The following is a 144,179-nucleotide window of genomic DNA, read 5'->3' as shown; positions in this document are numbered from 1 at the left end:
TCTGCTCCATTAGCTTCAGGTGGCTGGGTAAACCCTATCCCCAACCTCATCTTGTCCCCTTTAGTGCTCAAACATTCTCAGGCGCGCTGAACTGGAATGTTCCTAAGGGTCACTAAATGCCACAGGGCTGCAATCTTTGATGAGGCATATCTCAGAGCTCATGCAAGATATGGATGAGATTATAGTTCCTATAGGACCATGTTGCAGAGACCTACAATAACCTCTCTCACTTTTTGGAGATCACATTCCATTTTCATTCTACAACGCCATCTCGGGTGATGCTGAAACTTGCAGTGTTGGCAAGTACAGAGTTGCCACCTGCCAAATATCTCTCATCTTTTGTCGTGGGATCAAACTGTCTGCTCCATTAGCTTTGAGTGGCTGGGTAAACCCTATCCCCAACCTGGGTAATGGGGCATATCTCGAAGCTCGTGCAAGATATGGATGAGATTCCAATTCCTACAGGATCGTGTTGCAGAGACCTACAATAACCTCTCTCACTTTTTGGAGATCACATTCCATTTTCATTCTACAATGCCATCTCGGGTGATGTTGAAACTTGCAGCGTGTGATGGAAGGATCTTAATTATATTGTTGGAAAGCATATCTAGCATGTCATTTTTGGAAAGAAAAATCATGGAACTTGGTAAATGTTTCATAAGTTAATGAAATGTGTTACTACTAGATTATGTAAATTTAGGATTATATGATCTCCAAGAGTTTGGTTATGTTCTTTAGCACACCTTGGATGCAAGGTAGTGTGTAGCTTCTACTCCCTCTTTGTGAGTAATATTAGTAACTTTGTATATGTAAATTGGTTTTCAATTGGATATGTTATTTTCAACCTTAATGGTGATGAAGGATTAGCTTGAATCAGCTTGTAACTATCTAGCCACCAGATTTTTTGTGATTCCATCAAATGTGGGTTTTGTTCGTATTTATTTATTTATTTTTATTTGTTGTGCTCTTGACCTTTGAGGCTTTGAATTTAAACTTGTGCACTTTGGTTTTTGAAATTTTATGTTCTTGAGGTGGCTAGGAGGTATGTTCTATGTTGCTAGTTATGTGTTGTGATGTTCTCTATCAGGTTCAATGTGGAACATTGATAGAATGTATAAGGGAGTAGATTGCGAAGAACATACCATTCTCCTTTTTGTAATACACTATTTATTATGTTTTAATTCCACTTGGACCCATTCCTCTTTTAGCAATCCCTGAGATTGCCAATTCTTATTAATTCGAGTAGAGACAAGATGAACTAGATTAATACAGTGACCTATAGATCGAAAGAGGATGGTTAAGAAATGGTCTACTAGAGATCAACCAAGGATAAGGATAGCATAGTAAGAAAATGATTATTTATTTGGTGGATATAAGTCTTTTATATAACAAACCATTTATATGCATAGTAAAAGAACTGAATATAGATTTGAGACATATTGATCACCTGCAGTCTGATCATCTTCATAGGTATGCAACTTTTGTTTCACTGTTTCATGTGGGTTTATTGAACTTTCTTTATGAGGTCATTTATAGATGGGATGTTCAAAGGTTGAGTTCCTATGGGCTGTCAATACTTTGACTATACTTTAAGTCAACGATTATCAATATGGGAAAAAATGGAACTCATTGTATTTTGAAGTACTGAGAAGATGGCCTTGCCCTTCCCCAGGAGTTTCAGAAATGGGAGACATTAGGTAAGAGAGTGAAAATGTTACTATCGCTTCAACACACATGACACAATTGGAAATGCAAATTTTGATGGTAATCATTTTGTGATAAGGGAGAGACTAGGGATGATCATTGTTACTATCTCTTTAGTAGTGGATTTTTGTTTTCTCTTGAATTTGGTGTTGGGGGATCAGTGGTAAGTCTCATTCGATACTCCTTATGATGTTAGTGACAAGTGTTGCTCTTTGAAAACACTTGTACAATCTTTTTTAAATTATTAGATAAAAATAGAGAATTGTAAGTATTAAACATGATTAGCCTTTAGTTCCTAGAAGATCTTTATTTCCCCATCAATGCATTTAGAAAGTTAAGTTTTAAGAAGATCATAAATAGAAAAAATTAGAGAAGTGATTTAAACATTTATATTGATTGGAAACATGTGAGTCTTGAGTTTCCTCTGCCTTTTAAAGAATGTTCCTTAGCTAGCATACCTAATTCCACATTCCATAAGAGTGTCATTGCACTAAAGATTTAGAAAATCGATTGCTCTAAGATAAAGCTTCCCCATCAATAATAATCTAGCCTATTGAGGTACATAATACTTCTCAATTAAACTTGTGTTAATTCAGTATTAATTTTGTAATTAACTACAATTTCAGTATCTGTGTACAGGGGGTGATTGAGAAAATTATTTGAGGTCCAATTTGAAAATATATTTGTAAGGATCTCGACCAAGGTTCACAACTTCGATGATTAATACATTCATTCAGGCTAGAACCTCACTACAAAAAAATAATATATAAAAAAGGTAGTGAATAACATCATGTCTAGACCCAAATCAACCAATGAAAGTCAAATCAGCATAATGTGGAACAACAATATATGCATTGAGTGGGTTGTCATAAAAAAGCTTTAGAATAAAATTCATGTCTAGAATTAAAAGACCTTAAAGAAAATTTATGCTTGTAACACAAATGGCCATTCAAAACTGAATATGATTACAATATGTGAAATAGCATTACAAGAACTTGTAATGCTCTTGTGAACATCGTGTAAATTCTTGTAAGAATCCCTAAGATGCTTGTTATACTCAAAATTTTGTTGAAATTGAATTAATTTTTATCCTGTTGGTTAATTGGCTTAGGGTGATATATGCTTCTTGGATGGAATAATGAGTTTGTGATTAACTCTGTATTAAGATTCATAGCATCTTCTAGTTATTTGCAAAGGAAATTTATAAATTAAGCTAATGTCATATGGCTTGCTTGAGAAAGATGTCCCTGTTCTTATTGATGGGTACTAACGACTGGCCACATTTAGCTCTTCAATATCCTATTTGACAAGCTTTCCATAGAAATTTCTTTGCCATACTAAGTATTTTTGAAAACATATTTGAGTAGAAGCACTACAGTAGATACTACACGATGTTTTAACAAATAAAGTAATAGGTCAAAGTCTATTATTTCCAAGGTATTATGTGATAGTATTTTAATTGTAATGATCTTAGACTAATGATATTCTTGAAGGTAACTTTGACATGCAGCAAGAAAGACAACCTACAACCAAGGCTATATTGTGCCTACAACCAAAGCCATAAATGCTCATAGCCAAAGCCACTAGTGCACATAGCCAAAGCCATGGATGCTTATAGCCAAAGTTACGAGTGTTCGTAGCCAAAGCCATGAGTACATGAAGTCAATGATCACAATTGTTTACAACTATTCACCAGAAACAACTTCTTTGCAGTTTTTGAGAAATACTAATAAAGAAAAAAGAACATCTACTAGTTGGTAGACATAATGGCAATTCTCTAGCAATTGAATTTAATTTCATACATGCACATATCTAATTTAATGTCATACATGAACATATCTAATTTAACATCATACATGAACAAACATATAATATAAAATGATAACCAATAATGTCATATACATTAACAAACACATAATATATTATGATAACCAATAATGTCGTATATGAACAAACATATCATATATTAGCCAATAATTTCATACATCAAATATAGAATGTCATATGTACATCAAATGTATGTCGAATATGTCTCTCTGATGCCTATATATATACATGGGGAAGGAAACAAGTCTCTATATATATGTATCGAATATCTCAACTACATCTTTTCCTTCCCACGAGGGGAAGGAAACAAGTCTCTCGACGTCCTCTGCCGTCGTGTGGAGGGAGACAGTGGAGATGATGGGGCCCTCCTGACATGCTCACTTGACCTCTTGTTGAGGCTCTTCTCCAGGTCCAACTGATACAGGAAAGTAGATATGAATCAATATTTATTATACGTTGAAATTAAATATATGTACACACAAAATTAATTATTTTCTTACCGCCAACAAATAGTCACTCTGTAAGTCCACCTCAAATGCTCGTGGATGATCAGGTGTGACAAGACCCTACAAAAATTCAATAAATATAATCACTTATAAATAACATTAAAATTTTTTAGATTAACTATTATAAACAACAACTAAAATGAAGAAAATTCTTTCATACCTCCGTCAGTGGCTGTGAGCTAGCCACAGTTGTGGCCACTCCACTATCAACAGACTATCGTAGATGAGGAGGTGTATCCAACATCATGAGCTACATGTCATACAATACATGTTATATCTAACATGAAACATGGAATAAATATAATTAAATCAATTAAATTAACATGAAACAACTGTACCTGTGTGAAGCTCATATGATGTCTCTGCTTTGTGTTTGTGGTAAAGGTTGAGGGTACTGTGGAGAACTGATGCACATGCATAATTTTTTTTGTCAATCCTTAATATGATTATGTAATAAATATATGTATTAATTAAAATGATTAAATTGATACATACCTCAGGACTCGTCGAAGGGACAAAAAATGGGCCTGGAGGATTGCTTCTAGGCCCAGCAACACTTTGACCCTAAATTTTGAACAATGTCAATAAATGCTAAGTAATTAATCATTCACTATACATATGAAATGTGATCAAATTAGTAATTTACCTATGTTTCAATGCCAAATGACTCGTTCAGGAACTGATCGGTGACAAGCCCATCATTGCACCATCTTCGGCATGAGTGCCAAATGTGCATAGGGATCTGCATGAAGTGCACATGTGACCATGACACATAGAAGGCTCCCCCTCAACTAATGGGCTCGTGGAATGGATAATGGTTTGTGTCAAAGCATTAATGGTCCCTAGAGTGCTGGCCTCTACATGTTCCTTCACAATTGAAGGAATAATCACATGCTCATGTTGTGGATGGACCACATGTGCCCTAACTACATTAGGGTCATGACGTGCTCTTGGCCTCTCAAATGATGACCCCCCACCTCTACCCTGGGAGTCTAACATATCAAAATAATTGGGGATCTCCCCAAGGACAAACTCACAATATAATTTCTTCAAAAAATACATGGGGACCTTGTGATTGTTGCAAGGAGGGGCATCAAAAACCATCCACCATCTATCCCAAAAATTATTTCTAATAGCATCGTGTATGCACCAATGGATGGGGAATCATTTAGTACCCTCTCTAATAGTATTTTGCTCACCGAGTTTTCTAAATAATGAACATATACTACCTTTTGGTATTTCTTTTTTTTTTAACATCTTCATATGACAATTTATTTGCATAAAATCTTTTTTGTTCATCCCTCTTAGCCCGCCAAATATCTAACTGACCACTAACTAAGGCTATCTGAGTGTTAATGGATTCGAGGGATGATGCCAATTGAGCCCTCATTGGATTGGTTTGTTTAGATTCTTTCAATTGAGCAATGAGTCTTTCTAATTTAGTTTTGCCTCTCTCTATTTCATTTATTATATTTTCTTGTGTTCTTGGCAGAGGTCTTGCAATCGGTTCAGGTTGTGGAATTTGTTGTTCTTCTTGAGGAGGGTTTTGATTTTGAGGTTCTTGAGGGTTTTGTGGATTTTTCGGTTGATTATGGACATTTCCTAATAAAAAATCAATTGAAATTAAACTAAATAAACAAATCTAAATGAAATTTGTAAAAACCCTACAAAAGAATATAAAAAACCAATAAAACAATATGGAAAACATATAAAACAATGCAAAGTTAAGTTTATATCACTTACCTCATCGTCGTGGGTGTGCTCGTTGTCTTGGATTTTGTCAGTGAGGAGGCATTTTGGCAAATGGTGGTGAAATTTCACTGTCAAACCCGCGTACGCGCTATTGGAGAGCCAAAAAAAAAAAATGAAAATGATGGGCCGCGGGTCTGCAACCCATCATATAACTTTTTGGTCATAGAATAGCGCGTACGTGCTATTGAAAATTAGAAAAAAAAAATACTTGTCATCTTTTTGGCACCACAACTTGGTGCATATGCCCATGTAGTCATAAAATATTTTCTCTTGAAAAATTTAATAAAATCAGCTACACACATCATTTTTCACTATTTCACACCTCTTTAATTATTTTGCATCTTTAACACCATACATAGATGAGTTTTACTTTCCAAGAGAAACTAGTGTCTTACCAATTTCATGTGTACTATCTAGATGTAGGCATCTATGCAACTTTTGCAAACCAACACATTGAGGGCAAAAACATTTCAAATAGATGGTCTTATAATAAATGTACCCATCATCTTGTTTACATAGTACACTTGCAATAAATTCTCTTGGTAACTTAGGAGGTAATTATAGACCACATTCTTGCAATATTTTGTTAGTATGTAAAGTGCAAAATATATAATGATAAATATCATAATGCATAGAAAACTCAACATAAACCCTACAACAACATGTAGTGTACGTATGATTAATCTTAACATAGAATGGTTTTGTCATCTCAAAAAACCTTTGGCTTATTTTAATTTGAGGAAACCTTTGAAGAAACATTTCACAAAATTATGTTTGAGTAAAATCCAAAAATGTTTTGCATGTGGCTCATGGTTTGTTTTTCCAATTTGTCTTTTGATAACATATTTTTGGTTTGATGAAGCCCTTGTGTTGTCACACCAAATTTTTTCTATTAATGTTCTTAGTGCATCAAAAATAACTTTATCCTTATGTGGGAGTCTACTTTGGAATGACCAAAATGAAGTCTCATTAGAATTCTCAATTTTCTCTTACCTCACTAAGGCTTTGAGTAATGTTGTTCTACTTATCCTTAATAATTTACTTGTTTTTCTTACCATATGAGCTTTTTCCATTTCCTTTCCCATTATGGTTGATGTTAGGACCTATTGACTTGTATTAACATCTTTAGTACATGCTTTTGAGCCAATGGATTGGTATGTATCAAAGAGATTTCTAACAATGCTTATTTCACTACTACTTTCAGATTTTCTTAACCCCAAAATTCTCACTGTCTCTTTGAATTTCAAAATTTTAACCATTTCAACAACAAGTTGGCATCTTCCACTTTGATTTAAATTTTAAAAATAGTTATTCTAAATCTTTTGAAAAATTTTCCTACAATTTATTTATGATATTTTGTCATGCATTGACTTCAAAATATTTTCATCAATGTCAATTATAAACTTCAATTTTCTATGAATTATTCTAAGAGATATTGATGTATGTGCATGCTCTATATTTTCATTGCTTACATCATGTGCATTCATCATTTCAACTTGAGATGTCACATTAGGGGCATCAGGTGATGTAAGTGTATTTGTCATCATTATTTCAATTAGGGTATGCTGAGCATTTTTGTTTGTCAAATTAGATGCATTTATGACATCAATATCAATAGGTATATTTTCATCACTTACATTGGAGGAATTTGATGATGTACCTTCAAGTAATCTCCTCATATGCTCCCTTGTTTTTTCCTTTACTGCCTCTCATTTTTCCATCATTCCTCTCTTGTTCTTTCCCATGATTGTAGATGCAAATTACCCTACAAACAATAACATGAATAAAATAAATAATAAAATACAAAACTAAAATTTTTTGCATGATTATCTTATGCTCAACCATAAGATAATAACATAAAATAAGATGTTGACACATGAAAAATATAAAATTTAGTATTTCCAAGCACAAAAAACCTTACACATGCATACTTGGTATAGAAATACATGTGAATCAATAGTAGAATCTAGTGGATTGCACTAAAATGACATAATAACCATTGACATGCTATTTTATTTATAGTTTTTAAAAACCTGATCAGGTTATTGAGTTCTAACTACATTATCTATATGGATAAATAACTTGATCAGGTTTTGTATAACCCGATAGGGTTCTATATTACTACTACACAAAGGTAGAGTGAAGGAGGGAGGGAGTGATGGAGAGAATGAGAGAGAGAGAGAGGGTGAGGATAGGATAAAGAGATAGAAGGGGATATTAAGAGGGAGAGGGAATAAGAGAGAGGGAGAGTGAATGGGAGAGAGAGAGAGAGAGAGAGAGAGAGAGAGAGAGAGAGAGAGAGAGAGAGAGAGAGAGAGAGAGAGAGAGAGAGAGAAGAAGATAGGAGAAAGAGAGAGAGAGAGAGATGGGATATGCGAGAGAGAGATTAGGGGATATGATAAAGATAAATAATTAAAAAAAGAAATACAGGTAGGATGGAGAAAAGATTAGGGGATAGGAGAAAGAGAGAGAGGGGATAGGAGAAAGATAGAGAGGGGATATGAGAGTGAGAGAGAGAGAGAGAGATTAGGGGATATGATAAAAATAGTGTGTGTGTGTGTGAGAGAGAGAGAGAGGATGGGATGGAGAGAAGAATTAGAGGATATGATAGAAAGAGTAAGAGAGAAGGGGATAGAAGAAAGAGAGAGGGGGATAGGAGGGAGAGAGAGAGGGATAGGAGAGAGATTATCGAATAGGAGAGAGATAGTTTATGAGAGATTAGGGGATATGATCGGAAGAGTGAGAAAGATGTGGAGAGAATGAGTGAGAGAGAAGGGGATGGGAGAAAGAGAGAAAGGGGATATGAGAGATAGAGATAGATTAGGGGATGTGTGTGTGTGTGTGAGAGAGAGAAGTAGGAGAAAGAGAGAGAGGGGATGTGTGTGTGTGTGTGAGAGAGAGAGAGAGAGAGAGAGAGAGAGAGAGAGAGAGAGAGAGAGAGAGAGAGAGAGAGAGAGAGAGTGTGTGTGTGTGTGTGTGTGAGAGAGAGAGAGAGAGAGAGAGAGAGAGAGAGAGAGAGAGAGAGAGAGAGAGAGAGAGAGAGAGAGAGAGATCAAGGGATATGATATAAAGAGTGAGAGAGATGGAGAGAATGAGAGAGATAGAAGGGGATAGGAAAAAGAGAGAATGAGAGAGAGAGAGTATGGGATGGAGATAAGAATTAGAGGATATGACAGAAAGAGTGAGAAAGATTATGGGAGATTAGGGGATATGATAGAAAGAGTGAGAGAGATGGAGAGAATGAGTGAGAGATTAGGGGATAGGAGAAAGAGAGAGGGGATATGAGAGAGAGAGGGGGGATATGAGAGAGAGAGGGGATGTGTGTGTGTGTGTGAGAGAGAGAGAGAGAGAGAGAGAGAGAGAGAGAGAGATTTGGGGAAATGATAGAAAGAGTGAGAGAGATAAGGAGAAATGATAGAAAGAGTGAGAGAGATAAGGGGATATGATATAAAGAGTGAGAGAGAGAGAAGGGGATAGGGAAAAGAGAGATGGAGATCGGATAAAGAGTGAAAATGAGAGAGAGTGATTGAGAGAGAGAAGATGAGATGGAGAAAATGATTGGGGGATATGATAGACACTTGTATAGTATAATACATAACCTAATCTCTCTCTCTCTCTCTCTCTCTCTCTCAATCTAACCTTGTGAAGTAGTAATACAAAACCTGATTAGGTTTTTTAGAACTTGATTGGGTTTTGTAGAACTTGATCAGGTTTTACAATACCTAATCAGGTTCTAAATGTATTTTTTATTTTCATAATCCAATCAATTTATTTGAATCCAAAAAAACCAACTAGGTTATGGCGTGGTGATAGCCTAGGAAAATGACCGAAAGGCTTGGGGCACTATTTTCCCTCCATTTTTTCCCTTTAGACATTTTTTCATCTTCTAAGATGAATTATCATCTTTTTCTTCATTAGGTATGCTAATGGTGAAGTGGGTATCTCTAAAATCACCACCATAATCTTACACATCTTCTTAGATTTCTAACCATATAATGTTTTCTTTTTTTGGAAAAAAATAACATTGTAAACTTTAATTACTTTTACCAATGCCTTGAAATTCATCAGAAATATATGTCTACCATTTTAAAAATAAATTTTGATATATTTAACCAAATTCAAAATAAATTGCATCTTACTATTCTACACTTGATTATATACACATTAATAAAAATTTCAATTTTCAATTATTTTGATGCATGTTATGCTCAACACATGAATAGGTACCAAAATTTTAGGATGTAGTCTATTCAATAATTCATAACAAAAACAATACTCATCATAAAATTAACAAAAAATACAAAACTTCTAGATATCAGTCTTAACTATCATCCTAAAGGGATATGAAAAATACTAAATACAACTATGTCTTTTGTGTTACACATGAAAAGAACTATGCTATATTTTCTAAAAAAATCAAGAACTATTTTTCATGTGTGTAGGGATTGACCAACATAATCTTATCCACTTTGTAAAAATTCTAGTAGTTTAGAAAGTACATTCAGAATACTACAATTTATATGTTTTATGCATCTTGTCATTTTTAGTGGATGATCCTCAAATGTCTCATCCAAGTTTAGGTTTACCTGATTTCAAAAAAAAGGTGTCCACTTATACCGCCTTTTTGTACACCATCTTGGTGCACTCACCCTATTACTCAGCTTCTATATACTTGTTTGCTCGACTCTTAATAGTTTTTCATTATACACGATCTCAACTATATTACCTAGCTCTAACTACATTACTCGATGCGTACATCTACTTAGTAGCTACTAAGTACTTGACAATCACTATCTTGCTTGGTATAAATTTTGTATGCTTAACTTTTAATAGATAAATTAGTTGTAGTGATGACCTTGTAATCTTGCCTTGTAAATGAATAAGTATTTTAACACTAATAAACAACATAGGCTTAGAGATCAAAAAATATCTATAGTTGACATAGCCAAAATGCTCATGCCAAAGCTTGATCATTATGTTAGCATAAGAAATAAGAGAAACACCTGTAGAATTGAAGCTCTCAAAACCATCAAAATGATATAAGTGAGACTCCAGATCAACATTCCTAGTAGCAAAAACCAAGTCAGGATCATAGCAGTCTCAAATAGCCATATTATGTAGTGAGAAATCATCTATCTTACCAGAGCTAGAATGAAAAATCTAAAATCTAGGGGTTTGTAGAAATGGCCAAAACCAAGAGAACATCCTGTAGTGAACCACCCTCTAAAGAGGTAGTTCCTAGACCTAAAACTAAAAGTTGTATAGAATCACCAACTATAATATATGTAGTAACACCCTAAGCAAGTGAGGTAATCAAATCAAGTGAGTGTGTCATATGGTGGGATGCACCTGAATCAAGAATCCAAGTAGTTGTAGAAGATAATTCTTGTGCAAAAAGAGCATGTCCTTACCCTGGAGGAGGAAGTGGTGGCTTTGGAGAAGCAATACTATGTTGCTACATGGCCTCATCTAAAGCCTCAATACATTTCCAACACTTGAAAACTGGCTATCCTTCCTTGCCACCAAAATTGCAAGGATCACCTATATACTTCTTAGTTTGGAGGAAGAATCACTAGACTTAGAAGACTTACCCTTTGAAGTGGATTTCTAAGCATTTGATTTAGGAGTAGGCTTGGAAGAACTCTTACTGTTTGCTGAATCTATCTTGGGCTTTGGTTTCGACTTTGGATTCCCTATAGATGTTTGAGAAACCAATGCCCATGTCTTTAAACCTATGATAGTATCCAACTTTATAAACTTGGACTACTCTCTAGTCAATCGATCACAAAAGACCTCAAAATTGGGTATGCTTAATCTAGGACCCAAGGCATCCTTAGTGGAATGGGAGGTAGAAGAGAAAATTTAAAATTTTCCTCGAAGGTTTGATAAAATCATATAGATGAATTCCTTATCTATCTTCTCTTTCCCACAACCTTATAAAAAATTTCTCTAGTAGTTGAACCTCATGAGAAACTCCTCAATAGAGGGGAAAACATTTGGTATAAGAGAAGTAAGCTCTCAATTTGAAGTGTTCTAAACTCATTGATGGTACCTGACAAGTCCTTGAACTTGTCCCACATTTCTTGAGGAGTGGAACACTCATCAAGATGAAATTGTAAGCTATCTAAACACTCAAAGAAGCCAAATCCATGGCTTCATCCATCTTATTCTGGTACTACAAAGTTTGATATTGACTTTGAAATACTAGCTTCATTGTATCTAAATAAGACCACAAACCCTTTGAACTGGAGAAGCCGTTGCATAATAGATTGCCATGTGTGATAGTGTTGGAATGTTCAAAATGGGAAGAGTACTTCTGGGGGGGGGGGGGGGGGTGAATCAAAAGTATCACACTTTTAACATTATCCAATCCTTTAAATCAAATAATTGAAAAATAAACTGATAGCTTACAATCTTCAATTGCTAATTTTAGGCACTTGATCTGCTCATTCTAGTCTTGATCCTCTGAGATCTAATATCTGATAGTGTCCCTTGTCCCTTGAACTATTCTGATAAACTAGATATGTAGTTGCTGCTCTATTCCTCTAAGTCCTCTCTTTCACTGAATTTCACTATAGTTTTCTCATACACTACTCTCTTCCACACATGCAATGGGGCTTTTGACCTTCTTTTAAAGATTATGAAGACTTAGGGTTAGGTATGGATCTATGATCCATATTAAATCTTGAGTTCTTTCTCATTCCTTGCATTTTCCTCATTGGTTGCATGCCTTTTCTATTTTTATGATTGGTTGCATGCTGATTGCATAGGAAATGTAAAAGATCCATTCTTATCCTTTTTCTCCTTCAAAATCCTTCTATGTCAGCTCCAAAAATGGTTTACATCTATGTTTGTGAGGGAAAAAACTCATATGTTGATTCTGTGTTACTCAGCACATAATGGACTGCTAGTGCTTGGCACATATACTATCTTGGCTTGCTTGACACCTATTACATTTTGTCTTTCTTGGCACATGTAAGATTCTAGATTACTCGGCATTAACTATGACTTGGGACCTGTATATCACTCGGCACTTATATACTACTCAACACTTGAGGTCACTTGAAAACCATTGAAATACTAGCTTGGCACATACTATGACTCAGCTTCAATATAAAAAGTGGTTAAGTGTGTTGACACTCAAATGTCAAAACCATCTAAGACCAAAAATCTCCCCCTTTGACATGAGTGTCAAAAAGACTTAACTAGACATTTATTCATTTGTCCTTATGAGTACCTTATCCACAAAATTTCAAAGTTTTTTCAAAATACCTTATAACTCCCTCTGAGCTGATTGTGCCTCGACATTCTTTGCAACCAAAAATTCTATTATGATGTGTCTAATACTCTTTGTCTTTTTGTCCTGTTCTTGCATTCTGTACCTTGTCTTTTTGTCTTGTTCCTACATTCTGTACCTATGTTCTATATTTGATCTTTCATATGATTGTCAGAATTTTGTATCTACCTCTCACTTTGTCTTATTACTTATCTCCCCCTTTTGGCTATCTACAAACTTTCCTTTTTATTTTCAAAATGAATGAAAGAATGAAATCAAAATTTATAGTACTCTCCCCTTTAGTTATATCAAACTATTATATCTTCCTTAAAACATATATCTCCCCCTTTCCTTATTATTATTTCTCCACCTTTTTGACACTAATGTCAAAGGGTTCTAAGGAGTAATACCATATTTATCCAAAAAATTACTATTTACCTCCATTATTGTTTTTAGAGCTGCATCCCAATTATCCAAAGCAATGTCAAGTGACTTGTGCTAGATGGTAGTCTCTGCAGCAAGGTGTACAAGTCCATCAAGTGTAGAAAGATTTGGATCTTTCTCTAATATTGTTTCTACATATACTTGCTCCTTGTGGAGGACTTCTAGATGTTGGCTTATAGAGGATTGAATTTGCATTAATTTAGCCTTTATATTGGCTTCCTCTTCTGTAAGTACAACTAACTCCCTTTGTGTGTGAAGCGATTGTGAAAAATGCTTCTCACTTTGAGCTAGATCCTTTGGCAATTGCATGCTATAAATTTTCAAATTTCTTTCCAAGCTCATTATTCTTTGATTTGTTTCTTGTGTGAAATTAGAAAAGTCACACAACTTCTTGTACAATGAGAAAATGTTTTCAAGTACAACTTTGACCTTGTCTATTTTCTTGGCCAACTCTACATTTTAAAGTGCTATTCCACTTGATATCTTCTCATTTACTTTTCCTTGAAATTTTCTCTCTGACCATTCCATGAGTTTAACATTAGTATCCTAGTCTTCATTGGTCACCTGATCAATTATATCTGATAGTTGCTCTATTATTGGCTTTGCTTCATCTGGTGACTGCAAGCTGAAGGCATCCAAAAAGATGTCCTTAATGTCATGTAGTGCTTGCTTGTGTTTGAACTCCTTCTTGAGTATTTCCTACCTCATCCTTTTGTCTAATGCATTTTGAATTTTATTGATTTGTGCCATTGTGATGGTCTTGGAATCATAGGAGGGTATTACAATATCTTCATCTAATTCAGGGTCTCCATAGTGAAGTACCTTGGCCACTCTGGTTGAGCTCAAGCCTTGAGTTGAGATTTGCAAAGGTGTGACTTCAATGCTTGGCTTGTGAAGGGTCTTTGTAGGAGTGCCAGTCTTTGGTAGTTCTACCAATTTTTGAATGGTGGTCTGCTCCTTTTCTTTTGATATATCCTTCTTCTCATATAATTTCCCTTCTTCTATGTTTGGCTTTTGTGTGTTGTCACCTATTGTTGGAGTGATGGAAGCATCAAAACTTTAGTCCTAGTAGCTATGTAGGTAAAAGGTGGTTCTTTTGGTTTCACCTTTTCTTTTTGTGGTGCTTCTACTACCTTTTGTAATTCATCAACACTCACCAATACATGGCTTGTACATAACTATGCCTGTAGAGTGGATTGGTGAAGGATCTTGGAGAGATCCTCTATAATAAGGGGATTGATGTTCTAAGTTGAGTTTTCAGGAACATCCTTAATGATTATTGTCTCTGCAGGTGTAATGGTTACATGAGGTGGACTAGGAGGTGGCATTTGTGTGTCTTGCACACTCTATTCTTCTTCTTGCTACCGATCAGCTATTGCCATGTCTTCCTTCTATGTTTCTTCCTCCTCACCTCTTTCTTTATCCTCTTCAACTTTCTTATCTTCCTCTTCTTTCTTCTTTTCTTCTTCAGTTGTTGTTGTTGCTTCCTTCTCCTCCTCTTGCTTCCCTTCCTCTCCTTTCTTCTCCTCTATTTTCTTTTCTTCTATCTTTCCTTTAGCACTGGTCTCTACCTTATTTGTTTCCTTTACCTTGTCATCAATTATTTTATAAATTGTTTTCCACAATTGTGTGTATTTATTCACTACATCCTCTATTTTTTTTTGAAGGATGCTAAAGGCTCTATACTTTGGTGAAAATTTGCCACCATGTTTCTTATTTTCCTTGGTTATTTGAACCTTTGTCATGTAAGGCTTTACTTGAGCCAAGGTAGATTCTCTAATCTCCTTTTCCATTTTTAGACAATAATGCCATTTATTTTCAATTATCTCATATAGTTCCTTAGGCATGGTATTGTCAAGTTCTAGAGGTGTGTTTTTAAATTCTGCCATCATGGCATACATAGATTCCTCTACTTTATTTTTCTCTTCCCTTTTGAGCTTATTAAAATCAAGAGTCTTTAAATCATTTAAATCTGCACTTCTAATATTTTCACAAAGTTTGTCAATTGCAGACTTAGGAGGATGACTTACCACTCTAAATTGGCTAATATCCTCTGGTTTTGTTCTTTCTTTATCATTAGTATTTGGCTATGCCACATACTTCCTTCTCTTCTTTGGCTCTTTAGTAGTTTTTTAGTGGTTTTCTTCTTCTTCTTTGATGCCTATTTAACCTTTTGAGTGGATGCTCTTGTAGTGGCCCTTTTTGCTGGAGCTGGCTTGGCTTGAGTGGGCTTTGCTTCCTTTTTAGGCTTGGGCTGAGCTATAGGCTGAGTTTTTTCCTTTCTCTTCTTTTGATTGGCAAGTGTAGGTGCTTCCTTGGCTTCTTCTCCCTTAGCCCCTTCCTTGTTTTCTTCTCCTAAGCCTTGTGTCAGCTCTACTGGGCCTTTCCCTTGCTCTTCTTCTTCTTCATTATCTCCTTATGCTTCTTCTTCTTCTTCTTGTTCTTCACCTACTTCTCCTTCAATGCTTGCTCCAAATTGCTTCTTTATCTTTTTCACTATTTTTTCTTTCTTCTTGATAATAGAGCTATTTTCAATTTAGTCTCAACTTTGGACTTGACAACATCATATGTTCCAAAGTGAGGAGCCTTCTTATCTATCTCTTTTGTTAGCAATGCTATGATTGATGTAGAGGTTTCATCTACATCAAGTTCATATCCCAATGGCCTTAGCCATCTTACTCTTGGTATTGCTACCTAGATGTAGGTGTAGTCAATATCAACCAAGAAGCATATGTCATTGACATGTTGCTCTACCAATGAAATTGGTATTCTCATTCTCCGCTTCATAGACTTCTTAAAGTCTTCAAGATAACTAGTCATCTGAGTCTCAAAATTATCTCCCATCTGATCAATGAACTCATTGATTTGTGTGATTGCTGACTTGTTGGAATCCCAATTTACTTTTCCTATAGAAGGAAACTCTTACATAACATAAAAGAATATACATACTAGTATTGATCCAAATTTTCATTGTGCTCCCTTGGATCTTCTTATAGCTCCCAGATTTTCATTTATTTGTTAAAGCATTAGTTGTGCCAGATCATAGGTATGATCTTTCTTTACCAACTTGTAAGCTACATCAATAGCTATCTAGGGTATGCTATTCAGTCTGCTAGATTGGTAGAATTTGTGTGAAATTATTCTCACAACAAAGTCAAGTAGGGGTTCAGTTACAGTGTCTATGGTCATTCCCCTCTTGTTCCATTTTGCTCCTGTATTCTTCTCAATGACTTCCTTTCTATCCTTTCTCAAGGTCTTTAGCTAATCTAGGGTTGGGAGTCCTATAACCCTATGCACTATTCTTTTTGTAATCTTTATAGGTCCTGTCTCTAGCCATTGAAAACCATCATGAATTTGACTCAAAACAATATGAATCCATTTAGTTTTAAACACCATAGGAAAGATTGGGGTTTTTGTTAGCCCCTTTTTCTCAACTATTTGGAAATCATTTTTCAATATTCCATTGTCACGTAACTTTTCATAGGCATGGAATATTTCAAGATCACCTATTGTGCCAATTTTGTAGTTATAGCATTTTCTTACATCTTGCACTATGATAACTTTAGGTGGAATGATAGACAATGCACCAGTTGGATCATTTTGGTCAGCAACTTTAGGGATTGGCCTAAATTTGGGTTGCTTCATGTTATTGCTAACTAACTAAATCTCATGATCTTCCTTTGCCTTGGGGTTTCTTGAACTATAAACCATTTTATCGAACTAGGGTTTAAAAGTATTAAAACTTTAACTTCTACGCAACTCGACACTTGATAAATACATTTGAATAAATGAATTTGTGCTAAATTGCTGTTAAAATCCATGCAAATGACTATTAGGTTGTTTCTTGATTTCTTCTTCACTCTTCTCATCTTTTCTCTATGCTCGAATGGCATGAAAATGAACGAAAATCAACCTTATACTTGTCAAATACCTAGCATTAAATGCTTTGTGCATACAATTGTAAACTTGGCACTTGAAGGTTTCACCATGACTAAGCTCCTATTGTATTTAATTTACTTGGATTCTACTAGTTCACCACTTTACTTAGCTTCTATTGTCAACTCGACGTCCATTGGAGCTTTACTCAGCATCTGAGGACAGTTTGGTAGTATTTGCAAAAACTTTAGATTTTGACCTATAATCTTTGCCCATGCAAATATCTTCCTTGTAGTACTTCTTTCGTTCTTTAAGACTGATGTATGACATAACTTTGTATATCAGTCCCATACACCTTTCTTTTTCTTAGTTGGATGAAGTGTGGTCACTTGACCTTTTAGGTGAAGTGATCTCTCCATTTGATGTACTGCACTCATCTTTCTTCTTCCAAGTCCTATTCATTTGTCCTCTTATTTTTTCAACATAAACCTTCTCTTTTCCCTTGTTGACTTCTATCTTGGGTGATTTTGACTTTGTTGGGCAGTTCCTGCTAATATGTCCAGTCTTCAAGCAACTAAAACATGTGGTTTGGCTCAACCATCTATTGTAATTCCCTTTAAAATGTGTCCTTATGCAATTTTTAGGAATGTGTCCATACTCCTGACAATAGTGATAGCTATACCTAGTGTTGTAGTCCCAATTGCAGTGATGAGCATGGTTGGTTCCTCTTGCAAGCTGATTAAGTGTCCACATAGGCTTTGATCTACACTCAAATGCTCTATGTCCATATTTTTTGTAGTTGTAGCAGTGACCTTCAAATCTTGGTGCCCTCATATTCTTGGTTCTGCATTCATGTGCTTAATGTCCTTGCTTTTTGCACTTGTGATAAAAGATTGCATTTGTAGGCTTATAATGCCGATGATTGTTCTTGCTCCTACACACATTAGAGGTATGTCCCTTTTTACCATAGAAATGACAAGTAGGTTTACTATTCATACCTTTGTTACTCCTTTCTTCTACAATCTTGGATGATTCTCCTTGTTCAGTGCTAGTGTAATCAAGTCCTGAAGTATCACTACTAGCACTTTGTGATTCCAATAGTTGCTCAAACTACTTGATGGCTTCACTTGATTTTTTGAAACTCTCTACTATCTCCTTTTCTCTCTTCAACTCATTCTACAATTGTTCATTCTACAATCTCAAGGTCCTTCATGTTTAGCTCATGATGAGCATTCATCATCTGACTTAAGGTGTCAAGCTACATGTTTGAGATCCTTTCAAACTCAATTGTATTTTCTTCTAGTCTATTGGTAAGATTTCTCTTGTCATCTTCTATCATGGCCTTTTCTTCAATGGCTCTCTTCTTTTGTTCAGTCACTTCACAAAGCATTATGGCCTGTGATTCTTGTTCAAGCTTGAGTAATCTAATTTCTTCAGCTTGTGCTCTATTTTTCTCCATTAGTTCTGCTATTGCTACATCAAATTCCTTGTAATCTCCATTTCAGAACACTTGTGTAGTATCAATCTCCTTGTAGTGTATGTCATTGTCAGTTATGGCTATCTCCTTCCTTCTTTTTAAGGACTTTCTTAATTATTCTCTGGATTCTTCCACTTTGTTTAGAGCAAGGTGCACATCAATCACATAATTGTCTATGATCTTCCCAAGTTTGAAGACTTCCATCTTCAAACCTTTTCTCTAAGCTATTAGGCTTCTGCTTGTGAGAACCTTTTCTCTGATACCAATTGTTGGAATATTCAAAATGGGAAGAGTACTTCTGGGGGGGGGGGGGGGGGGTGAATCAAAAGTATCACACTTTTAACCTTTTCTAATCCTTTAAATCAAATAACTAAAAAATAAACTAATATCTTACAATCTTTAATTGCTGATTTTAGGCACTTGATCTACTCATTCTAGCCTTGATCCTCTGAGATCTTATATTTAATCATGTCCCTTGTCCCTTGTACTATTCTGATCAACTAGATATGTAGTTGCTACTCTATTCCTCTACATCCTTCTCTCTTTCACACTGAATTTTGCTATAGTTTTCCCATACACTGCTTTCTTCCACACATGTAATGGGGTTTTTGACCTCCTTTTAAAGATTGTAAAGACTTAGGGTTAGGTATGGATCTACGATCCATATTGAATCTTGAGTTCTCGCTCATTCCTTGCATTTTCCTCATTGGTTGCATGCCTTTTCCATTTTTCTGATTGGCTACATGTTGATTGCATAGGAAATGTAAAAGATCCATTCTTATCCTTTTTCTCCTTCAAAATCCTTCTATGTTGGATCCAAAAATGGTTTACGTTTGAGTCTATGAGGGTACAAACTCATATGATGATTCTGTGTTACTCAGCACATACTGGACTATTGGTGCTCGACATATATACTATCCTGGCTTTCTTGGCACCTATTACATTCTATCTTGCTTGACACATGTAAGATCTTAGATTACTTGGCATTAACTGTGACTCGACAATTATCTATCACTCAACACTTATATACTACTCAACATCTGAGATCACTCGGCACCTGTTGAAATACTAGCTCGGTACATACTGTGAGTTGACTTCAATATAAAAAGTGGTTAATTGTGTTGACATTCAAATGTCAAAACCATCTAAGACCAATAGATAGTTATATGGGTTTAGAAGTACTAGACAAAAAGAGGTCAGCCATTTTTTAAAGAATTTTTTTTGAAGATTTATGATATACTAATATTGTAATAGAAAATTATGTAAAAAACCTCCCACAATGCAAAAAACAAAACCCTAGCTTGTAAAAGGAATGAGTAAATAAGAATAGAGAAAAAAGACTTCAGTTGAGTATAAAAACTACTAGGTAATAAATACTGGTCAAATGATAGAGAATATGAAAATTTCTCAAGAAGATATTTTTGATGCTTCTTTTGGATTGAAAAAACACCTTGATATGCTCAAGTTAGAGCAAAAAGACTTCTAGGGCCTCCAAAAGGCTTAAAAAATTACTTTTAAAAAGTTAGAAAAGGGCATTGGCCCCTAGCTCCCCCACATGACCACAAGCTAGAGGTTGATTAGAATGATGGTATAGTTTGGACAACACAATGATGATGAAGGTGCTTGGGTAGAGCAGAGCTGGTGGTTGGTAGGGCTGCGATGATGTGAGTAGGCAAAGGTTGTTGCTGTGAGAAGATGGCCACTAGTAGTTAGGATAACCACAACAGTGGCCCCTATGGTTAAGATGAAAAAAACTACTTTTTAATTATTTTTTAATAAAACAATCACAATGCATGCATCAATTTGCATGCCAGAGGTCATATGACCCTAGTATGCAAATTTTTTTCCTCCCTAGTCAATGTTGTCCAAAATTGATAAATTTTATATGAAAATAGGGGGGTTGACATTTTCTGAAGCCAACCATGAGGTTTGCTTGACCTCAAAGTAATCTAAAAATCAAAGACCCCCCATTTTCACAGAAAATACCCAAAAATAACTAGATCTATTCTGTCAAACCCATGTTCCTCTTTTTCTCCAAATAGGAACAAGCTATAGTAGGTTAGGCTCTAATACCACAAAGGATTTGAGCAATACAAATCCACAAAATTTGGAGAACACCTACATGCAAGAACTTGTCATAGAGAAGAAAAGACAAAGAAGAGGTAAGGGTTTTACTTTGAGAATATGCAAATTATATTACTAGACTTAAAGAATAAGAGATATTTACAAAAGATCAATCCTTATAGGAGATCAAAAAACCTAAAAGGGAAACCCTAAGAGATAAATAACATTTAATAATTACTAATTAATTATTAAATGGAAATGCAAGTCCATAAAGGGAAATCTTAAGAAGGGAGTAAAGGTAATTTAATAAATGAAATAAAATTAACACTTCACTCTAACACAAACACACACACACACACACACACACACACACACACACACACACACACATTTGTAATTGTTTGTAATGTGTAAGGAAGGGTTTTAGAATTTGTACATATGGAGAAATATTTGCCTAATCTTATGGACTATTAAAATATACTTGTGTGTATACATCTAGCTACTATCTTGGAAAAATCACTCTTACTACTCTCTTCCATATCTAGAAACTCACTTCCCACCCCTATGTATTCTATCCATCATCACTTCCTTGTGCTCTACTCATATCCTATTTCATCCTCCTCCTCCTCCTCTATGGTCTTTGCAACTACTCATCCTCATCCTCTAGTAGAAGTGGAACATTATTGCTAAAAAAAACATACACAATCAAATCCAAAAACATAGATTTACATTTCAAATGGTTGTGGAAATATGATAAGATTAATTATAGAAAATGTTCTACATTCCCATTAAAGAATATTTTTATACCATTTCAATTTTTTGGTTTATCTTATGAGTGTTTATGTATCATTTAGATACAATGAGTGGTATGTGTTTCATTCATTTTCAAGAGAGATGAGTTCATGTGAATTACTACTCATGAAACATGAGTCAATGAGTTGAAACATGGATCAATAAGTTTGACTCGAAAAACTACATTTGTCATAGTAATATCACAATTAAAACTATTCATTTTAGATATCTAAATACTACACCTCAAAATCTCAAACCTTACATCCTTACTCATTCTTTTAGTGTATATGGTTAGAGCTATATGTTTCTATAAAAAAAAGAAGACTAAAGACTTATATCTTTAAACCATTCATCCCTTGAATCACATATGCTAAATTTGTAAACTTTTAACTCAAATCCTACACCCTATAATTTGAAAACCTAAAATCTTACACTTTAAACTCAAAATCACATGTCCAAGATCCTTACTTATGTTATACTTGTATGGTTAGAACAATAGAATTTTATTTTAAAAAAAGATTAAAACCTAAACTTTAAGACCTAAAACCCTACACTCCAAAACCCCAAACTCTTAATTCCTACGGGGTTTCCATGCTATTAGTGTATGATTAGACCAATAGAGATTTTCTTTTCTTACAAATATACTATCCAATAGATTGTTCTTAGTCTAAAGTAGGTAAACTTTAAATCCTAAATCTTGTACTCCCAAATTCCTAGATCCTAAATGTTTACTTGTTTTATTAGTGTCTAGTTAGAGAAATACAAATTTTCTCCTTTTAACTAATGTGCACGCTATTGTAAAGTGGGTTTGTGGGAAGCACATTATTAATTTTATTTTGAATAAAATTTATAATGCCATAATTATAATGTGATTCTTTGTGTTTTTATAGATGTTTGTTTCATTCACTACCATCTGGAAATACATACAACATAGGTTTTAGCTACTGCAATTATGGTGGAGAATGGGCCTGGTTCTAGGAAATCTTTACTTCCACCACTTAATGATCTACCTCCATGTTAACCATACACAAATGCTTCATGTTTTGAATGTTTTGAAGAAGTATTAGCTTCTAGTTTGAGATGTTTTCTATATTTTTTAATCTTGAAAATGTGAGCATACATATCACCTTGGAGCTATTTTTTGAGGTTATAACATATGTTAATGAAGTATGAAGTTTGAAGGAACTCATTCTTTTTCCCCCCTCTTTAAATTACATTATTAGGATGGATGATTTAATGTGTTATCTCAATGTTAATCATTTGGCAATAAAGTGCAAAATTGTACTCTAATTTCTTACATTGTACAAGTTAGAATTTAAATTCTAAGTTGTCCATATGAATGGAATAAGTGACCTTAGAAGTTTGAATTCAATATATTAATCTCTATTGAAATCTCACCAATGGTATGAGATATATCTAATTATTTCAATACATGTTCCATCATTCCATTTTTCATGTCTATGTACAATACACTATGTAAACAAAAACATGCATGTGTTATGTATAAGGAAGATTTTTGGGCATTAGAAGGAGATCATAATATATTTATATCATGGGTGGAGTGATATATATATATATATATATATATCCACCATCTCCTCCATCACCTCCTTGTGATCCAATAATATCCTATTTCCTCCTCCTCCTTCTCTATGGTATCTAGAGCTACTTATTATCATCCTCTACTAGGAGTGGAACACCTCCTATCATTGTAATATTAGAGAATGGGCTCTCCATAAAATATTTTACATGCTCATTTGACATATTTGGATCAACCACATTCCTCTTCATGCTCCAAGTTTGATAAGGACTAAGAAGGAATTCTAAACGAGATATATTAGAAGAAATCATAAGATCTCAATCTCTCTTCTCCTTGTGTGTCTAGGAAAATTTGGAGGTACTCTAAGGCATTCCTTGGGTCATACTAAACTGCCAAAGCACTTGAGTAATAGTGTTCCTCTAAGAATGTAAGAATTTTCTTATCAACCATTAGGTATAAAATAGTATGCAATCTCTTTACCATACTTCTCCCACTTCTTAAAATCATTATATAGTCTTTATGTACTAGATCAAAAAAACATGTGTCACTAGTTATCAAGATTCCCAATCTTAGGATAAGAATGCATATTCAGATACAAATAGACAAATGGATATCCTACACCATTGAATCAACAACAATAAGGATGGGTAGTGACAATATTCCTCCACATGACCTAAATATGGAGTAGGGTGACTCTTTTTGAGATAATATAAGTAACATCATATGTAAACTAGCACAAATCATGATATAAATGAGAATAAAAAATGCAAAGACCCCATGAAAATATGCATCCCTTCTTAATTATTCCAAAGCCCTCCCCCAAAACCATCAAAGCCATGAGATCTCCTATATAGGAAAACTTATCCTTCAATGACTCTAAGACTATAGAGAGAGGTTCATATAAATATACCAATCCCTCCAATTAATCTCTAACTCATCAATGCCATCATCCTAAAAAAACCTCTTGTAAATATCCATTCCATCCTAGGGATTGTATTGTACCATCTCTCTAGTAATAGGTAATCTAAGGATGCATTATACATCCTCCACAATGACTTACATCTTAGTAGTTGGTAATGAAATAATATATACTCACCATTCTATTGCTCTAATAATGAAATAATAATCTTTAGGTTTTACCTAATATTAGATGAATGAAGTGAAAAGATTAAAAAAATGAATTGAAAGGAAGAACAAGTATGTGGGAAATGGAATGAAGAAGGAAATGAGACGAAGATAATGTGATAATGAGAAGAAAGTGATGTAATTTATTTTCTTTGAAGTTCTATTATCATCATTGAGCTTATTATGACAACATGTTGAACTCATGTAGATATGGAAAGATCCATCGAATTGACATACCCATTGTGTGGAGTCAAACACATCAAATGTTATGGAATATCCAAATTCACACGTGACCCATACATCCTTGATGATATTAGACAATCAAGTCCATGATCACTCTATGTGATGATGGATTACAAAGAGTGATCCAAAATATTGATGCTAAAAAATAAAAATACACAATTGAATTCAAAAACATAGATTTACATTTCAAATGGAATGTGGAAATTTGATAAGATTAATTATAGAAAATATTTGACAATGCCTATTAAAGAATATCATTATAAAATTTCACTTCTTTGCTTTATCTTGTGAGTATTTATGTATCACTTAGAAGAAATGAGTGATAAGTGTTCCATTCATTTTCATGAGAGATGGGTTCATCTGAACCACTACTCATGAAACATAGGTCAATGAGTTTGAAACATGGATCGATGAGTTTGACTAAAAAAACTACATTTGTCATAGTAATATAACAATTAAAACTATTCATTATAGATATCTAAATCCTATGCCTTAAAATATCAAACCTTACATCCTTTCTCATTCTCGTAGTGTATTGTTAGAGAAATGCATTTCTATTAAAAGAATGACTAAATCCTTATATCTTAAAACCATACATCCCTTGAATCACATACACAAAATCTCTAAACTTTTAACTCTAAAATCCTACACCCTATAATTTGAAAACATAAAACCTCAGACTTTAAAATTAAAATCACATATCCAAGATACTTACTTATGTTATTAGTGTATGGCTTGAACAATAAATCTTGATAATGAAATTCTTTCTGTTTTCATAGGTGTTTGGTTCATTCACCACCATTTAGAAATACATACTACATGGGGTTTAGCCACTATAATCATGGTGTATAATAGGTTTGGTTCTGGGTAGTATAAACTTGTACCTCCCAATGATCTACATAAGAAATTAATGAATGAACAATAAGGAAATGGACCTACATAAGAGATTAATATTATTAAGAATATATTTTTACTTGTTTGCATTTCCCCTCTATGAGATAATGCAACTTGTCATATTTTTTCAAAGAAAAAATGATTAACTAATATATACACCTTATGGATGTTTTGGTAATGATGATGATAAATATGGTAGATCCCCTCAAAATATTTATTAGACAAAGTGTGATGATATTGATTTTTTGATATGTTACAAGAAAACGATTGGATGATTGACAATGCACATGTGATTAAGTTGAGTAATTGAGAGGTGTAACCAAAAAAATGATGAAAATAATTAGTATAGCCATGTTGATAAGATGATTGAGATTGAGATTGATGCTAGCATAAGATAAGTTCATACAATTATTCTGAAATTGAAATTAAGATGCATGTACCTATTAGATAAAGCAATTTATAGATTTTTGAAAAGAAGAAGAATGAAAAATATAAAGGATGGAAATATTTTATGAAAGGAATGACTAAAAAAATTGATAGAGAAATGAATTTATGATGAAAAAAGATATGTGAAATGAAGAAATTAGATGAAATAAGCGAGATGAAGAAAAAAATGAATTGAAAGGAAGGAAATGGATGTGGGAGATGCGATGAAGAAGGAAATGGGATGAAGATAATGTGATGATGAGAAGAAAGTGATGGAATTTATTTTTCTTTTAAATGAAAATATCATCCTTGAGATTATTATGACAACATGTTGAGCTCATATAGATATGGAAAGATCCATTGAATTAACATACCCATTGTGTGGAGTAAAGCACATCAAACCATTATGGAATACCTCAATTTACATGTGACACATACATCCTTGATAATATTAGATGCTCATGTCCACACATAAGTCATCATATTACTAAGGAACAACTCATAAGGAAACAAATAAGTGAGGATACCCCATCATTGCCTTTCTCATAAAATACATTTAAAAAATAAAATATCTAGTTAGAGACATCCTAAAAATCTAGAAGGCATGCCAAAAAGAAAAAATTAAAAAAAATTAGAAAACTCAAATAAAATAAATAAAGAAACATGAATAATATTGAAAATATCTTTTCCTCAAGCGATATTTTTGTTTTGAATGGTTGATATGTTGTTGTTATGTTTTCTCAATCTCAGTCTCCCGTTGTGATGATTTTGTTAATATCCAATCCTCATGCTTGTCTAAAGTATAATACATCCATGAACTAGATATTTGTATTGATAAGAAAGGGTAAATGCCATGGTTGAGGGTGTAAGTTAAACCCTATTATGGTTTGTGAGCAAACAAATAAAGAAAAATTGATAGTTCCTTTCATTGTGAGATGCCAAATACCCCAATCCAATGTTAAAGTCAATGATATTTCCAATTTAAAGATATGAATAGTATAATATGCGAGTCAGAATGTGTTCATGCAAGCAAGAAATATGCAAAGATACACATGACATGGTGAGTTTGAAAGGTTATTATGGTATAAAAGGAAAATGGAAAATTTGGAGGAAGGAGGAGAAAATTCATTACACATGGCTTTGGTTTCCTTTTTTTCACCATGATAAACTAGTTTTCATCAAAGGAAAAAATGTTTATTTCTTTGGGTTTTTTCCTTTTTCATTTTTTAGTTATTTTTATGATTTTTATTATTTTTTTCATGACTTTGTTTTTTTTTTTTTTTAATGATTTTTGAGGGCCTTTTAAAAGAATTTCCCTTAAATGATCATGTATACAAATTTGTGAAGGTGAATTCTATTGATGAGGTTTACGAGAAGTTCGCCTTCATAAGTAACAAACTTGTATGTAATTGAGCCATACGTAGTTATAATGATAAATAGACCCAACCAATTGGGTTCAAACTTTCCTTTTTAAAAAAAATTTGTCTTGTTGATTCTTTGGATTTTTCTTAAGGACAAGATCAACAATTTCAAATGTTTTTGGTCTTACTCTATGATTTTAACTTTTGTACATTTTTTGGATATGATTTTAGGTGATTAAAGGTAATATGTCTAAGAGTGTCATGCATCTCTAATTCATGAAAGTAAGAGACCTTAACATCTTCATGATTAGGTTACAGAAAGAGACCCACAAAGATGGTAGCTTGAATTTAATTGACAAGATAGCTTTGTAACCATAAAAAAAAGCTTATCAAGTGACACTTATGGGAGTTTAGACACTTGTGTGACAAGCCCACAATGAATGGTTCAATTCGATATCCCATTTAAAACTAACTTCAATGACTAGCTTTTTTAGATTTTTTAGGATAGTTTTATTGAAGACTTTGGCTTGACCATTATCTCGTGCATAATAAATTTGGGAAATTTGATGTTAAATGTAACCTTTTACATAGTTCACAAATATATTTATTGTTGAATGGGCTCCCATCATTGTAATGATAGAAAAGGGAACACCATATGGATATCTATGATATATTTGAAGATAAACATATTAATTTGTTTGTAGGTAACATTTGTTAATGGAACTCTACACTGGAATTGTGCACTTCTCTAAACCATTCTACCCAAGGTATTCCATGGATTGGAAAGCTTGAATGGTAGCTTAGAGCTCCCTAGTCATGGAGTGCAAAGGTGTGTGTATAGGCATGAAAATAGCTCTCAGCTTAGCCTTAGAGATGCAACCCTTGCTAGTAAACCATGAAATGAGAGATTATTTAGACAAGAGAAAGAGTCCTAGTGTCAAAGAACTCTCAAATATGAAATGAAAAGATGAAACTATGCTAGAATGAGATTTACAATGAAACAAAGCTAAACAAATGAGAGTGTTACAACCATTCTAGTTAAGCTAAATGATCTACGCTATTGCAAAAAGAAAGTAAGCTATTGAAAATGAACTATGCTATTGGAAATAATTCTTTAATTGTATATTGTAATTGTCATTAATGTTTACAGAAATATCAATATTAATTGAGACATGTAGAGTTTTCATTATTAACCTTTCATATCTCAGTATTAACCAAGTAGTCAGGTAAAGAATACTTTCTAATATTAACTGAGCAATTGGGTAGTATAGGAATTCTCACTTGCAGTATTGACCAAGTGGTTGGGCACCAAAAGAATTACAATATTAACCAATTGGTCAGGCATAGAAAGGACTACAATATTGATCAACTGGTTGGGCATCAAAGGAGTCATATTATCAACCGAGCGTTCAATCCTAGTATTAACCAAGGGACAACTGAATGTAATTCTTAAATATTTTATTAATTGAGGCTAACTATTTGGACATTTATTGATGTTTTGAAAGGGTATTCTAGCCAACTTTTCCTAGCTTATGATATAAGAACGGTCAAATTGTGAGGATAAAGTGTAACAAGTGGTATATAAAAATAAGATGGATATGTGAGTGAAGGCAAGGTAGAGTAGGAAAGTGTGGAAGGTAAGCTGCAAAGAACATATGATCAAAAAGGATCTAGAGGTATTTGCAGTATTTGCCAAGTGGTTGGGCATCGAAAGAATTACAATATTAACCAATTGGTCAGGCATAGAAAGGACTAAAATATTGATCAATTGGTTGGGCATCAAAGGAGTCATAGTGTCAACTGAGCGTTCAATCCTAGTATTAACCAAGGGACAACTGAATGTAATTCTCAAATATTTTATTAATTGAGGTTGACTATTTAGACATTTATTGATATTTTGAAAGGGTATTCTAGCCAACTTTTCCTAGCTTATGATATATAAGAACAGTTAAATTGTGAGGATAAAGTGTAACAAGTGGTATATAAAAATAAGATGGATATGTGAGTGAAGGCAAGGTAGAGTAGGAAAGTGTGGAAGGTAAGCTGCAAAGAACATATGATCAAGGAGGATCTAGAGGTCAAGCTAGGACAAAGATCTAAATTTGCAAAGAAAGTTGCTTCATAAATTAGTTCAAATTTTTGTTTCTTTCTAACCATTGTAGCAGTAAAGAAATGTCTTAATAGAGTTGACCTAACAGTCATATTGTAAATCCTCTAACAAGGTGACATTTCAAGATTAAATTATTTGAAGACCTCTAACCAAGCCACTCTTAATAGGGTGATCTAAATCCTTTAACAGGGTCATACTTAACAATAGATTTTGTAACCTTTAACAAGGTTGGCTGCTAACTGGGCTCACTTCAGAAGAGTGAAAATGATTGTGACTAGTTGCATGGTGGTTTTTCTAAAATTGGGCTTCCACATTAAATATTGGTGTCATTTGTGTTTATGTTATTTTCTTATACTTAATTTCTATAACTAATTTGCTAAAGGTTAATTTTTTTTGTATTAATCTTAAGATTTCTTTGCTAATCAAGTACTAATAAAATTATAGTGTTAATTAAGTATCAGTAAAACTATAGTGTTAACCAAGCTATTTAGTATTGCATGATCAATAGAAGTTTATATTGACATCTAAGGGACAAGGATTTTTTTTTAAGGTAATTGATTCACCCATCCCCTCTTAGTTACTCTCTTACATTCCCAACAATTGGTATTAGAGAAGTTGGTGCTTGTAGGAAAAGGTTTTAAGAATCTAAGCCAAAGATCAAGATGTCTTACAGAAGGGAGATCCCTAAGCTAAATAGAGAGAATTTTTCAGCATGATAGGAGTTGATGAATCTACATATATCAAGAATTAGTGATGTTAATGTGTTCTACTTAGAGAATAAATATGTTCCACCACCCAAACCTATGACCATGGAGAAAGTAAAAGAGGAAAAGGATCACAATATTATAATGATTGATATTACATCCTCTTTTGAACTATTCTAAATTTGATGAAGTCAAATATTTTCCTATTGAATTCGAGATGTGGAAAAAGATGAAGAAAGTCTTTGGAGGTGAAAAAAATGTGCAAAGAGAAAAAGAAAAAAAGCTTAAGATGTAATTTTGATTGACTGAAAATGGAACAAGGTGAGAACATTACCCAATATAGTGAGAGGATCAAAGAAAGTGTATGTGCAATTAGAGCTATAGGAGATAAAATTGATGATGAAACAGTAATAAAAATGGTACTAATAACTCTTCTTCCTATTTATATAATTAGAGTTTCAACTATTCAAGATATAATATGAAATCCAGCACATGGTTTAACCCTAGACACTCTTGTGGGAAGATTGACTACTTTTGAGTTAGATAGATTTGATAATTGTGTTCCTTCTTCTAACAATATTGAATATGCATTCAAAGAAAAACTAACCTTGGTGGAGGAGACTCAAAAAGAAAATAATTTGATAGTGAAGAAGAAGAAGAATCAGATGAAGATCTTGAAGCTCTTCTAGCAAAAAGGGCAACAAAAGGGAAAGGAAAATTCAGAGGTAAAATTTCATTGATTTGTTTCTCATGTAAAGAAGTTGGTCATATTGCTGCAAGATGTCCAAACAAGGAAGATAAAGATGAGAAAAGGTTAAACAAGTGAAAAGGAAAGAAAGAATTCAAAAGCTACAAGGACTACAAAGGAAAAGGTAAGAAATCATGTTACAATGCAAAATAGTATGATAGTGATAATGATAAGATGAAATAGTTTATATTGTTGTTAAAGATGAATTTGATGATGAGGAAAATGAAAAAATGGCAATTATCTCACATGTTAGAGAACATGATACATGGATCATAGATAGTGGTTGTCCTCATCACATGACTGGTGACAAAAATAAATTTGAACATTTGGAAGACTAAGATAGTGGAAGTGTTAGATTTGGAAACAATGAACCATGTTATATAAAGGGAAAATGAATCATAGTATTAAGTGATGGAATCAAATCTGAGAATGCCTATTGGGTTGAAGGATTAAGACATAATCTGCTTAGTATAACACAATTGAAAACTAGAGGATACAAAGTTGAATTCATGAATGGAAAAGATAAAATATTGGATGGAAAAGGAAAAATAGTTGGAATTGGTAATCATACAAAAGGAAATTTATTTACCTAGATCTCACTAAAAGTTCATGCTTGCTAGCTCAGATAGAAGAAATTTGGCTATGGAATAAAAGAATGTGTCATGTTAACTTTCATAACATGTAAGAACAAAAGAGTAAGAGGTATACCTTATCTAAAGAAGCCTAAGATGGGCATGTGCAAACAATGTCAAATTGGTAAAATGATTAGAAGAAGTTTCAAAAGAAAGTCTTACAATTGTGAAGAAGTTTTGAAACTAGTTCGCACAGATCTTTGTGGTCCAATAGGTGTAGAAAGCTGCCGTGGAGATATATATTTCATTCTATTTGTTGATGATAATTCTAGGATGATGATTATAATGTTTTTAAAGGATAAGTTTAATGCTTTTAAAAAGTTTAAATGGTATTTGGATAGAGTTAAGAAACAAACAAGGAAGAATCTAAAATGCTCAAGATCAAGTAGAGGAGGAGAATTCATCCCAAATGAACTCAATGAGTTCTACAATGAAAGACAAATCAAAAGACATGTATCAACACCTAGAACTCTAGAGAAAAATCGAATAGAAAAAAGAAGAAATATATCCATCATGGAATGTGAAAGAATACTAATAACAGAGAATAATGTTGCACCAAAATACTAGGGAGAAGCAATAAACACAATAGTTCATATAGTGGACTGAGTTTAGGTGAAGAAAGGTTCAAACAAAACACTTTATGAATTATGGTATGGTTACAAACCTAATGTTTGTTATCTTAGAGTATTTGGAAGTAGATGTTATATCTTAAAAGATGTAAGGAAAGAAAAGATTGATGCAAAAAGTAATGAAGAGATATTCCTAGGGTACTCCAATACAAGAAAGACATACAAATGTTTGTATCTTAGTACTCACAAATTCATAGGAATTTCCCATGTAAAGATTGATGAGTTCTTAGAAAGAAGTGAAGAACAAAGCAAAAAAGAGCCTGAAGATTATAAAAAGTTTGTCTATTATGAAGAGGAACTTGAGATTCTACCTTAGAAGGTTGAATCCAATTAGAAACTAAGTGTACCTAATAACTCTCAGATAGTACAACTTGAGTTACAAACCTAGGTAGTGCAACCCGAGTCATAGATAGTGCAACCCAAATAAAAAACATAAGCACCCAAGTTACAACCAAGTCAGCCAAAGGAGCCTAAGAAAAGGATAAAGATATTGGAGAACTAGGTGAACCAAGTTAAAATTCAAGAAAGAAAGATCCAAGACTTGCTAAATATGTTAGAAGACATCATGTAGCTGAACAAATAATTGGAGGAGAGATTGAAGGCATATTGATAAGGAACAAATTAAAAGGCACATATTTTCTTAGTGAATTTGAGCCTAGATCTATAAAAGATGCTTTAGAAAATGAAATTTAGATATAAGAAATGAATGAAGAGATTGAGAAAATACAAAGGAACAAAACTTGGTCTCTTGTTCCTAGACCCAATGATAGAAATATGAGTGGTACAAAATGGATATTCAGAAATAAGTTGAATGAGAAAGTAGAAGTGACAATAAAAAAAAAAGCAAGACATAGATGACAAGGTTATGCTCAAGAAGAAGGTATATATTATGGGGAAACATTTTCACCTATTGCAATACTTGAAGGAGTTAGAATACTTCTAGAATATGCAACACAAAAGGGATTCAAAGTCTATCAGATGGATGTTAACTAACCTTTCTTGAATGGAGTATCAAAAGAAGAAGTCTAAATTGAACAACCTAAAGGTCTCATTGATCAAAGCCAAAGAAACATGGTACATAAACTTCATAAAGATTTATATGGATTAAAGCAAGCTCCTAGAGCATGGTATGAAAGCTTGCATGTGTATATGGTAAAAATTGGTTTTGAAAAAACAAATGCTAATAGAAATTTCTATATTAAGGAAGGAACAAAAGACAAGATATTGGTAGCACAAATATTTGTGGATGATATCATATTTGGTGGACATGAGATGTTATGCAAGTCATTTTCTTAAAAAATGAGGAAAGAAGTTTAAATGTCTATGTTTGGAGAGATTAAATTCTTTGTGGGTCTGCAAGTTCATCAGATGAAGGATGGCCTATACATCACTCAATCAAAATACATCAAGGAGACATTAAAAAGTTTTTGGAATGGAAGTTTCCAAACTAGTTGGGATACCTATGTCTAGTGGATATAAGCTCTCAAAGAATGATGATTCAAAGGAGGTTAATCAAGCTCCTTATAGATCAATGATTGGGAAACTTCAATATGTGGTTCACACTAGACCTGATATTGCATTTGTAGTTGGCATAGTTGCAATATTTTCTACTTATCCTAAATAAAATCACATGATGACAGTCAAAATAATTTTGACATATCTAAATGGAATTGAAGAATATGGGTTATGGTATAAAAAAGGAGGAAATATTGAGTTAAGAGCCTTTATCGGTGCAAATTGGGTAGGAAGCATTGATGACAAGAAAATTACTAGTGGAGGAGCATTATTTCTTGGAAAGTGGTTAGTGTCTTGGAAAAGCAAGAAGAATGATTATATTTCTCAATCCAAAATAGAGGCATAGTATGTTTAAGCAATAGATAACTATTCTAACATAATGTGGATCATGCAATTGATGTCATAAATGAAGGAAGAAATCAAGGAACTAGTGGTTATCTATTGTGATAACACAAGTGCAATTACTTTATCCAAAAATCTAGTAATGCACATAATGACAAAACACATTGCAATCAGATGTCATTTCCTAAGGGAATTGGTTCAGGACAAAGAGGTAAGATTAGAATATGTGAACAATAAGGAGTAGATAACAAATATATTTACTAAAGATTTAGCTAAGGATTAATTTATGTATCTAAGAGGTAAAATAGGATTTATTCCCCTATCTGATACTCACTAAAGAAAAATATAGTGTGACATCAATTAGGCTCCATTGAAGATCAATCAAATTGATGCAGGTTGTCACACTTCAAGTGTGAAATGTAGAGCATATTTCATATGAATCAGTACAAAATGTACATAGTAATTTCAAAGTTTGTATCCTTTGTAAATTGATGTCAAAGAGGGAGATTTTAGTTTCAACATGGGAGATTAGGGAAAATTTAGTATACAAGAAAAATCTTAGAGGGAGCTAGTATGGATGAGAATAAGAATGAAACTAAATATATTATTTAATTTCTCATACTTCTATAGTTTATATTGACATGTTGTGTTTCCATCAATGCCAAAGAGGGAGTTTGTTGGAAAAAATTGATATTAGAGACAAGAAGATATAAATTCTCCACAAAATGCTCCAAAAACCTATAAGTAAACCTGTAGCATAACAATAGCTCAAAATTGGGATCCTTAGAGAAGGAGAGAACTCTCTCTTTAAAGATGTACAAATGATTGAGATCAAGATTAAGAAATGAGTGATCAAGGGTGGGGGTTGACTTTTGACATCATCCATGTGCAAGATCATTTCCACCAATTAGAAAGAGTTGACTTTTTACATGAGACAAAGTCTTTCTTTTAATTTGTAAATAGGAAAGAAGACTTTATGTGTTCACATTAGAGTGGGTTGGAAGAATGGGGTATTTTATTTAATTAAAAGGGGACATGTTCTTTTAATAAAATATGGACTTAGGATATTATAGTTAGGGTGGGCCCCTACTATTCTATGGGAACAACTACCTTAGAATAGTAGGGGCCCTATGCATGCACATTGCCATTATTTATGGTAGCAGGGTGACCCCAGCACCCTAAGGGCTATGGTAGGTGGGAGGAGATAGTTGCCACCTATTGGGCCCTTATAGGCCGGCCCCTACTATTCTAAGGCTAGCTATAGTGCCAGTGCCCTACTCTTCTAACAAGGATTTGTGATTCCCAACTAAACTGATTATGGGTGAATTAATTGAATAGTGCCACTGGGCCTGACCTCTAATTGAGAAGTAGTTGGCCTTGTTTCAATCTGAATTAGTCCTCACCTTGCAGGGACATTGGCTTCCACCAATAGTGAACTCTTGAGGATCGTATCCTACACATATTATGCATTATAGCCTGCAACTGGTTTAGCTTTCGCTTTTGGGAGATCAAAAGGAGCTTGATTAGTTTCTACTAGACGAGGGATGGAGGACATAACCAATATGGGGAACAAGGGAATACCAAACCATATCTACCTTTGTTCCATGAAGATCTCACTCAAATTATGAGAACCTACACATATTAGTACAATAATAATGATTAGAACAATAGATACTTCGTGAGAGACCATTTGAGCTGTAGATACTGATGCCCTAGGGAAAGCATAAACTATAGGTCAAAATGAAATAAATTATTTTTTAGCAATTTGGCCTAGATAAATGATTAAATAATTTAGCCAAAATGTTGAGAAGGGGCTAATAGTCTAAGTGACCATTTTTAGGTGATTCCATTTGCCCCTCTTTGACTAATGTGTGATTGATCTGGGAGCACATTACATAAAAAATGAAGAAGCCAAGTAGGAAACAATAGATAGAGGTATTTGATTTCAAAGAACTAGATAGAAAGTCTTGAATACTCATCTTGATGCCCCAGTGAAGATTCAAATATTTGACCTCAAAAGGTTAGCCAACTGCACAAAAGGACATAGAATTTTAAATTGTAATTTTGACCATGAAGATGAACTCTAATTTCAATTTTGATCTTGAAAATGGATCCAAGATGTCAAAATTACTAGGGTTGCAATTTTCATAGTATTCTGAGGACTTTGAAAAATGGGTCAAAATTGAGTCAAAGGATTATATAAAGGGTCCATGGGTCATTTTCAACTCATTTTTTCATTTGCAAATTTGAGATCTTTTGAGTGGTCTAAGAGAGATAGCAATGACTTTGGCAGGAATTCCTACTCACCAACATTGTTTCAAGTGCACCTAGTTGCACAACCAACCAGTAGCATACAAGGCTCTAGTAAGCTTTCACAAATTTCAAGTGTTTAGGTCATTTATTTCTCTTTTAAACACATTTCTATGTATTTTGATGCATTTTGTGCAAAATATCATATGATACTTTAAATGTATCACACACTTATGATAAGAAGTATCACATGATACTTATAATAACAAATATGTATCACATGGGTATTGTAAGGTGTATCATATTAGGGGTACCCAAATATCATATGACACCATGTGAAGTATCACATGAAACAAAAGTATCACATGATAATGTATCGGCAAAAAATATTGCATATATAATTCTTGAGCATTTTTTCATGTTTAGAGGCAAAATTTGAGCATGTGATTGTTATTTTCTTCCATGCTTAGTTGTTTAGAAATTTTCTTGATCTATTATGGTTGGTACTAATGCTCTTTGGGTCTTGTGCTTGGTTATGCAGATATTTTTTCCAATATTTCTAATTAGAGCCCCCAAGATGGTGGGGTTACATGTCATAAATCACCAAGATGATTATGAGATTGCAATAGTAGAGGCTATGAGCTTCAGGTGGTTATTTCATATGACCCATATTTGGATGATCCATAGGTTATTGACAATATTGGCTAAGAGATGGCACAATGAGCATATAACACCTTCCATTTTCCCACTAGTGAGTCCATGATCACCCTCGAGGATGTGTATCGCATCCTTCATGTATCATGTCATGGTGATTCAATGAGTATGATAGATATGTCTTGAGATTTTTCATTTTGGTTTTTTATTTCCATATGAAGTGTATGTTGATCTATAAGGAAATATTGTCTATTAGTGTCCAAACACTTATTCATCTACTAGGAAAGATTACATGGGCATCACTGTGATTGAGTTATCTAGTAAAGACCGAGCATATAAAGCTTATACTGAGCATGGTAGTGATTGTCAAGTATTTAGTTGAGATCGAGCACATGTACACACCAAGAAATATAGTTGGAACCAAGCACATTCACAAGTTAATGATTTCCAAGAAATAAGGTATATATAATTCGAGTGACAACATGAAGAAGTCTACATGACTAAGTGTCAGAGCATTCAAGTTTTGGCCAGTTTAGTTTTGGCATATGAGTTTTTAATGGAACAAACACATATATAAACCATTTTGGCTGACTTTTATGACATTTAATATTTTCATAGCCAATTAAGAAGGTGATCATGCATCATTATAGAGGGTAATGATCCTAAGGCATGTAATTCAACCAATCAGAAAATAAGATAGAAATGGCAAAAAATGATGAATTGTAAACCATCAATCAAGATCTAGAACCTTCATAGAACATTTATTTAAAGGGTATTCTAAACCTAGAATCCATATGTGAGTATGAAAGAAGGAATGGCTGGGTGTATTCACATGTGAAGAAGAGTATACTGCATTTGAAAGAAGATCATATAGAGAGAACCAGAGTAGTGAAGGACTGAACATAGCTATCAAATTATGAGAGAAGATTAGAGATATAGAAAAGAGAAGACCCAAGACCCAATTACAAAGAAAATTGAGGGTCAGTACTAAATTAGTTACTATTAGTTGAATTAGGGTAAATCTCTTAATAGAGTGGTTTTAAAAAACCTATGTAAACCTCCTAGCAAAATCCTTACTTCATTGTGAGTGTAAAATCCCTTAACAAGGTGAGACCTAACAATCTCTAAGGATTTTAACAAAGAAGACCCCTCATAGGGTAGACTGTATCTTATGATCAAAATTTTTAACCCTAATAGGTTAACTTTATTGCTGCAATAGTGAATATTTTATTAGGATTAACCTCAGATAGAAATTATAGCTACATGCAAATATAACCAATATCAAAAAATAATAGATCACACAAGAGAGAACACAAGACACCAAGATTTAACATGGTTCACCCAATTCCTGAGCTACATCCACCAACAACAACTCCAATACTATTACTATCTAGTGATTAAAATTTACAATCCCTTACAACTCAATATTGCCATAAGAAGCTTAAATATCACCATAAATTATGAGATCCCTAATCCTAAGCCATTTATACAAGATTTTTACTGCTTACAAAATTAGGGCTAGAAAAAGTCATCCAATAGAAATATAGTAGTCGATGCATTTTACAATATAAGGTCATTTTTGGCTTCGGAGGTGCTACCCCCAACCCCTGTAGAAATAATTTGGGTGAAAACCACATCGAAAACCTTCGAGTTTGATTAGGCTCCAAGTCATAATAGATTTTTGGGTTTCATCCCCACCCCAGTTTTACCTTCGCATTGAACTATTTTTGGGTTACCAAATCACTGTGTTATGTGTTGAAATCTTTCATGAATGGGATGTATTTCATTTATGTTTCAACATTATATTTTTAATGATTAGATCTATTATATGAGATTAGTTAAGTGTGAATTCATTAAATTGGTTTTGAAGATAAAAGTTTAAGATCTTGATTCACGTCCCCCCTCTCAGTATCTCGTTTCCTATCAACTGATTCAAACAATTGGTATTAGAGATTAGTTCTCTAATTAGGAAACCTAATAACTTGAGAAGATCAGATCATGGATATGGAAGTGTATAAGATGAGGAAAATCATTAAGAACCAGATGATTGAAATCCATAACATATTGCAATAATTAGAATCAACAAAAGAAGAGTCAAAGAAAAACTTGAAAAGAAGCAAATAGATAGCTATTTAACAAAATGACACATGATATAAAGAAGTTGATATAGAAGGAATTCTTAATAGTGGAAAGACTAGAAATAATGATGAAGCATTGACATGATTACTGGGGAAGAATAATACCCTAACCAAAGAAGAAAAATATCTTAAGACAAAAGAATAAATTCAATCAGTTACACTATGTGAAACAATGAAAAAGAAGAAGAAAGAAATGGAAGATAAACTCATGGTTGAAGAAGAAAAAAGACAAATGGCTATCAGACTTGAAGAGAAGTCATTTGAAGTATAAAATCTTACAAATAATCAACTAGATATGATAAATCAATTAGTAGCTTCAAATCAATAAGCAAATAGAAAGGATTTGGAGATCACAAATCTAAGGCTACAAAATGAGTAATTGAAAAGTGAGTTAAGAAATACTTATGGAGAGGATGAATAAACCAAATGAAGAAATCAAATATTTTGAAGAATTATTGAGGTCACCTAGAATAAAAGATACCTTTGGACTTGGATACAACAAGCACTCTTCATTTATTGAAAAAGGAGAGTCATCCAAGAGTGGGGAACAAAGGAATGCCAAATTCAAAGGAAAACCTATAGGTCATTACTATGGGAAAATTGGTCACACAACCAACAGTTGTAGAAGAAAAAATGGTATCCAACCTCCTAAACCTAAATTAAGTGGTAATTGTTTTAATTGCAAGAAAGAAGGACATCAAACACAAGAATGTAGATCAAAAAATAATGACTCAATAAAAAATGTATCTAAATTCCAAGGTCATTGTTAGAATTTTCAAAAGTATGGACATAGAGCTCATGAGTGTAGATTCAAAAAAAAGTTAGTCTGGATACCTGAGAAATAAACACATACATCAAGTAAAGACAATTCGTACAATTTGGATTATAATACATGGTATAGTTGTCACTATTATGGAGAATATGGATGCATGCTAGAGAATTGCATCAAAATGAATTTTAGAGGAAATTACAAGAAGTAGCTAAATGGAGAAATAGTATGTTTTGGTTGTCTCAAAGTTGGACATATCAGTAGAAACTAGAGCACCGACATTAGCACCAAGTAATTGAGATAACAAACTTGATAGAAAGAAAACATGGATATAGATAGTAAGAGTTGGAAGTAGTGGAGTAGACAAAACTATGATCACCCAATCTAATGGATCAAGTGATCATACCACATCTCTCTAATGAAGGAAGGTATGTAGGGACTATATATTCAATGTTATATTTTTACATTAGTTCCTAGCATAGAAGTGCTAGAGGTTCATATCTACATAAGTAAAGATGCAGTAAGAACTAAAAAAAAGAAGGAAATCATAGAGTACCAAGCATTAGGGTACAATCTATATTGACAGAGCCTTGCAGTATAGACCGAGTGATCAAGGAAGTTAATGTATTGACTAAATAAATTAGTAATGGCCAAGTGATGTAACCTTGACCAAGAAAGAAATGGAGAATGAGCTAGCTATCATATACCAAGAAAATACAAAGACATTAAATTCATACCTAAAATGAAAATTTGAAGGTATTTGTCAAATTTGGATGTTCATTTTCATTCACTAGGTGATCAAAAGAGTTTATGAGAGATTTCAAGGTGATTAAGGTGATTTTAGTGACTAGTGCAAAATAATCATAGCAGTATACTAGCGAAATTGTCAAAGTATTACCCTTAGTGTCAAGTTAAATATTCAGTGGAGATATTTCAAAAGCTTTTTTTATTAAAACCTAGTTCATAATGACATCTAGAAGTGAAATGTTGAAGGACAATAGTGCACAAATTGTAGAAATGATCAAAGTCCTCCAACTAATCTCAAAAATTTAGGAAACCTAAAAAAATCTATTGATGATATTGGAGCTTTATTGTCAATTCTTCCTAGAGTCTTGACTATTCAGGATGTAAGATCCTATTATCTATGCAAAGTAGGATAAATTGGAGATCTTGAGATTAGAGAAGCTAATGATAATCTATGTGTTGATAGAATCTTGAAGGATGAACACAAGATCATTTTTGAGAAAGAGCTTACTTGTGCCCTAGGTTTTTCAAAGGTTTTTAAGGTCAAATGGATAAAGATTGTGCTTATCCGTAGTCATGACATGAAAATATGGTTAGTAGGTCGATCAATCAAGATAAATAAGGCTATCATTCATAGGGTAGCTAGGAACCCTACCTTGGATTGATGAAAAATTATATGAAGTACAACAAAGAATGAAAATAAAAATCTAATCAAGGGAAAGTGGAATGGTCAAGGAATATTAGTTGATGGAATTGAGGACCCATTAGTTGAATTTTCTATAGTGAGAGCCCTAAGACTATCATCTTAGTCTAGCAGATGTAGGTATGGATCCAAGTTACTTCTATGAGATGCAAAGACACCCATTTACTCAATTCATGATACTAAATGCTTTTCCTGAGGTAGCAGGACATGGAGGATATGGTGGGGATGACAAAGGAGGAAAAGGAAAACATGTTAGGTAGATGGAGGTGAGGAGAAGCTCCCATGGGACTGTAGAGAGATAGATGTGGTCATTGATGCAGCCCATGAGGCAGGAGGAGGAGGAGGATAATAACAAGGAGGTAGAGTAGCTAGTGAGGTGGAGGAGGATGGAGAGAAAAGATCCTTGATAGGAGTACCCAGTGGGGGTAGATGGGGAGGATCCTAGGGATGCTCATATTTCAGCATTAGGGGAAAATATATAAGGGTTGAGGATGACTATTGTGGTCAAAGACCAACAACTGGTGGATACATGGGTAGATGATGATAGGTGGGAGCATGAATTAAGAGATGATCTAATAGAGGCCCGACACAAGGTGGAGTGACAGGAAGCATGGACAAGATACTATCATGGAATTTTTATTGTTGTCGTTCTTTTGGGTTATTGGGTGCCTATGTATTATGAGAGAGATGGTAGATAAGACTAGCCACAATTGAGGAAACTAGAGACTCCTCCTCAGACACAACCTACTCATGAGGGGGAGTCAATATTAGGTCTAGGACCAAGTCTAGGCCAATGTCCTATGACACTTGTTGATGTATATATGTATTTTGACATGGTTATCTTGATTTTGAATATCACATGTACATGTATTATTTGGTTCACTTTCATATATATATGAGATATTGGATCCTATTGGTCATCATTGTGTTCTTGCTCATCTTGTGCTCATGTGATGGTTTTATATGGCTATTTTAGATCTCATGCTTACATTTCCATGTGACATTGCTTATGTATGTTCATGCTCATGTTTATGTATGCTCATTTTTGTGTTCACGTTTATATGCTCATGGATCTCTCTCATAGATGTTTTAGCTCTTATGTTTATGATGCATACTCATATTTGAAAATGAGATATTTGGTTAGATTTGATTTGATGATGAGATTAATCCCTTGTGATTATAGGTATAGGAGAAGCAAGAGAGTGGAAAAGATTGGAAAGAAACAAAAGCCATGAGTGAGAGGAGGAGTGAGAAGATATGAATGTAGTTAAATGACATGTCTACAAAAGGTGAAGAGAGAGTTCTCTCCATATGAAAAATGCAAGACTAATCTAGAATGATCTTACAGTACAAACTAGTATGCAAAATGGTTTACTTGTGAGGGAAACACAAATTTTAAACTCTAATTTCATCATTGAGCATTATTAGGGACATTTGAAGATCATATAATTCTCACTAGGATAACTACGAGGATATGAATATGATCTATATCAGCTAGGTATGTGGGAATCCAACCTAAGCATCAAGACATGTAAGTCAAGATGACTAATGCAATTAGATCTGCTAAGTTTTAGTATATAAAGATTACACCTGTATCAAGGCATATGTGTTAGGATAACCCTTGAGTATGGTCTTCCAGAAATAGACAAGCATGATACATTGTAGGCCCAAAGTGTAAAGAAGGAAAAGAACAAAGGATCTCAACACCCTAGACTAAAAAATTATACCCACAAGAAGAAAACAAGTAAAAAATGCCCCATGTCCCCAGTCTTTTACTCCATGACATCCTCGAAAGACTATTAGGGAGGGAACACTCAAAAAAGAAATCATCATAGAAAACACACAAAGAAGATAAATTTCATCATGTCTTAGCAAGTTTAATGTTTAAGTGTGTGTTTTAAAGTCACATGGCCATCCCTTTAAGACTCGCATCTGATAGTGAGAAATATCACAATATTCTAGAATATAGGTAAGATATCTGAGAAGTGTTGAAAAACACTCGATGTCAAGAGGGGGAAGTGTTGAAAAACACTATTTTAGATGAATTGTCATATAAAACCTAATGCACAAGAAGACCTTGATAAGCTAAGAAGTCATGCCCCCTAGACGAGGATAAGAGTTGATTCCAAGCTAGGAAATGTATAGTGAAATGACTGAGCATGAAGTGAGACTAATAGACATAGGTAGGAGGTTCTCAAGTAGCATCTGTTTCTAGTTTTCACCACTTGGCATATTTTTTCAGGACTTTTTCTAATTTAATTTTTGTATTTTTGAGCTTTTTCAATTTTTTGGTGGTACATCAAAGTGCCTATTGCTAGTTTTTCACTAAGATGATCATTTTTATAGGACATTTTTTATTTTTTTGGATTTTTTTAGGACCATAAGATATGTACAAATAGTTGAGCCATGAGAGTCTTAAGCATAGAATTTCTTCAGGTGTAGGATATTGATAGGCTTATAGAGATGTTCCCCCTCAGGACTAGAAAGCTAATATGTACCATATCTGAATGTTGTTGTGATAATGTAAGGACCTAACCAACTAGGCTCAAATTTTCCTTTATATTCCCTATCCTATTGATTCTTAGGATTCTCTTGAAGAACAAGTTCACCCACTTTGAACTCATGAGATGGACCTTTTTGTTATAGCTAGTAGACATCCTTTTCTAATAAGCCCTCATGTGATCAAACATGGCCTTGTGATTCTCATCTAGGGTTTCTATCTCATGAATCCTCATAGCTCTATGGTCCTTATTAGTAATTAAACCATATAGAGAGACTCACAAAGAGGGAATCTCAACTTCTAGATAAAAGACAACTTTGAAACCATAGATAAGTCAAAAAGGTGTAGCCCCTATAGGAGTGTGTATAGTAGTCTTGTAAGCCCATAGTGTTGGATTGATTTGTAAATGCCAATCCCTACCTGATTTGTAAATTGTTTGATGTAGGATTCTTAGAAGTGTCTTGTTTGAGGCCTCATCTTGGCTATTCCTTTGACAATAACATATATAGGACCAATGTTGAGCTTAACCTTGAGTTTCTTGCATAGTTGCTTAAGGTCTTTATTCTTGAACTATCATCCATTATCAGTGACAATAGACGATGGGATATCATGGCAATAGGTGATTGGTTGAGTATGAAAAATTCAACATGTTTTCTTATAGTAGTACATAATGGAAAAACTTCAACCCATTTCTTGAAGTACTCAATTGCTATGATGATAAACTTGTGTCCACTAGATGAGCTTGGGTGAATACCAACCAAATCAAAGGTCCATTACTAAAAAGGCCAATATGTGATATAAGGAATAAGTTCATGCCCAAGAGCATGGATTAGGCTTCCATGTAACTAACACTTCTTACATGATTTAGCATACCAAATAGCATCAGCCTACATAGTCAGCCAATAGTAACCTACCCTAAGAAACTTTTGAGCAAGTGCAAGGCCATTAGAGTGTACCCTAAAAATGTCATTGTATAATTTGGCTAATGGCTTTTCAAACTCTTCTATCTCTAGAAACCTAAGAATCATTCCATCTAAACCCTTTCCATACAAGTCACCAAAGATAAGGGTACAATGTGGTGCATTTCGAATGAGTTGGAATTTTTTATTACACGTGAGGTTTTTAGGAATAAATTGGTCATGTGAGTAGGAAAAGATGGTAGAATAGAAAGAGGAGTCATGGCTAACAATAGTGTAGATTATATGGTTGTCACAAGAATCATAGGTAGGGTGTCATAATTCTTCCACCAAGAACTCAAAATGAGACTTGTGTTCTTGCAATTGTAATATAGATGCTAAAGTGGCCATAGCATCTACAACCTTGTTTTTAGTCCTAGGAATCTATTGGAATGTGACAAAGGTGAAATAATTCCTTAGGGAATCAATCAAGTCCTTATAAGGTACTAACTTATTTTCCCTAGTTTGGTATTCGCTATTGACTTGACTAATGACAAGTTGGGAGTCTCCATAGATGTGCAATTTTGTGATTCTCCATCCAAGAGCTATTTTAATTCCATTAGTCAAAGCCTCATACTCATCTATGTTGTTAGTGCATGAAATAATAGTTTGTAAGGATTTGGGATTATGTATCCATGAGGTGTAACAAAAAAAATCCCTACACCAACCTCATTTTGAGTGTGTGAGCCATCAAAGAACATATTCCATGTCCTCTCAGTGACATACATAATAGATGCATCTAGAAAACCATTATACATTGGAGCATTAGCTTTAATTGGGAATTCAACCAATTGATTGATAGTTTTTTGTCCTTTAATAACTATACATTCAACATAATGAATGTCAAATTCAAAAAGAATCATCATCCATTTGGTAAGTCCACCTATAAGTGTATCTTTACTTAAGAGGCACTTTAAAGGATCTATTTTTGCAACTAGCTATGTAGTATGTGCAAGCATATAATGTTTGTGTTTCTAGGATGCAAACACTACTACTAGGAAAGCCTTTTCAATGTTTCTATAAGTGATCTCATAAGCTACAAAGGTATGACTGATATAATAAATGGCTTTTTTGTTCCCATTTTGATCTTGTTGTGTTGACAAAGCTCCTAATGAATTCACTATAGTTGAGATATAGAGGATCAAAGCTTTCCCTTGAATCAAAGGCATGAGAATAGGAGGTTTTGCAAGATATTCTTCAATTTGAGTTAAGAGTTTCTCACATTCTTCATTACATGTACAAGAAACACCCTTATGTACATTCTTGTTAAAGCATTATGACCTATCAGCCAATGGAGAGATGAAACTCTGGATTGATTGAAGGTTTCCTTATAAACTCCTTAGTTGACTAATGTTTCTAGAAGGTGGCATGTCCATGATAGCTTGAACCTTTTCAAGGTCTACCTTTGTACCCTTAGTTGAGATGATATACCCTAATAACTTTCTTGATGTGACACCAAAATCATATTTCTTTGGATTTACCCTAAGTTGGAATTGTTCCATATGGTCTAATATCAAACTAAAGTCTATTAGGTGAGTGCTTCTTTGTTTGGATTTGGTCAAAGTGTCATCAACATAATCTTCCATGTTTTTGTGCATCATGTCATGGAAGATAGTGGTCATAGCTCTTTGATCGATGGTGCCAACATTCTTAAGCCGAAATGGCATCACATTCTAATAAAAGGTTGTCCATGTGCAAGTAAAAGTTATTTTCTCCTAGTTTTCTAGATCTATCATGATTTGAATGTACCTAAAGAAACCATCCATTAGGGAGTACATTTCATAACCCACAGTCATGTCCACTATTATGTCAATGTTAGCTAGCACACAATAATCCTTTGGGCATGCATTATTAAGATCCCTAAAATAAGTATATGCATAGATGAATTTATCATGTTTTGACATAGGGACAATATTGGAGATCCATTCCACATAATCAATAGCTCGAATGAAATTGAAATTCAATAGTTTCTTGAGCTCAACTTTTACTAATAATTCCACATGAGGGTGCACTTTTCTCATCTTTTGTTTGATTAGTTTGATGCCAAGAGATATGGAGAGATGGTGCATGATTAGTTCTATAACTAATCTGGGCATATAAACATAATTCCATGAAAAGTTGATTTTCTTCTCTTGAAAGAAATTTATAAATTGTTCTTTCTCTTTTGGTGATAGGGATTGAGCCACATGTATGATTTGAGCAGACTACTCAGTACCTAGATTGATTGGCTATATTGGTTTGATCAAAATTGATGACTGATCTTTAAAATAGCTCAAGAGAATACCAAGTACCTCATCCTTAGGTGCCTCAAAGTGGTTTTCACCCTTGGATACATCTTTATTTTACTATTTTTAGGTTCATAAACTGCCACCAAGTGGCTTTCACCATATGAACACTTGTTTTCCCTTTTTCTCTTTATTTTGTGATTGAGGTTCCTAATATCTATCTCTATCATATTGGTTTCCTATTCGTTGGTGCAAGACACCATGAGTTCCATAGTGTTTAGCTAGCAGGCAATTTTATAATCATTTTGGAAAAATGGTAGCTTTGGTCTATGATGTTGAATAAATCAATCTATGAGATTAGGGTGTATGAGTGAGAGGGAAGTGGAAGCTTCAAGAGTTTTGATGTGAAAAGAATTATCTCTAGTAAAAAGAGAAGTTGTGCCTATGGTGAAAGGTCCAAAGGAATCTAAATCAAGAGGAGGCCTAGAGGGATCAACATGATCCACTAAAGAAAATTGTGAACCAAACTTGTTAGACTATATAGTAGACTTGTCCACTCCTAATTCACAAGAGGAACCTAAAAGAGATTCTCATTCATGTTCACTAGAATTAGTAAATTGATTTTGGGCTAGTAGTCAAGCAATATTTTCTCTTATTCTTCCTATGTTTGGATCTTCATTATCAAATTCATCAGGTTCACGTTGTCTAGATGTAGAAGATTCAACATCATTATTGGTGGTCATTATTTCTTCTTCCAAAAGAAAGAGGTTAGAAGGCATGAAGTCTTCTTCTTTTGTAGTGGAGGTAGTAAAGGGTGGATCATCATCCTCTAATTCACTAGTCACAATGGCCCTTCTATCAAACCTTGGTAATTCATCCTCTAGTCCAAAGCCTAAACCAACAATATATCTTTGCTTTTAATCCTCCAGTATGACTTAGGGGCTCTACAAGAACCTTTTTGTCACCATTGAGGGATCCTTGGCCATGATAGCCCATATTTTTCAAGAACTTATATACTTTTCCATTGATTTTTGGAGAAATAGGGGTACTAAGAATAACCTCCTCAACATCTTTTTTCCTATAAATCTAGTCTCTTATACCTTGATATTATTTCTCTACTTCTAAAGGAATGGAGGACTAGAAAAAGGTCTCAAAGATAGTCATGGAAGAAGCTACGGATTTCATTTTCTTATAAGGTTTCCCATAGGATCTTGGAGAAACCAATAATGTGGCAATAAAATATAGAGTGTATTCTCCCATACCTAGGCTCATCATTTTAGTTTTAGTTTTTATACCTTAAGGGATGGTTTGATCTCACAAGAAGAACTATTATGTGAGACTAGAATTTCAACAATAGTGAGCATGTTAATGGACATGGAATTGTCCTCTAGAATAATGATCTCTGTACCATTGAATGTGAATTTTATACATTGATGGTACGTTGATTGAACAACTTGTATGTCATTGATCGATGGTCTTCCTAGCAACAAATTATATGCAAGTGAAATGTCTAGGACTTGAAAGACCAATTCTTTTTCTATGAGACACACACAAATAGGTAGTACATTTGTGCCTTTAAAAGATCATTAAACTTTATTGTATGCCTTGATGGTAATTTTTCATCTAGGATTAATAGAAAATTTAGACATTCCAAGCTATTGGATGACATTGAAGAAGATAATATTTAACCCAACACCATTATCTATCAGGACTCAAAAAACCTAAGTGTGAAAGATTTGGACTTCAATGTGGAGGGCTAGATTGTGTGGATGACTATGGGACTTGTCATCTTCTTTAGAGAAGTGAGATAGTGAGGTGAGGAAATGTGGTTGACCATATCTTGGAATCACTTAGTATCACTATCTATGGAAGTGTTGGCTGTGCATAAAGCTTTTTCAAGAATCTCCTTGTGCAAATGAGACAATTCTAGAAACTCAACGATGGAAATATGTGTAGGGGTTTGTTGCAATTGAGTGACAAGATCATAACTAGATATGGATGGAGTAGCTTATTTTGAGGAAGAGGTATTCTTAGGATCATTTGTGACTTTGAGGATAACCTTGGATTTCCCCCTAGTGACAGCATAGAGTGTCTCACCATGCAAAGAGGAAGATTCTACCACCTTAAGAGTTACCTTAGGCGTAGTGTCTCTATAGTTTTGTTGAGCATTGTATGCTTTCAAGACTACCTTAGTCTTATTATCATAAGTGTCATAGTTAGGTTCCTTGTAAAAGTTAGGACCCATCATACACTATATGTTCAATGGGTTCTAATATGTTGATGACAGTGTTTGTATTAGTGTAAGTATAATTGATCTTAGCATCATGATTTTTCTTGTTAGCATGAGATGATGCCCCCTTTATGTATTTAGGTAATAGTTTCTTAAAGGATTTATGAAGAGATTATAAAAACCTTTCCTCCATAAATGAGGTCTTGGATGACATCCTTAAGCATGAAATAATTTATATTGTTATGTCCCTTACTCCTATGATAGTTGCAAAAGTGGTCATTCCTCCACCAAGTAGGCTTGATGGGTGGGTAATAATATTGGGAGTTATTAGGTAGCATGATAATATTGTTAGCAAGAAAGGTATTTAGGACCACCTTATATGATTCTACCACTGATTTGTAGACACACTTTGAATTAGAAGAATTTTTAGTTTTGTCAAAGGGTTGAGATTTTGAAATCTCTTATTGTTTAGCAGCATAAATGACATTAGACAAATGGAAGGTTGACTCTTTTTTCTTAGGAGCATCTATTAATCCATCATTGATGACCTATTTGTTCTTGTTCCATGGTGTATTCTTGTCCTTTCAATTTCCATTGCCATTTTTGTTTTTGTTTAGCCCGATGTCACCCTTCTTAATGATGACATCCTCAATACGGTAAGCACTTTCAATCATGTCATTGAAGGATGTCAACAATTATTTTCTAAGGTGATGATATAGTTTAGGTGCAGGTGTATTGACAAATATATCAATTTTCTTAGTTACAAGAATTTACCAAGGGTACCTTGAGTGTAAGGATCTCCAATGGTGGATGTATGTACCAAAAGTCTCAACTTGTTTTTGTTTGATATTTCACAATTATAGCATAGTGATAGGGTGTTAAATATTGTAAGAATATTGTTGAATTGATCATTGTGAAAGCTCATCAAATGACTTGAGGGGAGGTGAACACTTTTTGAGCCATTCTATAGCTTGGCCCCTCAAGCTCCTAGGAAACAACCTCATGAGATAGGTGCCTTTGTGGATAAAATCAATGCCAAGAGCATAGAAGTGTTGTACATGATCACAGGGATCACCATTTCCATCATATTTGTCATAATTGGGAACCTCTATATCCCTAGGAAATGGGACCATGTAAACAATTCTATCAAATGGAAGAGCACATATAGATTCTACAAAAGAAGCCTTAGGTTGTTGTTTAGATACTTGTAATTACGAAAGTTGGTTTTTAAGTTTTCTTATTTCTTCCCTCAAGATTTTTGATGTAGGAGCAACATGCATCATAAAAATAAATTAAAAAAAAAAAAAATTGGAGGAGAGGGAAAGTGACAAAAATTAGAGGAAAAATATTTTTTTCAAAAAAAAGGGAAAAAGGAGAAAAAAAAAGAATTTCTATTTTTGACGTGCATAGGTGGCATAAATAGAAAAATAAATAAAAATGGCTATCATTCCATTTATCAATTTGTGTAGGTGGAATTATAGAAGTTTTTGGAAATTTCCTTAAATCATGCATTTACTATTTGTTGGGCCGCATGGTGGTGCTTAGTTGTATTTGGGTGGGAATTAAATATTTGTTGTAAGGTAGTTGCAGTTACCTTTTATCCCACATTGGTTGTGTTTGTAACATCTTGGGTGGTGAGTGCCTATTTAAGAAAGGCATATGAGCATTTTTAATCAAGCTTCAAGGTGTGATCTCTTCTTAGTAGAAGCTTGGAGAGAAGGAGGAACGAAAGGAGCAAGTTTTCTTGAGTCTACTGATAGAGTGCTAAATGTGAGGCAATTTACAATAGGATTGTGGTGGAGTTGTGAGTTTGTGGAAAGAGTGCCAAATATGAGGTAGTTTACACTTGGATAAAGTTGGAGAAGAGATAGTGGCTACATTTTAGAAACAAGGAGGTTACTTGGTGGTTTGCGAGCACAAGTTGAGATCTTGGAGGTTTCTACCAAAGTGTGGATCTAGACTAGCTAGTGTTTGGGTTGGATCTTAAGGGATCTTGCAGAATTGTTACTATAATTGCTATTATATTTGGCCATAAATGGGAAGGTCTTATAGCTCAACATGTTGCATGTAATTAGTTATATCTATGAATAAATTATTGTGATTTGGCTTCAAATCTTGCATTGTTGTTTTTCTTCCATTGTGTGGTTATTTGTTGGGGGCTAGGGTATCTCCTTTGGGGATTCTCCTACCTTTCAATACATCAAGTGGTATCGGAGATAAGGTTATTGCTAAGTGTGTAGACAGATTTCCAAAGTTGAGGTAGTTTACAACAAGAACTTGGGAGGACATGTAGATGGATCTATGGTTGTGAATATGGAAGGTTGATCCTGTTCGGGAAGATTGATCTATTGGTGATTTGTTGTAGAGGGTTTGCAAAGATCTTGGAAGATGGCTTCGAGAGGATTAGACCTTGGGATGGTTGAAAATCTTCATGATATAGTGGAGAGAAGGATTAATGAGACAATAGCTTGGGTGGATGTTGTGGATGCTTATTTTTTCTAAAAGAGTTGAGAAACAAAAGAAGGAAGTTCTATGCTATTGGAGTTGGAGTCTACCAATCTGGAAGAGAATTGTCTAGCTAGTTAGAAGACTTGTGCAAGAGAGAAGATGACATAGCAAGATTGAGGTAGAAGAGGTTGGTTTTGTTGATTAGTTTGTGGAGTTTGATACAAAACCTACACATCAACTAAAGGTTGTTGCTAAGGATATTCCTAATCTTGTTGATGCTAGGATGGAGATTAGTTTTCATGATCATTTGGTTGAGGCTGACATGAAGATTGTAGAGCACTTGGTTGTGGATGATCTGGTTGTTGTTTTTGGTAACTTGTATGTTGCAGAGCATCTTGTTGTAATCAATGAGACCACTAGTGTTGTGAGTTTGGCATGTGTTGATGGAGATCTACATATTGTTGCAGATATAGAGTTTATTGTTACTGGTGTGGATTCACTAGTTGCTGATGTGGATGAGGATTTTTTGATGAAGCATTATGTTTGGTTTGTTCCTAGGAGTGAGCATGCTGATTGGATGGTTGATTTTTTTTTTGTTTGACATAGTGATGAAAATGTGGATGATGTGCAAATTGGTTTTCTTTTCCTTGTTGGAGTGGAAGCCTTTGGTGAAGATGAAAATTGTTGTGGATCATTCTTTTGGCATCAAAGTAAGAGACATAATTTTTTAATCTACCTAGGGAGTCTGATGTAGAAGCATCATGCATTAAAAAAAAGAAAAAAATTGGAGGAGAGAGAAAGTGACAAAAATTAGAGGAAAAATAAAAAAAAATAAAAAAGGGGAAAAAGGAGAAAAAATGAATTTCTATTTTCAAGGTGCATAGGTGGGGTAAATAGAAAAATAAATAAAAATGGTTGTCATTCCATTTATTGAGGTGTGTAGGTGGAATTCTATAAGTCTATGGACATTTCCTTAAATCATGGATTTATTATTTGTTGGGCCAAATGGTGGTGCTTAGTTGTATTTGGGTGGGAATTAGATATTTGTTGTAAGGTAGTTGCATTTACCTTTTATCTCACATTGGTTGTGTTTGTAACATCTTGGGTGGTAAGTGCCTATTTAAGCAAGACATATGAGCATTTGTAATCAAGCTTCAAGGTGTGATCTCTTCTTAGCAGAAGCTTGAAGAGAAGGAGGAAGTAGAGGAGTGAGTTTTCCTAATTTTGTGGATAGAGTGCCAAATGTGAGGTAGTTTACAATAGAATTGTGGTGGAGTTGTGAGTGTATAGAAAAAGCAACAAATGTAAGTCAGTTTACACTTGGATCTTGGATAAAGTTGGAGAAGAGATAGTGGTTGTGGTTTAGAAACAAGGAGATTGCTTGGTGGCTTGCAAGCACAAGTTGAGATCTTGGGGGTTTCTACTAGACCGTGGATCTAAATCAGCTAGTGTTTGGGTTGGATCTTGATGGATCTTGCAAAACTGTTACTATAATTACTATTGTATTTAGTTGTAACCGTGAAGGCCTTACAACTTGACACATTGCATGTAATCAGTTATATCTATGAATAAATTATTGTGATTTGGCTTCAAATCTTGCATTGTTTTTTTTCTTCCATTGTGTGGTTGTTTGCTGGGGGCTAGGGAATCTCCTTTGGGGATTCTCCTATTGACATTAAGTCATGCTTGTTATTAGTGAGAACACTTATTTAGATTCTGTATGGCTACCAAGTTCATTGAACAGTCTATAGTGTTTTCCATGCAATTTAGTAGCCACCAAGCTCTATAGTTCCTACCAAACATTTCAATTGTTACCAAGCTTTGTAGTTTCTACCGAATTAGCAGTTCAAGTGAAGTGAAGTTAGTGTTAACTAAGCTATGTGATGATTAGTGTTTACCGAGTGTAGTCATGGTAAATGAGCAATTCAGTTTCTACTGAGTTATATAGTATTTACCAAGTCACTAGTGCAGACCGAGTTCAAGACTATTTTGAGATGATTAGTATGGATCAAGCTTCTACTTCTATCGAATGCATGATGATGATGAATAGTGATAGTGGATGCCGTGTATTAGAACTTCATCAAGTTAGTCTTTAGAACCCAAGTGTCTACATATGGATTGACTTTGTAATATTGGTGTTAACTTGTATATTGGGTGACTTTGTAATTATGTAAATTGGATTGATATATATGTATTGTATTGTATCATATCCAAGGTAGTATGAAAAAGTAAGGTGAAAATAATGTGAAATAAAAGCATGCAAATGAGAATTAGCAGTAGACAAAGTATATTGTAAGGTCATATCAACAAAGGAGAAATAGTCATATCTATCACATAAAGATGATCAACACTTAAAAGAATCTCTATCAACAGTCTAGTTGTAAGTTAGAGATCTACTATTTCATCTGAATAGGTGAACTAGTCCAAATTCTTTAACAAGCTAGACTTAATAGTCTTTTCTCAAATTTCTTTACTGAGTGCATATTTCATTATATGTTTGTAAAACCTCTAACAAGGTGGACCTAGTAGTCCTAATTGCTCCTAACAGGGAAGATCATCATAAGTGATCATTGTAAGCCTTAGTAGGCCAATTTTATGCTGTAGTATTGAAGTTTTGTGGGTATCATCCCCACCCCAGTTTTACTTTCTATTTGGAAGGTTTTTAGGTCACCAAATTATTGTGTTCAAGTGTTATAAATATTTTATGCTTTCAGTTTCTCATGCATGCAGTTAGATCTAATCTAATGAATTAAATGGTAATTGGATTATTGCAGCTAAGATCTAAATTTGGTAAAGTTTTTAAGGTTACTAATTCATCCCTCCCCTCTTAGTAACCTAGAATAGTCTTGAATATTTACAACAATTGGTATAAGAGGTTTGTGGTTCTCAGGATAATGCTTGACAACTTGAGCAAAGATCAAGGACAATGGAGATATTCAAACTTGATAAGGCAATTGATAATGAAAAGCTAGATCTAGAAATGGCCATTGAACAACTCAAGAAAGCTAAAGAGCAACTTTCCTAATCCATGAAAAGAAGGAAGGAACTTGCAAATCAAATGAATGATCATTAGTACATTGAGGAAAAGATTGAAGACTTTTTCCCTTCTAGCAATTCAACTGAAGCAAATGATGTAATCAAAGAACTCTTAGAGAAGAATGGTTCCCTACAAGAAGAAGTAAGAAAGCTTAAAAGAAAACAAGAAATTTAGTTAGTAAGGCTATGTGAAATCTTGGAACAGAGGAACAAGATGAAAGAAGAAATGGTTGGAAGAAACAATGAGATCCAAAACCAATCCCTTCAACATGTAGATCTTATGGATCAAATCTCCAATGCAAATGAGGAAATCATGAGCCAAAGATAGATCAGTGAAAGATTAAGAAATGATCTAAATTTGGAAAGACGAATCAATGAAAGAATAAGAAATCCCAAGTAGACATGAATTAATTGAATTAGCTAAATGAGCATAATCTCTATGGACAAAAAGGAAAAGTAGGAATTGGATATAAAGAAGGTGAATCCTCCAAACAAGGTGCTCAGAGGAATCAAAGACCTACTTGCAATCACTATGGTAAGATAGGTCATACATCAAACAGATGTTGGAGTAATGGTAAAGAAAAATTCAATGGTAAATATATAATTGCAATAAACATGGTCACAAGGCTAATGAATGCAAAGAGAAACCAAAATTTGAAGGCACGTGTCACAAATGCTAGAAACAAGGTCATAACGCATTAGACTGCAGAACCAAGTCATTCAATTAAGTGAAGCAAATTGTGAAAGCAATATTTAGTTGGGACTATGACACTTGGTGTAGATGTCATTACTATAGAGAATATGGACACATTGGCATGAACTATGTTAAAAATTACACAAGGAAGAGAGATACCACCATAAGATGTTTCACTTGTACAGAACTTGGTCATCTAGCCAAGAATTGCATGAATATAGGTAGAATTGAAGATGAAAAGAAAGCAAAAGTAGATAACATTTGAAAGTAGATGAGGCAACAATGGATTCCTAAATCTACCAAGGAATCTAGTTCAAGCACTGATGGTCATGTCACTCAAGAAGTGGGTGACTCCACCATTTCCAACTAAGTTCTTAAGGAAGAACTTGAACTGCATTATCATGATCATATCCAAACGATTCTAATAGAAAGGAAGCAAGGATCCAAATTGGTATTCAAGATACAAAAGGATCAAGGAAGATTGGTATTAGTTATCACTGAGTTGCCTTCTCTACTGAGTAAGGTTGGGTCATGGACTCTATCGAGCAAGGTTGGGAGTAACAAGTTACACATGGTTACCGTGTTATGAAGCCTTTACTAAGCAATCTGAACAAATAGTGGATGATAGCCTATTGAGCATAATGATGTCATCATAGCTACCTTTTTATCAAGCATTAATGGCAAAGTATTAACAAAAAGTAGGAAATAAAATTCATTTTCATCGAGAATTCAAGTGTTATTGCAATCAAGCAAATTGCAGAGTGATCAAGCAACTTCGAGTAGAATTTGTTGATAAATCCTTCAAAGTTTTTCATAGCTTACCATGTACCCATGGAAGCATCAAGTAGTACCAACAATTGCGAAAAACCTCGATCCAAATAGAGCACAATCGTAGATCCCTCCTAAGGTACTACTCATTAATGATATTCAAACTCATTTTAAGTATGCAATTTAGGAATTTAGAACCCTAGAGATGAATGATGCCCTAGGTGAATTATGTGTAAATAGAGTTCTTTTGGAGAATGAGACCATGGTGGTGGCCGAGGTTGTGGAGGTCCTAAATTTGACATTTCTTCATCGGGAATAGGCAAAAAGACCAAGTTTGGAGACGATTGAGATTAACTTAAAAATACTACATTGGTAGCATAATTTGTATATTGTACTCATCTCAAGCTTGGGAAGCCTTTCAGAGTATTTTCAAAATTTTGGTAGGACAAAGGTCAAATTAAAACACTAAAACCCTAGATTGGGAGGAGTTAGAAAAGAAAACCCTAGCTGAGTGGGGTGGAAGAGGTATGAAGATCAGTAGTGTAATAGATGCAGAACTTAAATTTGGCATACGTTTGATAGCTCACAAGATCTACAGTTCTAGTCATCTAAATAGTGTGTCATGCGAAGTAGTAGACTTGGCATACAAAGTTGTGAAGAATAATCTATTGTATGATCTTGCAGATTTGTTGTTGAGGAAGTTTAACAAAAATATGGGAAGTATTAGAACATCCAAAAAAAACCCTTGCAAATTTGGTTCTTTGTTGACATGTTTATTTTTCTATGTTCAAAAGTTTTTCCCTTCAAAAGGCATAGTAGTATTAAGAAAGGATGTGCCAGTGCTATATCAGATTAATGAGTATATTGTAGAAATGGGTGATAATTTTCGTAGTATAATGGATAATTATTTTGATGTCTTCAAGAAGAAAATGAATAACAGATTCAAGATACCCTAGAAATTGGTTGAAGATTACAAAGATGATGTTTGTTTCATGGAAAACCATGACAAAGTCTACATTCAGGTAGTGAAACCCAGAATTATATGGGTAAAACCTCTTCCCTATGAGGTAAAAATAGATGAAGCAAAAGACATTATTGAAGGCTTGATAAATAAACCTATTGATCCAAAGACACCACACTTTGGAACATATGATGAGGCCAAGGCAAGAATAGAGCTTGAAATCAAGCTTCCACAGGTGGTTAACAAAGGAAAAAGGAGGATAACAAAACTCAAAACCAGCACACCTCTTGTGTTGACTAAGGGTAAATGAGAAGATGTGGAAGAAGAAGAAGAGGATGAAGAAGAGTTAGAAAAGGAAGAAGAACTAGTGAAGAAGAAAGGCAAGGTGATCATCACCAAGCCATCCACTACAATTTTTGCTAGGAGATCTAGGAAGAAAGATAGTGAAGTTGTATTTAGCAAACCTCCTCCCACCTTCCAAGAAAGATTGAAACAATTGGAAGAAGGTGTAGTCATAATCAACTTCAAATCATTGAAGTATGAAACTAGGATAGAGGCTGAGAAGAAATAAGTAGAAGAACTAGCATTAACCAAGATGGGAAAATGGAAGTATTCCCCTGATCAGATAGCCTTCCAGATCTCTAATGAATTAATAGTAAAAATAAAGCCTAGATGGGACTTTTCTATGCAAACATCTATAGATATCTATGCATAAACCCTAAGGCAATTGCTATTGAGCATCATAGATGCTGAGGTAAAAGAGTCCACAAAGAAAAATGAAGACAAGATGACTCTTAGATTTAATACTTGTTTAATTTTGTTAAAGGATATAGAACATGTGGTCAAGAATGCCACAAGTATGTGGAAGAATGCTTATCACTTGAATAAATAAAATGACTTCCTTGTACAAGTCAAGGATGATGATAATGATGATGAGGAAGAAGAAACATACATTAAGCCAACACATTTTGACAATGAAGAAGACAAAGAGGAAGAAGCTACAGAGGAAGACAAATAAGATGATGAGGAGACTGATCCTATAAAGATAGTAGTCATAGTCATTGCCTCACTTCCTCACTCTCCAAGCAAATAAGTAGCTACATCAAACTTGGAGACAACTTCAACAAGTTTGATTGTGACTACGATAGATACATCAAAAGTTCAATCACTCTTCGCTCCCTCATAGCTCAGCACATCACTAATATAAGTGTCTACCACTTTGTCTACCAAGCTACAACCTCCCTCTCCTTCAATTCCCAACTCAACATCATCAACAATGAGTATAGTATGTTCTACAATTTTGAGTTCTTCAGTAGTAAGTATAGTTTTGAGTTCTACAATTTTGGATTCTACAGTTTTGCCTACTAGTTTTGGATACTTATATAAATACTTCAATTTTTGATTCAGTAAGCATACTAGTTAGTATTTAATCTATTGATACTATATCAATTTTCACTGCTAGTCCTACTATCTCTACTATTGTTTCCATTATGGATTCAAAGGCATTAAGTACAAGGATAATTGAACCTAAGGCTCAACTGAATACAGGATTTTTGAATAGAGGAAAGGAGATAGAGGAGGATATAAACCTAGATGAGGAGATTGAGATTCCCAAATGGGATTTTGATAATATCATTATAGATCAAATGCATATAGCTGGTCAACTCCTTCAAAAGAAGACAAAGAAAAAGAAATTGAGAGAGGAGAGAGATAGAGAATATAAAATCATTGAAGATGCGAAGAATTTTTTGACTGAGGCGATAGGTTTTGAAGTTGATACTTCTCAACACATTCTATTTCAATTAGAAGAGGTAGTCCAGAAGTTTAATGAGGACTCCAGTGGTCAAGACAAATTGATTAAGAAAGTAGAAAAGAAATTTGATAATAAAGTGCTTGAGCACATTGCTCAACAAATTTCCATTTAGCAAGTGAAGCTTTCCTCAATTTTGACCAATCTTGAAACCTCTTGCACAAATGTAACATCACTTTTTGGAAAGTTATGTAATATTACCGAGTTCACAAAGGAAATAAAGAGTAAACTAACAAAGATTGATGAAGATCTAAAGGCTAGTGCACAACAATTGCAACTTGACCCTAGTTCAAGCTCTAGACATCATATGAAGATCAGATTCTTGTCAAATATGTAGGTAGAGTTGTTGAGAGAAGAAGCAAGGATCCAATCTACACTACTAAATATTTATAATATAATCCTTCCCATCATGGATACAATGCAAAAGCATATTGTTTATTCAAAAAAATTTATCCATGACAACAACTTCTCCATTGCAGATCACATGATAGAACTCTCTACAGAAGTGCAAATTGCTCTACATATGTGCAAAGTTTTGCAAGAAAATTGGGATAAGACTTTAGCACTTATTCCCAAGGTACATTCTAATTTTATTTCTTATATTGGTGTCTCCATGTAAATAAGTTTTGAATAAATCTTTGGCATTATTGTCAAAAGTGGAAGAGACACTTAGTATGCTATATAAGGGGAGAGACACTTATTATGTATAGTGAGATACTATGTATATTGTATGGGGGAGAATCATGCAAAGGAATAAAAGTGTATATAGTAGAGAATTTTCAAATATAGTATATTGTGTATACTTACAAAGACAAATTTTGAAAAATCTTTAAAAAATAGTATACCATACCAAGCCAGTACCACACTATGATGTATATAAGTTTTGGTTGATATGTATTTTTGTCACTAATGCCAAAGGGGAAGATTGTTGACATTTAGTCAAGTTTTTTATTAGTGAAATAACTTATTCATATTATGTATGGCTACCGAGCTCATTAAACAATCTACAATGTTTTCCATGTAATTTAGTAGCCACCGAGCTCTACAATTCCTACCGAGTATTTCAATGGTTACCAAGGGAATTTAGTTAGTGTGAAGTCCAATAGTTTAACCTGATCATTTCAGTGGTTACCAAGCTTTATAGTTTCTACCAAGCTATTAGTTCAAGTGAAGTGAAGTTAGTGTTAATTGAGCTATGTGATGATTATTGTTTATCGAGTGCAGTCATAGAAAATGAGCAATTCAGTTTCTACCAAGTTACATAGTATTTACAAAGTCATCAATGTAGACTCAGTTCGAGAATACTTTGAGATGATTAGTATGGACTGAGCTTCTACTTCTACCAAATGCATGATGATGCCGAGTAGTGACAGTGGATGTCGTGTATCAGAACTTCACCAAGTCAGTCTTTAGAACCCAAGTGTCTACATATGGGCCGACTTTGCAATATTGGTGTTAACTTTTATATTGGCTGACTTTGTAATTATGTAAATTGGATTGATATATATGTAATGTATTGTATCATATCCAAGGCAGTATGAAAAAGTAAGTAAGTATGATGAAATTGGAAATAATGTGAAATAAAAGCATGTGAATGAGAATCAACAATAAACAAAGTATATTGTAAGGCCATATTAGCTAAGGAGCAACAGAGTCATATCTATCACATAAAGGTGATCAACACTTCAAATAATCTTTATCAACAATCTAGTTGTAAGTCAGAGATATATTATTTCATCCTAACAAGTGAACCAGTCCAAATCCTTTAACAAGGTAGACTTAATAGTCTTTTCTCAAATCTCTTTGCTGAGTGCATACTTCATTGTATGTTTGTAAAACCTCTAACAAGGTGGACCTAGTAGTCCTAATTTCTCCTAATAGAGTAGATCATCATAAGTGATCATTACAAGCCTTAATAGGCCAACTTTATGCTATAGTATTGAAGTTTTGTGGGTATCATCCCCACCCCAGTTTTACTTTCTATTTGGAAGGTTTTTGGGTCACCAAATTATTATGTTCAAGTGTTATGAATGTTTTATGCTTTTAGTTTCTCATGCATGTAGTTAGGTTTGATCTAATGAATTAAATGGTAATTGGATTATTGCAATTAAGATCTAAATTTGGTAAATTTTTTAATGTTACTAATTCACCCCTCCCCTCTCAGTAACCTAGCATAGTCTTGAATATTTCCAACATCTCCTACCTTATACTACATCAATTTTAGCCTCAGTGGGTTCTCTCTTTTGAATGATCCTTTGTAAATCAAAGTCATGAGGATGTTTCCATCCCCTAGATTTCATATATTGGAAATACTGGTCCATATTTTTTTCTAAGGCTTTTAGCATCATCCTTTGGGAAACCTCATCCTATTGAAATCACATAAGATTTTCACTACTGATTTCATCATTTACGTCACTTTCATGATGTGATTGTGAGTTTCTAGGTGGTGATGGACATGCTCCTACATTTATCCTTGGAGATCTAGGTGGCATTTTGTTTCCATCATTCCCACCAATAGGATTACTATCAAAAGGATTACTATAATAACCATGTGCATGTCTATTCTCATCGTTATGTGTATGAGCATTAGTCTCAGCTTGATTATAAGATCTCTCCCTAGTAGCCATGCATATAGCCTCTTGCAGTCTCTCTTTTTCTAAGAATGCTTTTTCTTCTTTTTGTGAAAAGAGTTGCTCTAGGCGATGATTCATCTCTTCACAATGAATGGTGACCGAAATGTTGTCTTTAACCCTAGGAGTATTGAAAGGATTCTCAAAGATGTAGAGTAGATTATGCCAAGTGCTAAGCTCTTCTATCTTATCAGAGATGGGTTCCTCCTTGCAAGGTTTTCAATGAGGACACATAGTCAGAGTTTTCAATTGGTCAAAGGTGAATGAAGGATGACTTCCTTGATCAACTTGGAGCCTAGCCACAACCAACATGTAAGGATGTGTCTTTGTCTAATGGGATGAAATAAATTTTTTCATATTTAGAGTTTATATGGTCAAGAACAAACACTTGTAAGAGATAAAATAAGCAAGTAGCTTGTTGAGAGTGCTCAAGAACTTATAGAAGTAACAACTTGAGCCAAGAGGTTGATCAAGAAACTTGATAGAAAATAACTAGAATATTGAGGTAACCAAATTTTGACAAGTGATCATTAGTGATGTTTTAGCTCATAGCTAACAAACTAGAACCATCTCTTCAACTTAAAACAATACCTAACATGAAGATTTTGAACCAGACTCAGATGGGATGAAGTGATGACACCTCTAAATCAGCTATGACACAATTTTGTCTCAATTTTGCAAGAAATAGAGGTTGGGTGATACTTCTTAGAAAGCTAGGTGATACAAGATTAATAATATTTATCGTACAATAAATCTTTCTATAGTAAAGCAATAGTTTTGGTTCGTGCGATGGACTAATTTAGATCTAGCATGTGATAGAGTTTATAACTGACATGTGATAATTTAGTAGGTGCAAAAATATTGTACTATGTTTCTCAGAAGGTAGTGTGATAAAGGGTCAATGAACTATGCAAAATGCAACTTAAAGCTTGAAAAACCTATGTTTGATTTTGATTTCTTGAATGTCTTAGACCGGAATGTAGTATTGACAATATAACACTTTATTTTATAGTAGAAAACACCATGGTTTAAAAAAATAAAGAGAAATGAACATGTCTCAAACAGTTATATAAGGGATAAAGAAATCTTGCCAACACAAGAAATTGGGGTATCAAAAGAAAAATTCTATGAATGTTAACACCATGTTTGATGTTTGAGAATGTTTACACATATCCTTTTTCATTTGAGGACACATTCCAAGAAAAAATGCCTAAGGTCACAATTCCTTAATACAAACCTTTGCCCACATTTGATGCCTCTTCACCTCACAAAAAGTGGTTGTCCATGACATATATTGGCTTTCTCATGGAGGTGCCATTGGCATAACTAAGGAGATACAAATGGTGAGTGTAAAATCTTGGGGTGATTAGGGTAATCCACTAGGACTAGTCCTTCCACCAAGATGTTGAGTGGATAAATAAGGTAGCTTCTATCCTGTGGTGTTTAGAAAGGTCTTCCATTCATTACACTCCTTTTGATGTCAATATGAGACACCTTACCTTGTGGAAAGTAGCAACCACAAGAGTACCTTAAGCATTCCCATCTAGCAATTTCCTCATGGTCATAATCCTAGAAGTACCTCCACTAGCTAAAGACAAGTACTATGTCTACCAAGGTTTTTTTGTCCTTGATAGGCTTGAGTTTATAGTGGGTTGGAAGAGCCAAGTTTGCTTGTCCCCACTTGGGTCACTTTCTTGATCTCTCAAGAATAGGTCTACAAAAGGTAATATCTCTCTAGAAGATGGCAAAAAATTGGATCCACTTTTGGAGGTCACGGTTTTTGATTCATGTCAAGGGTGAAGAGCATACTCTCCTATTCCAATCACTTCCCCCAAACACACCAAGAAATTTCATGTACCCCTTACTTCACCTTAGCATATCAAATGGGTCAAGAATTCTGATTCAATGAAAGTTGAAGAGCATGCTTTCGTACCAAGTGACAAGCTTTAGTAAAGAAATTAATTATGTTCCTATGCAAAAATGAACTGTTAGAGCACCCAAAAACCCCTATTTTCATATAAAATTTATCCAATTTGGACATAGTTGGAATTTTAGGCTAAAAAATATTGCTACCAAATTGGGCACATTTCCTGAGGTGGTGATTTTTTGATTTTCTTGGCATGTTTCCTGAGGTCAATTTACTTTTTATTTTGGCTGAAAATTTTAGATTGTTTGGTAAATTTTCCAAGGTGGCAATTTTCTAAATTTTGGTATGCAAATCAAGATTTTTGGTACATTTCTCAAGGTGATGATTTTGTATTTTTTGCACAAAAATTGAGATTTTTTGGCACATAAAGTGATATTTGATGGGCATGCTTTTCGAGGAAATTTGGCACAGATCTTGATGCAGTAATTTTTTTGCTTTTCTAGCACTTTTTTTTAACCTGCTTGTGGTTTTTTGGCTATAACTTGCTCATTTGGACTCCATTTTTCGATCCAAAAGAAGTGCCAGAAAGTTGATTCCAACCTCATCATGATGGTTTAGTTTATTTGGATTTTTTATTCTATTTGGTGGCCTATTTTGGATATCAAAGAAGTTATATTTTGCATTTCCATAGACATATTTTGAGACATTCTATTTTCTAGATTTTTCTCAAGGCACATCCCATTTAATTTTTTTTTTTGCATTCTAATGGATATCTTGGTTATTTTAGGTCTAGAGATTGATTTTGTTGTCTTAAATGATTTTTCATGGGTTTTACTATCTATTTTATCAACCTTATGTCTCTTTTGATGTTTATTGACATCCTTTTGTAGTATTTTTGCAAATGCACTGAGATAAAGTGCCACTCTATTGCATTTTGGGATCTTGGACATCTTTGTGTTTTATTGTACTTGAACTACATTATAAAGTGCCTTGGGGGGTTTCATGTTGGTCATATTTTTCATCTTCCTTTTTCAAGTGATTGTTCCTTCCATGTCATTAGCCTCATGATGTGACAATGACACATGCCATTATAGGTGTTTGTATTTTTTTTTTCGCTCTTGGTGTTCATGGTTCTTCTTTCTGTAGGAGATATTGCATTCAGTTTCAATGTTCATGTCTTAACTCTCAGCATTATAGGATGGTTATGTTGGTTATTTTTCTTTCTTAGTTTGATGGAGTGAGCTATGTATTTAGTATTTGATCCTATGTACTAGGTGATTCCTCTAGCTAAATACCTATGCATTTTAGTGAGATGGATCATTTACCATATAGACATTATTTGATTCCTATTTTTGGAGGCCATAAAGATACCTTCGATCTTTGACTGATCGACTCTTTAGACTTAGTTTTCTTTACCTAGTCATGTTCTATACAATGGAGGTTCTTTAGATCAATAGTTTGGCATTGTTTCCAACTTTATGCTTTAGTGGTGTTCTTTATGACATCTTTTGTTCCTATCTTCTGGAACATTCTTTCCATCTCTTTTTGCAATAGGGTTTTTCTCATGTGATTTTCTCTATTTCTCCTCTTTATAGAGTTTTGGTTGTGCTTAGGTACCTCATTAGGCCTTGTTGCTGAGACCCAAATTTTCTTTTAGCAATAGTTTCTAGGTTTTTAGCTACTTCCTAAGTTTATCTTAATGGGTGGTGTTAGAGTAATAAAATATTTCCTTATTAATTAGATCATTTCAATTTAACTATTAAATCACTTATTATTTGTAGTTTTCTTAAGCTAAACTTTAGGCATAGAATAATAAATTCTTTTATTAAATATTATCACGCAACCTAGGTTTTACCTTGTTAAGGTTTTGATCTCCTTTGTAAGGAAAATCTCTCTTTGTAATTTATTCATTCACTTTTGATAATAGCAATTTCTCTTTTTTCTCATCAAGAATGTCCCATTTATGGATCTGGGAATTCTAGCCTCCATAGTTATTTGCTTCTCTCTTTCTGTGACAATGGTTTGCATGCAGGTGATTCTTGGGAGTTGTGGGGTTGATTTTTCATCAACTTCAACATGAACAACTAGTATATTTCCACACATAAAATGAAAGAAATACAAGCACACTTAGTTTTTTTTTCTTTTAAGGCAGCCTTGCAAACAAGAGTCAGTAGCCTTTTAGCATAAGGTCTTTGATAGGTGTTCTTTTATAGCAATTTTACAGACCCTACAAAACAATGTGTTAGTTCATCAAAGGGTTAGTCCAAAAGGAGATAAAAATCTCCAATAGACCTTTGTTAGACAATGAATAAATATGTGATATCCAAAAACATAATGCTAAAAACTCACAATTGATCAAATAACCCACACAATAGTCAGTTCTAGATAGGACAGTATTTTTTTTGCTGATAGAGTGTTGTACAATAGTTTTTAGTATACAAAGGTGATATTTTTCCTCTGTGGGATACATCTCAATATGCTTTTGCGATAGACTTCATAATAATAGTGCGATAGTTTTTTGAATATCTATGCAATACTTTAACTGGTAAAGTATTGCATTGCAATATTGAGAAATATTGTATTATACTAATAAATTATCACACGATAATTTCATCTATAGAGAAACAAAGTATAAAAATAAAAAGTAAAAGTGCACGACTAAATGCAGCTAGGGAGGCAAAATGTAAATTTTATGCCCCATGATGAGCACCAAAATGGTATACTAGAATTGTGGACTTTTATAAATCATTCTATCCAAGGTATTTCATGGATTGGATAGTTTGAATGGCATCTTAGAGCTCCCTAGTCATGGAGTGCAAAAGTGTGTGTATAAGCATGAAAATAGCTCTTAGTTGAGCCTTAGAGATGCAACTCTTGCTAGTAAACTATGAAATGAGAGATTCTTTAGACAACAAAAATAGTGCTAGTGTCAAAGAACTCTCAATTATGCAATGCAAAGCTGAAACTATGCTAGAATGAGATGTACAATGCAACTAAGCTAAACAAATGAAAGTGTTACAACCATGCTAGTTAAGCTAGGTGATCTATGCTATTGTAAAAAGAAACTAAGCTATTGCAAATGAATTATGCTAGTATGAATATGAAAAGAATGAGACAAGAAGATAGAAGTTCTTTACAAAATTCTCCAAATAAACCTATAAGGAAACCTACAACATAATAATAGCTCAAATTCTAGATTCTTAGAGAAGGAGAGAGCTCTCTCTTTTATAGATGTACAGACAATTGTGATCAAGATCAAGAAATGAGTAATCAAGGGTGCGGGTTGACTTTTGACATGATCCATGTGCAGGATCATTTCCACCAATGAGAAAGAGTTGATTTTTCATGTGAGACAAAGTCTTTTCTTTTAAATTGTAAATAGGGAAAAAGACTTTATGTGTGCACATTAGAGTGGGTTGGAAGAATGGAGTCTATTATTTAATTAAAAGGGGACATGTTCTTTTAATCAAACATGGACTTAGGATAATATAGTCAAACTATAGGTTAAAATAAAATAAATTAATTTTTAGCAATTTGGCCTCTACAAATGATTAAATAATTGATCCAAAATGCTGAGAAGGGGCTAATAGTAAGTTACCATTTTTAGGTGATTATAGGATCAACTTTGAGCCATTTAATGAAATATTTACTTAGAGGAGTAATATATTTATGGCCACTAGAAGAAGGTGGATGGATTACTCCTAGAAGATTAAGTCCTCACTGACAAAAGGGCCCAATATTAGTAAGTGGTTATAATTCTTGATTAGGTGCATGCATTAGGTATCCATGTGTGTGTGACATTTCTTAACAAATTAATAGGTATCTTTTTTCATGGAAGACCAATAGTATCTAACAGGAAATATTATCTTAGGTAGCACATGACTAGTAACCCCACATATAGTACCCTTATACACTTCTTATAAGGTAGTGTTTTCCTTGTCACACTTGAGTCATAAAAGTAAGGAATCATCAAAACCCTCAGAATATATAGTATTATCTAGAATGACATAGTGAGTGTTGGAATTTTTTAGAATAACTAAGATGGGGTGAATAAGCTATCCAAGGTCCAGATGTACAAATAAAGCTTTTCAATGTTAATCAAATCCACATCAATAAAACCTTAACATGCATGCATCCATTAGATCATACAATAATTAAACTTTGTAGGTTACTATCCTAGGTCAAAATAACTTTGCATAAATGTAAACATGAAATATCATAAGAATATTCACACAATTTGACACAAGAATTTTATGTGGAAATCCAATTTGGAAAAAACTACTAGTAACATGCTACTAATTCTCACACTTCTCAAGTGATGCCCTATGAAAGGCCAACCTTCTTAAAGGTTACAATACATGTAGTGCCTCTCCCATTTGACTTTTGTAAGTCGTCCTGATGGATGCAACCTTGTTGATCTTTTGTTGTGATGGATCATGATTGTGACCCTGAGTGGTCTACACCGTTGAGGTGTTTAGATTTATGTTTCAGTATCAATTGCTTTGATTTTTCTTTTGATTGATCTTTGAGATTATGATGTGATTTTTGGTTCACTGACATTTGTGCCAGTGGTTACCAGGATCGATGTGGTATCATGAGGTTGTTTCGTGATTACCCTGAGATGTGTACAGAGATTGCACTATGTTCTTTTACCATGCTACACTAGATTGGGTTCCTGTAGCAGTGGTTAGTCATGTTTATGACTGTGTTCGCTTATGTGTTTTAAGTGCCTTATTAAATGCATTAATGATTAGAAATGGATTATTCTTATTGGATTCTTTGGTTATGTGCTGCGAACATTTACCTTGTTACATTCTGATTAGAGAGATATTTGTTACTCATGTTATGTTTACATTTGAGAGGACCCAAGGGTCAGATGCTACTCTTTCATTTCAGTATCATGGATTTTAGATTACTATGCTGTTCAGTTAATCATATTGCATGATGATGCCATTTTGAGATGACGGTGTGTTTTATGATGTTATCTGGTCATCTGGTATTTGGACATACCTCTGATTATGTTATGTGATGGATTTAATGCTATGGTTATTTACTTCATTTCTGCGTTGTTATGCTTTATGCGAACGTGAGTGATTTAAATAGATTATTTTAATATAATTAATTAAATGGTTAAATTAGGTGATTTAATGCATTTATTGCTTCGGCTATGTTATTATATGCAATTGCACTTGATCATGTTGTTGAGTGTGCAGGATTATATCCCTGGCAGTGGCACATGGAGTTAGTGATTCAGCCTTTCATATTTTACCAATGTCGTCCTTGTATGGTCGACGTATCCTTTATTAAATTTTTAATTTAAACCTTTTGGTGATTATTAAATCTAAACTCATTTGCATTATGTGATTAGACTAGTAAGCGTGTCTGTGCATTTAGAGGTTCACATTGTCGCGAAAGTTGTTTAAGGTGATTTATGTGTTTTTGGGTTTTCGGGCTTTTTAATTGATTTATTTTAATTTCTGGCAGCTTTGCCATAGATGAATTCCTATTTATAGGAATAGCCTATTTTCGTTTGGGTCGATTTGGGATTTAATTAGGTTGGCTGGTTATTTTTCGTAATCGATTATTCACCCAAAAAGTGAATAAGTATCCAAAGAGGAATTTAATTCCTCACTTCTCACTTTTGAATTGGAAAGTTGGAGAGTAAAACCGAAAATCCTCTTCATGAGGATTTACTGTTTTGTTCATTGTGGGAGCTACGGGCGTGGGATCGTCGCGAGGTTGGGCTGGTTAGATCCAGCTCAGGGAAACCTTGGATTGCCGCGATTTTCAGCTACTTCTGCGGGATATTTATTTTATGGTTCAGATTCCCGTTTTGCCCTTTTGGCTGTGAGGTAGGGCTTTCTTGTTTTATTGTTTCTGCTCCATTTCTACTTCTGTTTTTGGTAGCCATTTTTTTGGAGGCTAAGAACTAGTGTTCCCCTCCGTTTTTGTATTCTAGTTCTACCCGGTTGGGCGGGTATGAACATTTCCCTATTTTTTGGGATGAGGGTTTGAAATTTTACGCCGTTATGCTGGCCATTTTTGCATAGTTGTCCGATTCCATTTATTTTTGGATTTTTGGGGTTTTTGAACCCAAAGGCCAAATGGGTTTTAATTTTGAAGTTTTGTAAATTTTTGGGGTTTTTACCTCATTTTGCATGCCGCCCTGTTTTCTCAAGTTTTCTTGGCACAATGTGGGTCGTGGACGTTGATGATCCGTTTGGATATCAGTCAAACCACTTTTGCACTTTTATGTTGCATTGGGATGTGTGTTGCATCCGTACTCCTGACGTTGTGTTCGGTTGAGTGATTTTATACCTGGTGTTATGGTTTCCTTTAGACCTTTGCTTTTGTTTCGTGAACACTAGGATTCGTGTAGAATCCATACTCTCAGATTGAGGCTGATTGAGTGAGTTCATGATGTTTGGTCTTGTTACATCATTGGGATTCGTGTAGAATTCATACTCTCGGATTGAGGCCGATTGAGTGAGTTCATGATGTTTGGTCTTGTTACATCATTGGGATTTGTGTAGAATCCATACTCTCAGATTGAGGCTGGTTGAGTGATTTCATGATGTATGATTTTATTGGCTTTGGGATTCATGTAGAATCCATCCTCTTAAGTTGCTTTCAGTTGGGTGTTTTGTTTTGCATTGTGTTCTCATTCCTGTCCTTGTGTTATGATCTTCGTGATGGTGGTGCACCACACATGAGTACGTACGCGTACATTTTTTGGGTGACTTGCGAGGCCCGATCTTCCGTGGATTTTCCGAAAGTTATGATCATTGGGGTTGGGATGGGAGTATGCATGCCCATGAGCACTTGTCGTAGGATGAGCATGGGTAGGGTAGGGTAGCATATGGAGGGGGCTTCTATCTCGCAGCCTGGTGACCTTAGTCCCATAGGTTTGGCACATGAAGTTTTAAATAAGTGATAATTAAAGAAAATGTGTGACTGATAATAAAACTTAAGATAATAAAATGTGTGTGTGGGGCCCTCCGTTGCGGAGTTGAAACACACGATCCGAGCTTGGGCTTGTCGATGCCAAGTGACTTTCCATGATGTCAGCCCCTACTTAGTAGCCTTTTGAGTGTCTGACCAGGACCTGTACTCGTTGCATTGTCTTAGGTTCTTGGTTGCATCCATCATACTGTCTGGCGTGAGTGTTAGCCATGGATGTTCTTTTGTGTGTTTTTGGTTGGATCATTATCTCCATCAGCACGGCGGGTGTGAACCTACGGGTGTGGACCTACGGGTGAGTGTTAGCCATGGATGTTCTTTTGTGTGTTTTCAGGGCTTCAGGATTTCAGGCTTAGCCAAATTTTGGGATTCTACTTTTACCCCAGCTTGGTGTTTTGTTGATGAGTGGTCATTTCTTATGCCCTCATCTTGTTGTTGCCGTTGTTGGCTTTGTTTGTGTGTGTCAGTTTGGTAGTGGCGTTCGGAGATTCGTTGGTTGCCGGGATTGTGTTGAAGTCTTCCATTGCGATCTTTGTGATCCCTGTATGATGTTGTCTTGTGCATTCATACTTGCAAAAAAAAAATATCTTGGCTTGATTTGAATCCTTGTTTCCAAGGATCTCTGGGCGAGGCATTACAATACACACTGTTAAATATGACTTGGTTAAAGATTTCAATCACCCTATTAGGAGTGAGCCTTGTTAAAATACTTTAGACCATTCCATTAGAATGTCACCTGATTAAATGATCTACAAATAACTGTTAGGTTAACCTTTTTCTAAAGGATTTTATCCACACTGGTACAATTATTAGAAAGTAACAATAGGACTTGATATGATAAAAACTTACAACTCACTTGTAGATTACAGATCTCTATTTTAGTCCTCCATTCTAGTTAACATTCATACTCTTCATCCTTGATAGCTTGTTCACCCTTCAAGCATTCATCCCCTTAAGCCTTCTTTATTTGTATGCCAACTAGAATCTCTTCTATTTGTCCATTAGATGAAGCAATACCCTAGACTCCTTGTTTTCCTTAGGTTCTTGCACATGATAACCTTTTATTCTAACTAACTATCTCTATAAATAGATAATTTAGATCTTTTTCCACTTAACCACAATTGTCCATTTTATGGTTAGGTAGGATTCAATGAATCTACCCACTTTTCTATTTGATTCCTCTTGAAAATTCCTCTACAATCTTCTTTGAATTTATCTCAAAATGATTTACCTTGAATTTTGTGCCACCAACTCATCATAATTGTCTTCCACACACTTCACACAATTCAAAAAATCAAATTAGTCAACTTAGATTTGTCAAATCTTCTATTTAACATTGTTTTTTGTCACTCGACATCTATACTATTTTGTCACTCGACCAACACTAGTTCACTTGAAAAATACTGAAGTTTACTGATGCTTAGGATGAACTAAACTTTACTCAGCATATACTAACATTTACTCATTATCCACTATTTTTCTTCTTTGCTCAGCACCTATTGATTTTCATTCAGCTTCTACTAATTTTTTCTCAGCTTGCATTAACTACTCAGTAAGGCTTGGTAGACACTTTTCTTACTTGATCTTCTTCCAGTATTAACTTGAGTAATCTTTCATTACAAACTTTAAGTAGATAAAAATGCACTATAGTATCAATGTCTTACTTGGTCTTAGTGCTCTTTTTATACATCAAATAACTCAACCTTTCTCTAGGTTCTCTTATTATCTCCTCTTTTCAAATCCTCTTCATCAATGAACTAGATGATAGCTTTCAAACCAAAAAGAAATTCTTTCACCAATAGATAGAAGGTTTGAAATCATTTACAAAATAATGATTATTCCATTGCAAGTTCTTCACTTCAAAATAATCTCATCTCAACAATCTCCCTCTTTGGTATTGATGGCAAACCAATACCAAAAATAAAATATTTTTTTGAAATTTCTCCATCAGTATAGAATATGTCCTTCCTTTGTATATGGTAATATGAGCTTCATCAATATCCTTCAATGCATCTTTCTTATATCTCCCTCTGTGGGTTATTTTCTCTTTCTCTATCTCCCTCTTTCTTTATCTTTCTCTATCTCCCTCTTTTTGATATCTTCCTATTTGAAAACAATGTCAAAGACTTGTCATCTCTATATGTACATATGATCAATTCAAGGTTTCCCTTTTTCACCTTGCATGTGACTATAAATCTTATAATTCAACTTCTTCATTACTTTAGGCAGCTCCTAAAGTAAGATCCACTACATCAAGTTGTAAGATACAACATTCAACTTAGTTGATGCAGGGCACTACTCATGCTTCTTAAGTAGCATTGAATAGGGGTATCATGCCTTGTTTACCTATAAGATATTCATGTGCATCCTTAGGTAAAGATTTTGTGAATATATCAATTATCTATTCTTTTGTACTCACATATTCCATCCTCACTTCTTTGTCTTGAACCAACTCTCAAGTAATGATACTTGATTGTAATCTTCTTATTTTTTGTGTGCATCACAGGGTTCTTTGATATGTTTATAATACTTGTATTATCACAATAAAGTACAATAGGTTTAGTGATTTCCTCCTTCATACCCTTGAGTAGCTATTTGATCTATACCACATTTGTATAATTTACTGCAACAAACACATATTCAGCTTCAACAACAGATTGAGATATATAGTTTTATTTCTTATTGGTCTAGGTGACCAATCACTTTCCTAAGAAAAATGCTCTACCACTTGTGCTCTTTCTATCATCAATGTTTCCAGCTCAATTAGCATCTATATAGGCTCTTAACTCAAATTTGTCATTTTTCTTGTAGTATAGACCATAATCTTCTATTCCTCTTAGATATCTCATAATTCTCTTAACAATCATCAAATGATTCTCCTTAAGATTTGTAAAAAATATTGCAACAATCCCAACAACTAATGCAATGTCGGGTCTGCTATGTACTGCACATTGCAACTTACCAATCATAGACCTGTACAATGTTTGATTCACTTTAGCAAAATCATCATTCTTTGAAAGTTTATGTCCTATCACCATAGGTGTTCTAACTAGTTTTGAATCCTTCAAACCAAAATTTTTCAATATTTCCTTCACATACTTAGACTGAGTGATGTATATACTATATTTCATCTGATATACTTTAAAACCAACATAGAACTTGATATCTCCAAACATAGACATCTCAAATTCTTTATTCATTTCATTTGAAAATGACTTACATAATGCATTTTGACCTCCAAGTATGATATCATCAACAAAAATTTTAGCTAGTAAAATACATTTAACTCCTTTTGTTTTCAAGTGGAGATTGTTGTTATCACCAGTAATCTCAAAACCAATCTTCACAAGATAATTGTGAAGAATTTCATACCATGCTCTTGAGGCTTTCTTTAAACTATAAAAGTATTTGTGTAGTCTACATACCATGTTGTTGTTTTTTGGATCAACAAATCCTTTAGGTTTTTCTATGCAAACCTCTTCTTCTATTAATTCATTTAGAAATGTTGACTTCACATCTATTTGATAGACTTTGAAACCATTGTATGCAGAGTAAGAAAGTAGAGTTCTTACTCCTTCTAATCTTGCAACTGGGGAAAATGTTTCTACATAGTCAATTCCTTCTTTTGTGCATACCCCTTGCAAAATAATCTTGCTTTATTCCTTATGATTTCACCATTCTCATCTAACTCTTTTCTATACACCCACTTGGTTCCAATCACATTCTTGTTCTTTGGTCTGGGTACTAGAATCCATGTTTTGTTCTTCTTAATTTGATCAATCTCTTCTTTCATGGCTTTACTCCACTCTTCATTCTCTAAGGAATCTTTCATTGAGTTAGGCTCATGCATGCTCAACAAACATGTATCACTTCTCAGCCCATTTCCTATCATTGGTCTAGCTTCTTTTTAGTAGGGTGATGTCTTCTAACTTACTTTGACAATCTTGGTTTTGTTCTTCTTTTTTCAATGGGTTTGTTAACTTCAAAATCACTATGTACTTCTCTATTAGGTATATCAACATTCTTTCCATGTACACTTATCTTAGAATTGGAATGTACCTCAACTTCTATCTACAACTTAGCTCCTGAATGCAACTCAACATTCATTGTATGTGACTCGGTAGTCACTAATACTTGTTGTTGATTTACAACTTGGTTTACAACAACTTCATTAGTAGGAATACCTTCATAAAAGTATATATAGGATTTGTACTCTTCAGGTTCCTTCATAGGTTTAGCTTCATGTACATTTTTATATTCATCAACCTTTACATTTTCACTTTTCACAACTTTGTTAGTGTTATTATTTAAACACTTATATGCTTTACTTCTTGTGGAATAGCCTAGTAATATACCTTCTTCACTTTTAGCATGAAGTTTAGCATTCTTGTAGTCTTTAATAATATAGCACTTACTTCCAAATACCTTAAAATATTTTGCATTGGGTGAGTATCCATACCATAGTTTAAAAGGTGTTGAATGAGTACCTACTTGCACATGATTCAAGGTATAGACAACTATGCATACAACTTATCTCTAGTATTTCAAGGAAACATTCTTCTCCATCATGAGTGTTCTAGCACAATCCATTATAAATTTGTTCCTCTTTTTAGCAATCCCATTTTGTGTAGGGGTCCTAGGTGTAGAAGCCTATCTCTTGATTCCTCTATCATTATAGAATATCTCAAACTCATTTGATGTAAATTCTCCACCTCTATCAAATCTCAGACATTACAAGCTTTTGCCTGTCTACTTTTCAAATCTTGCTAAGTACCACTCAAACATTTGGAAAGCCTAAAATTTTTATTTTAGAAACATAATCATCACCATCCTAGAATAATCATCAAAAAATAGGATAATGTACTTGTCACCTTTTTAGCTTTGCACATCAATTTGTCCATAAAAAATAGTATAAACTAATTCCAAAATTTCTTTAGAAGTGTGAGTCTTACTTTTAAAACTAGATTTTGTCATCTTGCATAACTGACATTGCTTGCAAACTACATTTCCAAGTTTCTTTAGTTTAGAAAAACCTTTGACTCTTTTCATTTATTGATACTGACTAAGTTATCAAAGTTAACATGACATAACCTCTTGTGCCATAGATACACATCATCAAAATATACAACAAGACAAGTAACATCATTCATGTCAAGATAAAATAGATTACCTCTAGTTTGATCACCTTTTCCGATTAGTTTCCCATTAGTGTCATAGATCTTTTCTTTCTTGTTCTCAAACTCAACTTTACAACTTGGACTATTCAGTTGTGACACACTCAAAAATTTATAGTTAAGTCCTTCTACATAATAAGCATTGTCACACATGATCTTTTCTATCGCTTGATTGATCCTTTACCTTTTATTAGACATGATGCATCATTACCAAATCTTACACTATTTCCATTTTAATAATCAAGGGTAATGAACTTACTTTTATCTCCAATCATATGATGTGAACACCCACTATCATTGATCCATCTATCACTCTTGTTCACGTAAGATATTAATGTAGTTGGCTATCTCCATCATAATCATTCTTTATTGCAACATACACCACTTCATCATCATGGTTATTAGATTCATCTTTTGTTTCCTCCTAAGCAATGTAGTAAGATTTTGTTCCTTTATCTTTATAATATTTTCTATCCTCGTATCTCTTACTTCTATATTTGTCTCCACTTCTATTCTTCTTCTTCTTCTCTAGACATCTAGCAGTAATATGACCAACCTCATTACAATTAAAGAACATGATAGGTAGCTTACATTTGAATTTTTCTTTTTTTACTCTATGAAATCTCCTTGCCAACAATGCTTACAACTATTCTACATCCTCCCCATCTATATCACTATCTCTAGAAACATACTTGACCTTTTCATTGTTTTCTTTAGGTTCTTGTGAGACCTCGCCCTGACCCATCGTAGCATAGTGATACATTACTATTATTTTGATACTCACGACTTGAGATGTCGAGACATTATCTGATGCTTAGAACATATTATATTATTTCATGTTGTGTGATGTTACTTTCAGATATTTGATGTTTGTCATTAAATATTTTATGTATATGTATGTTGATGAAATTAGTAAATGTAGGATTGATACTTTGATTTAAGAGATTTTAATGGTTAAGAACTGAGTAGGATGAAAGAAACCTTGTTTGATGTATGTTTCAATTTATGTGAATTTCTAATACGTATATACATATGTGCATGTGATTTCATGGGACTACTGATGTGTGCAATGAGTGTGTAGATATTTTAGCCAAGAAACCCGATGGAGGAACATAACTGATCCCTATGTGCTCATTCTGGAAACCTTGTTGTTCGTAATTCAAGTAATTTATTGTGAGATTATGTATGTATCTTTGTATGATCATTAAATGTTAATATTCGTAACTATGTTCTTTTAGTGTCGCTTGACACTCGTGAATTGTTGTGATCTTTAGCGTGCTTATTAGGGTTAGCTGTGTAACCTTTGGACCTAAGTTAGATTAAGTTAGTGTCTTTTGTGCTAATTTGGTTCTTGATCGAGTTTAGTCACCCTTAATCCAGATTAGTGCTTAATCTGCATTTTTAGAGTTGTTAGATGGTCTTAATTATTTCCTAGCTTTTGTTTGGTTCCAAACCTATTCCTAAGGCTTTCAAACATAAAATATTTATACCCAAGGGGTATGGGTATAGGTTGGGGGTCTTTTCCAACCCCTAAGCCCCTTTTTTTGACTTTTGAGATCACTCAAAAAGTCTCTTTTTGCCTTTGTGCGAAAATTGACTATGGCTACCATGAGTTGCATCACCTCAACTCCACTTAGTGGTTAACCATAGTATGGGTTGAGTTAGGAACTTCTAGATTAGTAGGTGGGTGGGAGAAGTTATTGCTCTTTTTGGTGGTTGATTTTGAGGCTTATTTAGAGGCCTTTCTTGGAGTAGTTTAGGTTGTTACCAAATCTCTACTTTTAGAGAGGAGACTTAGAAGATTGAAGGAAGGAAGGGAAAAGCTCTACTCAAATTGTTCATTTGCCATTACCTCTTTGTGAAGGTAGGAGTTCTTCATCTCCCTTGTTCAAATTTTCATGCTTGCTTCATTCTTATGCTATGGTGTTGTTATTTGGATGCTTGTATGTATGTTGGGAATGTTGGGAAGGATTGCAACCATATTTTTTGAATGTTTTCCTTTCATGCTTATGTTGAATTTTGAAGTTTTCTTGTTTGGGTGTTTTGGTATTACTCACCCTTGGATAGGGCAGAAGTGACCAATTTTGGGAAAGGTCTTTTTAGTTGGACTCCAACAAGTGTAGAGTCTCTTCTTAGGATGAGAAGAGGGAGAGAGGGTAGGGTGTTATGGGCCTCTACCTGTTAGTACTAACCTCATATGAGTATGGCATATTAAAATGGAAGAACAAAAGTTCTTGGTTTATAGCCTTGATTGGGCATCTATTTTGGTATTGTGTCTGACTTCTCCTATTGGAAGAATCCACCTTTCCCTAGTGTTGATTCATTGTGAATCCTATTGTGAAAACCTTGTATGAATATGCATGTTTGATTTGTTTCTTGGGCATGCTTGTTGACACCTGATCAGATTTTGTTCCCTCCATGGTTCTTAGAAATGTGTTGCAAAAATTGTTATGGAACCCTTGATGAGGGTCATGAAGGAAATTCAATTAAATTATTGTAATTTAGGATTGAAATTCCTATGTAATTTTTATTTCAAATTTTTTTTGTAATGGCAACGACGTTGAGTTTTCTTCATGGTTCTTTCCCAACAAAGCCTTTGAATCAGGTTTGCCAATAAAGTGGTGATTTGAGTAATATTGCTATCATGAGATTTAATCGTAATTTTTAATTATATGGATGCACATCAAAACTAGGATGGAAGTGATGTTGATTCAATTAGGCAAATTTTAAGTTTTCTTATATGTTGGAAACAAAAAATTTATTATGAATGAAAGATTAGTTTTTGTGATTATTAGAATTAAATCAATTCTTGCATTGTGGATTAAATGGTTATCTAAATCTCTTGCCTTATCTAATTGCTAGTAGTTCTATTAAATGTACTTTAAAAAAAAAAAAAAAAATTCCCCTTGGTTATTAAAGCAACAGAAACTTCTATACTTAGATAATTTTGACAAAAAAAAATTTCAAGAGAGTAAAAACTCTCTATCTTTTGTATGGAAAAAGAAATTGTTACCTTTTGGTAATAGAGAATCTAAAAGATTCTCTCATTATTCTTTTTGTTTCTTTTTGAATGTTATATTTAATATGAAAAAACAATAATAAAATAGCCATCAAAAAAAGAAAAGAAAATATAAACTAATTATCCTAACATCTATTCTTACCTATAAAACTTTATGGGTTTAATGCATACCCATCTCCCCATGGTGGACGTCAGTTGTGAAGTTATATTTTTAAAAAGTTTTATTAAAAGTCTTTGGCAAAGTCAAATTGCCTTGATGGGAGGGTGATGTCACCTGTCTCCACCTCCCATCCTCATCACCTTGGTTGGCGCACTAACCTCTTGCAAATTAGGAAAGGACTTTAACAATTTACATGAAATTTTTTAAAAACTGCATTTTGTGTTTAGCTTGGTCCTGCATGACCTGCCCCCATGCAAGGTCAGAGGAGACCGCCCTGCCATGCGCAAGCCTTGGGCAGCACATGCACAAGCCTAGGTGTAGGGGAAGGTTAGTATTAGGTGTTAGTTAGTAAGTAGGTTAGTTTAGTATATATTATGTTATGTTTGTTAGTTTTTATTTTTCTTTTTTTTGTTAATAGTTTTTTTTGTTAGTTGTTATTTTATTTATATTTAAATTTAGTAAAATTTAGATAGTTAATTTATGTTTTATATATTAGAATGTATTTTTAAGTAGTTGTTATTTTAAATTTTTGTAAAAATTAAGTGTAGTTAGATATTAATTTAATTAATTTAGGTTTAGTATTAATTTAAGTAAGTAATTAAATTAGTAGGTTATGAAGTTGTATAGTTAGTGTTGGTTTAATTAGTATAAATTAGTTTTACATGAAGTGATGTTATGAGGAATTATGTTAGATGTCGAAGGTGGGTTTGATAGTTAATAAAGGGTATTGTTTGATCAGTATTAAGATAATGTTATATATTGATTTTGAAATTAGTTTCATTTTTAGTTAGTAATCTTGAAGTTAGAGATTAGTTCTATTTTAGTAGAATCTTTTTATCAATTTATTTGATAATGTTAGTTAGTTTTGTTAGTTAAAATCTAGTGCAGGTTGCATTGTTAATCAATTAATCTCTATATATTGTGATAATCTTAATATAATAACTATTGTCAATATCAACTTAATAACGAGAGTAAAAATTTAATAGTGTAGAGAACCTATACTTAAACTGTGATCATAACCTTATCATACTTAGAGAATTTTAATTATAATTAAAAAAAAAAAAATTGTGTGTTTTTGCCTCGTAGTTTGGGCATGACAGTTGCTTTAATGAAAGTCTAGCTTTGAAAACATACTCAACATTTTTAGTGTTGAAATTATCAAAGTTAGAGAGTTCAAAGGTAGTGAGCCTACCCATTAATCCTTCAAGATTCAAATTAATACCAAGTATACATCTTAGTTCTTGTATGGTAGAAATTCTAATATCATCAATAAGTAGTAGTGTTCTTGGTACATTGTTGATTACAATCTCATCATCAACGATACCATTAGCTCCTCTAATAGCATTCACAACATCTTTTATTCTAGTGCAATATTGAACAATGTTCTCACCTTCTTGCATTCTCATATCATCGAACTTCCCTCTTAGACTTTCAGATTTGGCTCTCAAAACATTTGTTATCTCCTCCATAGATTGTTTGTATAACATCCCACATCTTCTTACAGTGTCACAATCCTTGATGTCATCAATCTCAGAGTAACTTAGGGTAGAGGAAATCTCCAACATTGCATGATTGTGGTCTTTCTTCTTTTTTAGATCATCAACAATTAGGGCTCCAGGAGGATCAACATGCTCAGTGGTGATTGTAGGTTGTGCATGGTCTCAAAGACCTCCTTGGTGTAGCTTCATTAAACTTTTCCATGTAGGAAAATTTTCCTTGTTTTGTTTGTGCACCTCCTTTTTATACATCTTGATCTTTAGCTCTTAGTACCTTCAAACTATTTCCTCTCAAGCACCAATGACTTTGATACCAATTGTTGGAATTATTTGGAATAGCTAAGAGGGGGTGAATTAGTTATCCAAGGTCTAGATGGAAAAATAAAACTTTTCAATGCTAATCAGATCCACATCCATAAAACCTTAACATGTATGCATCCATTAGATCATGCAATACTTAAACTTTGTGAGTTACTATCCTAGATCAAAATAACTTTGTAGAAATATAAACATGAAATATCATAAGAACATTCACACAATTTGACACAAGGGTTTTATGTGGAAACCCAATTTGGGAAGAACCACTAGTAACATGCTACTTATTCTCACTCTTCTAAAGTGATGCCCTATGAAAGGCCAACCCTATTAAAGGTTACAATACACATTGTTAAATGTGACCTAGTTAAAGAATTTTAATCACGTTATTATGAGTAAGCCTTGTTAGAGGACTTTAGACCATTCCATTAGAATGTCAACCAATTAAAGGATTTACAAATGATTGTTAGATCAACCTTAATCCAAAGGATTTTATCCACACTAGTACAATTATTAGAAAGTAACACTAGGACTTGATTTGATAAAAAATTACAACTCACTTTTAGAATACATATCTATGTTTTAGTCCTCTATTATGCTTGGTATTCATACTATTCAAATCTGATAACATGTTCACCCTTCAAGCATTCCCCTCCTTAAGCCTTCTTTCTTTGTATGCCAACTACAGTCTGTTCTATTCGACCACTAGATGAAGCAATACCCTAGACTCCTTGTCTTTCTTAGGTTGTCGCACATTACAAACTTTTCTTCTAACCATCTATCTCTATAAATAGATAAATTATATCTTTTTTCACTTAACCACAATTGTCCATTTTAGGGTTAGGTAGGATTCAATGAATCTGCCCACTTTTCCATTTAGTTCCTTTAGAAACTTCCTCTACAATCTTCCTTGAATTCACCTCAAAATGGTTTACCTTGAATTTCATGCCAGTAGCTCATCATAGTTATCTTCCACACACTTCACACAATTCAAGAACTCAAATTAGTTGGCTCAAATTCATCAAATATTTGATTTAAAACTATTTGTTGTCACTCAACATCTATACTATTATGTCACTTGGCCAGCACTAGTTCACTAGGCAAACACTAAAGCTTACTAATGCTTGGCACCAACTAAACTTTACTCGGCATATACTAACATTCACTCGGTGTGCACTATTTTTCTTCTTTTCTTGACACCTATTGATTTTCACTTTGCTTCTACTAATTTCTTCTTGGCTTGCATTGATTGCTCGGCAAGGCTTGGCAGACACTTTTCTTACTTGATCTTCTTCTAGTCTTAACTTAAGTAATCTTTCATTATAGACTTTAAGTAGATAAATAATACATTATATTAATGTCTTACTTGGTCTTAGTGCTCCTTTTATACATCAAATAACTCAACCTTTCTCTAGATTATCTTGTTATCTCCTCTTTTCAAATCCTCTTCATCAATCAACTAGATGATAGCTTTTGGACCAAAAAGCAATTGTCTCACCAACAGATAGCAGGTTTGACATCATTGACAAGGTTTTATGACAATTATTAGAAAGGTTAGATAATGCGATATTGTCTCATAGATAAGAAAAAAAATTTAAAAATGAATATATATATACACATATGTATCTATGTATACATATACATATATATACATATACATGTATGTATGTATGTATGTATGCACACACACACACACACACACACACACACACACACACACACACATATATATCAATGTGTACATATGTGTGTGTGTGTGTACACACATACACACATATATAAATATATATTTATTTTTATATCCATACCATTGGGAATTAGGATCAATGATAAGATTATTAATCTCATGTTGGAGAAATTATAATAAGGTCCCAAGATTTGCTCCACCAAGCTCCTAGTATGTGGCATTATTAGGAATTTATGCAAGTGGAGCTATAGTGGCCATTGCATCAATTTCTTTATTAGTCTACATATACATGTATATGTATAAACAATACATGTATGTATGTATGTATGTATGTATATGTGTGTGTGTGTGTGTACACACATACACACATATATAAATATATATTTATTTTTATATCCATACCATTGGAAATTAAGATCAATGATAAGATTATTAATCTCATGTTGGAGAAATTATAATAAGGTCCCAAGATTTGCTCCACCAAGCTCCTAGTATGTGGCATTTTTAGGAATTTATGCAAGTGGAGTTATAGTGGCCATTGCACCAATTTCTTTATTAGTCTCCTTGGAAATTTTCTCAAAAGTTATTGACATAAAATAGGTTTTAAATTCATCCACAATTATTCAACAAGGAACAATTTTTTCATCTTTTACTATAATCATGATTGACCTATTTAATCACAATATGAGAATTACAAAAAGATACACAACTCATGAATTTTCCATTGTATAACCATACAAAGTCCAGTTCATGTTTTGCAATATTGCTAGTAAATTGAATATGAATCTTGTAAAATATTGGTACAAAATATCCCTATAGAGTGATAAAGGAAATGCAATCTCTAAAAGGAATATTGATAAATTAGGCAACTCTATGATAAATAGATTATTATCTTCTATAGGAGCTTCTATGAATTAATTTTGTATAGATTGTGCCTTAGTTAACCTCCATGTAAGTCTTGTTTTATGTCATTGGTATTTGATAGAATTAGTCTTTAGAATAAGTCTTTTTTGACATGTGAGCATATATCAACACAACTTTGGGGAAGAAAATAACTATAGTAAGGAAATCCTTTTTTATTGTAATATAGTTCAATTCATAGCCCTCCAGAGTAAGATTGAAATAATGAATACCCTACTCTTTTCCATCTCTATCATGGTGTGTTGAAAAGACCCCCAATGTGTAGTTGTTGATATATAAAGTAGTAGAATCCTGCCATAGGTAAGGGGTACTAAAACTAGTGGTGACATAAGGTACTCTTTGATTTGTTGGAAAACTTGTGTACACTTTTCATCCTATTTGAATGAAACATATTTTATGTAATAGATGTTGGAAGGGTTACATTTATCGATTAATTGTTCTATGAATGAAAAATATATTTTTTCCCCCTTGCAATTCTCTCAGTTGATGAATATTCTTTCATTGTGCTATATCTAATTTAACTTTGGCTTTACCAAGATTAACTTCAATTCCTTTAGTAGAAACAATATATCTTAGGATCTTCCCAACAATTACCGAAAAACACACTTTTTTAGATTTAGGTGTACTTTGTAAATTGCTTCAATTATTTACCTAGTATTTTCAAATGTCCATTTCTTGTATTACATTTTCCATAGTATATTATCAACATAATCTTCTAGGTAGGTACACATTATTTCATGAATAATAATAGACATAACTCATTGATAGGTAGCTCCCCCTTACATAGAACACACTTCTTGGGCACCAAACTTATTTTTTTTTAATATTCAAAGATCTTGAGAAATTGTTTATCTCAAATTTAAGAGTACATGAAGGGTACTTTGGGATGCACACATCACAATCTATAGGTCAATAGGTAGAAGGATTCCATCACTAAGATGATTAATTTCTGGTAAGGGTGTGTGTTCATGTGGCTATACATACAACATATTAGCCCTATTATGGAGACCTCCTAACTTGTGTAATCTATATTATGTAAGTTTTAGTGTATCATATGAGTATTCAAATAGACCTTCATTCCAATATAGAAAAACTTTATGCCTATTAGTATTATTGTGATACTAATCACAACCATATTTCTTATTTAACAATTTAGAAGAGACATTGCCTTAGCCTATTATTACATGGGTCATTCCCTTGTGTAAGTACTTCTCCACACAATACATACCCTCTTAGAGAGAAAAAAGTTGAGTATCACTAACACTTTTTCTTGCACCCAGGACCACAAAATCTTGGGAAGATATTGTGTGTTAGTAGTAAGTCCACCCAACATTTGCACTACTAATCCAAAGACAAAAGAAAAATGACATTTTAAACACTAGTGGAAGTGTTTTCTATACTAAGAAAATATTGGTTTCAAATTAAAGTTTTTGATAAACATCCTAGACCAAATTCCATTAGTAATTTTAAATTTGTTAGTCTTTGACAAATGATTTGAATTCCCCATAGAAAGAAAATCAAAACATATACAACATAAAAAAAATCTCTAAATATAACTAACATAATACAAAATAATTATTAACAAATGAAATTTAATCTATATAACTAAAATTTAAATTTATTAAATCCAAGAAAATAAATCTAAATCTAAAAATTAAAATAACAAATCAAACTAACAAAACCAAATTGATTTAAAACTAAATCTTTAGTAAAGTAATCTAAGAAAAGTAAACAGATATTTAGAAAACTACACTAAATTAACAAAACCTAGCTAAAATTTAAAATAAAAAATAAATCTAAAAACTAAATAAAAAGATAAATGACTTACACTAAAATTGTATCTAAAATCAAATAAGAAAAAGTTAAATCTACTAATTTCAACCAAACTAAGAAAACATCTATCTAAAGAGAAAACCAAAAACACCTCCATTTAAATGCAGCCACTAATATATAAGCACCCCATATATAGCCTACTAAGATAATGCAGGACTTATAGAATGTTCTACACATATAACCTCATGCACTTCTCATATGATAGTGTTAGTCTCATCACACTCAAGACATGTAATTAAGGCATAATAACAACCATATAAATATAACGTATTAGTTGGAATGTCATATATGAATGCTTAATGTATAAAGTGTTAGAAAGATTTAGAATAACTGAGAGGGGGGAGTGAATAAGTTATCCTCAGGTCTAAATATACCAATTGAACTTTTAATCACTTCAAATACTTCATATCTAAATATTTAGTATCTTAGTCTCTATACCAGATGATTAGTAACATAAACTTGCAGTTCACTTTCCTAATTGTAACATGCTTGCAAAATGTAAAAAGTTAATGCTAAAATATTTCAAATGACATCTAGACAAGTATGACACTAGGATTTAACATGGAAAACCAATTTGGGAAAACCTACCAATAATATGTCATCAATTTTCACTCTTCTAAAGTGGGCTTTGTTAGGAGCCAACCTTGTTAAAGGTTACAAAACAAACTTTTAATGTGACCTTGTTAAAGGATTTAATCACCTTATTAATTAGGAGTGGCCTTGTTAGAAGGATTTAGAACATTCCATTAGAATGTCACCTTGATTAAAGGATTTACTAATGATTGTTAAGTCAACCTTGATTAAAGGATTTCAAAACTGATACAATGGTTAGAAAGTAGCAGTAGGTTAATCTAACAAAAACAACTCACTTTGAAAATACATATCACAATTTTAGTCCAACAATTGACTCATTTATTGTCCTCCATTAACATCTCTATCACTGATTCACTTGGCATCCCTTAAAGAAATCACTCTTCTTCTCAACTCTTCACTGATCAAATTTCTACATAAATTTTCCAATCAACAAATTCAAAAACTACTCCAACATTATTAGGTTATAAATTTTACCTCCTTAAATAGATAGTTATGATATTTTTCCACTTAAACATTACTGTAGATCTTATGTTCTTGATTAGATTCAAAAAATATAATGAATCTTTCCACCTTATTCATCTTCTTCTTTTCTAGAATCTTCTCCTTAAATTTGGCCTTTGATCACTCACCTAACCCTTTTAAATAATCTAGCTCATCAATTCTCATCTTCAACATGCTTTACATATTCTAAGAAATCAACTTTTTTAGTTAGAAATAAAGAGTTCTTCATAATATATCAAATGTTGTCCCTCGACCAACACTGAGTTTTGAGACTTGGGCAATACTAAATTACTCAGTTGCTACTAATTATTCTATTTGACATTCTTAGTAATACTTAGTTGATACTGATGCTTGATCGACACTTTATTTTGCTTAGCTAATACTATCTCTTGGTCAACTCTAACATCACTCAACATAAACTTCTAGTTCCTTAATCTTCCACTCTTTTGATTGATCAAGCCTATGAATTTAATCTTTCTTTGCTCACTTCTTCTAGGCTTCAGTATAATTGTCTTCTTCACTTATGTTATGATTAAAAAAATGCATTATCTTATCAAGGTCTAGCTAATCAAGTGTCCATTGTAGTTTCTCATAACTCAACCTTTCCTCTAGGTCCTTTTGTTATGTCTTCTTCTCAAATTATCTTCATCAATCATCTTGAAATGACACTTTACTCAGATAGAAACTATCTTACCAATAAAGTTTGACATCAATGAAAACATAAAAACTATTCCAATTATAGCTGCCAACATAAAAATGTTATTAGAGTTATTGGAAAGGTCAAGTGGTAATACATTATTGCATAGATAAGCATATGTATCTGTATGTGTGTGTGTGTATTACATATACATATTTAAAAGACTTGAGACATTTGTTTCTTATTTATTTAAGAGCATACATACATACATACATACATACATACATACATACATACATACATACATACACACACACACACACACATATATATATATATATATATATATATATATATATATATATATATATATATATATATATATATATATATATATATATATATATGTACACACAATTGGAAATTAGGATCAATAATAAGACAAATAATCTCAGATTGGGGAATTATAAGTATGTTATAAGAGTGGCTCCACCAATAACTCACATTTTTTAGCATTTCTAAGAGTTTTATACAAGTTATGCTATAATGGATGTATCAATAGTTTCTCTATTACCATCTCAGGGAATTTTCTCAAAAGTCATTGAAAATGGCTTTAGATTCATTTGATGAAATTTCATAGCAATTTTTTTTTTTTCCATCTTTTTCTATAATAATCATTGACCTATTTAATCATGAGCTAAGAGTCACACAAAATCCATAACTCATGAATTTTTCATTTCATAATCATACCGAGTCTAGTAATTAATACTTCATATTCCACGAAATATTAATTCATTAGGTAACTTTATATGAAGTGAATGGTTATCTTGTATAGGAGATTATGCCAATAAATTTGATTCCTTTTGTGGCTTTTCTTTCTAAATATTCAATGTCAGATTTGCTCGATCATAACCAATTTAGCTAACCTCCCTATAGGGTGAATGCACAAAGTTGGGTCACAATCCTACAGAAGTCAAATCTATAGAATGAGACCTCTTAGAAATGGGTACCCGATTTGAAAAAAATGGGCACCCATTTTTGGGTTGGGTGCTGGACCCTAAATTTAAAAAACGAGCACACGTTTAAAAAAAATTTGGGTACCCATTTTTTATTTTCAAAAAACGGGTACCCATTTTTGAAAAAATAAAAAAATTGAATTTTTAGAAATGGGTACTCATTTTTTAAGAGTTAAAAATGGGTACCTATTTCTAAAAATTCAAATTTTTTATTTTAGGGAGGATTTTAAATGCCACTTTTAATTTTTCAAAATGGGTACCCATTTTTAAAATTTTAAATAACGGGTGCCTATTTCTTACAATATGAGATGGGATTTTTTTTTCTACCTCAGATTTTGGTTCATGATAGGTTTGGTGAGACCAAGTCTATGTCTTGGCCTCTCAAGATTTGGCTGACATTGAACTGACAAATTCATGCCTTGCCATAATTTTTAGAGGGTCTTCCTGATCAAATTTGTTAACGAAATGAAAACTCATTAGAGCTCTCACTATCCTAATTTCAGAAATATACAATGTTATGATTTTATTTATTATTTTTGTATTATTTTTAATCAAAGGTGTAACTAAATGTAAAATAGCGACATTCACTAAAACTTTAATAACTTTTTTATTTTTATGATTTTTCTTAAATTAATTTATATGTAATTAATCTACATTCAATTCTTTCAAAGTTTTTTTTTTTTTTGAAAAAGTGAAATTTTGATCAAATTATGGTGTCCGTACATGAGAAATTTTAAAATTTACCTTCATACCCAATTAATAATTAATAATAAAAATTAAGAAAAAATATTATCATCAATCTTTGGTGTTTGGTAACTTCATTTAAAAGGATTTACAAAAAATTATTTATTTGTGTCAAATTATGGTGTTCGTACATGAGTGTGGAATGGTCCTCAAATAGGCATTTTGAAAAAGTGATTTTTAAAGATCCCTACTAAAAAAAATCTATCATATGGGTTTACAAAAAAATTACATATTCAAAAAGTAGATTCCGAACACTATAATTTTTATTTCTGAAGTTTTTTAATATTCAATCTCTAAATGCATCAAATTTTGACATCAATTGACAAAAAATTTCAAAAATAGGAAAAATTGTTCCACTTTTTTCCCAAAAGTGAGATCCAACTTCTTGCAGTTACCTTGTAAGTATAGCTTTTTACAAGTGATATTAGTTAAGATGATTGGTCTTTACTATAAGTGTTGTTTAATGTATGACCATATACTGACACAACTTTTGTGAATCAAATACTATAAAGGAAAACCTTTCCAGTGAAAGTATAGTTCAATGCATAGGCCACTAGAGTACAATGATATAATGAATATCCTTCTCTCTTCCATATTTGTCATGCTATGCCAAGAATGCCCCAATGTGTAGTTGTTGATATATACAATAGTAGGGGCTTACCATATGTAGGGGTTACTTATACTAGTCATGACATCAGGTACCCTTTGATCTATTGGAAAGCTTCTTCATAATTTTTATCCTATTTGAATGAAATATTTTTATATCGTATATTTTGAAAGGGGGGACCTTTATTAGCTAACTATGCTATAAAGTGACAAATAGATTTTAATTTCCCTTGAATTGGTCTCAACTGATGAATATCCTTTGGTTGTGGTATTTCTAATATAGCTTTGATAATAACAAGATCAACTTCAATTACTTTAGCAAGTCAATATATCCTAGGAAACTTCCAGAGGTTACCCCAAACACACACTTTTTTGAGTTTAGGCATACTTCGTATTATTCTATTCTATACATATTTTATCTGGTATTTTCAAATATCTAGTTTGTGTAGTAAATCATGTAGATAATATTCTAGGTAGGTGTGCACATGTCATGAAAAATGTTGATTGATGGAAGTATAGACATGATAACAAGATACTGAGAAGGGGGGGTGGGTGCATGTGAATCCAAATCTTAAGCACTTTTACTTTTTAACAATTTATTCACACATTCACCAATTGCTTTATGCATGTAAAACTTATAAAAGTAAACTTGTTATAACATGTAAATCTAGTTTATCACCTAGGATAACTTTAAGAAACCCCTCTTTGGGAAAAAAAAATTATTTTTTTGTGAATCAAACATTAGTTCAAGGAAAAAGGTTAATTTCTATTGCCAAATTTTTAATTTTAAGTAGGAAAACTTTAAATTTTGTTGGTGATTTATTTTCAATCGTATGAAGATTCTATAAAGTCCTGGTTAAAATTTCATTATTGAAGAAAATTGTGGACAAGTACACATACCTAGAAACCACATGATTTTATTATTATATATAGCCGAATTAATCATCAAACTTTATTGTTAAATTTAGCCCCCTTTTTATCATTATACTTTACCTCCAAATTATTGAATGGTGATTTGGGGTAGCACACTATTATTTATAATCTTTGAATGATCCAAAATCAAAATGGCCTAATTCCTATTTTGAGCCAAAATTTTAAAAGGATACCAAGTTTTAAAGAATGTCCATAAAGTAAAAACATGTGTCCCCAAACAAATCTATTTCAAGCCAAAGTGATAAAGGATAAAAAAAATTCATGAAATTTCTTTAGAATAGAGACACATGTCAAATCTATGTACTTTATAGCCTAACTTAATTTTTTACCAAATTTTTGTGAATATGACCATTGATTAAGACAAGCCTTGGAAATTGTAGGAGAAAAATATTTAATTTACCTCGTAGAAAAATTAGGTTCCATTGACGAAGTCATCACCAAAATACAAGTACTTATGTATTATTATTGATGATTGGCCTAAGCATGGGACCTAATTTTGGTAAATTGTAGGTGATACAACCACCCCAAAAGTACAAAAAAAAGCCAAATTTGGAGTCCTAGATGAGTGAGATTAGCCAATTGGTGAATGTTAGCCACTAAAGTTATCCTTGTCTATCACATGCATGAAATAAACACATAAAAAAATATTTGTTACCCAGGGACCCTCCAAGGTGAAGGTAAAACTAGGGTGGGGATGACACTCACAAATCTTCACTATTATAGTAATAAAGCTAGCCTGTTATGGTTACAATGTTTGATCATAATATATGATCTACCCTATGAGGGGTCTGCCCTATTAAAAGCATTTTAGACTTCTAGATCTCACCTTGTTAGAGGATTTAATACTTACAATAAAGTAAGGACTTTGTTAGGATATTTACAAAGATCTATTAAGATATTTACGCTGATTCAAGTTGATTAAAATTGATTTAGTACCTAACTCTTGATATGCTCTATAAGCTGATTTCAAGTCTTCTCTTTGCAAATTGATCCTCTCTTCTAATCTGATAAAAAATTCTTTTCCTTTACTGCATTAATTAGGTCACTTGCTCTGCTAAGAGATAACATAACACTTCCACTAACTTCTAATGTAATATTGATTTGTTTGCATATCCTTCTTCTTTCTCTCTCATATCATCTAGGTTAAAACCTTCTATATTTAAAGAATTCCGTAAAGAATTTTCTAGATGCTTCCATATTTTGCCTCTTCATTTGAATCATTGATCAAAAAACATAGGGATTTGTAATCCACATCATAAATGTGTATAAATATCTATAACAATGTCTACAAATATTAAATGTTCCTTCCATGTCAGCTTCAAAATTATTTACCTCAAACTCTATATCATTTTTGACTTTTATGTAAACTTTGTAGTTCTTGACACTTAGTATTTTATAATACTCGACATTGCTGACGCTCAATCTGTATTATGCTTTTCACTTACTATGTAACTTGACACTTATATGCTTGAATTGATCAGTAGGTGTTGAGCTTAACTTGTATAGAAAATACTCAATGACTACACACTTGCTCCACTCCTCTAGAGCTTGGTACATGCATACTTATGTACATGACAACCTACATAGAGTATCTTGGTCACAGTGATGACCATTTGACTCTTCCTAGTAAATGACTAAGTGTTTGACACTAATAGACAACAATAGTTAGAGATACCAACAATGTCCCCCTTTGACATTAGTGGTAAAAACACTTTGTCCTGATCACACCATTACAAATACAATCTAATATGAATACTCCCCCTAAGACTTATGTCTTCAAAACTATGACTCATGTTTAATGAATAATGAATAAACAATGTATAAATGAATACTTATCCACATACTCTTGATAGTCTGATATCATAGTGTCATATTGTGTTTTCCTTTTGAACTCTGAATATTATTACCCATTTCTTTGTCAATTCCTCCTTAATTAATTTATGAAAAAAAAATCCCCCTTTGTTTTCAAATGCTTTTATGGCCATTAGGGTTGAACGGGTGGAAGAAAACCATACTTATCAATCAATATCTGATGAAATTTGGTGATCATGGAAAGTGCATGATCCCATGTGATTCTTGTTGCCTCAAAAATGTGATTCTACAACTATAATCGTGCAACTAAGTCAATTAATCTATCAACCACTAAATGATTGCGATCCTCTTTAATAAGATCATGGGCTGATTGCATCTCCCTTTGCATGACCTCTAAATGAGGTATTTCCATTTCTTAAATAGAGATAAATTTAGATCTAATATTGTTGTCATTTGTCTGAAGCTCGACCAATGTGCCTTGAACATTTAATAAATTATTGTAGTGGTCAATACTAGATGCTACTAACTATGAAATAATATTGTTAGATCTCTACATCTTAGATTGAATCTATTGTATTTGTGCCTGAATATCATTTGTAAATCTAATAAAATGTTGTACAAATGTTTAAGTTCTATCATAATTTGTACATGCTCTTGTAACTAAACTTTCTTCTCGATAATTGTTATTGAAACTTTATCCACAACTTTATTTTAAAATCTTCTTGCTAACCAATCCATTAATTTTGCATTGGATTCCATATTACCATCATTTACTTTTTCAGTGATATTTACAAGCTGGGTAATATTTAGGGCTTCATCATCAAAATTTTGAATATCAAAAGCATCAACAAAAATGTTTTTAACATCATATAATACCTACTTTGTTTTTGCTCTCTTCTTAGCTCTTCTTGCCTTTTCTTTCTTACCAAAATTTCTTGTAACAAAATTATCTACTCCAATGTAAGATTTTCCAAATCTAATTGTGGCATTTCAATTACTTCATCCAGACTAACTTCAATATCTAGAGAGGTGTCTTTTATTTCTTTACATCTACTTGGTGAAGGAGTTTTTCTTCTTGACACTACTTTGGGAGTTGGTGAGGGGGTCTCACCACTTAGTTATGTTGGTGCATTGGTGCTTGAGACAAAAATAGTTGCACTCAGTTTGACTCTACTCAGCTCTTTATTTACCTCAATGTGAGGTGCTGATATAATTTGACTATCTACACTTGTGTCCTTCATTTTTTTTCCTACCTCTTTAACTGCAAGTCTCAATTGCTCGGCCTCTAGAGTATTAGGGGCGTTGACATATATTGGTGACATGTTTCCTTGTAGAATTGACACATCTAAAATTTCTCCACTACTATGATCATCTTCAACAATCATAGTCTTAGTTTCTTTCTCTATATCTTCTCCCTTAGTGGATAACCCAAAAATTCTTTTCTAAAGCAATTCCTCTTGTTGTGCTACAACATCCATTTTATTTTATAAAATCAAAAAAATTATATACTTAGGAACAAATTTTCTCCTTTGCTTTACCAAGAATGTTTCCAACTGATCTTTGAACATATCAGGCATAACTCTAACTAGAGTGTCAATTCTTATATTTTTCTCTTCTTCTTTTGTCTGATGTCATCTTCTTTCAGGTCTATCATATAAATCGGTGGGTATTTTCTTCTCAATTTCACTTGGAGCTAACTTATGATTTGAAATAATATCTAATATCACCTCCTTAATTTTGGTTTTGTCAACATTATCCAATGTATCATATTTTACAAATCTAAAACTAGATAATCCTAAAGATCTTCTAAGATCTACACATACCTCATCAGTAGACTTTGTTTTCCCTTTGGGTGGTCCTTTCACCAATCTCCTTCTCTTTGGTTTAGATGCATTGGGCTTAGTAGTTTCTACTTCTATTTATTTTTCATTTTACTCAGCACTAGTAGTTGTCATGGTCCTTGGCTTAGTTGTTGGTGTAGACACCTAAATTTGATTACACTATTTTAGTAATCCTATTTAGTTATCTAAAAAGGCATTACTAATTAAATTCTTATTTAATTAACCCTTTGCCATCCCCTAGTTGATTAATTTAATTAATCATCTACAGTCCTAATTGATAAATCAAATAATCTATTATTTATCAATTAAATCCTTTTCTCCTATCTAATTCCAAAATTCCCATTTATTAAATAAATATATTTGATAAATGAAATCCTCAAAATCTAAAACCCCTAACCTATCCCTAATCCTCCATTTAGCCTAATCCACCCCATCCATCCATACTAACCAAGCTTAGCAACTAACTCACCCACCCTCATTAATGTCATCCACTTGCACATCTCTAACATCTCTAATCTAATCCTAAACCCAAGCCTAATCCACCTCCTAATGTTGTCACATTCCTTAAACAAGTTTAAGAATTTCCTAATCCAAACCAAAGTCTCCCTTCAAAAAACCCAACCACTAAGTCATGAGTGCTCTTACAAAACATAAAAGACTCTTACAAGCCCACTCATGACTCTTACACCCATCTTCCACACTCTTCCCTCTTCCACACTCATTCCTCTTACATCCCTCTTACATACTCAACCCCACTCATCATGCCTTTAACCAACCCTTTACCCTACCCTCTCACACTCACCCTCCTTGTGACAAGTGTCACCTTCCCATTGGTGCTAAACAAGCACAATCCATGTGCTCTCCTTTGAGTGCATCTTAGCCCTCCTTAAGCCTTCATCCATCCTTACATCTAAGCCCTCCATCCCTCTACCCCTTAGCCTATAAATTGAATCCCATCCCAAGCCATTTCATCAACAATCTTTGAGCTAAAGTTACCATGCTATTTTGAGAACCAAAGCCATCAATCTTAACCTTATAATGCCAAATTGAGAGCTCACAAAGCTACCAATTTTCCATTACCCATCTCCATTGAAGCAGCTTTTGAGCATCTTGAGCATACATCCACAGCAAAAGGACACATCTACAGAATGAAGAAAGCATGGAGTTTTTCCTTTTTTGGGTTTGCATTCTCTAATTGTTTCTTTTGTCTAATCTCATATGTGAATATAGTTTTAGTTTTTGAATGTTTGCTTTAATGTTAATGTTCTTTGCACACTAAGATTCTTGTTCTACATTTTGGCACGCCCGGTAGGACCCCACTATGGGTCATTTAATCATCTATTTTCATCTATATGTCATTTTTTCTAACCATCTAATGTTTTTTGTTGTTTGAGTGTGTTGTGAGGGTGTTTTGCTTGTTTTTTTAGGTTAAAGAACGCACTTAGGAAGAAGAAATACCATTTGAAAAAAATTTGCGTTTTTCAACTTTTTTCACGCAGTGTCGTCTCTGTAGTTTTTGTGTCTACAACCTGTTCTATCGTCTCCACCGCCGCCAATCCAAATCATCATCTACGAAAACTCGTGTCTGTGCAAATCGACGTCTCCGCCACCGCCAATCCAAATCGTCGTCTGCAAAAATTTGCATCTGCGCAAATCGGCGTCTCTGCTTGTCACCTATTTTCTGCGCTGCAAATCTGTTCTGTCGTCTCTGAATACTAGCGTCTCTGTATTTCAGCATCTTCGTATTTTGGCGTCTCTGCTTAATAGACTGTCGTCTCTGCCCACTTATGTTGCATTTCTGTTTTAAAATCTTTATTTCTGCACTTTGTAGCTAAAAAAAAAAGAAAAGAAAAAAGAAATAAATTTTTTAAAAAAGTAGGATTTAGACCATTTTAAACATTTTTACGCATAGAAAAAACAGCAAAAAAAGTTAAAAATTTTTTTCCCATAGTTAAGCTCTCATTTTTGAAGATTTTGGCTAACTAACTAAATTGCATTTTTTTTTTTTTTTTGTCTCATTGCAGGTTGGAGCACATATGGAACCACTAACCGTGTTTCTTGTAGGTTTTCATGTTACTAAAAAATGAACTTGAATGTTTAACCATTTGTTTTTGAATGCATGTTGCTAAAAAAATGAACTTGAATGGTTAAACACATTTTCCATTGAATGAATGTTGCTCAAAACACACTCTTGAATGTCATGGATTAAAATCAACTTTCCTTGGAATGCATGCTCAAAACAACAAATCCAATCTTGAATGCCAAGGATCAATTAACCATTGCAATATCAAACACTTCATTTGGAGCTTCTAAAATTGAACAAAACAAATCTCTTTTCCACATGATAAAGTTTGATTTTTGGACATTTAAGAAACTTTGTTAAGTTAAAATACAAATTTACAAAAATCAATTTGAGTAGTTCCTTGGACTCACCTCTTTTCTAATCACCCATCAAATATTAACCATTGGTTGCAATCTCAACGCCATTTATGGGGATGGGTATACTTGAAAAAGGTGTTAAATGTTCCACAATCTAACTCACTCACTTGGTCTTTGAACGTTTGCTTTAACTTTATCAAAATTCTTAAATGGCCAAAACTCTAGATTAAATCGATCACACTTCAAGTTTGGGCACTAAAATTGAACAAAAACTGACGTGGAGAGCCTCCGGGCGCGTGCTTGAAATCGAATCTCACACACTTTTGTTTTGGGCTTAAAACAAACTCACACTCAATCTTGAATGCCTTAAAGAAAATTAATCGATACTTGACGTAGAGGGCCTCCGGGCGTGCGAGTTTGCTTTTGTTGACCCTAACTCTTCTTATTTTTTGCATTCTTCGATCGATTTACTTTTGTTGGCGCTTCAAGTTGGAATTGAACATTGTCTCTTAAACATGAGTGCTTGCAAAGTCTAGATTAGCACACATAAGAGTCAGTTGGTAAAATAACAAGCGTGTTTTTTAGCCCAAGGTCATCCAAGTCTTCTCTCCCCTTGTCATCTTTCGAGGCCATCTTGGGTGCATAAGATTAGGATCCAAAACTTTGTTTCTTTTTAGGAGGCCAACTTGGGGATTTCATCACCCCTTGTATGACCTCAACTCCAACATTCTGGCGGAGTATAAGAATCGGGAGGTGAATCAAAAGACACCTCTCTTGGGATCAAGATTTTGTCATTCGGGCTAAGCCTCAAGGAACTTTATACCCTTGAGAAGTGAAAGAGGAGAAGTGGGTTACCGCTCCTCTCGGCTGTGTGACATCCTTTTGGTCTCATCTATGGATTTGGGCCTCACATACCTTGCGTATATCGAGGACTCCCTAGCTAAACCAACTGTCAGCCTTTCAGAAAACCATCTAGGATGTTAATGTGTTTGGAGTGATTGATTGGAAACATTTGTAGAACATACACACTCCTCGGCGCAAGTATCACATTCTGAGAACCACAAACTTCTATCTGGGTGTTCCTATCTATTGCTTGTTTTTATTTTACTTGTTGAATGAATGTTTGCCAAACTTGGTCAATCCTAGCTTAGGGCACACTTAGCATAGTCACTGCCTATTTTAGAAGTTGAATAGGTTGAAGAAAAACAACCAGAATATCCCAAAGCCAAGAAAATTCAGGAATTTATGTCGGAACAACCCAAACCTAAACAGAAGTTTCACAAAGTCAAACTCAAGCCATCTCTAGCATACCAAGAACTTTCAGCCAAGAGAAAAGAAATAACACCAAGCCCACAAATTGCCAAACTCCACAAAGCAGAAGACAAAGCTACCGACGAAGCACTTCAAGAGGCCTAGTTAGAGCGCACCATCAAATTTAGCCAACATCCAGGAGTTAATACTGCTTATGCCTTACCAAATAGGCATGATTTCTATGATTAGACACCCTTGTTTCTCCACATCTTCTTGGATAAGCTTCACTTTAGAGTCATCTGTGTAGAAAAGCCAGCCATCTTAGGTTATCCCCTTAAGCATTATTAGCTCATCCATCTCATTTAGAATCAAACCATCTAGCCAGCAATCGAAAATCTGCACATCTAAGCTTTCAAAATTGTTGTCACCTTGCTAAAAGTTTGCCATTCCTAAAATCTTCCAAATCCACCAATCTCACCAAGGTTATCCCTTTGACAAAGCTTTGTCTAGGGTAATCTAGCTTTGTCACTTGTTATCCCTCATCACTTTGAGCTAAAGGTTGGGATCCATGAGTGGTCAATCTCGTGTTCTTCCTAAAGGATCATCAGTCTATCCTTAAGTTGACACAATCACCACCAAGCTTGCACATAGGAAAGCAGACCTTTTGTTCTTTGACAACATATCTTTGAAGTTAGAATCCCCAACCCAATCCTCCTTAGGTTTTGTCATATAGCTTTGCCTCAACCTAGAAAATCATTTGCATAGAAAATCCTTCCCCCTTTTGCATCCATCAACATTATTGAATCTCATCCCTAGGAGCATTTTTCATGCCACCTGTGACTCGCTTAGCCAAGAAGAAAGAAACAATGGAGCCCTATCATTTGGATCGAACAGCCTCACCCCCCTTGAGCACTCAGCCATCCTTCAGCCCAGAGCAAGCTATGCCATCACCTACTGACATTGAAGCTTTCATGAACCAACCAGGAAATGCAGTATTGGTAAATACAATTATAGACAAAAAAAAAGAGACAATCATGGCTAATTTTCGAAGGGACAATGTAGGAACCTTTGACTTTGGAAGACCCCCTCCATTATCAGATCCATCTCACCCATTGTTTGGGCAGCTGCCACCACCCATAGGCTCTTATGATCCAAATTATCCTCAATATATTCCAAAAGAAGAGCCTCCAACCAATCCATATGACCCAACAGACCCAAACATACCATCATCCACCCAAGTTGAAATCTCCATGCCGCAAGCCAACCCAGCCACCACCACTCCATCCTTGGTTCATACCTCTCTGCTCCAAACCCCCTTTACTCAAAACACCTCACCGTTCACCCCCTTCACTATTGTTGCTGCTCCCCAACCCAGCCTTCCAAATCCACCCATCTCCCAAATCAGTGCTAGCATCTTTGGCCAACCTCAACAATATACAATAGGGATGCCACCCATGGGGCCAAGTAATCAACCTTTCATCACCCCTAGCTTGTTCACCACAGCCCAAAGTACAATCCCATCATTTCCATTAAGTCTTGGGAGCTCAATACCACCAGCCACAAATCCACAAGCTACTAGCTTCACTCCACAAAGCTATCAAAACCCACAAGCTACTGCCAATCTTCTACCAAGCTCCCAAGTGACCCCTGCTCCCACCACCACTCTACCAAGCTTCCAAATCTAGCCACAAAGCTATCAAACCCCATCAGTTCCATTCCCAAGCTTTCAATTCCCACCACCTCCACCACCAACTAATCCATTACCTCCAATTACCAACTACTTTTCAATGCCACTTCTAGGAGGTAATCCACCACCCCAACCAACCACCAATTATTTGCAGATACCATCCCAAATGGGGGCACAACCCACATATATTGGTCAAACCCCACAAGCCCTCCGATCCTTTCCCCAAGCCTCACAACCATCTTATACCTTACCTCCACAAAGCAATCCATTTATCCCACAGCAAGCTTATGTTCCTCAATCCCAACCTCAAATCCCATATCAACAGCAAGCCTTGCAACACATGCAGCAATATGCGCCACCTCCCCCTCAACAACCCGTCATCCACCATGCAGCTGCCCAAACAATGTACAATCCCTATCAGCAAATCCCTCACAGCCATCCATATTCAGTGGCCCCATCCAGCACATACCTACCTCAAGGAACTCCTACATTGGGGGCACCCCAGCCATCACCTATCAATTCAGAATGGGAGCAAATGAAGACAGCTCTGAAAGCCATCCAAGAAGGGAATGATCCAAAGACATTCAAGTTTGAGAATGTGTGTCCTTACCCATTTGACAGAGCCATTACCATGACACCATTTCTCAAACACTTTGAGGTACCCAAATTTGACAAATTCAGAGGAAAAGGAGACCCTGTCACACATATCAAAGAATTTTACATGCATTGCCAGGACGTGGCATACAATGATGTGTTCCTCTTGTGCCTTTTTCCCAAAAGCTTGGCTAGACCAGCTCTTGAATGGTTTTATAGAATCCCCTATGGCACAATTAAAAACTTTGCTGAATTATCTGAGGCATTTGTAGCCCAATATGCCCATCTTGTTGAAACAAAGCTATCAATAGTTGATCTTGTCCACACCAAGCAAAAAGGTAGAGAAAGCCTTACTGAATACCTACAAAGATGGCAAACCCTTACCACCCGCATATCCTGCACCTTGCCAGAACGCCATGTGGTGAAAATGTTTATTGATAATGCACATCCCAGCTTGGCTCACCACATGACCATGAACTATTTGCAGACCTATGAGGATATCAAAGAGAAAGGAATGATTCTTGAGCAAGGACTCATCAAAGATGGTGTGGTAAAGATTTACAAAGAGGCCAACCAAAATCAATCACATTCCAATGACAAGTCTAGGTATTGGAACAAAAACAAGCATGTTGCAACAGATGTGGTTACTGACACCAGACATGTGAATATCGTTGGTCCTTCTCAAAACCAGTCTAACCCACCATATCAAACAAACAACCAACAAGCTATCAATTACCAACAATGAAATAACCAAAGCTATCAAAACCACAATACAAGACCCAACTTTCAAGGGTTTAACAATCAAGCTAATGACATCAATGTAGCTGCAAGGCAAAAGCCCAGATTCCAACTTGCACCTAGAAACTATACACCCCTTGGTGAGCCATTGGATGTTATTTTTGAGAAATTGGCTAAGGAAAACCTCATCAAATTTCCTCCTACCCAGCGAATTGATCCAAGACAATCCAAAGCTGCATGGTACAAGGACAATGAGTATTGCAATTTCCATAGGGTAAACGGTCACACCACCCTCAGATGCATGAAACTGAAAGACTATGTGCAGGACCTCATTGATCGGAAGGAAATCACTGTTGGTGCCCAAACCTCTCCCAATGCAGGCTTACAGATTTATCAAAATGCTTTTCCTCCACACAACAACCAAAATCCTGGAAAAGCACCTACCCAAAACAACACCAACAACTGCCAGCCAAACCAATAGCATGGGAAGAACAATGACCACACTTCATCCTATATAGACTATGGTAGCCTTATAGGTTGTATATCTGAGAAAGAGCCTTCTGTCAATGTTATCAATATCCAAGGACCAGACAATGAGTGTGCGATCACCACTCGAAGAGCACGATTTAACATCGCAGGCCCACCAGTTTCATCAGCACCATCAGCTCCATCAAAAAGCCGGTAAAATATCTTGGAACACCTTGGGAACATGCCAGCCCAAATATCCATTTTAGACCTTCTCCGCACTAGTCCTGTGTACAAAGACATCCTTGACAGTGCTCTCATAGAATCCCGTGTCCCTTCTGATATTAATGCTATTGATTTTCATAATCTTGTTGGACACCTTTCATCCTCATGTGCCCTATCTTTCAAAACCATCGACATACCCACGGTTGAGCCAGATCACACCCTTTCGCTTGGCATAGCCATCATGGTATCCAATTTTGTCGTGAAAAGAGTAATGATAGATAATGGATCAGCCTTGAACATTTGCACCCTAAAATTCATAAAACAAGCTGGGTATACTGAGGTAGATATGATCAGTAAGGTTATCACCATCAAAGCTTATGACAACTTGGAAAGGACCACAGAAGGGACTATTTTGCTACCAATCAAGGTTGGGCCGGTCATCCAAGAGACAGTTTTCCATGTTGTTGATCTAAACCTACCATTTGACATCCTCCTCAGTCGCCCATGGATTCATGCTATGAAGGTTGTTCCATCCACCTACCATCAGTGCATCAAATTTTTGCATCAGGGCACTGAGGTAACCATCCACGCTGATCCAAAACCCTTTGCTTATTGTAATGCGGTTGAAGCTTCATATACAAACCATTGCCCTGGAATAGAAATTGACATAGCCATTGCCAGCTCATCCCACACTTGTAATTATGCAGAAACTATCCTCGCCTCCACCCTATCTACTGTAAAGATCAACAACAAAGGCTGTGGAGAATATAGTCTATCAGATGCATTTGCTGTCGAAGCAATCCCACTTGATCCACATACCCATCGACAACCAACATATCACAAAGCTAAGGAGATTCCACCTCCTTGATACAAATGGTTTGGCCCAACCACCTTTGTGTCCTCAAAAGTGCCTCTTCATGAGGAGCTCACTCCAGATATCAACAATTGGTTACATAAGGATGCACCTCCAAGAAATCAAGCATGCCTTGATCACTTCAGCCAGAAGTATCCCCAACAACATAAGCTCATCACTGAAAAATGGAACTATCAAGGAGGTGGACTAGGACCAAAAGAAAGGGGCATGCAATGTCCCATCGAAGCACATAATTGGGAAACGAAGTCAGGTCTTGGCTTTGGCATACCCACAACTGGGGGCACCAACGAGAATGATCACGCTTTTTTGAACATTCACTGCAACCTTGTCGAAATTGAAGACATTCCCGAGGAAGTTGAAAAGAGAGCCTACGACAATATCCTAGACTAAATCTTCCTAGGAGACTCTATTCTCCGAGAACTATCCATCCATCTCATTGACCTACCACTCGCTCATCCACAACTCATAGATTGGGACCAACCAAGTGTCATACATATTGATGAGTTCGCATCAGAGGAAGCGCTTCTAAGATTCATGGGAGCTGAAACTCCTCATAAGAAGACAAAGCCAGATTCTGCCTACATCTACAAGCTAGATCCCAAGGGGTATTTTGGAGAAAATCCCCAACCTAGTTTTGATACACCCAAAACTGGAACTAAGGTAAATCTGGGACTAGCTAAGGCAGTGAAGAGAACCCCTCAGCAAGAAAATCTAGAGCCACAAGAAGAACATGAGGATTTAGTATTGCCTCCTCAAGATAATCGACCAGAGGTGTCTTCTATTCTAATAGAGGATACTAGAGAAGTCAACATTGGTTCTTCAGAGATCCCTAGAATTGTTCACATTGCTGCATCCCTATCACAAGACCAAGCTGACCTCCTCTTTGAGGTTTTATGAGAGAACATTGGCCGATTTGCATGGTCATATCAGGACATGCCAGGACTTGATCCAAAGCTTGTAGTTCATCATCTTGCAGTCGATCCAAAGATCAAGCCCGTTAGACAAAAGCTTAGAAAAATGCACCCTAAGGTGGCATTACTAGTCAAAGCTAAACTAGAAAGAATGTTAGCTACTAACGTTATCCGACCTATCGACTACTCAGAATGGATCTCCAACATGGTCCCTATCACTAAGCCTTCTGGTGACATCAGAATTTGTACTGATTTTAGAGATCTTAACAAAGCTTGTCCAAAGGATGATTTTCCCTTGCCCAACATAGATATGATTGTAGATCTTACAGCTGGACATGAAATCTTGTCCCTTATGGATGGATTTTTTGGGTATAATCAGATCAAGATTGCAGAAGAGGATTAGCACAAGACAACATTCACTACCCCCTGGGGAACCTTTTGCTACACCATGATGCCTTTTGGCCTAAAGAATGTTGGGGCTACCTATCAAAGAGCTATGACAGCCATTTTCCATGATCTTATCCATAGCATTTTGGAAGATTATGTGGACGATATCCTAGTCAAATCTCACACCTTCATGGATCATCTTGCTGACCTAGAAAAAGTCTTTGATAGGTTGGCCCAATATCATCTCATGCTAAATCCCAAGAAGTGTGTCTTTGGGGTCACATCTGGCAAGCTTCTAGGCTTCATAGTTTCTAAATGAGGTATAGAGATCGAACCCAAAAAGGTCAAGGCTATCTTAGACATGCCTCCTCCCCAGACACTGCGACAACTTCGCTCTCTTCAAGGAAAACTTCAATCTGTCCGGCGCTTCATCTCCCAACTTGCAGATAAGTGTACACCATTTTCACACTTGCTAAAGAAGAATGAGAACTTCAAGTGGGATTTTTTATGTCAGCGCAGCTTCGATCAGCTCAAGTAGTATCTCACCAATCCCCCTATCTTGGTTCCACCAGTTCCTGGTCGTCCCTTGATCTTGTATATATCAGCAACACCTATTGCTCTAGGGGCACTTCTAGCACAACATGATGATTATAGCAGAGAGAGAGCCATCTACTATATCAGTAGAACCCTAGTTGGTTATGAACTCAATTACACTCCTATGGAAAAAGCTTGTTTGGCAGTTGTTTTCTCAACTCAAAAGCTTCGCCACTACATGCTAAGTCATACCATCCAACTAGTCTTTAAGATTGATCCTCTCAAGTATATGCTCTCTAGAACAACACTCACAGGTCAGCTACCAAAATGGGTTATGCTACTAAGTGAGTTTGACATCCAATATGTGGACAGAAAGGCAATCAAAGGGCAAGCTATAGCAGATCACCTAGCTGATGCACCTCTAGTAGATGCATATCCTTTGCTCACAAAATTCCCAGACGAGCATATCTGCCTAATTGAAGAATAGCCCCCATGGAAGCTTTATTTTGATGGCTCATACACCTCTCATGGATCAGGGGCAGGAATATTATTAGTTACACCTCAAGGAGATTACATTCCAAAAGCCTTCAAGCTACAATTCCCTAGCACCAACAATATAGCAGAATATGAAGCTCTTGTAGCAAGATTAAAGATAGCTGCAGAATGGAATATCACTGAGTTACAAGTCTTTGGTGATTCCCAGCTCATCATCAAACAAGTCTTAAATGAATATCAAACCAAAGATGAAAAGCTATTACCCTACAAAGAGCTAGTTGATCAGCTGACCCAGCATTTTACAAAGCTTCAGTTTACACAAGTGCCTCGAATGCAGAATAAGGCAGCAGATGCCATGGCCACTATCAGCTCACTCTTGGAAATTCCCCAAGAAGCTACGCAGTATGAGTTTTTAGTTGAGCAGCTCCTCACACCTTCCTATGTGAATGAGGATTCAAACCGTGTTTGTATCTTGGTTGGTCCCCAATCCCCTTGGTATCATGAAATTCACGCTTACCTTAACGATGGTATCATATCCCCTCACCTCACACGTACCCAATGCCAGAACCTCATCTGAAAATCATCCCGCTATGTTATCATAGCCAATACCCTATATCGTCAAGGTTATCACAATACTCTCTCTCGATGTTTAGATGAAAATGAGGCCGTGATGGCATTAAAAGAAGTACATTCCAGACTTTGTGGTGCCCACACGAGTGGTATTGTCCTAGCACAAAAAATCCTTAGAGCAGGCTACTATTGGCCTACCATTGAAGAAGACTCTTGTGACTTTGTCACAAAGTGTCTCCCATGTCAGCAGCATGCAAATCTTGTGCACGCTCCAGCACAGCATCTACAGCCTATTGCACCACCTTGGCCTTTTGCTTGTTGGGGCCTTGATCTAGTTGGAACTATCACCCCTCTCTCATCTGATGGACATAAATGGATAATAACAGCTACAGACTATTTCACTAAGTGGGTGGAAGCAGTCCCCCTAGTCTCAGCTATAGGAGTTCAAGTCGCCAAGTTCATCTTGTACCACATTGTTTGCTGCTTCGGCATCCCATCCACCATCTTCACTGACCACAGAGGTAACTTTGAAAATCTCAAAATGGAAGAATTATGCACTTCCCTCTGCATCCATCACCACTTTTCTAGCCCATATTTCCCACAAGGTAACGGCCAGGTAGAGGCAACTAATAAAACCCTCCTCAAAATCCTAAAGAAAGTTGTCAATGATTCCGGCCGTGATTGGCACCTTCAAATAAATCTAGCTCTATGGGCCTATCGAACTTCCTTCTGTACATCCACAGGCACAACTCCATACTCCCTAGTCTATGGTGCCAAAGCGGTATTACCTATAGAAGTTGAACTTCCCTCACTATGCATACCTTTGCGAGGGCAAATCTCAGATGAAGAATACAGAGTAGCTCGACTCACCCAGCTAGATCTCTTAGACAAGAAGAGACAACAAGCCTATGACCATCTCATAGTCTACCAAACTTGTCTCAAAAGGAATTTCAACAAGAAGGTGCTCCCACGACACTTTCAGCCAAGTGATATGGTCCTCAAAGAAAATATGAAAGTCCAAGTAGATCGAGAAAAGAAAGGCAAGTTTGAACCTACATGGCTTGGTCCTTATGTGGTTACTGCCTCCTTTGGCTCCGAAGCCTATCAATTATCTACACCAGAAGGAGAACTCTTGAATGATCCCACTAACATCATTCATCTCAAGAAGTTCTATGCTTGAAGATCTTTGGTATACTCAGCTTTTGAAAAATACAAAAAAATAGTAAAGAGAAATAAGCGTCCAATGGTAAAAACTTGGCAATTCAAGCGCCTTGGATAGGTACCTTGGTGAAAACCTGGTAATTTAGGCGCCTTGTGTGCTAAAGACTAATCCATTATCTATCACTATCCTATCCCTCATCCATCCACCCACCATCCCATAAAACACCTGCTTGTTCCCTTGGTGTTCCAATCAAATATCCAAAATCTGATGGAGCTTGTCAATACCTCCTGTACAGCTTCTAAATCTTGTAGCAAAGCTTGTATTATACCTTGTAAATCTTGTACCATACCTTGTATATATCTGAATCTTGTCCAAAGCTTGTACCATATTCCAGCTTGTAAATAATCTTGTATCCTAGCCTATATCCTATCACATGCACACACAGAATCCCATTTTCCTTAAGCTTTTCACAAACCATCTACCTATCCACCTATCAACTATTATAGACATCCCATCCTTCACAAACATTTCCATCTCACAAAAAAACCAAAACATGAACAAACTTGTACATTTGTAACATATCTTGGTCCGTAAACTTGTACATCCTCTTTAGTTTAGAACCATTGTATCTATCCAGCGTTCGTGTCAGTTTGTCCTTGATCAACATCTTGCACACATCGCACACCTTGGTTAGCTATTCCAATACATCCTTTAGCTAGATCTCCTATCACCAAAGTGTTATCCTTCCTAGTTCAGCTTTCCAAACGCATCACTCATCCCGATCCATCAGCTTAGGTGCTCTCCGATAGGTCCTTGCAGGATATAGCTTTCCTCATGTCTAATCTTGGTACGTTAGTACCTTTTCCTACCCATCTCATTGGCAAACAGTTCTCTTTTGGATTTTCACTTTCTTTTGATTTGGAATCTTCCCTTTTGGGTCTTGAAGTATCTTTTCCAAGCAATCTCCTTGTTCCCTCCTCAAGGTTGCCACGATCTTCCATATCATGGTATGCTACAAATGGGGCAATTAGAGCATAAGGTCTTGATCAGGTCTTTTGCTTGTTTTCTTTTTTTGCGTGTGGGTTACCTAGTGTCATTTCCACGCTGCTTCCTCTGGGATTCATGTGTGATACTGGGGCAATCCTTGTGTGTTTGTTTTGAGTCAGTTCGTCAGTCCTCTGGACGGTTGGTAAAAAGGCCTTGATGTTCTTGGTAACCCTAGCAATTAACCAACAGTCCTATAGAAAATCTAGTGCTCAACTACATGGTGGTACTTCTCTTTGAACTATCCCCCCGCTCAAAAAGCTTCAATGGATTCCCTTCATCTCCATTATCCCCCATCCATATCCTACATCTGTCACTCCTACCCCAGCTTATGCATCAGTATCTCTTTGAACCACTCCTCACACTTAGCTTTAGGGATCCACAATCCTAGTCTTAGGGATCCACCAACCAAATCAATCCACCAAGCCTCATCTTTCAAGATCCACAATCCTAGTCCTAGGGATCTCCGAAACCCATCTTTTGCCAATCTGATTCTTTGAAATCTTGTTGCATCAGCTTTTATCATCCCATCATCCCTCCCCTCCTCCACAGATTCTGTTTATAGGGCTCCGCTCCTCCATCTCCCCCCCCCAATCCTGGAAAGTTTTAAGCTTGCTTTACTTTTGTGCCTCTGATTTCCCTTTATCATTCTCCCGTAGTGAGAGTTTGAGCTAATTCAGCCCCTTCTCTTTGCCAACCTATGTAATAGCTCATCTCAATTTCTTGTACTTTTCAAGAAGTCGTCGAGCCCCATTTCTCTCCCTGTCGCCTTCTTGAGGGGGCATCATCTAAGTCTAGTCTCTCCTCTTCTTATCCGAGACTGGGGCAACCTTGTTGCTAAAACATCTTCCTCGTGTCATCTTCATTCAAACTTCTTTGAAATAGTGTTGTCTTAACACTATGTCAAAGAGGGGCAAAATTTAGACACCTAAATTTGATTACACTATTTTAGTAATCCTATTTAGTTATCTAAAAAGGCATTATTAATTAAATTCTTATTTAATTAACCCTTTGCCATCCCCTAGTTGATTAATTTAATTAATCATCTATAGTCCTAATTGATAAATCAAATAATCTATTATTTATCAATTAAATCCTTTTCTCCTATCTAATTCCAAAATTCCCATTTATTAAATAAATCTATTTGATAAATGAAATCCTCAAAATCTAAAACCCCTAACCTATCCCTAATCCTCCATTTAGCCTAATCCACCCCATCCACCCATACTAACCAAGCTTAGCCACTAACTCACCCACCCTCATTAATGCCATCCACTTACACATCTCTAACATCTCTAATCTAATCCTAAACCCAAGCCTAATCCCACCCCTAATGTTGTCACATTCCTTAAACAAGTTTAAGAATTTCCTAATCCAAACCAAAGCCTCCCCTCAAAAAACCCAACCACTAAGTCATGAGTGCTCTTACAAAACATAAAAGACTCTTACAAGCCCACTAATGACTCTTACACCCATCTTCCACACTCTTCCCTCTTCCAAACTCATTCCTCTTACATCTCTCTTACATACTCAACCCCACTCATCATGCCTTTAACCAACCCTTTACCCTACCCTCTCACACTCATCCTCCTTGTGACAAGTGTCACCTTCCCATTGGTGCTAAACAAGCACAATCCATGTGCTCTCCTTTGAGTGCATCCTAGCCCTCCTTAAGCCTTCATCCATCCTTGCATCTAAGCCCTCCATCCCTCTACCCCTTAGCCTATAAATTGAATCCCATCCCAAGCCATTTCATCAACAATCTTTGAGCTAAAGTTACCATGCTATTTTGAGAACCAAAGCCATCAATCTTACCCTCATAATGCCAAATTGAGAGCTCACAAAGCTACCAATTTTCCATTACCCATCTCCATTGAAGCAGCTTTTGAGCATCTTGAGCATACATCCACAGCAAAAGGACACATCTACAGAATCAAGAAAGAATGGAGTTTTTCCTTTTTTGGGTTTGCATTCTCTAATTGTTTCTTTTGTCTAATCTCATATGTGAATATAGTTTTAGTTTGTGAATGTTTTCTTTAATGTTAATGTTCTTTGCACACTAAGATTCTTGTTCTACAGTTGGTGGAGGAGAGAGGGGTGACACCATTGGCTTCTTTTTAGTTATTTTAGCCTTCTTTCTAGGTGAAGTGACAACAATTAGGGCTTTACCCTTGTCTCCTTCTTCTTCTTCTTCTTCTTCTTCTTCCTCATCACAACTACCCACTTCTTCATCCTCTCCAAGTCCTCATGTAATATGCAATGGGTCCTTTCCCTTGCCTAGGGTGCCTAGTTTTTCTTCTAGTTATTCAATCATTCTTTTCCTTTTCTTCTCCTTAGAAGATATCTTAATACTCATAGTTATTATGGCCTTAGCTTCCTCATATTTTCCAAAGGTTCATCTTCAATGTCTATTTCTTCTTTCAATAGTGCAAGAATGTTTGCATTCACTAAGTCACTATTAATTTCATAATCAAAACCTTGTAACCAAGCCTTCCTTAGCTTTACTAGCAATGCAAATTCATTATCTTTATCTACAAGAAAATATATATCATTGTAATATCTTGTTACCAATTCTTTAGGTATTCTCATCCTCATCTTCATTCTTTGCTTGAATTCCTCAAAGTAAGTATCTATGACATTCTCAAGGTTTGGTCCCAATTGAGTAATGTATTTGTTTATTTTTCTTGTCATTGGTTTGTTTTGTTCCCAAACAATATCACCAATACTAGGAAAATATTTTTGGATATAAAATAAAATACATATAATGAGGGATCCAAACTTACACATTAAGTTCTTAGCTTTTTTGAAAGATGATAGATTTTCTACTAATTGGAGTCTTTAAAGCTCAGTAATGTTATATTCATGATCTTTCATCACTATTTTCCATGTTTGATGCACTGTCATACACAACACACTGTTCAATCTGCTTGACTCATAAATTTTGTGAGCTATAACCCTCACAAAAAATTTAATTAGCAAATCAAAAAAGTTTGTAATGGACAAGCCTCATCCATTCCACTCACCACCTGTGTTTGCCTCAATTTCCTCTTGACTCAGACATCACATGGTTTTCTTCTTATCTAGGATTGGATAGCCTGTAACTTTGTGAATCATTTTCTTCGTGATTTCTATGGGTCCATTTTGTAACCAAAACTTTGTATCATGAATCTTGCTTAAAATAATTTTGATCTATTCAATTTTGAAATTCCTTAGAAACTCTAGGGAATATGTTAACCCTTTTCTTTCAACAACTTTGAATTCATCCTTCAAGATTCATTCATTAAATAACTTCTCATATTCTTCTCTTAACTCATAATTTCCTACTTCTCTAATTTTACACATATAATAGCTTCTTACATCATGGATCATAATAACTTTTTGTGGTATCGAGGATAGTGCACCCATTAAATCTCATTTTATTGCAATTTATGGAATAGCACAAAACTTTGGTGGAGGGAAAGTGTCACTCTTCACCAATTGGATTTTACTAATCTCTTGGCTCATTCTAGTAGTTGATAAAGCTTCCATTTTCTTTGTTAGGTTTTGAAATATTTTCTTTCTCCTCTGAATTACTCGACACAGTTTAGATCTTCACTTGTTCAATCTTCTCATTCAAAACACTCTTGAAATCTTTTGCTAGTCACCTAAATCACCAAATTTCTCTGTGTTCTTGAAATTTGTATGGAGGATGTGAGATAATGTCCTAAAATTTTGATATATACCTTATTTTGGTTAATTTAGGGTTTCCATTAATGTTGTGTACTCAGGTAGGTGGAAGCCAATTGCCTCAACCAACATTGGTGCCTTTGAACTAGGTCTTTACTTTACAACTCGATCTCTATACCAATTTACTTTTGAAGTTCTTGATCCATGTTGTAATTCTTGGTCAACATGGACAACTTTACTGATGTTTAATATCCTTTCATAAATATGTTCTTATGCATCTTTATATATGAAAATATGAACTTTGGCACATTTTATATAAGGAACTGATGTATGATATATCAATGAAATATAAAGTTCCACACATACCTTTCTTGCTCAGTTTGAGATGACATGATCACCTTTTCCATTGGATTGGGTGATGTTAACTCCATTTTCTCCACTATTTCCATCTTCTTCTTTCTTTTTCCATTTTTGATTTATCTCCTTTCTTACTTGTTCAATATCTACTTTATCTTTACCTTTATCTTTTATTTGATTTGGTGATGATACCTGAGTCTTGCAGTTCTTGCTTGTATGTCTAAACTTGTGACATTTGGAACATGAATTGTTAGGTGCATAAATTTGCCTTTGATTTGTCCAATAGGGTTTTTTCTATGATTTTCATTCATATGCTCTATGACCATACTTTTTATAGTTATAGAAATATCCTTCAAATCTAGGTGTGGTAAGTGTACTCCTAATTCTTGACCTACACTTATGTATTTGATGCCTTTGTTTCTTGCAGTAAAAAAAATAACCAATAAATTTAGGTTTAGGATTTTGCATAGTATTTTTCTTCAAAAAATGTTTGTAGTATGACCAAGTTTTTCATAGTAATAGCATGTTCTTTTGCCCTTTGACTTTGAATTCCTTAGTTCTCCATTCCTGGATGATTCTCCTTACTTAGTGCATGAATGTCCAAAGCCATCAATACTATTACATGACTTCATAAGTTCTTCATAGCATTTCATGCTTCTTTTGGTTTGTTGAGTCTCTCCATAAATTATTTCTCAATTTTTAGTTCATTCTTTAGTATGTTCTTTTGTGATCTAAGATTTTCTATTTCCACATCCTTTTGATTCAATTTCTGATTTGCAAGCATCAATTGATTCATAAAGTCTAGTTCAATAGTTGTGAGCTTCTACACATCTAATATCCTTTCTTCAAGTCTAGTATCCATTACCCTTTTGTCTTCCTTAGCCATAGCCCTGTCTTCTTCATCTTTTTCATTTTCTTAGGCACTTCACATAATCTAATTGGTTGGATTTCATGTTCTCTTTTGAGTTCTCTTGTTTCTTCATTCAATATTTTATTCTTTTCAAGTAGATTGATGCAAGAGCACCCTAGGTGTAAGAGAAATCTTGCATCACCCAAAAATATTTTATTTTTAGTCTTTCCTATTTTAATAAGGACTAGTAGACAGGGTGGTTACTATTTATGGGAGCTTGCTATTTTTAGTAATTTTTTCATAAAAGCTCAAAATGTTCTTATTTTTTACATGAAGGTTCATTTTAGAGTTATAAGCCTACCATAAAAATCTCATTACTCCAGCTTAAGTATCAGAGAAGTTATTATAGATTTTTGGAGGAAACATTTGTAGAAAAATCTTGAGGCTCATTGTTGGAGGCATTAGAGTGCCTGGATGACATCCAAAAACTTGATACAAGGTAATTTGTGCCATTCCAAGCCTATAGAGCAAGAGCTAGTATTTCCAAAAAGTGGTTATAACAGCCAATCAAAGCAACAATTCGAGAGTTATGGTCTTCTGAAGTTGGGCTACCCAAAATTTCTAAAATAATTGTCAAAGATGTATTTTGTCAACTCTATATGTATTGTTAGGGTTTTTTGACCCTAGGTATTAAGTTTCAATGTCTAGAACCTTCTCAAGTGGCATAAAATTGCCTATTAAAGAAAGCTCGAACATTATCTAGAATAGCTCTACGTGATAGTTTGCAGCTTGTCATGCAGATTATTGTAATGAAGGCACCCATGTGGGTTAGCATATTGTACTTGTGAATTATATAATTCCACATTTGTGGCAATAATAAAAAATCCATATTTTATTCTCACATTTGCTTTTATTTCTTGTTTATATTATGTGTTTATGGTATTAAGGAAAGGACCCTTCATCAAGTGGTATTGAAGCTAGAGTTCTTGAGTGTGTGGATAGATCATCGACTATGGGGTAGTTCACACTAGACTATGGCTTGGGTTGAGCATGTAGATAGATCGTTGATTGTGAGGCAATTTGTACTTGGACTTTAGCAAAAGCATGAAAAATACCTCCACAAAGAGAGCATTGTAGAAAAGCTTTAGTTGTTACACTTGAGGGTTTTAGAACCCTCTAAAGACAAATGCAAGCATTGAAAGAACAAATGCACAAAGGAATAAATCTATTTGTAAGAGATGAAAGTGAGGATGAGGAAGAAGAAGAAAAAAATGTTGAACTAGAGGTAGTTATAAACCTAGAGGAAGCGAGGCTTTTTAAGGTCATCTCCAAGATTGAAAAAAGACCTATGTTTGAGGTTCCCACATTTTTGAGGAATCTTAACCCAGAGGAGTTGATTGATTGGATCAATGAACTGGAGGAGTACTTTGAGTATGAAGATATTAAGGATCCTTATAGGGTCAAGTTTATGAAGACAAAACTGAAAGGACATGCAAAGATCTAGTAGCAAGAGGTTCAGTTGGAGTGAAATAGAAAGTGAAAGGACAAAATCACTAGATAGGATCAGATGATAGCTAAAATGAAGTGACAATTCAATCTTGTGGATTATGAGCTTGATCTATTGAAGAAAATACAAGGGTTGAAGCAAGCATGAAAATTTGTTTAAGAGTATACCAAAGAGTACTACTAAGTTCTCATTAGAACTAGCCATGTAGAAGCCGATAAGGATAAAGTGGCCTATTATCTTAATGGGTTAAGGTTGAGTATTTAGGATGAGCTGAGTCTAGTTCAAATGAATAGTATTGAGGAGGCATACCAGTTTTCCCTAAGAGTTAAGGAGAAACTAACCAAGAAGTTTGGCAACAAGAATAGTGGAAGAGGTTGCGGTGGAAAATTTGGCAGGCGATCTTATGATGGTCACAATGATGATCAAAAGAACAAGGATGAGGTTGGAAGTACCAGTCAACCAAAGGGAAAACAATTCAAATCATTTACATGATAAAAAAAATAGAGATCAAAGAGGAAGAGGTAGAGGATAAGGATCTAGAAGAGGAGTCTTTCGTGGGAAATGTTTTCACTATGGAGAAGAAGGGCATAGAGCATTTGAATGTTCCCAGTGCCAAGGAAGGATAGATCAAAGAACAAAAGGCTAGGCTAGAGTTGCACATGTTGATGAAGATGCTAGATCATCACATTCTAAAGATGCTAAAAGAGCAGAAGTCCTAGTGAATAGAAGAGTCCTATTGATTGGTGAGAATGAACCTAATCAAAGAAGGAGTTTGTTTCACACAAAATGTAGATGTGAAGATAAGTGATATGATGTGATCATTTATGGTGGAAGTACTAACAATTTGGTGTTCAAAATAATGGTCACCAAGTTGAAGTTGAAGAGATAGAAACACCTGCTTCCATACCATATTGCTTGGGTGCAAGATGACCACAAGGTCATGGTCAATGAGCAGTGCTTAGTGAAGTTCAAGATTGGAAGCTACCAGGATGAGGTACTATGTGATATCATACCTATGGACATATGTCATATGTTTTTGGGTAGGTTGTGGTAGTTTGATAGGCACGCTGTACATAATGGGCAAGAAAATACCTACACTTTGATCAAGGATGGAGTGAAAAATAAGTTGAAGTTCTTAAAGGAGAAAGAATAAAGTTATGTAGGGCTATCATAATATGCTTTTTTCATGGAAAAGAGTTTCTCAAAGATATGAAGTATGAGAATATGTTTTTTTACTATAATTCTAAAAGATAGTAAAGAAGAAGTAGAGAAGGTACCTACAAAATTTACAGATATGTTGGGAGAGTTTTCTGATATTGTATCAGATAATGTACCTGATGAATTTCCCCCAATGAGGAAGATCAATCCCCAAATGCATTGGGTTCTAGGAGCCAGTTTTCCAAACAAGGAAGCACACAGAATGGCACCAACAAAAAGTGAAGAGTTGAATAGACAAGTTCATGAGTTGTTGCAAAAGGGGTTGATTTAGAAGAGTCTGAGTCCATGTTTTGTACCAATAGTATTAGCACCAAAGAAGAATAAATAATAGAGGATGTGCATAGACTCTCACACTATCAACAAGATCACAATCAAGTACATATTTTTATTGTGAAGGATGAATGATATTATGGACCATTTGAGTGGGGTTGAGTATTTCACAAAGATAGATTTGAAGAGTGAGTACCATTAGATTTGTATCAAAGAAGGTGATGAGTGGAAGACTACTTTCAAGAAAAAAGAAGGACTATACAAGTGGTTGGTCATGCCTTTTGATCTAATCAATGCACCGAGCATTTTCATGCATCTCACGAATGAGGCAATGAAGGAGTTTCTGGGTAATCTTGTCATTGTTTACCTAGATGATATATTTATCTTTAGTAAGACATTAGAGGAGAATTTGATTCATATTTGAAAGGTGTTTGATAAGTTGAGAGAAGCAAAGTTGTTGATAAACTTGAAGAAGTTCAATTTTGTAAAAAAGGAGTTGGTGTACTTGGGATTTTTAGTCTTAGCAAAAGGTCTAAAAATGGACCCAGAGAAAGTGAGGGCTATCCTTGAATGGCCTACTCCAAGGAGTATGAAAGAGGTAAGATCTTTTCATGGACTAGCTAGTTTTTATACAAACTTCATAAGAGTTTTTAGTAGTGTTTGTGGACCCTTGTCTAAAACAATGAGAGGGGATAGGGAAAATTTTAAGTGGATTGTAAGAGTAGATAAGAGTTTTAATCTATTGAAATAGAAAGTTATTGAGTAGCATTTTTAGCACTTCTTGATTTTAACAAGGTGTTTCAAGTAGATTTTATTGGAATACTTTAGAATGATTTAGAGGGGGGTGAATCAGTTATCCAAGGTCTAGATGTATAAATAAAACTTTTCACAGCTTAGTGAACCATAAAATATTTATAATCATGCATGCATCCATAAGATTATGCAATCACTTAAAAATTGTAGGTTACTATTAAATCAACTGGTAGAAATGTAACATGAAACATAATAGATTCATCAACACACTTGACATAATGATTTACATGGAAACCCAATTTGGGAAAAACCATGAGTAACATGATACTCTTTTTCACTCTTTTGAATTGATGCCTTGTGAAAGGCCAACCATGTTAAAGGTTAGAATACACACTGTTAAATGTCACCCTATTAAAGGATTTCAATCACCCTATTAGGAGTAAGCCTTGTTAGAGGACTTTAGACCATTCACTTGGAATGTCACCTAGTTAAAGGATTTACAAATGACTGTCAGTTTAACCTTAATCCAAAAGATTTAACCTAGACTAATACAATTATTAGAGAGTAACAATAAGGCTTGATCTAATAAAAGCTTACAACTCCATTTGCAGATTACAAATCACTATTTTAGTCCTCCATTCTAATTGGCCTTCACTCATTAAAGCTCTATAGCTTTTTCACACTTCAAGCATTCATAACCTTAAGCCTTCTTGCTTAACATGCCAATGCAGGATCTTCTCTTAGGTTACTTGATGAATCAAAACCCATTGACTCATTGTCTTCATTAGGTTCTTGCACATGAAAACCTTGCTTCATGACCAACCATTCCCATAAATAAAAAATTAAGATCTTTCTCTGCTCATTCTCCATTGTCCAATTTAGGGTTAGGATGGATTAGGTAGGATAAAAGTCTACCCCATATTCCATATCTATTCTAGAAAATTCTCCTTCAATCCTCTTTAAATTTGCCTAAAAACAATTTACCTTGAATTCTGTGCCACCAGCTCATCAATCTTATGTTGCACCTAGTTCACACAATCCAAGAAAACAAACTTGTCTGCTCAAATTCATCAAATTCAAGATCTTTAAAATAATGTGGTAGCTCAACATTATCTAGCTTCTAATGCTCGACACATACTACGTTGCTTGGCATTCTCTATGAAATTACTCATCATGAACTAAAGTTTACTGGTGTTCGACATCAACTAAGCTTTATTCAGTATCTACTATTTTTCTCAGCGTACACTAGAATATACTTTTACTCTACTCCAACCAAATTTCTACTCAGCTTGCACTAACTTTTCTCGGCACCTACTATCCTCTCAGTCAAGCTTGGTAGACAAACTTTGTGTAACTTGTTCTTCTAAAATTTTTTAATGTAACTAGCCTTTGTAACCTTAAGTAGATTATTAATACATCATGTTATCATTGTCTTAACTAGTTCTTGTACTTGTTTACATAATCATAACTCAACCTTTCCTCTAGGTGCTATTGTTACATCTTTTGATCAAATCATCTTCATCAATCAACTAAATGATAGCACTTAAATCAAATAAGAAGTTGTCTTACCAGTAAATAGCAAGTTTGACATCAGTGACAAAATAATGATTGAAACATACAATCTCCCTCTGTAACAATCTTCTTCAATCTATTATCAACAAATTGTGATGCTAGTGGTACTACAATAGGAGTTGTTTTGAGCCAAGAAGGTAGACTTTTTGCTTATTTTAGTGAGAAGTTGAATAATGCAAAAAGAAAATATTATGTTTTTGATCAAGAATATTATGTTATAGTTCAAGCATTGAAGAATTGGAGACACTATCTTTTTCCTAAGGAGTTTGTTTTGTATATTGATCATCAAGCTTTACAATATTTGAATAGTCAAAGAAAATTAAACCAAAGCATTTGAAGTGGGTTGAGTTTTGCAGAGTTATACATTTGTTTTGAAACACAGGAGTGGGAAGTCTATCAGAGTTGTAGATGCTCTTAGTAGACGAAATTTTTTTTTGACAGAAATGCAGATAGAGGAGGTTGGGTTCAAGGAACTTAGTACTTTGTATCTAGATGATCCTGATTTTGGTGTGAAGTGTGGAAGACTTGTACAGAACTTGTTATGCTTGATAGGACAATATGGTTGGATTTCATGATCCATGATAGTATGTTGTTCAAAGGAAGCAAGTTGTGCATTCTTAGAAGTTCAATGAGAGAAAATATCATCAATGAGAAGCATAGTGGAGGATTAGTTGGATATTTTGATAGAGATAAAACTATAACTTTGGTTGTTGTGAATTATTACTGGCCATAGTTGTAGCAACATGTGAAGAAGTTTGTACAAAGTTGTAGATTATATCATATGGTGAAAGGAGTGAAGAAAAATATAGGGTTGTATCAGCCATTACCTATACTAGAGAAGCCATGGGAGGATGTCAGCATGGATTTTGTTCTTGGATTACCCAAGATGTAGTGTAGGCATGATTCTATTTTTGTGGTGGTTGATATGTTTTCAAAGATGACACATTTTATTCCTTGCAAGAAGACTAATGATTTTGTTCATGTGGCAAAGTTGTTTTTCAAGGAAGTGTTGAGACTACATGGTCTTCCAAAGAGTATAGTTTTATAGTGAGATACAAAATTTGTTGGATATTTCTGACAAACATTGTGAAAAAAATTGAAGATAGAGTTCAAGTTCAATTCATCACATCATCGATAGAATAATGGACAAATAGAAGTGGTGTATAGGAGTTTGGGAAATTTGCTGAGATATTTGGTTGGAGACAATCCAAAGGGTTGAGATATGATTTTACCATAGGAAAAAATTGCACATAATAATTCTATCAATGGGAGTATTGATAAATCACCATTCCAAATTGTATACAAGAGTAGTCCTAGAAATGCTTCTAAATTGCGATAGTTGGATACATGAGAGATAAGTAGTGCCAAAGTGGAAGAATATGTTGAACAATTGAAGAACATCAATGAGGAGGTGAGGAAACACATCATAAAGGTGCATACATAGTACAAGGCTAAGGTAGATGTGAAAAGGAGGTAGAAGGAATTTTAGATTGGAGATTAAGTTATGGTTTATTTGAAAAAGGAGCATTTTCTAGTGGTACATATAATAAGTTGAAGATGAAGAAGTTTGGCATGATTTTGGAATTGCTTATGAAGTGGAGTTTCCTCCTGAATTGAATAGTTTACTGGTATTTAATATTTTATATTTGATAGTGTATTATGAAGGAGGTGATGCAGATGAAGTTGCAAAAGTGCAGTGGAGTATTCCAGTAGCTGGTTCAACTACAAAGGAGATTGAGGAGATATTGGATAGTCATGTTGACAAAAGTACAAGGAACATAACTTATGAGGAATACTTGGTCAAATGGAAAGGGAGGCGAGTAGAGAATTCATCATGGCTAGCAAGGGAGGAGGTTAACCATCTTGGTTTTCCTCTGAATGCTTGAGACATGATGGATTCACTTCTCAAATTATCCTGGCATTTGATGTAGGAGCATCCTTGGTGTAAGACCAATCTTGCATCACCCAAAAATATTTTCTTTTTCAATCTTTTCTATTTTAATAAGGACTAGTAGATAGGGTGGTTAGTATTTATGGGAGCTTGCTATTTTTAGTAAGTTTTTCATATGAGTTCAGAATGATCTCATTTTCTATAGGAAGGTTCATTGTAGAGTTATAATCCTACCATAAAAATCTCATTGCTCCAGCTTAAGTATCGAAGAAGTTATTGCAAATTTTTGGTGGAAATATTTCTAGAAAAATCTTTAGGCTCACCATTGGAGGCCTTAGAGTGCCTGAATTAGGTTTGAAAAATTGAAGGAAAGGGATTTGGACCATTCCAAGCCTATAGATTAGGAGCTGGCATTTTTGAAAAGTGGTTATAACAGCCAATCAAAGCAATGGTTTGAGAGTTATGGCCTTCTGAAGTTGGGCTGCCCAAAATTTCTAAAATAATTGTCAAAGATGTATTTGGCTGACTCTATATGTATTGTTAGGGCCTTTTGTTCCTAGGTATTAAGTTTCAATATCCAAAACCTTCTTGGGTGGCATAAAATTAACTATTTAATAAAGGCCCAAACATTGTCTAGAACATCTCTAGGTGATAGTTCACAGCTTGTCTTGTACATTATTGTAATCAAAGCACCCATGTGGGTTAGCATATTGTATTTATGAATTCTATAATTTTTCATTTGCAGTAATAATAATAAGTTCATATTTTATTCTCGTATTTGTTGTTGATTCTTGTTTTTGTTATGTGTTTATGGCATTAAGGGGAACACCCTTAATTAAAGATCTATAGATGCTTTTTCATTTGGATTGATTGATTCAAATAGTCCTTTAGTCTCAACTTCTTCATAGGAAAATTCTTTATCCTGGATAGTCAATTCCTTTCTTGTTTTTAGGAATTTCTTCATATCTTGTCTTGCTTTCTCAAGTTTCTACAATATGATTTAGATGTTAGTCACTTGATTATCAATAACCTTGTCCAATTTATAAGCCTCCATCTCCAAGATCTAATCTCCAAGTGATTAATCTTCTCTAAGAGAACCGATGCTTTGATAAGAATTTTTGATTGATGGAAGTATAAAAAGGCTAACAAGATATTGGGAGTGGGGGATGTGGGGTGAATTAGAATTTTAATCACTTTTACTTTTCAACAATTCATTCACACATTCACCAATTGTCTTATGCATGTAAAACTTATAAAAGTAAACTTGTTGTAACATGTAAATCTAATCTATCACATGCATGAAATAAACACATAACACAATAATTTTTACCTAGAAACCCTCCAAGGTGAAGGTAAAATTAGGGTGGGGATGACACCCACAAATCTTCATTATTGTAGTAATAAAGTTAACCTGTTAGTGTTGCAATGTGTGATCATAATATATAAGGTACCATGTGAGGGGTTTTCCTTATTAAAAGCACTTGAGACTGCTAGGTCTCACCTTGTTAGAGGATTTAACACTTACAATAAAGTAAGGACTATGTTAGGAGATTTATAAAGATCTATCAAGACCACTCTATTAAGAGATTTACCCCGATTCAAGTTGATTAAAACCAATGCAGAACTTGACTCTTGGTATGCTATATAAGAGGATTTCAATTCTTCTCTTTACAAATTGATCCTCTCTTCTAATCTGATAAAACTTTTCTTCCCCTTCACTACATTGATTAGGTCACTTTCTTTGCTAAGAGATAACATAACAGTTCCACTAACTTCTGATCTGATCTTGATTCTTTTGCATATCCTTCTTCTTTCTCTCTCATACAATCTAGGTTTAAACCTTCTCTATTTAAATAATTCCGTAAAGTTTTTTTTAAATACTTGCATATTTTTCCTCTTTATCTAGATCGTTGATCACAAAATATAGGGATCTATGATCCACATCATAAATGCATAAAAATATTTGCAATAACCTCTATAAATATTAAATGTTCCTTCCATGTTAGCTTCAAAATGATTTACCTCAAAGTCTGTATCATTTCTTACTTTTATGTCAACTTTGCATTTCTCGACACTTACTCTTTTCTGATACTTGGCATGTATTGTACTCAACACTTACTATGTAACTCGACACATATATGCTTGAACTACTTGGTAGGTGTTGAGCTTAGATTTTATAAAAACTATTCGGTGACAACACACTTGCTTTGCTCCTATAGAGCTTGATACATACATACTTATGTACATGACATGACCTATATAGAGTAGCTCGGTCACATTGATGACTGTTTGACTCTTCCTAGTAAATGACTAAGTGTTTGAAACTAATAGACAACAATAGTTAGAGATACTAATAGAAAAATAGTAGTCAAAATTCATTGATAGATAGCTCCTCTTTACATGGAACACACTTCTTGGGCACACTAAACTTCAAAAAAAAATAAGTTTTAAAGATCTGGAGAAATTTTAATCTCAAATTGAAGGGTAAATGAAGGGTATCTTTGGGATACACATATTATAGTAGATGATTCAATAAGTAGAAGGATTTTGGACACTAAGATAATTTGTTTGTAGTAAGGGCATTGGTTTAGGTGGGTTATATGTGTAACAAATTACCCCCTTTATGGAGGCCTCCCAACTTGCAAAACTTACATTGTGTAGGTCTTTAAGTCTTATTTTACCATGCAAGTATTAAGAGAGATATCATAATAAACACATGTTTATTATGACATTAATTACAATCATATCTCTTATTTAGTACCCAGAAGAAGCTTGGCCTTAGCCTATTATTGCATGAGTCCTTACCTTGTTGAGTACTTCTCCCTAGAAGACATACCCTCTTAGAAAAGAAAAGTTGAGTATAACTAATATTTTTTCTAGATCTAGGACCAATAAGTCTAGAAATTATAATAATTTAAATTTATTAGGATTTGACAAATAATTTTGACTCCCAACAAAATAAAATCAAAACACACCTAACATAAAAAAAATCCACATCTAACTAATACAATACAAACTAGTTATTAAAAAATAAAATCTAATCTAGTTAACTAAAATATAAATTAATTAAATAAATAAAAAATCTAAATCTAATTAAAAATATATAACAATTAAATTAACAAAACTAAATTACTTTAAAAGTAAATCTAAAATAGACTAATCTTTAAAAACTATACTAAATTAAGAAAACTAAACTAAATTAGAAAATATATTACTTAAACTAAAATCTAAATCTTAAATGAAAGAAGAAAAAGGCAAATCTATAGACTCAACAAAACTAAGAAAATATCTATCTAAAGAGAAAACTAAAAACCCTCCATTTTAATGCAACCTACTAATATATAAGGCAAGCTATTAATATGTAATACAAGAGCATTGATGATCAATCATAGATTCATGAAATGTATACAAATAATTTCCACAATGTAATATCTATAATAATGTAAATCTAAAATATATGCAATAAGTTATGCATTGTATAAAAAGTACATGGAAACAATCATTATTCATCAAAATATTAGTAAAAATATCTCTACAAAAAATAGTTTTCATTCAGATGTTTATTTTTTTAAATGATTCCAAGAAAAGAATTTTTTCCAAATGTAAAGACTTGAAACAAAGATAAGTGCACAAAAAATGTAATGTTGATCTCTAAGCCTTGATCCCTATTAGTGTCCAATACTTAGTCATTTTCTAGGCAATGCTAGCTGGTCATTACTATGATCGAGCCACCTAATGAAGGCTAAGCATTCATGGACTTTTTTATATTTCCATTACATGTCAAGCATGTCTAAGGATGTCGAGCACCCCAATATAGATCGAGTCATATTTTATGCTAAGAAATGCAAAGATAGTTTATGCCAAGTGAGTTAGTTATGACCAATCAAATAGAAGTCAAGGGACAACTTATATATCAATTATGACCAAGTGTCAAGATATTCAATTTCTGAGTAAAATAGTTTTGACATATGTATTTGTGATGACACAAAACTTATGTAAATAATTTTGGCCAACTTATTTTTGGAAATGGAATGACAAGAAAGTGACTCAAAGGTGGGGGGCGGGGGTGAATCATGAACCAATAAAACTTCTCTTGCTTAATTAGATTACTGCTTTAGGTTATCTAATCTACTTCCATGCATGAACATAGAGTAATTGAAAAATTAAAACCATAACACATTGACACAAGATATGGTAACCCAAAAACCCTCCAAATAGAAGGTAAAATTGGGGTGGGAATGACACCCACAAGCTTCACTACTACAGTAATAAAGTTGGCATGTTAGGGCTTACAAATTGATCACTTTTGGTTATCTACTCTATTAGGAGTATGAAGGACTGCTCAGTCTACCTTGTAAAACAATTTTACAATACAATAAACTATCTACTCTATTAAGATACTTAGCTTAAGACTATTAGGTCCACCTGGTTAGAGGATTTGAGTGATGCACCTATTAGGATGAATCAACAAGATGATCTCAACAATGCAACTTAATTTCTTGAATAAGATCCTTTGAATAAGAAAATTGCCTAATTGTGATAGATGAGTGTCTATTATGTTCTTTATACTACCTTGTAGCCCGATCACATATTTTGCTCCATATTTGCCTCTTGTCTCCAAAATAATGTGTAAATTGTATATTTTAGACTAGAAAAATTTATTTTTCTTCCTTATATATCCTTCAAACAATAACTCTATATCAAGTCGTCTCCCACAATATATACCTTCAAGTCATCTCAAGTACTGATGCTTGGGAAATATAGTGCTTATGACCTTCTATTGTCACTTGGGCAATATAGAGAGCTTAGGTGATACTAAGCCTTGGTTAGTACTAAATGCTTGGGTGACACTACAAAGATTGGGTGATATAGCAAGCTCAGTAAACATAGAGAGCTTGTTTAATTATGTGAACTCAGTTCACATGAAAAGTTTGTTTCCCACTGATAATACTTAACAAATTAGTTTCTATTGTGAGCTTGGTTAGCACAATGAACTGTAATATGCTTAAGCTATACTATAATTTGTTCCTTGATGGAACACTTGGTTGTAGTATTAATTGACCTTCCTGGATGGCTAAGTGATTTTTCACTAATTGACAATATGTCATTCCATAGGGTCAACACTTCTATGCAAGATTTATAGATTGTGGAGATAGCTAAAGAGGTAATTATAGGTTTTGTTAAAGGATATCAATCCCTAGGAAGGAAGGGTAGTAAATAAGAAGGACTAAGAGACAAAAGGAAGAATATATGATTGGTTTTCTTTATATAGAACCTTCTCTAGATGTCCATTTAAGAAGGGTTCAAGCCCTAAATCATAAGGATGATAGTGTATGCATGAGAAGGTCAAGGATAGAGTGAGTAAGGATAAGTTTGATAATCAAAATAAGAGATTAGATAGAATAACCTAGGAGTGAAGGGAAGAACATAGCATATAAAACAAGGAGATCAATCCAAACAAGGAAATAGAAGATATGTAATCTAACATAAAGTGCTAACCAAAGGATTAGGTGTAGAGACATTCTAACAAGTGGATCAATATAAATTTCTTAACATAGTGGTTTTAATAGACCTATTTACACCTCCTAAAAAAGTTGTTACTTCATTGTAAGTTTAAATTCTTTTATCAAAATATACCCAACAATCTTGTAATCTCTTGATGGGTAAAACCCCTCCTAGGTAGAGTTCACTTTAGTGGTGATATTTACCATTTGGCAAATTTTGCCCATCGACCAACGTTGGTTTGGAAATTTTGTTTTAAATATGTGGTATGGTGCATTGCCCCAAGTTTACCAAAAATAAGTTAAACCCCTGGGCTCATCTCTATAGTATTTATGTCATCAAATATCCTTTCGAAATGAAATAGCCAATTATAAATATTTTTTGCACATGGAAAATTAAACACATTCGCCTATGATTTTTGAAGCAAATTTTTTTTGGATGGCATTAATTTGCCCTTGGTTTAAACAAAATGTTTTAGGAAAGGGAGAATATTTGGCCCCAAAATATGTGAACATGTGCCACACACTAATCCATTTTTCCAACTATAATATGCATGGCCGCATAATGGACAAACCATATTTGCCTTGGAAATTCTAGAATGCATATTTTTATTACACAGGCTTCCCAAAATATTTTGTATGTGCTATAATATTCCCACAAAATTCACCAAAAAAGAGTGGTATAAATATATTCATAGATTGGTAGGTTGTCCCAATTCCAATCAATAGTGAATTCTCAATTTCTCATACTGCCCAGATCATTGTCGGGCAAGTTGCGAGTGTGACAACTAATTTAGCCAAAGGTGAGTGACACATACCCTTATACATCTATTCTTTGTGGTTTAGTTCATTCTTATTTAGTAGATACAAGTTAGACTGTTAGTGGTTAGCTATCAACTAGGACCAGTAATCAGTACCATTGAGTCATGCAGTAGCTGGGGAGACCTAGGACATCTATATTTTATAGTGTAGTCCATAAAACCACTGAATACTATTTAAATAAATATATATTATAGAATATAGTTGGCTATCACTTTTTGAACAACTTGAATTTTATGGCAGCCTATCTTTCTTGGCAGATGTTGAACATGAACAGGTGTAAGAGTCTTACATGTGGTGAAAGTCAAGAAAGGCTAGCCAAGTGCACTCGTGGAACTTTGTCATCATATTTTAGTGGCCAAAATTAGGAAGCTAAAACATCACAAGTAAATTTACAAGATTCCTATTTACTACCACTAAAAGTTCCTCTAGAACATATTGAAGAAGTTTGCAAACTTGATATATTTGATCACAATGAACTTGAAGAAGATATTTAGGTAAATAGCTAGAGTAGCCAAGATCTTCAGGTCAATACCTAGAGTAGCTAGAATAATATAATAGACTTGGATGGTAATTCCAAAGATGGAGATGGTGCACAAGCAAGAAATGAAAAAAGGAAATACAATACAAAAACTAATGCAAAATTCAAAAAAGATTAGAATTGGCACATATCAATCAAAAAATTTCAAATAGAATGGGTTTCAAAGTATCCATTCATTGAACCTCTACACAATGCAAAAGAAGGTGAGTCTTCATGAGAATGTAAATGTAAAATATGAAAAATGTTAAATAAAAAGGAAAAGAGGTTGCAGCTAAAAATTGACACCATAGAAAAACATATGGGTAAAGTTCATGAGAAGAAAAGCATAGATGGAGTAGAAAAATCACTGACAAAATAGAAAACCAAGGAGGAATGTCAACATGTTAAGAATTTAGAAATCTTAGAATTTTAGGAGAAAATGTAGATGAATCCTACTAAAGTAAAAGGCTCAATTAAATCTCTTCTTGGAAAAGTAATGGAAGTTCAAGAAATGGCGTAAAGTTCTTCAGTTAAGTGTTTCCTTCTATATTTTGAGCAAAGGGCATGTCATGATAGACTACCCATCATTGAGTGGTTTATTACACTTTGTGAAAGTTTATTATTATCCGAGGAGTCATTGGTCAATAAAAAATGGATAGGAATGGGCAAGTTGTCTTGCTGAGGTTGAAAAGGAAAATATCAAAGAAAAAATTTAAGAGTCAAATTTCATTGCATTATCTTTAGACGAGGTGACAACAATAGGCAATACTTCGTGGGTATGCATGCATGTCTATACTACACAATTTTTTCCACCAACCCAATATACTAATTATTGTTAAAATGAAGTATAATTAAACAACAAAAAACATATTTGAACTAGTAAAGAGTTCTCTAATTGAATATGGGGGTATAGATAAAATGATGATTGCCCAAAAATTGGTGTTTGTTAGAGCAGATGGAGCTTCAGTAATGCAAGGCCACAAGAATGGTTTTGTCATAAAGTTAAAAGATTTTCTTACACCTCATGTTGTTGGCATTCAATGCATGGCCCACATAATGAATCTACCTTTTGTAATAATTAGCAACTCTCAAGAAATATACAGAGTTGAAGTTTTAATCAAAGAGATCTATAGGCACTTTTGTTGAACTCCTAAACAATTAAGGGAATTTCAATAGTTTGTCGAGGGACTAGCTAACATGAGAAAGTTTCTTAAGGATAAGGATACCAAGTGGATCTCTTTGGATGGACCATATCATCAATTTTTTCTAGAACGTCCATTATTGTTTGGTATAATGGAGCCAACTCACAATGGTCAGGGTGGTCAACAGAAATATGATGAGCTTCTTAAAAGGTTAAGTAATGTAGAGACACTCTCAAAATTATCAACCATTCTCCCCATGCTAGAGGAAATGAGAAATATAATGAAGAAGATCCAACAAATATTTATGTATATTGAAGAATATAATATGTTGTGTAAAATGACATGTACTACCCTCGAAAATCTCCATAGAAATCCAGATTCCTTTTTTTTGTGGATTAAAAACTTTCAGGGTGGATGAGAATCATAGATTTGGATAATCCTAATAAATTTTTAAAGATTGATGCAAAGGGGTAATTATGTGCCAATATACAAGGTGTTGAGATACCGCACTACTATGGAAGCATTACAAAAGAAGTGTTTGAACATATTGTTGAGTTTGTAATGAATTATGTGAAGAATATTTATTATAACCTTTCCTCAAAAATTAGAGAAAGATTACCTCAACGTAAATTAATTCAATCAATGTGTATTATGTTTCCCCATTATTGGAGTTTAAGACATCATAAAGATTTTAGAGATATGTTATTTGTTTTGATAGATCAATTTTGCAAAAGCAAATAAATAAATGAGGTAACTGTAAATGGAGTTTTAGATGAATCTAATTTGAGAGAGTAGTCCCATCATTTTTCCAGTAAAATAAAGGAACAATATGATTTTATGCAGAACTACAACAAATAAGGATCAATAACCAAACTTTGGAGAAATCTAGCTTAGAGTGAAGTGAATTGTGGGATTCAATATCATAAATGTTTAAGTTTTCTGAATTATGTTTGACCATGATATTGGGGTCTATGGAGGATGAGATATTTTTCAATGCTTTGGGGTTCCTAAAGTCAAAGGTAAGAAATAAACTAGATAAGAATTTGGAAAATTGTCTAAGGTTGTATACATCTAGATATGATGTCAATACTTTTCTTTACAAATAGGCATTGAAATTGTGGACAAAGAAATGTCAAGGATGAGGTTTGGGCAACGTTTTAAACAATGAGATCACTAATTCAAGTAATGGTACTAATACTAGTAGCATTAATGTTGAAGCTGAGGATCACTATCAAGAAAGTGAAGATATGCATACTAGAGAAAACATGGAGCATGATGGACTGTTTGAATTTGATGGCAAGGAATCTGAAGATTTGGATGATGAGATGTTGTGGCAAGTTTAGCAATAATAGTATGATGTGTAAATTATAAATCTATTACTTATTAGTAATTACTATAGTCTAAATTCTAGATTTTGGATAGTATTCTCTGAATCTAATCACGATTCGTCTATCATGCATAATAAGTTATATCATTTTGTAAATGTCTAATGTCAAACAAATATGTACATTTTATGTTAGATGATGATATGAATCAAGATTCATTCAAATTTTACTACTACTATTATTTTTTATTTGCATTATTATGCTCATATGATACATTGTTATGTTACAATCCTTAATGATTTTTATAAAAATATAGCAATTCAAATGATAAAATTCATATTCATTATCATTACTTTTTTTACACATGATGCAGGAGCATCCAGAGGTATAAGGGCAATCCTGTGTCACCAAAAAAAAATGTACTTAGACTTAGTTTCTGTTTCATGTGTTTTCACTTTTGGATACCCATTTGGGCCAAATAAAGGTTCCAAATCTCACAGTTCCGCTATCAGTGAGCTAGAAAATCCTGAAAAAATAGGAGCATGTAATAGGGCCATCATTTTGGTGAACTAGGAGGTGTAAATTGGCTAGATGAATGTAATTATGATTTAGAGCATTCCAAAAAAAGAATCAGGTCAAAAGACCCTATGGTTTGAAAGTTATTGCAATTTTTTGGGTTTTGGAGACCTCCTAAGAATTCTTCAAAGTCAAGTTAGGGGCATTAAATGACTTCAAAAAGGGCCAAAAAATGGGGGACGAGTGAAGCTGTCCATAGGGATATAGAGCGCTTTGAGAGCTTTTCGAAAATGTAAAGGGTTCATCAATCGGAGCTACGGTTCAAAAGTTATGCCTCCCGAAAGTTCAGTTACCATTTTTGGATTCTTCTAGATTCGCACCGACTTCTAACGCAGCTTCTGAAACCTTCTATCTGGTTTGTGGATGCCTACTAGCACTTTCTAGAATGTATTCCTAGTCCTTAACCCTCCGAGGTCTATTTAAGGAGATTGCTGGCATTGTAAAAGGCAGTTCGAAGTGGAGTTTGAGAGGAGGTACTGAAAGGAGAAATTATCTCCACATTTATGCTATTGTAAGCCCTTAGGGCATGTTTTGAAGTTTATTTTCTCTGTACTGAATGTACTAGCTTATTTTTCAGTTAATACAATTTCCCTTTTCTGTTGTGTCCATTCTGTTGTTGGGTTGTGTCCCCATCAACACATGATAATTGATAAAATCTAATGAATTCAATTTGCAAAAGATAAATTTGAATACCCAATTTCATAATCATGAGTTAAAAGTACTAAATTTACAAATATTACATTTAGCAAATGACCCTAAATTCCCTTCTATATAAATATAGAAAATGAGGGAGAAAAAATAGTCATTTTGCCTCATAGGAAGAGTCTTAAAGTAGCATCAAATTTAGTATCAAAAATAGTTTTTTCCCTTGCATTTAATAGGCCTATTAAGTAAAATAGCATTTGGATTGTACTACATTTATCATGTTCAAGAAACAAAGTGCGAACTTTAAAATAATATGTAAAAATTAAAATAGAAATAAAGTACACACTATGAAGATGATTAAAGTCACTTTCTAAGTTTCACATACTCTGATGCCTGATGGATGTCTTATGATATGATTGAAGATTTAGTCAAATTTTTTAGGATGTTGAATCCTTCTTTGTTTGGAGTTTGAGCATTTTTTATGTTGCAGTAGATGACCTTTAACTTTGTTAGACTTATATATTTGGAAGATTTACTTGAAAGAAATACTACATCCCATAGTGCATTTAGATTTGCCAATGGTTTGATGCAATTTAAAATGCCTTCAGAAGTTGAATCCTAACAAAACATGAGTACTTCAAACATCATTTTGGCCTCCAAATCTTTTTGGTAGGTTTCCCTTCCGATGAATGTCATTGGTGAATTACTAAAGAAAGTATTACGAAAACCAAGACTTATCATTATTTTTCTCTGTCATCCATCTTGGTGAGCTTTCTCCCAATTGAGTTTAAATATTCCTCTCTTTCCCTTATACTTTGGCATATTTGAATGATAGTTGATGACTTTAATGATTCACTAACACAGTCATGAACTCCATGGCTAACAAAATACTTATCACTTTGTGTGTTGATTATGTGTATAATCTTTCTTGCAGTCTTCTGAAGATTAAAAAGGTATTTTTTCTTCTCAATTTGTCCTTTAATTCTCCCACAAACAACTATAAAACTTTGATGCAATTCAAACTAATCACACAACTGATGTAAAGAAAAGTTGAATGTGATAAAACTATATATGAAGTTAGGACTATGGTGGAAATATGTAAAGATTGAGAAAGCTTAGAAATCAGGTTTTTTGTGATGAAGTATGTGTATGTGAAGGAAATGTTAATCTTTAAGACCCTATTTGTGATGATGTAAAAATGGTGTTTTAATAAAATAAAAAATTATTACTAACCAAAAAAAAAAAAAACTAATCACACAACCTATCAGTATTTTCCATAATTCCCCCCAACATTTTTTCATTAATTAGCTTGATTGAAATTTTGTTTTTCCTATTTGAATCAATCAAGTTGTTCTTGTAGATTGTGATACTTTTATTTGCCTTTTGTACCTCTTGCACCATTTGTGATAAACTGATTTTCACTTTGTTTCTTTATTTCATCAACTTTCTCTTCCCACTATTTTACTTTTTCCCTGTCATTGTCCAATTCCTTATTTATGTTATTGATTGTATGTCCACTAGACTCTAGCTTTTTGAAAATATCTATTGTAGATGTTCTTTCATCCTCAAGTTGTTTATTTGATTCTTGCAATTTTTCCCTAGGTTCTTTGAATTTTACATCTGCATCCATATTAACATGATTCAGAGTATCATCGAGTTTTTTATTGCTCTATTCCAATTGTTCCTTCAACATCTTAAGTTTTTCTTCTATCTCTCTACATTTACATCACATAGCTTTTTTATTGCTTTCTTCTAATTGTTCCTTTAGAATTTTCTTCTCTGCCTCCATATTTTCTAGTTGAGGCTATGCACTGCACTTATAATCCTTTTCTCTATTTCTTTGCACATATTATATATATTTCTTTCTCCTTTTCCTTTTTATTTTTTAGGTTTTCTTTTAACTTTTCAATTGCCTTCTCTAACCCTTTTTTCTCTCTCTCCATCTTGAACAGTGAACTATAGACCACATAGTTGGTCTTTTTTCCATGTTGACTTTGTCCACATTTTTTACTTTTGAGAAATCCATATGTAGCGTGCTAACATGAAAATCTAGTGGATTTATCTAACTCTTTAGTGGATTATTATCTAGCTATGGGGGAGAAACAATCATAAACTCCATCATTTTTTTATTTGTGTAATATGTTGGAAATATCCTACTCAATGCAGGTTTTTGAGAATGAACCACCTCAAGTACATCCTTCTTGAATGACTTATTATTTTTTCTAATCATTTTTGTGGTTTTTTGAAAGTTTATTACAAAATTATTGAATTCAAAATTTGGGTCTATTGATATATGATGTTTGAAAGGAGAAATAACACTTGCAACATTGTGCTTGTCTCCACCAATGCCTGTGGTTGTAATAATTGCATTTTGAGGAATGTGTTACAAAATAAACTCCATCATTTTTTTATTTGTGTAATATGTTGGAAATATCCTACTCAATGCAGGTTCTTGAGAATGACCCACCTCAAGTACATTCTTCTTGAATGCCTTATTATTTATTCTAATCTTTTTTGTGGTTTCTTAAAAATTTGTTACAAAATTATTGAATTCATAATTTGGGTCTATTGATACAACACGATGTTTGAAAGGAGAAAGAACACTTTCAATATTGTACTGGTCTATTCTAATGCCCATGGTTCTAATAATTGTATTTTGAGGATTACCAATGGCATAACCCCTTCCTGATCCTATCCCACTACCACTAACAAGTGAATTTTTGAACTATTATGAAGGTTTTGTCCTAAGGGAGTTACGACTAGCATTGTATCAGTTGCATCATATTTTTTGAAGATGAAATAATGACACAGGTTCACCTTTATTTGAAGAATATGATGCGTCATCTGAATCATCTTTAATGATTGGCTTATGACCATGTTTCGATGGCTTAGATATTGGGAGTGGATACCAATTTACTTGACCTATTATTCCCAGACCATCATCACTTGGATAGCCAATTTTCTATCATCTTTGCCCGAATGCCATAATTTTCCCTTATCTACTAATTATGTACAATATATTATATAGTTGAATCAAATATACTACCAATGGCAGTGCCTGTGGCACTGGATGAAGGATCCTTACAAACATCATACTCATTGTCTTCATCATCTACATCACGTTTCATCATTAGGAAAGTCTTCAAAATTTGCAGAGGTTTTAGGTTCACCAAGATTCTTCCCCATTTCCAAAAATACATCAACTTTTTATCAAAGTCAATGTGTAGTACACAATCTTTATTTATGGCATCTGTAAGATGTTTTTTACTTGGATGATCTGTTATCTAGTAGAAATTATAGGGTGTCATAGGCTACACTTTTTCTTTCTATCTATGCAATTCTTTAATTTGTGTTGACAATTCATGTACTGAGATATTGTTTTCACTAGAGCATTTCTCCATCTCTATTTTGACCTCTTCCCATGAGTCCCTATTTTTAAATCTTTCAATCAATGACACACTCGCATGTTGACATTTTCTTATAGAGTTCCCATTCTATACAAGCTTTGTACCAATTATGTTTAATGGATCATACTTCCAATGCCTAGCAACATCAAATTTAAAAACTACAATAAATTCTTGTACCAAATTGAATGCTCTTCTCTCAAATGTGAACCCTTTGCATCCGATAGGAAAGGAAGGAAAAATGGTTTTCTTTTGCTAACTATGAAAGAGTACATTTGTGCTTTCCATTTGTCATACATATTCCAATGCAAATACCTTCTCTATCACATGTATTGGAATTTTGTAGGGTTCTATGTATGAACCATAAAATTTTAATATAATGTACTCTTCCATGAAATACTAGTTGGCCAATTGAATTTGACTTCCTAGTTGAATTAATCATTTACAAGACTGTTCAGATAATGGGTGTTGCACACATTGCACAATATTGCCTATATTTTATTAATTTATTTTATTATGTAATGTTCCACCTAGATGGACGTGCAACATGTAAAGATTCCCATGGAATATTTTTGATGAGTTGTATTGTAACATTGTGATAATATTTCATGTAATTATTTAATATTGGGGAAAAAAAGTAAATGCCCAATATTAAATGTGGGGTCAGTGGGTTAGGTAGCACATGGTTTTAGCACATGGTTTATGTAATACAACTTAGTGGTTTTGTGAGACTTGCTACTATATAAGTAGCCACAAGGGTAGTTTTTGGTGTGATAGAGAGTAAAAGTGAGAAAGGCAAGAGTCGAGCTAGACAAGGCTTGACAGGTTAGCCAAGGGAGCATTTGCGAAGGTTGGAAGCATGGCATAGGATGTGTGAATTCATGCTTGTTCACATAGCTTGCTCAGTTGTGGCTATGGCCATGAAGGCTTCCATGGTTGTATGGCAATGGTATTTTTGCTAAATAATACATGGTGATGGATGCTTTTAGAGGCTGGGTTTTTTTTCTCAATGAGGGTTTCGCATGGTATATCTTGTGTCACAATTTTGTGGGTATGTTCTCTATTCTCTTGTATGTTGATTTTAATTCTTTGTTTATTTTAGATCTATTATGGGTTATGTGGAAATGGTTATATTCTTTCTTGCCAAGTTTCCTTACAAGTGGTATCAAAGCTATGGTTTTATTATTGTAACCCTAGATTGAATCCATGGGAATGCATGAGAGGATAAAAGAAAAGGGCAAGATATATGAATGATTTATTACATATCTGAGGGTTTTGGGTTTACTGTTATGATGGGATGTTAAATATTTGGGCATGTGAAATTGTTGGAGAAAAGGATTTTTTCAGATGTTTCATTTAAATGAGGGTTTTAGGGGGAGCTTGCAAAAATGACCTTCTAGGTAAAAACATACCTCACCATTAGATCCGAGTCGATGTTTCCATAAATTTTGATATATAATATGCCCTAGTTTGGCCATGTTCAGAGGAAATGAAAGAGTTTTTTGGTTTCAGCCCATGACGGCTATCAAATTTAATCTCGTCAGAATTTTCGTCACAAAAAAAAAATAATAAATAGAAAATGAAAAATCGAAGTGAAAATGGTAAAAAGACTGTCTTAGTAAAACATCCATAACTTTCTCTTAGAATATCAAATTTCAGAGTTCTTATAGGTGTTGGAAAGCTAATTCAGAGCACTACAACTTGGTATAGGTTTGGTTCTATGATTTTGACATTTTGTCAAGTTTTAATAGCCCTAAAGTCAGATATTATTTATTTTGAGCACAAATTAGGGCATAACTTGGGCATACGGAGTCAAATTTTGGACTTCAAGTAGTCAACGGAAAGCTCTTGAAGAGCTCTACACATTAGTTTAGATTTGGTGCAGGTTTGGCATGATTTATTTGGTGATATATTGATCTGAATAGTTTATAGATATATTTTGACTATGGTAACATTGTGAGTTTATGGCATTAAAGATTTAAGATTTGATGTCATTGTATACTCAAGTTTGGTCTCATGATGATATGGTTATTAGTGTTTGGTTTGGATATGTATGATGACTTGTTGGATCTACAAGTTGTGCAATGTTGTAAGCGGTCTATACTTACAGGTTGCATTTATAGCTTAGTTATGGGTTGTCTTTGCTAATTGATCTTTCACTATTGATGCATATTCAGATTGGTGGCTTAGATTTGGGTTGTCTATGCCCTAAATCACATGATTTTCTAATTTTTTCTTCATGTAGAAGGGATGAGATGTTGTTACCAGGTACAGTCATGGTGGAGGATTGCGGTTGACTATTTTATGCTGATAGGTTGGACACTTTGAGAGATAGATGCTCAGTTCATGGATGTGATCATGGTGTCATGGATTTTGGCATGACATGATTGATACATCCTTGATGTTTATTAGCTTGGATTTTTGATTTAGTTATGGTGGTATATCTTCTTGGTTGAAGATCATGGTTATTTGGTTTCTTTTGAGGAGCTCATGATGTGCACTTTGAGTTCTTTGATGGTTTGATGCCTTGGTTGATTCTCATGGTTAGAGGATGGTTTTTTATCATTATGCCATGGATAGCTTGGATACATGGTTTAGTAGGAGCTTGTGATAGTAATGGGGTGATAATGCAAGATTAGTTCTTGGTTTGGTTTGAATCTTCATGTAGGAGATGGATTTTATGATGTCATGGGAGACACGGTTGAGTGGGAGTCTTTTGGCATTGATATATTTATTGAGTGTTTGCAGGTGTTGGAGGTTTGTCTTCAATCCTGTTGCTCTAGAAGCATCTTTGACATTTTCATGGTGCACTTGTTATCTTCATGGTGTGTGAAGATGGTTAGATCTTGAGGACTCATGGAGTTTTTGGTTATCTTCATGGTGTGTGGAGATGGTTCTTCCTAGTATGTGGAGATGGTTTTCTTCATGGTGTGTGGAGGTGGTTGCATCTTGAGGACTCACAGGGTTCTTGGCAAAGGTGTGGTTTATGCTTTTATTTGGCATGTTATCCTTAGTATGAGGATGGTTTCATTATTATTTCATGGTATACTCTTGATACATGTTTAGAGTTCTGACATGTTATAGTATATTCATGTGGAGCATGTTATCTCTTTGGTTGAGATGGTTAGATCATGTTGTCATGTTTATGTTCTTGAGGCCATGGTTGGAACTTTGACATTGATCTTGGTTTAGTTTCTTGGTATTGAGTACACTGATCATAAGCTAGATACTTCATGATATTGCTATGTTGCATTTGGAGTTGGCATGGATTGATTGGTTAAAGGTGCTCATGGATACTTAGAGACGGTGGTGATGCTGATTTCTCTTGGATTAGAGAAGTATTTTTTGGGATGGTTGATGGTTTCAATAGGAAGTTCGAGGGGTAGTCACCTGATATGGACTTGAGAGGAGATTGTTCTTAGATGAGTCTTGGTTGGAGACTTGGGTATCTTAATGAGCATTCTCATTCCCCACTATTGGTCTACTCGGTGGTTTGCTACTTGAGAGGTATAGCCCATTGTTTCTCTTAGTTGCATTATATTTATGCTTGTCTTTCATGGATATGGATCTTGAGCTATGATACATGAGGATTCATTTGAGAGATGGTGTAGCATTGGTTATCTCCATGTGAATATGTTGTTATCTTAGTTGAGTTTGGGAGATGGTTTTATATTGGGCATATTTCTTGGTTTAGGAATGGTTTTCTAAATTTGATTTTCTTGTGAGAGGCTTACATCCATGATTAGTTATATGGTATGGTTTGGGTGTTTTTGAGGCTTCTTGTTGGGGTTTTATGGAGGAGATCATACTTGCACAATTTACATCTAGAGGTGTGTATAGAAGGATATTATACAGGTTATGATTTTCATGGTTTCTCCAGTCTTGGTTAACTTCTTGAATGTTTAGTTTTTCCTACATTGGATTTGAGATTGGTTGGAGATTGTGACCACTAGTTTGTTCTCACGTATGTTATGTGAGAGATGACATGGTTATTCTTTTATCTGTTATCTATGTTGGTTGTGGAGAATTTGGGAGACTATTGGAGACTTGTTATGAGAGTTTTTCTTGCAGGATATTAGTTTATGTATTGTGGATGTCCTTGATACTACATGGATTCACTTCTTTGAGATATTGTGAGTGGATTGGTTATAGATTTGAACTTATCTTTTGTAGTAGGAGCTTCTTGGTATATATGTGGTAGGTATTGTTCTTGAGGCTTGTGATTACAGGTTATATATTGGATATGTTGGTAATATGAGATTCACTCTTTATACCTTTGAGGTATGGATAGTTGGATGGGTTTGGCACTTGTTGTGGGTGCTATTTCAGCTATGGATATTTTGACAACTATGGATACATGTGATTACCTTTGGATCAAGTTTTTTTGTGCTTGGAATTTTAGTTTGTATAGGATTTTATGATCTTCTAATGCGACAGGTTGGGTGGCTTTCTCTTTGGATGGCTTCTATATATGTCCAATGGTAGTGGCATAATAGGAGGTGAGATCGTTCATGTTTGAGATGCTAGATACTTTGATTTTGTTGCAAGTACCAGGATGGAGCACTTGGTGTATTTTGATCCATGATGGTGGATGTGCTGGGAGGGATTGTTCCCTTTGTTCATTTATGTGGCTACGGATTGACCCTATGCAATGTATACAAAAAGTGGGAGATTGTTGAGATAATGGGTGTTGCACACATTGCATAATATTGCTTATATTTTATTATTTTATTTTATTATGTAATGTTTCACCTAGATGGACATGCAACATGTAAAGATTCTCATGGAATATTTTTGATGAGTTGTATTGTAACATTGTGATAATATTTCATGTAATTATTTAATATCAGGAAAAGAATTAAATGCCCAATATTAAATGTGGGGTCAGTGGGTTAGGTAGCACATAGTTTTAGGACATGATTTATGTAATACCACTTAGTGGTTTTGTTGGACTTGCTACTATATAAGCAGCCACAAGGGTAGTTGTCGGTGTGACAAAGAGTAAAAGTGAGAAATGCAAGAGTTGAGTGGCACAAGGCTTGATAGGTTAGCCAAGGGAGCATTTGTGAAGATTGGAAGCATGGCATGGGATGTGTGGATTCATACTTGTTCACATAGTTTGCTCGGTTATGGCTATGCCATGAAGGCTTCCATGGTTGTATGGCAATGGTATTTTTGCTGAATAATACAGGGTGATGGATGCTTTTGGAGGCTGAGTTTTTTCCCTCAATGAGGGTTTCTCATGGTATATCTTGTGTCACAATTTTGTGGGTATGTTGTCTATTCTCTTGCATGTAGATTTTAATTCTGTGTTTATTTTAGATCTATTATGGGTTATGTGGAAACAGTTATATTCTTTCTTGCCAAGTTTTCTTACAAAGACACAATCAATCTAGGCATTGAAGTGTTTATAAATTTAGGATAAAGTGGTGTCAAAAAGAAGTCTACAAAGTGGTTCTAGTTCCCTTGGGGATCAACCATCCTAAAAAAAAATTTACATTCAAATATTGGTTTATCAAACTTAAGTTGAAGCTTGTTTGTTTCAAAAATTTAATGATGCTTTGATAACATAAGATAGCACAAGTAGGTCATGTATCTAAATGTCCTATGTGATCCTCCTTTAATCATTAACAATTTTTTTTGCATGTGATGTATAATGTGTTCAAAATAATTATATCTTATCAGCTATTTTAGACAATGAATATGGAAAATCATTTCCATAATCTTGGAACCCACTTTCTTGTTACTTTCCAAAGGAAGCACATTGATAACAAAGATACAGTATCTTGAACCCATTCTAAAAAAATATCCAATTCATAAGAAGGTTTATGATCATGAGGTATATTTAATTTTTCTTCTAACCCTCTGATATAACAATGTTTTTTATATGGTCCTAAGTTGCCATATGTTTCTGCCAATTTTTCTAGGTCAATGTGGGTTGGGTTTTTTTCTTCATACACTAGGTCCAATAGTCTCCCAAATTTACTTTGTGTGATTGACAAAATTACCTCCTATTTATTTTGATTGACAGTTACCTTTCTATTTTCATCATATTTTTCAATACAAACCATTCCAAATTTTGGACATGCAAATTTATTTACAGTGCACCCTATCATGTTGTTCGATTCAATATATTTTGACTTCTTTTATGGTTCATTCCACTTACCTTCAATTGGATATTTGATTTCATTAATACACCTTCCATAGATAATAGGATCCCAAATATCATGGAATTCATTAGTAAAACCTAGCATTTTAACTAGTTTGTGCATGTCAAAATATAGTTTCCTGGTCCTCTGTATTTTTTTTTGGGTTGCAATTCCATTGCCAGTTTCAGTGCCACTCCTCTTGTATGTTTTCATCATCACTGAAAAATTACAAAACTATACACAAACACAAATTATAATTTATACGATAAACATTTAAACCCTAAGTTATATTTCTAATATTCAACTTTTCAAGTTACCTAGCCACTAGAAAGTAAACACTTTAGGCTTATAATACATGATAAATTGAAAATTAAACCCTAAATTCTAAAGCTGATACTAGTTACTAAACCGTCACTAAAAAATATGTTCAAGATCTTATCCAAAGAGTTCAAACTCTAATTGATAATTATTTTGTGTGATGGTAAGAGTTGTTGAGGAAGATTGGGTTTGAGCTGCAACTTGTAAATTGTGATTCATAACCCCTTTTTGATGCTCCAATCTTTTTACCAGAATCTTGGATTGGTAGTTTGTGTAGAGATCCAAGATTGAATAATGAAAATTTAATCTTACATTCTACATGAAAGAAAATTTTACAAATTGTAAAATTGATGGACTCGAGAATATGTTTGATATTAATTCTTATGTACATTGTACGATGGGCAGTTGGTATTATAATTATTTGTGAAACCATAAATATACGATGTTACAATATAATTTAGGATTAACTCTAGAAATTATTGCTAATTTTTGAAGAGTCAATAACTTCACGTTTTTCTCAATACGTATTTTCTAGTGAAATTTTGGAAAAAAAAATGAGGGTAGCCAAAATCGGCAAAATAAATCTCGAGTTGTCAATTTTTGATGCTCCAATGGTGGTAGTCGTCGATCTTTATATGTCCCTTCACCACAACATGGTCTATGTCAATGCCATGTGTCTTCTTTCTCACTCAATACCTGTACAACACATGTTTTCTTTCCATGAAATTTGAGAAAGTAAGACCACTCTTGCTGAAATTGACCCAAAATATGACTATGGCCATTTGATCTTTGTTGATTAAACAATGTATAAAAGATGTCAATGCCTCAATAGATGTTACATCAAGTATGCCACATGTCCTCTTTTTGCGGAACATGAGAATACAAGTTGACTATTACCAAAATTGACCTAAAATTCATTTGGATTCATTGATCTAAGTTGATCGAATGGTGTTTGACTTGTTTCTTTTTTTGTACAACATAAATGATGCCTTGTCACTGAGTCACACATGTCACTATAATATTTACCACGGGTCCACCATCCATGTTGAAATGAATAGTGAATAGTCATAGGTATTACATGTATGCAACGTATCTTCTCTCCAGGGTGATTTGAGAAAATGAGTTGAGTGCTACTCAAATTGGCCTGAAATACATCTTGAGTCATTGATCCTTGCTTATCCAATAGTAATTGGGGCATCCCCTTTATTATATTAGTACTTGTGGCATCATATTAAATTATAATTACAATATTAATTATTATAATATTATAATAATAACAACATTGTATTAACACTTGTTAAAGATAAAATTTACTCATTAAAAATAAATTGAATAAATATGGTTTATATTTTATTTTAAGAAAATATTTGACTTATTTGTGTTATGTTTTTTAAAATTATTTTATGACTGAATAAGAAGATATTCATAAAAAAATAAATAGATATATGAATCTATGTATTTGTGTATTGTATTTTACACTAAACCATTTACATTAACAAAATAATTAACTTATTTTAAGCTTTTGATGATGATTAAAAATTAATAAAGGATCTAATACAACACAGGTTAAATTATTCTAATTTATATAGCATACTTAAGTTTTAATTAAAATTTAAAAGTCATTACAATATGAATAATTGAGTGTTCATAGCATAAATTTGTATATAGCATATCTATTAGTTATTAGAGACTAGAGTTGACAAGTGTCTTTTTTTAGGTGAATTTATAAAAATGGTTGAGTGTTCCCAAGATTTTCTTGAAAAATCATCTCTGGTCATTTATCTAAGTTGATCAAATGATGCTACTATGAGCATAGTGATTTTACATTTAATACAAGTTTGTCATGTATCTTCTTTCTGGGGCATTTGGAAAAACTAGTCAGTTGTTGCTAAATTTGGCCTAAAAAATATCTGGAGTCGTTTATCTTTGTTCATCGAATGGTAATTGGAGCATCACCTTTATAATATTACTAACATAGTTCTTAATATATTAGAATATTTATAATTTTAAAAATAAAATAGTTTTTCAATGATACTTTAAATTTGATTGTAAAAGTAACTATCACATCTATTCCATGTATTCTATTATTTTGTATTGTTGAAATTAAACATTGAAGTAAGCAATTAATTATTTAAATTGATTGTTAAATTTTAAACCTCAATATGTTAATTTTAATTCAATGTTAAATGTTGTATTTTGTTTCTTAACAATTTAATAGAAAATTCTAAAAATTCCAAAACATTGCATAAGTAAGCATAACAATAAAATATAATTTTATATGAAACTCTAGAAATTTCATTGATACTCCTTGAAAATTACAATCTAAAGAAGATGCATGTACAATTATTATAATTTGATTAAACAAAATAGAAAGTGAAACCAAATTATAGGGGAAACCCCTACTTCTACTACACTAGTCATTGTAGAAAGCACGAGACTCAACTAAGGCTGTAGTGCCTGCCCCTAGGTCACATTTTTGTTATCATTGTCAAACTCTTTTAGGGCTAGCTTTATGTTGATGGTTAGCATCATTGTTTTGAGACTATCATATATTGTGCTATGGATTCAGTTAATATGTGATGAGATTATTTAGACTCTACATTTCATGTATGCATGATGATTATTACATTATTTTTAGTTATTGATTAGTTAGATGGTTTATTATCACATGTGTTTTCTTATGGATACTTACCCCATACTTGCATGTGTATGGTGTGTGTGTTTGTTCTTGGATGGCATTTCTGATGTGGTTAAGGGAGGGAGTCGTAGTCACCTGCTAGTCAAGATCTACACGATACACCACTTCCTGCCATTGCATGTTTAGCTTACCATATATATATATATTGTATGTAGATGCATGGTTTTTATGCAGGTTGTAGGTACCGGGTATCGACTTCTCTAAATTGCCAGGATGAGTGTACCCTATCGCATTATCTCAATGGTAAGAGAGGGGAGATAAATTCTCAAGTCCAAATCCCAACCTTTTAAGCCATTTGTCCTAATTAGAAATTATGACAAGTATCTGAGTTGAGTACCCTCTGAATGCGTCAGATGACGTAATTCGTGATATTAACCCTTTTGGTTTGATTTTGTATGTGTTTTTCTATAGTGGGTTTTTCGTATTTTATTTTATGAGTCTTTAGTGTATTTTCTATTTAATAAGCCTAATTAAAAGATTTAATTAATGGTTTAATTTAATGGAAAATTAATATGATATTTTAATATTTATTTTATTTAATTAATTGAAAAATTAATTAAATAAAATAATTAAATTTGAAGATAAAAGTTATAATTTAAAAGTTGGAATGTGATAATATTTATTTAAGTTAATAAATATTTTATCAATTAAGTTTCAAAAATAAATGTAAAAGTGGAAAAGATATTAAAATTATTAAAAGATTTTAGATTGCATGATGTTTACATGTGATTAAACTATAAATATATTAAGATAAAACAAGTGGAATTATTAAAGTGAGTGCATGAGATTTAAAAAAATTAATAAATAAAATTGGAAAGAGTAAAGTGAATATTAAATTAATTAATGTGCTTTATTTTAATATTCGTTCACATAGGAGTATGCGAATTCTCGGGAGTTGTCATGTAGACAACACAGGAGTTTGCACTCTAATTATGCACGTGTTGTCAACAACATAGGAGTTAGCGTACAAATTAAGCACATGGTGTCTACAACCTTATGAGTCATCTAGAAGGTTGGAAAGGACTCATGCTTAGTTGTCAACACCTTCTGGTTGTTTCTAGAGACATTCTAGGTGCTTCCTAAGAATTCTTTATATTCAAGCACTCTTAGAGAGCGTTGGGAGAGCGTTTGGAGAGCGTGGTTGGAGGATCGAGAACGTGAGAGAAGGAAGGAGCTTCCTCTATGGATTCTGAGGAGAAGTGATTTAGCATCAGTGTCCGAGTAGACACTTGTGACTTTGCTTACGTTATTTCCACTTCTTGCACTTCCTGTCTTCTTCGTGTCTTCTGAATGCTTCCTGAGGATTTTTGTATCTTGGTTCTATGCATTGTCATGGGTAGTTAAATTCTATATAAGAAAATTTTCATATGCGTACATCTGAGGAAACTATGAGACTAGAGTTTTCAAATGCGTATGGACAAACCTTTTTATTAATTGGTGAATTTAAAGAACAATCACTATTTAGGAGAAATTCTCAATCTTCTTTTTGTTTAAATATGTTCTCTTTTTAATTATACAGATCTACGAACATATATATATATATATATATATATATATATACATATATGTTCATTATTAAAATACTATAATACATAATAACATTCTGTGTGTGTGTATATATATATACATATTCATATACATACATACATACATATATATATATATGTATGTATGTATGTATGTATGTATGTATATATATATACATGTACATACATATATACATGTATATATATATACATATATATACATACATACATCTATATATATATATATATATATGTATGTATGTATATATATGTATATGTATATATATGTATATATATATATATATATACATGTACATACATATATACATGTATATATGTATGTAAATGTACATATATATACATACATACATACATACATACATACATGTACATACATATATACATGTATATATGTATGTACATGTATATATATACATATATATACATATATGTATGTATGTATGTATGTATGTATACCTTGAAACACTGAATATAAATTGCAGTGAGAAACTTTATTAAAAAATTTGATTTCGCATA

Source organism: Cupressus sempervirens, chromosome 8 (assembly GCF_028749045.1).
Source record: "Cupressus sempervirens isolate cs-2001-9-10 chromosome 8, ASM2874904v1, whole genome shotgun sequence".
NCBI classification, from domain to species: Eukaryota; Viridiplantae; Streptophyta; class Pinopsida; order Cupressales; family Cupressaceae; genus Cupressus; species Cupressus sempervirens.
This window is presented reverse-complemented; position numbering follows the sequence as displayed.